This window comes from Mytilus californianus, unplaced genomic scaffold, assembly GCF_021869535.1.
Source record: "Mytilus californianus isolate M0D057914Y unplaced genomic scaffold, xbMytCali1.0.p SCAF_1, whole genome shotgun sequence".
NCBI classification, from domain to species: Eukaryota; Metazoa; Mollusca; class Bivalvia; order Mytilida; family Mytilidae; genus Mytilus; species Mytilus californianus.
In genome coordinates this window covers 48,893,266-48,999,774 of record NW_026262581.1, presented here as the reverse complement: position 1 = coordinate 48,999,774, position 106,509 = coordinate 48,893,266, and the positions used below count along the sequence as shown (strand labels likewise).

General features: G+C 32.6%; 2 protein-coding genes and 1 long non-coding RNA gene across 3 annotated transcripts; 2 read left to right on the top strand and 1 right to left on the bottom strand.

The window, feature by feature from the left end:
- Nucleotides 1-3,930: 3,930 nt before the first annotated feature.
- Nucleotides 3,931-7,100, top strand: LOC127720036 (hornerin-like). Its single transcript, XM_052226447.1, has 3 exons — nt 3,931-3,981; nt 4,505-4,573; nt 4,879-7,100. The coding sequence occupies exons 2-3, from the start codon at nt 4,516-4,518 to the stop codon at nt 7,014-7,016; spliced, it is 2,196 nt and encodes a 731-aa protein (XP_052082407.1). The 5' UTR covers nt 3,931-3,981; nt 4,505-4,515; the 3' UTR covers nt 7,017-7,100.
- A 15,635-nt stretch (nt 7,101-22,735) lies between these two features.
- On the top strand, nt 22,736-84,558 carry LOC127720367 (uncharacterized). Its single transcript, XM_052226945.1, has 4 exons — nt 22,736-22,769; nt 23,869-23,936; nt 25,087-25,519; nt 84,002-84,558. Exons 2-4 carry the CDS (start codon nt 23,879-23,881, stop codon nt 84,477-84,479), a joined length of 969 nt encoding a protein of 322 aa, XP_052082905.1. The 5' UTR covers nt 22,736-22,769; nt 23,869-23,878; the 3' UTR covers nt 84,480-84,558.
- On the bottom strand, nt 31,519-33,248 carry LOC127720502 (uncharacterized). The gene is made up of 3 exons (XR_007990825.1): nt 33,211-33,248; nt 32,157-32,224; nt 31,519-31,584 (listed from the first exon to the last, which is right to left on the bottom strand). It is a non-coding gene; the product is annotated as an uncharacterized LOC127720502 (long non-coding RNA).
- Nucleotides 84,559-106,509: the final 21,951 nt, after the last annotated feature.

Below are 106,509 nucleotides of genomic sequence, written 5' to 3'. Positions count from 1 at the left end.
GAATCACGTTAAATTTTTTCCAAAAATAACGGTAACGATAATTTTTTGAGACCTCTGACGAATCACGATAAGGATATTTTGACGAATCACGGTAAAATTTTTAACCAATTTGACGCTAACTGTAGCCGAAAATGACCGTTTGACGCCTGACGGTAAAGGGCATTCCTACCCTCTTTTAAGGGAGCATTGGTTTTTCTGCCCCAATGATTTTTTTTCTCTCTGTACAAACACTTTTTCCAAAGTTTTATATATATAATTCTGTAACATACAGGGACAAAAAAAAAATCGTTTTAAATCTATTTTACTAGTTTTGAATATAAAGAAACTATATTTTTCACCTCCTTTCTGAAACATTAATTAAAAGAAATTTAGAATCTAACATTTTATTAGAAAAACACATGCCATAATTTCCATGTGGTATACAAATATGGTTATAGTAGTAAACCACAGTTGGGTTTAAATTAGAATGTTGAAATAATAAACATGACATGAAAAGTAAAGCTGTATATCAAATTATATACATTTGTTTATGAGACTAATATATTAGGCACCGTTTTAAAAGGTTTATTAAGACTAATGGTAGGAAGTCCTTGAAAATATCTAAATATATATGTTATAGGCGTGATGTATTGTTGTATGATATATACGTATTTTTTTCGATTTGTTTTGTTTCTTGTAAGTAGTACGTTGTGAGCCAACGAACTTTATGGCCATAACTTACTATTTCAATAACTTATAAAGTTTAATGACTTGATTAATTTGTACTTTTCATTTCAACACAATAAGCTATGGCTTGAATGCTAAGTAGAATCAACTATTAACCAACTATAAACGTGAACATAAATGTTTTAAAAATATTTTTTTCTTTCTTAGTTTGGTGCGTCCGAAGCGCTTTTCTGGATTCTGGAAAGTGAGCACTGCATTCCATCTAATGAATAAATTGGAATATTTAATGTACTTAACATAATAAATATAAAGAACAGTGTGGAAAATTTCCGATGGTATGATTGCTACAAATTTTTATGTTTGAAGCTCAATTGTTTCAACTGATTACTTAGTTGACTTTCTATTAGCTGTATTGATTGATTGATACTTTACGTTCAGTAGCAGATATTACACACATATTCAGAAAGATTAGCCTGTTCATGTTATATGAATATACCGTGTTGTGTACAAGATCGATCCGATGCTCAATTAAAGCACAGTCCACTGGAGGTTAAACTCCCTACTCGTGCAAATTATTCGAACTTCTATAAAGAGGTTGCACTTTGTTAATACAGCTGTTTTGCAAACCACGCCTCTTTTGGGGAGATATATAATATTTATAGATATTTTGTTTTTTTTACGCACGGGTTCCCAGATATAATCTCTATGTTTCATCTCATAGAGACATCATTTGGGAATGTTACCAGTATGAATACACATGGATAGCGGCCAAATTGAATTCTGAGGAAGACCCCAAAGTGAAGAGAGGGGTAGTACAGAATTTTAGTATAAGTTTAAACTCTTAGAAGTTCGGGGCATATAAATGTTGAAAATATGCCACACAGCCCTATATTTTGACATTTGAAAAAAATAGTAGTGCATATGAACTTTCCATTCTAGGATATAATTTTTTACGAAACTTCACAGTAAAAGTGGCACGGTTTTAGCCGTAATGGGAAATTGCATTGTCTATATTTACAGAAGTGCAACCTAAAATAAAATAAGAAGATGTGGTATGATTGCCAATGAGAAACAATTTCTACCATCGATCAGTCTTTGCATTTATTTCAAATGCATCGTGCTTAGCGGAGAAGCTGTAAATGACAGTTGAACAAGGACTTTGTTTGAACTCACGACGTGTCTGACGACTAAAAGGGAACACGCTTCACGGCGCCACTAAAGCGTTTTTTTAATTACATAAGTATTTTCAACATATAAAAATTACAAGGTTTTTGTAATTACATTTTACTTTTTATTCGTTATTACCCTAAAGTTCGTCTTAAATGTCACATAGTTTCGATAAAAGTGTAAAGGTCACCTTGCAAAACAGAAAGCCGTGCTACACAGTTATATCAATGGGTTGGTTTACAAGCGACATGTCAAATCACTTTTTAATTTTTTTAAAAATTATTATTATACCTCAGTATGTTTTTACTATATAAAAAAGAATGAAATATTTGTGCTATTTCATTCTACAGACTATTTGTCAGTCAATAGTTTCAAAAACTATTACCCCGGTCAATAGTTTTATAAACATATTTCCCGTACTTTTTCATACTAATTTTTCATTGGACAACAATGACGTCATAGACTATTCTGCTTGGATTTGTGCACTTGGCAACGTTAAACTCTGAAATATCGTAAACGGTATAATCTGTGTGTGTCTGTCGTCGTAATTTCAAATTTATATATTACTTACCAGAAGCAATTAAAAAAGAAAAAGAAAATCTACGCAACATATTTTAAGAACTAAAACCTACAAATTTATGGTACGGGTATGTTTTCGTCTTCATAATCTGGGATTGCTGTGGTGTATGGTAAAATATTTAGCTAGCGTTTATTAAATGTACGGGAATTTTTACACAAGGATTCCTGGTCTTGATTACAGTAATTAAAATATTGACAAATACCACACGGGCAAAAAAAACCATCTTGTGCATTTCTATGTGACTATTTGGTGTTTTTCCAAGTGGTGTATACATGTAGTCTTTTTAGAAAGTTGTTTTGTTCGGTATAATAAAACACTTAATGACTGGTTATGAGTGTAATAGCAAGTTTGTTGTCCCTTTGATACTAACTATTGATCTCGGCTTTACCTCGAGCAATAGTTGGTATCTCAGGGAAAACAAACTTGCTATTACCCTTATAACCAGTCAATAGGTGTATATTATTGTATCTTCTACGCGCACTTATCAATACCCGCCCTAATCATACACAAAACATTTCAAGGTGTTTCTGTTGATGCGCAACCTGTCTCAGCGTTACTTTCAAAACTCAATGTCATAGTGTTCAAATTCCCAAGGGTGACTGGGGAATAGAAATATGGTCACTACAGATCTTCTTTCCACCGGCAGTAAAACCCTTGCCAAGTTGGGCGTCCGTTTGGCTGTGCGGGATGTATCAAGTACGCGGCCACGTCTGGTCAGAATGGGGACGTTAAATCCTATGCCTCGTGTAGAGAGAGTGTCACGCTCTCTGCACGTTAAGAACCCTTGCAAAAACTCTTTGATGGGTCCGTAGGTGGCCTGTTGTAAGGCTAAATTTCTGTCCCTATCCAATATACCCTCATTTTCTCGTGGCAGTCCAAATTTCCCCGACCCGCAACCTAGTTGACCTCTATTACCGGACCTACCTATTATATAGTGTTAATTTGTTCTCGTCCTGAACATGCATGAAATATTTGCCACTGGACGTTAAGCAACCAACAAACAATCAATCAATCATAGTGTTCAAAGATTGAATGAAGCAGTATTTCTCGGTCAAGTTTATAAGTACGTTTGATTTCAGTTACACCCATCTAACGCTTTGAGGAAATACAATCTGTCTTGCTTCGTATTTTGATTGTGTAAGTCGCTAGTTGATACGAAATGTATGATTTGCGCATGCAAATACACAATAAAAAGTTCAAAGCGTAATTTCGTACAACTTTCATGTACTGATTATGATGTTTTCAGGTACTGATTATGACGTTATAAAAAAAACAAGAACACTTTGATGTATTAAGAGGAAATACAATATAGATTCGCCGCAGTAAAAATTCAATTTTCGCTGACATGCATATCAGAACTTCTTTACTTCACCTTTACCTCCGATTTGCATTATGACATCTTTAGATTTTATAATCGTTGCACAATTCATCATTTGCGGTTTTGTCATAAATTTCCTTGTCAGTGTGTGTCAACAAAAAAACAAAATATTTAAAATGTGGTATAAAAGAGTGATTCCGAGGGACAAAGCCATAATTACTTCGACATATAATAACTACTTCATAACAAGGTAGGTTTTAATTATTGATATTTGTTTTAGAATTAAATTTTAATTGTTTAGTTAATATGCGATTGTATTTTACAGAAAGACTTTTCATAACTGTTATTAGTTTTATACTTACTAGGGAAAATGTGGTTAAATGAAATGGCTGAAAAGAGAATTGATTGTAGTCTGTTTTTTTGCTTAGATTTAATTACTCTTAGTATGAAAACAATTCGCAGTTTCATAATATTTCTACAATAATTTTAATGAATAACAACCATTTTATTGTTTATTATCAGTGTTTTTATTAAAAATTACCGATTAAAAAAAAAGAAAAAAAAGGAATTTCGAAAGAAAACTTCTTACAATACACCAATACAGCTTTTTATATCATTATTATTATATATAGTAATGCTTCAGGAAATTCTTTTCGAAAACTAAGAGTGAAAATAAATAACAAATTTATGGGGAAAAAAAAAAAAAAAAAAACGATAATATATATATATTTTTTTTTATAAATTTTGAAATAACGTTGTCATTTACTTTTCAGGTCTTTTCAAGATGATAATATTCCATACCATATTTCTGTTGATGACAGTTGCCACAGTGACACTAGAAGGTAATACCAATTTACAAAATAAATTATTAAAATTTTCAATTTATCTCCATGATAATAAAATGAATAGAAACAAAATCAGAAACAAAGTAATAATCAACTGTATCAAATTAATTATTTTGAACTTTTTTGTCGATCAGTAACAGTATTTTTATGTACGAAATAATTTTCATTGTTTCTTGCATATTTTGATCTGCAAATATATTATTTCTTTTTATATTTCCTTTCGCTTCTACCTTTTCAAACATCATTACAGCATTTTCTTACTGCAATCGTTTTTTTTATTATTAAAATCTTTATTTTTATAGCTTATTCCCAAAAGAAAAAAGGTGGAACTTGTCCAAAGGAAACACATGCTGAACTAGCAGTTTGCAAGGAAGAATGTTCAAATGACCACGACTGTCCAGGAAACGAGCTATGCTGCCGACTAAGCGCCTGTTCAACTTACTGCAGAAGTCCAGTTGGCCGTCAAGGCGGCACACATACAACACTCGTACTAACTGAGGCCGGCAGCAAATCGAGAGCAAGTGGTATCGGATCGTCTCTTGGAATTAATGATAAATTAATAGCACACGCTTCTGCTGGGTCTGGTGCAACAGGAAGAGGGCAGTCTGTGTCTGGTATAATTAGAAGTTCTTCAAGCGGCATGTCAAGTGTTGTATCCCTCGATGACGATAACTGTAACCATGTTTGTGGACAAGGGAAATCATGCCCTTTAGGACACAAATGTGTACTAGAAGGGTGTAGAAGTTACTGTTTAGAATCATCTGCGGGATCTAGTTTATCTGATACATTACGAAGAGGCTCATCAGTGTCTGAGATTATCAGAAGTTCATCCTCTGGTATGTCTAGTGGTATAAGAGATGGTAGCAGACAAGGCAGTAACTGTGATTATGTATGTGGAGGAGAAAAACCGTGTCAATCTGGATATAAATGTATTCACGAAGGATGCAACAGTTACTGTGTTAAAAGTTCTGGAAGTATAATTGGTATTCCAAAACTGTCAGAAACCATATCGGGTAGAAACACCAATTCAGAAGTTATTAGAAGTTCATCATCTGGCCATGGGATGTCTAGGGTTTCATCAAGCAGTGGCGCATCAAGTATAAAATGTGTAAACGAATGCGGAGGAGATGTATCTTGTGGATCGGGACATAAATGTGTCCACGAAGGATGCAGCAGATACTGCGTTAAAATTTCTTCTGGTGGTATGCTTGGTTCATCTGGTGTATTGGATTCTATATCTGGTGGACACACCATGTCTAAAATAGTAAAAAATTCCCTATCTGGAATGTCCAGGAGCTCATCTGGGATTGGCGGATCAAGTTCGAAATGTGTCTACGGATGCGGGGATGATAAACGTTGTGAATTGGGATATAAATGTGTTCACGAAGGATGCGACAGTTACTGCGTTAAGATGTCTTCTGGAGGTATGATTGGTTCATCTGGATTATTGGATTCTATTTCTGGTGGACACACCGTGTCTGAAATAGTTAGAGGTTCCCAATCTGGAATGTCTAGTGTCTCATCTGGGGTTGGTGGATCAAGTTCTAAATGTTTAAAAGAATGCGGAGGAGATATACCTTGTAGATCGGGATATAAATGTGTTCAAGAAGGATGCAGCAGATATTGTGTTAAGAAGTCTTCTGGAGGTATGATTGGTTCATCTGGATTATTGGATTCTATATCTGGTGGACACACCGTGACTGAAATAGTAAGAAGCTCCCACTCTGGAATGTCCAGAAGCTCATCTCGGGTTGACGGATCAAGTTCAAAATGTGCCTACGGATGCGGGGATGATAAACGATGTGAATCGGGATATAAATGTGTTCATGAAGGATGCGACAGCTACTGCATTAAAATGTCTTCTGGAGGTGTGATTGGTTCATCTGGATTATTGGATTCTATATCTGGTAGAAACACCATGTCTGAAATAGTAAGAAATTTAAAATCTGGAATGTCCAGTGTCTCATCTGGGGTTGGCAGATCATCTACAAAATGTACAAATGAATGTGGGAAAGATGTATCTTGTGGATCGGGATATGCTTGTGTACAAGAAGGATGCAGCAGCTACTGCGCTAGAAGATCTTCAGGAGGTATTCTTGGTAGGTCTGGTCATTCTTCAACAAGCAGCTTAGCTTTATCTGGTACTAGTGTAGGTAGCAGTCGTTCATCAGCAGGTCATCGTACAGGTTCAGATATTTTGGACTCAATATCTTTAGGAGGAAGTGGCACAGGTATAATGGACACAAGTTCTACAAGACGAAGTGGATCAGTTGGCTCATCTGGTTCCAGAATAGTTTCTCATTCAGCAAATGAAGGGTCAGCTGATTGCAGAAAACTGTGTCATACAAACGAAGAATGTCCAACGAATAAAGAATGTGTCACTGTTAATTGCCACAGGTTTTGCCGAAGAAGTAGACTGTCAAAAGGCTATACACGATAGTTAGTTTAAAACAAAAAAGAAATCCACATTTTTTATACAGACTGCTGATTTACTGATTTACATAAAATAAAAAAGTTAACTATATCTAAAATCTTTTTGCATTGATCTGTAGAAATAATAACACAAAATAAGTAGAAATATTTTAACTGTACAAATAAAACAATAAAACATTTACCGGGACACACGCACGAATCTGGTATTTAAATGTTACAACTTTACATTAACCCGGTTTGGTTACTGTGAACGACACAGTTACATTCTAAAATTTTACAAAAAGAGACAGTATTATGGCAAAGTTGACATTAGATGGATTTGGCTATTATTTTTAGTTCTTTTTGGTCAGAAATCTCTTCAAATATTTCGGTTATTATAGATTCTTGGTTACAATTGGTTGGCAATGAGCGTTGCTGATGCTTGTAAATCCATGTTTTTTCTTCTATGGAAAAAGTTGTAATGCCTTATTTTGAGACCCATTTCAATATGAGAAATATAAGAAAGAACAAAAAAAAAAACCAAAAAAAAAACAGTTATATATATTTTTAAAATTTGCATTAAAAGGATAAATTTATATGAAAATGCAAGAATTCAATGTGTGTAGAACACTAATTAAAACAGATTCTGGCTTTTATATAGAATATATTATGTACAGAGTATTTTTTCACCCATTTGTATTTTCCCTGCAAAATAGGATATGTAAAATAGAAGCAGAGATCCCTCTATAAGCTGCCCTGGACTCCTTGTGGTAGATATTAAAAAAAGCCGATGCAAAGTGATTTTTTAGTTTTGAAATGAAACTTGTCAAATAATCGACAAAAATATCATATGTTCTTCAGGTCTCAGACAGGCATATAATAATTTATATATTTTAACAATTCCGGCTTAGGATTTATATTCCATGAGGTGGAAGACGAAGTCACTTTATATACCCTGTCAGAAACCTTAATTACACTAATATTACGGATTTCGCTTTCCTTATATTTTTTAATTTGGCCATTAATTAAGAATTTGATGTGAAAATAGCAGGATTTAAAGCCGATTATAGACTTTCTATAAAAAAAAAAATATCATGAAAATCTGAAAAAAAATGTGCTGCTATAGAATTATTGTCTTCCAGTACTCTAATTCGACAACGGCTTTTCCATATGCAGTGTCTTCAACCACAACAACTCTCGTTAGCAATTCGATAATCGCACAGCGCAAGCGCAAAGGGAAAAACCATGATTAAAGAAAATATTAACAAACGTCGAAGGAAGATTGAACTAACCGATTCTGAAAGAAAAAAAAATAGATACACCAAATCACCTTACAACTGTTATGAGAAAGGTTAATAACAAATGGGAATGCATGGAAAACATAAAAAAAAACAACAAATGAAGATCAATTCAATAGAATCACTTTGTTAGGCATCAAGGAGATTTGAACGACTCAAAGTTCAGGGCAGATAGTGTTAAACATTTACATTAAATTGGATGTGCCTATTTATTAATTTTTCATTTTCGGTGAATTTCCTACAGGCGATCGACAATGCGATGGGGACCAATGTTGTACCGTTCATAGATTTTCTTTTTCTTTACTGCTATGTAACATAATTGGTTCAGGTTTAATAAAAAGTAAAGAATTGATTGTCGTGGTCTAGAACTGAATTTTCGATATAAACATGATACAGTTTCTTGAAACACTGTACGCAAAAGATGACTGGGTCTTCCTTCGACCGGAAGTAATACCCTTGTCAAAGTGGGACGTCCGTTTGGTTGTTCGGGATGTACAAGTACGTAGCCACGTCCGGTAAGAATGGGGACGTAAAATCCGATGCCTCGTGAAGAGAGAGTGCCATGCCATCTACACACTAAGAACCCTTGCAGTAACTCTTTGAAGGGTGCGTAGATGGCCTGTTGCAAGGCAATATTTTCTGTCCATATCCAAAATACATTCATTTTCCAGTGGCAGTCCAAATTTCCCCAACCTCCGTCAACCTCCCGGATGGCTCTATTACAGGACCTACTTATTGTATTAATTGTTAACGTGTTCTCGTCCTGAACATGTATACAATACCTTTTTTGTATTATACAATATTTATAAAGCGCGTTATTTAATTAAAAAAAAAACTCTAAGTATATACAGTAAAGAATAATTATATAAATTTACAAACTGAAATATGGTACAAAAGATAAAAAAAAGGTGTCAAAATATTACATAAATGTGTTACTGTGATTAAAAAGGGATAAAATACACAGTTATATGAAAACGATGTTAGATAAACAGACGTCATCATGGACACGGTCCAGATTGGTATATGTCTATGAAACGTATGTGCGCCACAGATCAGACATCAACAGGAATGCAAGCGACATTGTTTAAAAGTATCAACGCAAAAATATACCACAGGACTAACAATCCTTATCCTGCAACACCTCTCCGTAGACAAAAAGAAGACTACTAGATTCGAGAATTGGGAACTCCGAGTCTGTTTATCTTATTCACACATTGTTGTCAATATAATGGAATTTTATGCGACTGTACCAAGTCAGGAATATGGCAGTTGTTTTCCATTCGTTTGAAGTGTTTGAGCTTTTGATTTTGCCATTTGATAATGGACTTTCCGTTTTGAATTTTCTATGGAGTTCGGTATTTTTGTTATTTTACTTTTTATATAAGCACTGAAGTTTTCAGGAACTATACACAATCACCAGAAAAACTACCAGGGATTATAAATAATAATTGCGATGAAGAGAACGAGTTCTGTTTATAAGGAAAATGTTTATTCTAAAAATCATATTTAGACATCTTTACAAACATTCATAAGTAAATCCTAAGCACAATATTCTAAAATAAATCATTTTACTATTACAAACTAACTTTGGATGACATCTACTTTTGCACATAAGCCCAGAAGCCTCTATGGCCGAGTGGTCTAAAAAGTCGAACTACTGTTTCACTAGCCTATCAACACCGAGGTTGTAAGTTCAAATACAGAACGTAAAAGGTGCGCTTGGACCCAACCTTAATTGACTAGGATTGTAATTTTTCCTGCCTAAGTTCGGAGGTTCTCCAGACACTTCGGGCTTTCTCCATCCATAGAAACTGACCGTCACGAAATAGCACAATAGAGCTGAAAGTGGCGTTAGACACCAATCAATCAATGTACATTTGCCCTTCGTTTCTACATACACTTTCTTGCTTTTCGACATGCACTGTTCCTTGCCTTTTGACATGCACATCTATTCGATTCACGTCAATTCTTGCCAACATCCACAATTTAAATATCCCGTCCTTTACATATATTGAATCTGAATTTTTACGCAAGTTGAAGGGAAATGTAGTTTTTAGTTGAAACCTATGAACGTTTCAAAAAATATAAATCAACCACCTCAAATTGATTCCTTGTGTTGATCCAAGCAAAATTCCATTTGAAAGCCGTAAAGAAACGTTAGAAGCTATATATGTAAAAAAAGGACCTACAAAGGATTAGCCAAAATCTTCTATTGTCAACTTTTCCAAAGGGAGTTGAAGCCTTAATTTCTAATGACTCTTAATTTATCAACGGGGAATTTTAAAACAGTTATTATAAATCATCTCACTTCCAAAAACACTCACAATTGAGCCGAGGATATCCCAAAATTTGCATATCTCCATTATTATCTCGAAACCCTGTGTTAACAATATATCTAAGATCATCTGTTGTGTTTTAAAAAAATGCTGCTAGATTGCTCCTTTGGAGAAATTTTACCAAACAATCATTATATCATTGTTTTTTTTTTTAATTCTATATTCAATGTTGTAGTGAACTCTGCAGTAGTTTTCTGTCATGTCATTTTTTGAGGAAATAAAAACGTCGTCATCTGTTAGTTGATTGTATAAGTTCATACAATGTTTAAAGTTTGCGCATGCACATACACAATAAAAAGTTCACAAGCGATTTACGTAAAACTTTCATGTAATGATTATGACGTAAAACAAAAACAAGCACACTTTGACGCGTTAAGAGGAAATAAATATGTATTTGACCTAATAAAAGTAAACCTTTCTCTGATAAACAAAGTGGAAATTCATAACCTTTCACCTCATATTTGCATAAAGACATTTGGAATTATATAATAATTACACAATTCATCATTTGTGGTTTTGTCATTAATTTCCTTGTGTGTGTGTGTGTGTCAACAAAAATACGATATTTGAAATTTGGTAGCAATGAGTGATTCCTATGGCATAATTTCTGTAACATCCGAATATTTACTTCATAAAAGGTAAGACTTAAATTCAAGTTCATTTTACAAATGTTTCGTTAATGTTAGTTTTTAGGTAACACATTAAGTCAAAGCTATCTAATCTTTTATAAAGCGGTATATTCTCCAGAAACACACCAAAACTTGTTATGAATTTTACAATTACTAGAAAAAATAGAATATATTATATTGAGATTGTTTAAATTTTAGTAACTCACTTGGTTAAGATACAGTTTCTTAAAGCCTCTGAATAATTTATTTATTTAATTGAAAATAAATTCAATACGATATCTTTAGGGTACAAGTATGTGGTTGTAGTCTTGTGTCCACCATTCGAATTGGTTGTTTCAAGTATTCATAAAAAATAAATATCTTAATATATTTTACGACGGTCTGAACAACCCTTGTACATATTAGTTTTTACATCATTGCTTTCGTTCGAAATTATTGAATGGAAAACAATCGTTCCTAAGAAGATTAATTTTGCGGTTATTTAAATGAAGTTATGTTTATATTAAATTATGTTTGGAAAATTCTTCAGGACGAAGTTTTTAATAACCAAATGTGCGAATAATTAACTGAATTTATGGTTAAAAAAAAAACACAAAACAGAAAACACCAAAATAAATTTATCTTTTTAATTAGATTTCTTTAAAATAAGATATTTGCTTTTCAGATCTTTTCAAGATGATAAAATTCCATACCAAATTACTTTGGATGTCAAAGGCAACAATAACAGTAACAGGTAAGGAAAACATACAATATACAGTATTTATAAAATTAATATGGACGTTTGGTCAACAACAGTCACAGCTTTGACCAATGCTACAATACCAAATACATGATGGAATGACAGACTTTCATTCTACACTCTCGGTACTGGTAATAGACAATGAAAATAAAATTAAAGAGTCTGTAATTTTTATGTGTCGTATGTTTGTGCTTATTATTTTTTTGAAAATTTCGGAAAATTTATATATACCACAAGGAATATAGTATAGACCGCTCTATTTTATTGAAGGCTAGATGTAGCTTTCCAGATGTCTTTTGTTATTATTGCGGTACTGTCTTATAGACGTATACACCACTTTTTCATTTATTCATTCTTTAATTGTTCGGAAGATCGTAAATTAATCGAGTAAATACTTGTTCGTCTTGTTCAGTCTTTATTTTTATATATCGTGTTTTGTAGATTATATGTCTTTTCGTAGTTTCTTGGATTTGTCAGATACTTCCTCTTGTATGACTTACAAGTGTTAAATGTCTCTTTGTAACCTTCCGACTCCTTTGAAAGTTTTAAAGACAGAAGACAATGTTATAATAATGTTTTGGCTTAAATTTGATTAATCGGTTTTCGTAGGTCTCCACACAAAAAGGCATTGTATTCATTAAGTTAAACTTCCATTTTCCCCTGGTCTGTCTGAACATATATATCTCCAAACGTCTAAAGATGTGTGCAATGATACCGATAAAAATAAAAGAGTAAGTATCAGATAAAGTATATATGTTAATATCCATTGGAAGTTTTAACATAGGATATGACATGGATATGAAAAAAATAAATTGTTATGCTGAAGTTTTTGTCAGTACGATATTATATCATCTTATTTTATTGCTATCCAGTACCTATGAAGATTGCGGTGTTGTGTTATCTTTACAATCATATACACATACATGTATATAAATAGCAGACTTGTTCTTGTACTGTTATGAATCACAGTTTATGACCAAACTCAGTAAAGACCCGTCTGAATTGCATTTAATTGATGAATTCAACAACACTTACCGTTATCTTGATGATATTTTTTCGTTAAATAATCAAGAATTTTCTAAATATACTGCCGAAATTTACCCAAAGGAACGTACTTTAAATAAATCCAATATAAACGGTTATAACTGTCCTTTCCTAGATTTAGATATTTCAGTTTTACACGGGAAACTCTACACTAAAATTTACGACAAAAAGGACTATATTCCTTTTTTGGATGATGATGTTCCTTTGGCACCATCTTATGGTGTTTATATATGACAACTCGTTCGCTATACCCGTGTCTGTTGTGACGTTTTGGATTTTAATGAACATGATCTATGTATTACTGGTAAATTATTAAGTCAGGGATTTCGTTACCACAAATTACTTAAAACCTTTACTAAATTCTTCCATAGATATAAAGATATGGTTTTGAAGTTTGGTTGTACCTGTAGAAAACTTATTTCAAACGGGATAGCACATCCTCATTTATATGGAGATGTTATTTACCGAGCCCGGAAATTTAGAAACGATCCGGATAAACTTGTCGATCCTTTAAATAAACTTATTCTAAAAGGTTACCAATTCAACATTGTAATAAGATCTTTGAATATTGTTTTATTGGTATTAATATTGATTTTGTTATCAGTAAATTAAAATCAAACTAAATATTATTGTAATATTCATATGCACATTCATGGCTCTACAATCTGTCCATACCTGTATCATGGCATTGCACAAGGTCATGGTTTTCTCTGACTGCTTATGACGTCCGTACACTTAATCCATTGGATGTTGGATGTGTACTGACTGATACTTTAGTCTAAGATGCATGATTTTTTTTATTAGTTGTTATTGGCTTTGAAATAGCTGTCAGTAACTGCGAGTACTCTCAGTACTTAGTGTCTTTTTGTTGTTTGGATGTACAAGTACCCGTCCAAGTCCTCTCTGTGTTTTTGTTATTTTGTCCCTCTGATGGGTTAAGCCTTTTTCAACTGATTTTTATAGTTTGTTCTTGTTACACCACTGTCACAGGTTAGGGGCGGGACTTTGTTCATATAGTTCATATTTGACCTATAGTTGTTAATTTTTTTGTCATTTGGTCTCTTGTGGAGAGTTGTCTCATTGGCAATCATACCACATCTCCTTTTTTATTTATAAAACTATTTGTATAATGATAAAATTGCATCTTTATAAAGGCATGACAACTTAATAGTCGATTATATCAATTTTATCTTTTGGACTGTTTCGTCTAAAATTTCATTTTTACCGCAATGTATCTTAATAAATTGAACTCTTTCGTATTGTCTTTAATACAATAGTCTATATAATGTTAAATATAAACATCATCTTGTTCGCATTTCGCTATGCTTTCATATTTTACAAACATCACTGCATGTTTTCTTTTAATAATTTCTCTTTTTATTTAAAAAAGTTATACCACAAAGAAATACTTGATGCCATCACTCAATCGGGAGCAAGTGGCATCGGATCATCTCTTGGAATTAATGATAGATTGATAGAACACGCATCTTCTGATGGAACTGGTGCAACAGGGAGAAGACAATCTGTGTCTGGAATCATAAGTTCTTCAAGCGGCATGCCAAGTGTTATGGCCGGCGATGACGGTAACTGTAACTATGTTTGTGGACAAGCAAAAGCATGCCCTTTAGGACCCACATGTGTACATGAAGAGTGTAGAAGTTACTGTGTAGAATCATCTGCGGTAACTGGTTTGTATGATACGTTAAGAAAAGGCTCATCGGAGTTTGATATTATCAGACGGTATGTCTAGTGGTATAAGAGATGGAAGCAGACTAAGCAGTAAATGTGATTATGTTTGTGGAGGAGGAAAACCGTGTCCATCTTGATATAAATGTATTCACGAAGGATGCAACACTTACTGTGTTAAAAGTTCTGAAAGTATGATTGGTATCCCAAGATTGTCCAAATGTTTAACTGGTAGAATTAGCATCTCAGAAATAATAAGAAGTTTATTCTCTGGAATGGCTAGTGCCTCTTCTGGGGTTGGCAGATCAAATAGTAAATTTGTTTACGAATGTAGGTTGGATAAACTTTGTGCATCGGGATATAAATGTGCGTAAGAAGGATTCGACAGGTACTGCGCTAAAATGTCTCCTGGAGTATGATTAGTTCGTCAGAAATACTGGAATCTATTTCTGGTAGAAACACGTGTCTGAAATAGTAAGAAATTCAGAATCTGGAGTGTCAAATTGATCATCTGGGTTTGTCAGATCAAATAGTGCATGTGTATATGGATGCGGGGTTGATAAAGCTTGTAATATGGGATATGTATGTGAACTCAAAGGATGTAATAGTAATTGCATTAAACGTTCTTCTGTGGTATAATTGGTTCGTCTGGTCATTCTGTAAGAAGCAGAATAGCTTTATCTGGCGATAACCATCTTGGCAGTCGTACATCAACTGGTCGTCGTACCGGTTCAGATATTTTGGACTTAATATCTTTAGGAGGAAGTGGCACAGATATTTATAGTTTCTCACTCAACAAATAAAGGGACAGCTGATTGCAGAAAACTGTGTCATTCCAATGGGGATTGTCCAACGAATAAGGAATGTGTCTCTGTCGGTTGCCACATGATTTGCCGAAGAAGAAGAATGTCAAAGGCTACACACCATAGTTATATTAAAATAAAGAAGAAATCCATGTTTTTATACAAACTGATTTATTGATTTACATAAAATAAAAAAATGACTATATTTAATCTCCTTCATTGATCTATAGAAATAATTACAAAACACAAGGAGAAATATTTAAATTGTACAATTAAAACCATAATACATCAAACAGGACACACAAACATAATAAATGAATAAGAAAGAAAGAATCTGATATTTAAAAATTACAACCTTACATTAAACCAGATTGGTTAAGTGAACGACAGGGTTACATTTTAAGATTATATGTAATACTTTAGTTACCACTAAACTACTCTGATTTGTAATTTTCCCGATTGTATCCTATTCCCGATTGTGGCAATTTGACAAGAAGTTAATTTGCATGGCATCTGATACATGCATAGCAGAGACATTTACCCTGTCGAAGCACCCGGTCTCGCTTATTTTTGAGTTCATGCGATTCCCTCTGTTTTTGTTCGTTTCTTTGATTTGTCTCTTCATAATCTATTTACGATATTTGAACAGTGGTAAACTAATGTCGCCTTAAGGATGTACTTAGGTGTCAAATGTTCGGACTCCTCAGTGTTTTTCCATACGATACAAGGTAAAATATTTTCCCCCATAACACCTATTTATCTTTTAACATAAGACTTAATAGCTCATAAATGGTCATTTGACAAAATTTAAGCAGATTCTTGATTTTCTTTCTAATGATTTGAGACCAAAATAATACCAATGCAAATATAAGGTAAAAGTCCGAGTCAGCCTTTTACCGCCATATTTTTTAAATCAAATATCTCAAAAAGGAGCTCCATGACCTATCAATATTTTTTAGCTTATTTTGATCCTTAACTAATACTCTTCCAGCTTAAAGTATCAATTTTGAATTCTTGATTTATTTAATTTTACCTTAGATCACCTAAGTACATCCTTAATACAGTATATGTATTATAGTATTTTGACAGTGTTGACCTTTAAATTGATTTGGCTATTATTTTAATTTCTATTTTGGCCATAAATCTCTTCACATGTTTCGGTTCTTATACAACTTTGGCTTTCAAATATTTTGCTTTGAACGTTTCTGACTAAGGAAAAATATAGAAAAGCAATTTAAAAGTTCATTTCGTTCCGGAATAGTTTCTCAGTCGACCAATGGAGGAAACAGTGTAGTACCAATGACGGTTGTACAATAAATAAAAAATATGTTTCTGTTGGTTGTAACCTGCATGGCCGAACAAAAAGGCTGTCTAATGGCTCTACACAATAGAAAAAGTATAGCAGAAATCCGTCTTTTTGTTCTAATTGATTTTTTTATTCAAATAAAAAGTTGATTGCAAAAAGATCTGCAGAAACATAACAAAGCTCAAGGGAACTTATTGTAATTGTACAACTTCAAACATACCAGCATCAACTGGAACACTAATTTTCATACACACAGATATATTGATAGGGATTATACAGATGATAAATAAACAAGAAAGAAGCTGAAGCTCAACTCCGGGTGCGGGAATTTTTTTCGCTGTGTTGAAGACCCATTGGTGGCCTTTGGCTGTTTTCTGGTCTTTGGTCGGGTTGTTGTCTCTTTGATACATTCCCCATTTCCATTCTCAATCTTATTGGTATAGAAAAATTAAACTTCTTGTCTGTACATATCATTTGGAAAAAAAGAGAGAACAAACCAATGAAACGGTTTCTAATTCGAAAAATGCCCAGCCTAAAATACTGCTTCAAATAACTATTGTTTGTGTTGATATATAGGTTTTTTTTATAGGTGTCTCCTTTGAAACCTAAATGCCAGGATTCAAATCGACCTTGACAAACTTTTGAAATTGGCGATAAACGAATAGACAGACATTTCTAAATGCTGCTTCCAGAACTTCTATGGGGTAAACGAATTATGATTCTCTTTTATGGTATAATGATAACCACTAGGGCCAATTTTGCTTGATTCGAAATTATTTCCTTAAATCTCATTTCATGTAATACAATTCGAAAAGACCAATTTTTGCACCAATTTGGCCTTAAAGTAGCACCAAATTAAAAGCTACACATATGGACAGAGGAGTATTGAAATACATATGTCACGTTGAAAATCAAAATATCCAAAATCCATGATAAAAAGATAGGAAAGAGAAACCCAGGGGACAATCTGATTGAAAAACTTATCATGTGCCAACGGTTCGCTTACAAGGATCTGACATTGCTCCGTTCTACTATCTGTTTCGTATAAATTTCGGGACCACCTAGTTTTGTGGAAGTCTCACACACGGTCAAAATTTGGAAGCAGAAATTTCATTGGCTTACGTGGACACCGGATCTGTTTTTGAATCAGATTGCAACATGAATAGACAGAGACTTTCACGTAACAATGTAAAACAACCAGAAAACCCCCGATTGATATTAGGAATATAATATTCTGAAAGGGTAAGAATATTCGCATGCAACATTGACTTTGTAGTCAGAGGCAAACATTTTTGTAACAAGTCCAATATTTAGTGAGAATAGTAATCATTAAGGATTCATTAAAGTTGAAGACATACACTTCATAAAATGGTCAACCTTGTAACCTGCGAATAAAAACGAGAAATTGGAAAAAGAAACTTTTATCAAAAACATGTTATCCGTTGCGCCACATGGCTTAACTTGAAATAAAAACGACCAATCACATCTATAAATGAGTAACAAAATATGCTGGGTATACGCGAATCACAAACCGACAGTACACCAACGATAAAATCACAAAGGACATCTTGAGGGCAACATACAGTTTCCAACAATAGACAGGTATCTTTACAATATGTAAAACTGTAAATCGTCCCCAGTTTTTAAAGTTGCTTATAAACTGTTTTATAAATAGAATTATAATAGAAAGTTTTAGATCGACAGTCATCGAAATTTCCCCAAATAATATGAAAATAAGAAGATGTGGTATAATTGCCAACTCTCCACCAGAGACCAAATGACATAGAAGTTAAGAACTATAGGTCACCGTACGGCCTTCAACAATTAGCAAAACCCATACCGCATAGTATGACTTTACACAAGACACCACTGGGGATGTTCAATACCAGATAAGTGGTGTTTCTCGGAATATCCATAAAAGTTTGGTATAAATTGTGAATCATAAAAATATAGGATTAAGTCCACAAAAAGAATTGCTTTGTTAGTTTCTAAGAAAAAACTAGTCATGTAGGTATACTTTATCAAAAACAGGAAGAAAGATCCCAGACGGCCAATCTCATAGGACGAAGAAAAGCTGATTACATTTTAGCAAAAAAACAAAAAAACAAAAAAACAAAAAACAAAACAAAAATAGAAACAACGAAAAAACGAACAAGTCAACAAAGCTCTAAATGAAAAATTAAAGCCTGTGCAACACGAACCCCATTAAACAATGGGAGTTAGCTCAGGTGATCCTGAAGGATGAGCTGCTCCTGCTGTACATGTGGCACCCTAATATACAAACATAAATATTACCCATAATAGACTTAAGAATTTATTCATATCTTTTCCTATCAAATTCGTGTATTTGTATACGTTTCATAAACATGATGAAAGAAAAAAAAAAATTGAAGAATTGCAAAATACACATCCTGATTTATCGAAGGATGGTTTTGTTAAATATGATGTTTTATCTTTGAAAAGTTTGGTTGTGAAGTATACAGAAAAGATAAACCAAAACCCTGACAACAGCTTCATAATATATGCGATCGTAGCTTATCTAACATATTTGAATGTTCAAATGTTGGTCCAACTAAAAATAATTTTAGAAAGAAGCAATAAATTTCTCCTCAATTTTGTTTGCCGATAATTATACAACTGCATAAATGTGGCTTACATGATTCATTGGAAAAATGCCCGAGCCTGAAAAAATTATGCAATACATCTTATCGTGAATGTATAAAAGCTATTTTTTTTCATTCACATTTTAAATTTCAGAAGAAAAAACACGCTCGTGGAACTTTAATTTGTTTTAATATAAGGTGTCATAGAAAATCTAATAACCTTCAATGTTTGAAGGTACTGTTTTTGAATCACTGAAAAAAATATTAATTTATAATTTAGGATAACAGTTCTTGAAGTATTGCATTTAGTGTTAAATCAACCGGTGGTGTCCTAGATTCAGCTTAAAGATTTCCTTGTGTTTATTCAGGTTATAAAGGTGGAACATTAGCAATAGTATTACATGTTTTATTCGACATTCAAAGCACACAAGCATAATGAATTTTATATAAGTTTTTCGCTCAATGAATGTACATTCCTTCATTGCTCTAGTATAAATGAGGAAATTTGTTTTATTCGTTGTGTAAGGCCGCACTGTGAGCTGTCATTGTTCACGTCACTGTCCTTTGGTAACTTTCCCGTATTTTAGTATCATCTAAAAAAGGTCAACAAGTCATGATAATTTATTCTTATTTTTGAAGAGAACGCACCAGAAGGAGAGCTATACTGTTGAACTCTCCCAATATAGAGTCATTGTTTCATGATATAACTTCTTGAGAAACTAAAACTATGCCTAGTAATTCTTCAGATTCATCAAAAAGTGCACGTTCTGTAAATACCTCCCAAACTATCCTAATATCGTTGAACTTTCAAAAGGAGACATGACAAGAAAACATCTTGAAACTTCAATTAATTCACATAATATGACAAACTGTAGACGATTTCCTTTTCCTGCTAGGTAAATTTAAACTTAAAAAAATATTTGGAGAAGGGTCGGGGGTTGCTATACTCTGGTCGAGGAGTGGTTAAACCCGGATGAATTTATTTGTCAAGTGTGAAACAATTACGTTACTTTTACAATTAATTTGAAAAAACAACGTTTTAAAGCTATAATACAATATAATCCTAATCCTTTACAAGTTTCAGGGCGAAGCCGAGTACAACAGTGCAATCACTAAAGCAGACATGTATATTTCTTTCAATACAGAAATAAAAGTTTATTTGCTTTGCATGCCTATTAAACCTTAGTTAATGAATGATATTTGTTTGAAAAGACCATCAAACAAAGAGAATATTTCAATCATTATGTAGTTATTAATATACCATAGAGATGGGGTATACTGTATTCACCTTGATTTCCATGTTTCTGTCCGTTAGTCCGTCAAGCAAAATTGCATACTAGTAATTGCAGTGCTTTGCATTCGTATGATTTGTTGTCTAGACTTCTACATGTGTGTTTCACGTAAGAATCAATCTTAAAGTAAAAATCTAACCATTAGCTTTAATTATGAACCTTCTTGTATTGACTTATTGGTCGTCGGTTTAACTTAACTGCAATTTGATACAGTTATAAAGAAAGTTAGACAGAACATAGGAACTGTCGAGAAACAAAGAATTTCCAACGTCAAAATTCTAAGATGTATATTTTAATCTTCGGAGCTTCCCGGGAGTTTCATCTTCAGCTCCCCTACCAGGGCGATGTCATATACCTGCTGGGAGCCTTCAGCAGGCCACAGACCCCCCTGCCAACCAATTATGTGTGCACTGTACACAGAACATTGTTACTCCGCTGACTGCAACACAAGAACAGATGTTAAAACTTGGAGTATGGAGATCTACGCTCCTCCCATTTAAATGATATTATAATTATTTTATTAGTATTCAGTATAACTAAACGCTATTTCACACTAGCAGTATTTAACTGTATTTTGAAATAAAAAAATATGAAAAAAAAGATGTTCGCCTTCTTTCGATGAAATATGTTGAAACACGACTGGTGTATTACATGTAAATTGATGAAATGTGTTCGATAATGGCTTTTATTAAAACCAGTAAAATCGTACTCATACCCTAAATGCCCGTAACCGAAAAAAAATGAAGACGTTCTGTCGAGGATCTTCCATATATGACTGCTATCAATTTTGGATCAAATCTGGTAATTTTACAGCAAAAAGATGAATAAGTGACTCTCCTAAAGGTTTCACTGTGCCCAGTGAGGAGATCAGGACTTTCAAAAAGGGCACTGGTCTATTGAATATGTATGGTCTGACACCCTTTACTACATTACTGTTTTAACTTTCATGTTTCTTTTTGTATTGATGGTATATTTACACATGTATCCCGTCGAAAAATAGAAAATATCATTACACTCAGTGACTACACTCAGTACCTACACTCAGTTTCATTGAATGTTATATAGACCGGAATGATTTACAAATTAAAAAATTAAATAAAAGATAAATTTTAAATACGTACAAAATCAGTTAAATAAAGACTACACATCATCTAGAGGTCAACATATGGTATTTAACGAATCGATAAAGGGTCTATGGCAAATGTCAAGTTCCAATAGACGTTTTGCATATGAATTTGAACTTATTTGATTACCAAAGAAAAACCTAAGTATTTGAATTTTTCAACATTTTATGAACATTAAATAAACCATAAATGAACGTCTCAACAATAGTTTCTGTCAGTATAAGTGTGCTGACTACTTGCCTGTTGATAAAAATTGTTTAAAATTCATCAACAAGGTGGTTGTAAAATTAAAGGGATTGCGTTTACAAGGGTTTTGTGTTGTTTTTCAATCTAACCCTTGTTCTCATTGTGTTAAGAGAGGGCCAAGTAAGGGTAAATCATGAAATTATCATTAACGACGAAGAAAGCTGTCAATTTAATTATCTAACAAGCATACATATATCTAAACAAAAATTAACATTGTGTGTAAGTCAATGTGTGTTACGTATTGTTTGAGGAATTAAAAACAGTAATGTTTGTTTATTAAATCTGTACAAGTCTCTGGCTACTACTATTATTCATAATGTGTGTATCTATGTACATTATTGATATCAATTCATCATTTTGTAGTACATACATCTACTATGATGTCATTATAAAACCAAATGTGTTGCAAGAGGAAATATAACGTGCATTTGACCCCCCGAACTACATTTTATAGATATGCATACTGTTCAATTCCATATTATAAAATTTCAATTTGACATTTAAGTCTGAGTGATACATTATAGTTACAGAATTCATCATTTGTGGTTAAGTAATATATTTCCTTGTTTGCATGTAAATAATAAACAAAATAATTGAAATGGTATAAAAGAACAGTTCTGAAGCAGGAAAACACTATCCATTCATTCGAAATATTGATAACTGCTTCGAAATAAGGTAAGATCTCTTTCCAGTTTAAGTGTTAAAATACTACGAGTTGATAATTAGTACAAATATTTCTTTTAAATTTGATATTGCTTTTATTCCAATAGACTACTTGCGTGTTCAATATATACTTATAAACATTTTTGAATTGAAGAAAATTATTAGAAATGCATCAAAGATGTAAGGCTTATAATTTGATACGCAATAATATATTCATTAAATTAATTTTTAAGTAGACATGCTATTTAAATAAAGATAGAATTTTCAAAATAAGCAAGATAATGAATAGCATTATTTATTTGAAAAGTCAATGACGAATTAGCACATGTGTCCAGGTATCTAACTACTGCTTCAAATGTTTCTTATTAAAAAAGATAAAGTGTTTTCTAATCAAAGTTGTATCTCATAGAACTACATGTTGGACTTAATTTAAAGTATATAATTTTCCTATTTTGAATGAATTTCGGAATTTTAAGTGAAAAGAAAGTACACATTTCCATATTTTTGATAATAGTACTACCATGTATGATTTCGAAATCAGTGTATGTGACATAATTGTGATCTTAGTTTTCAACGTATATTTTCATTTGTTAATGCATGGATCACTATCTATTATTTTATCTTAATACATAATTTCAATACATATTTTAAGCAAATTAAAACTGCATATTTTAATACATTAATGAGGACTGTTGTCCACTATAAGTTTTACATATATTTTTTTCCGTCAATTCTCTTGACAAATGTCCTTTTGGTTGAAATCTATTTACATCTCCCCCCCCCCCCCCCCCCCCCCCCCTTCTTCCCCTTCTTAAGTCCGCTTTTATTTTTGTTGTTGTCTTACCTATTAACTTTGATGGTTATTTTCTTAACCAATTTTCTTTGTGTTTATTAAACAATAAATTGAAAATATATATATATATATAAAAAAAAAAAACATGCACAACCCGATCTATTATTTTCGAAATTTTACCAGGAATTTTTATAAACAGTAAAACGCTCTTAAAAAGGTCTAAAATAATAACAAGCAACTTTTCTCAATAACATGATTTGTGTTTTTTTTCTCTTTCATTTCAGATTTTTTAAGACATGCTTATCTTGTATATTTCAGATTCTTGGAAATGATGACATTTGAAACCATATTATTGTCAATGGCATTGGTCATAATGTCAGTAGCCGGTAATTAGATTCGCTTTTTCAAGATTTGTATGTTGTTTTTTTTTTTCTTTCAAACTGTTTTGAAACCAGCATCACTGATGAAAAGTGCGACTGGCGTACCAAATTATAGGTGGGGTATCTAAGATGAGTTATTTTTAAACAAAGTTTTCTGACGAAGATAAATTATTATCTAAAGCACTCATCAAAGATACAATATATTCTGTACGCCAGACACGTGTTTCGTCTATAAAAGACTCATTAGTGACGCTGATTATTATTATCATCATAATTCAATCAAAAAGCTAAATCAAGTACAAAATTGAAGAGCATTGAGGAACAAAAATGTCAGAAATGTTTTTTGAATTTTGGGTTCTCAATGCTCTTCAACTTCGTACTTTATCTGACCTTTTTAATTTTTTTTGATTCGAGCGTCACTGATGAGTCTTTCGTAGACGAAATGCGCGTTTGGCCACAACAATCCAATCCTGGTATCTATGATGAGTTTATTTACCAAATACAGCTAAGGTGATCTCTTCCTGAGATAAAAAATCCTTAGTTTTGTAATATTTCACATTTTTAAACAGTTAATTTATAAATATGACCCTATCAATGATATGAAATGTCAACCTAGCTGATCACTGATCGATCTGTAAATATGTATGATTTAATTTATTTTTACACTTTATAAAGTTGGTGCGTTGGTATTTTTGGATTCACCTTAATCAAGGGCGCTCAAACAATTGAAAGGGAGATATGTTTATGTACTTGTATACATAAGGAGCAATATGGCCAAAAGAAAATAAAAATGAAAGCTAAATCTATCTTAGGTCAACTTTGTCTGATAGTTTAAAAAACTTTGAACGGACGGTAAAAGAAAGTATGTTATAAATCATATAAGTTTCAACACAGACTACTAAGCTGATGGTATCACCGGAGACTAGAATCGCACCTGTAGAGGTACCAAACCAGTTCTAGAAAATGACATAACCAGTTCAAGAATTTAGTGGATCCAAAAGTTTATCATCTCCTCATACAGACTATTGTAAATTATAATGAAAAAGTTTAAAACGAGAAAAACGTTTACTTGGATTGTTTTTTGTATTACTTGATGTTTTTTTCTTTATTCAAAAACCTTTATATAATGTTAACAACAAATTCTCATACATTACAGCCTATTCACCTACAGAAAAGCACGAACTAGGTATACATGGAGTGAAAAAGGTTTTACAGCTTGAAAATGCAGTTGGTGGAAATATAGGCGGTCATCGTGCAGACTCCCTTTCTGTACTGGATGTAATTGATGCAAATAGACAAGCAGGAAATGACAGAAGAAGCTCAGCCGTCTCTGAAATCATACAAAGCTCATCATCTCAAAGGTCTGGTGTTGTATCAAGCAATGATGCATTAAACAGAAATTGTCATTATGAGTGTGGAGTAGATAATCTTTGTAATGTAGGGCAGAAATGTGTACGAGATGGTTGTAGCAGTTATTGCGTCCGAGTTTCTTCTGGCGGTGTAATTGGAGTATCTGGTTTGTCGGGGTCTATAAGAAGAGGAAACACAGTCTCAGAAATTATTAGAGGTTCGTCATCTGACCTGACCAGGTTGTCAAGCATTGATGGTTCGAGATGCAGTTATGGATGTGGAGAAAATAAATTATGTGCATCAGGACTTAAATGTGTCCACGAAGGATGTAACAGCTTTTGCGTACAAATATCATCTGGCAGCATAATTGGTTCATCTGGTCAGTCTTTGACCGGACGTTTGGATCTATCTAACAATGCTCATTTGGAAACTGTCGGTAGAAGCCGTTCATTGTCTGGTCATACAGGTTCCGATTTTCTTGACACTACCTCCTTAAGACGAAGTAGCATGGATGTATTGGACACAGTTTCTTCTAGACGAGGTGGATCAGTAAGTTCATCTGGTTCAGTGATTGTTTCTCAATCAGTAGTAGGTGAAAACAGTGGTTGCAGAAGACTATGTCATAGTGATGCAGATTGTCCAGAAAGAAAGTACTGTACCACTGTTAGTTGTCACAGGATTTGTAGAAGAAGGCCATCTAATGGATACTCACGATAAACAGAATTAGAATTTTTAAGAAATCCATATTTTTTACTCGAACTGATTTTTTTTTATTATGAAATAAATAAAATGTAAGATACAGTTAGTTTTGTTGTTAAAATGTTCAGATTCATACAAAAAAACATCGAATAATTTAGAAATTGAGGCAACCATAATCATAAAAATAATTACATCATAAACATGATAAAGACAAATGTTATTACAGGTAAAGAAAAAATAATACAAATAAAGAGAGAAGGTGAATTTCAAGTATTTGAAATTTACTCTGAACTTTTGAAACTCATTGAAAAAAGAAGACAATGTCGAAGTGAAAAGAATGACAGAAACCAAAGAAGGATACTATAAATACGGTGATTGTCACAAATTTCTAATGTTTCAAAAAAAAACAACAAATGAAGCCTAAAGGAAGATGTGGTATGAATAAACGTCTATGAGACACAACAGCACAAAAACCAAATCGCTAGGGCGTGTTTAACTACCTTGACTACCCACGAGGGTCTTGCACGGTCGAATATGAAAAATGTTTTTACAAGGTTATATATATGTTCGCCTTAGTGATGACAAAATAATGAATAATAACACTCAATCACTCACTCATCCTCTTCGTGCCTGTCAGCACATAAGGCCTCAATCAGTCCCCGCCACAGTTGCCTGTCTTGTGTCTTCTTCTCAATCTCCTTCCAGGTCTTCCCAAGGTCTTTCATCTCAGTTTCTACTATTCTACGCCAGGTCTCTTTTGGTCTCTCTCTTTTTTGTCTACCACGAGGTGTCTATCGCAAAGCAATCTTGATGATATCCTTATTTCCTTTCCTTAACACAAGCCAAGACCATCTCTTCCTTTTAAAGTCCGTCTCTATACAACACTGATTGGTTTTGTGGTACAGGTCTATGTTGGCTATTTTATTGAGCCAGAAGATCTTACAGATTTTTCTCAAGCAGTTGTTATGAAATGAGGAAAGCCTTTTCATGTCTGATTTGATAATACTCCATAATTCTGCCCCATATAGAAGAACTGATTTCACATTCTGATCTTCGTTTTCAGCCTGATTGACCTTCCCTTTCATATGGGCTATAATTGGCAGAATGCATATCTGGCTTTGCTAATTCTGGCTCTTATATCTTTTGCTGTTCCATTTGTTTTACTTATCATGCTTCCAAGATTTGTAAAGTCCTCAACCTCTTCTATTATGTTATTGCTGATATTGATGAGCTTGGTCTTCTTCTCATATATAGTCAGGCCTATACTTTGTGCTGCTTCATTAAGTCTAATGGTTTTGTTCTGCTTGCTGTTCCTGTTGGTGTAAGAAGACAGATATCATTAGCAAAGTCTTAATCCTCTAGAAAGGAATGCATGGTCCATCTGATGCCTGTGACTTCATTTCCTAATGTTGTACTCAGATGTTACTTGGAACCATTTTGACTGTTGACAGTTATGTAATACACATCATTCATAGTTGTTGTAGAAAGCTTGTACATTTTGTATTACGGTGATTATTTTTAATGGTACACCATATGCTCTAAGGATGGTCGATAAGCAACTTCTTATCTGCTGTCAAAGGCTTAGTGGTGACAAAATAACGAGCAATAACAGTAGATGTCTAATCCATCTCCTGAAAAATGTAGACATATATTGATAACAATATTTCTTGTAAACTATATTTACAGTCAAACGTATCATTTTAAAAATTGAATGGAAATTACACTTTATATTGTCTCAATCATTTCCTCGCTTGTGAATAAACCGAATAGGACTTATCACCAGATTTGTACTTACATGAGTAACAAGAAGGGTGTCACATGTGGATCATATTCTGTTTATCCTCCCAGAGCGACTGCTATCATCCCCACGCAACAGCAAAAACATGTCGCCAAAATCAAGAGTTGGCAGGAATAAAACTTTAGTTTATGTTTCAAAGGGTAGTCAGTATATATTTGGCGCCAATCCTTTCCTTAACCAGAGACAGTAGTGTAACGGTATAACATAAGAACAAGCTATAAAAATCAGTTGAAAAGGTCTTAATTTATCAGACCGATACAAAGCAGAAATCATAAAACAAAAACACAGATCGGACGTGGCAGGGTATTTATATATCCCACACAACAAAAAAGTCACAATTTACATATCTGAGAGTACTTTCACATGTTGCAGTAACTGTCGGCTAGTTCAAGCCAATAACAACGAATAAAATATCATGTATCCAAAACTAAAATATCAAACAGTACACATCCAACATTCAATGAATGATTTAGTGATAAGACGTCATTAACAGTCGGAGAAAAACATGACGTTGTGCAATGCCAAATTATAAGTATCGACATATTGTAGTACCGTGAATGTGCATATGTGTATGACAATAATATTAAGTATTTGTTTAATTTACTGATAACAAAATCAATATTTACACCAATAAAAAATATTATTCCAAGAAATGATTCTGATGACAAGTGTTTATAAGATTGATAACTTTTCTCGGATCGTATATAAATTTCAGGGCTCGGTAAACAACATCAACGTAAAATTAGGATATGCTATCTGTTTGAAATAAGTTTTTTACAGGTAAAGCCAAACTTCCAAATCAAATCTTTTAATCTATCGAGGGTTTGAGTAAATGTGTGGTAGCGAAATCTCTGACTTGATAATTTACAAGTAATACATAAATTACGTTCAGTGAAATCCAAAACGTCACTAAAGACACGGGCATAGCGAACGAGTTGGGATATAAAAACACCATAAGACGGTGCCGAATGAACATCACTGTCCAAAAAAGGAAAATTAACAATAGAGAAAGAAAAATTGTCCCTTTTGTCGTAAATGTTTGTGTAGAGCTTCTGATATTTTTGGGGGAGCACAACAACCATGTTTTCAAAAACTAAGACATAGTTCAGTATACCTCCAACGTGCTTAGTGTTAATATGTTTATATTGCTGAGTTTATTCTGAGCATCAAATTAAAACAGTTCAAATGATTCAGACCTGAAGGGAATATTTCAGACTTCCGTTGAATTTTCCTGTTTCATTCACGTTCCAGAGATTGCTTTGACGTTCGATGACATTTTCTAGAGACTGAATAGGGCTACAGGCCTCGATAGAGAGTCAATATATAAAACATGAAAATTGCCAAGCAAGAATTTGAGCAGCAAGTATCCGTCCGTATCATAAAAGATATATCAATTCACGATAAGAAAAACCATACAAATGTAAGTAAGTTTGTAAATAGTTTATTTTAGTGTCACAATCTGATATACATTATCATACACAATGTAAAAATCTTTAAAACCATATTAAAACCCTACATTTAAGACTCTTTCATGTTTTTCAAAATGAAAATATATGCTATAATGAAATATCAATAATGAATATTTAGATAATAAAAGTAGTTTTCATAAAATACTAAAATTTCAAATACTGGTAAAATTCATTTATACATTCAGAAATGATTAAAAATTTTCAAATTTATCTACCTACGTTTAAACATTAGATGCAATGTCTTTGCTAATAAAACGTGAATATCATCACAGTTCATAAGAAAGTCAAACTTGTCATCAGAATTAATACCATTAAAAGCGTTGTTCAAATCATTAATAAAGTTAAAAAGTTCTTCCCTTATATCTGAGTAAAAATTACAGTTAATCTGTCGTTTCTTTGTAATTTTATTTACCAAATATATACTGACTACTCCCGGTTGCACCAACGAAAGCTTTATTTCTGTCATTTTTGGCACCATGTTTTTGTTGTTGTGTGGGTACCGTCGCTCCGGAAGGGTAAGCAGATTCTGCTTCCCATGTGACAACTGTCATGTTACTCATGTAAGTACAAATCTGGAGATAAGTTTCATACGGTTATGTCACATGCAAGAAAAAGATTAAGACAACCAGCCAATCAGCTAGTACTTCGGGACTGGCATGAAAATAAGGATTTCCTGTTGTTTAAATTTGCCGTCACAAAATTTTGGAAATCATTCTAAATTAAGGAATATATCTCCCTCTTGCAAAGCTAAGATTCATTGCCCGACTTTGGCTAGACATTTGTGTTTTATTTTGTTTTATAAGCTCTTAAATCTTTAAATAAGCTTTGGATACAAAATTTTGGAAATTATTTTAAATTAAGGAATATATCTCCCTCTTGAAAAGCTCTGATTCCTTGCCCGACTTTTTGTCCTTTTTGGTTTATAAGCCCTTCATTTTTTTTAAAAGACTTTCGATTTTAAAATATTTAGAAGAGACATATATTGTCGAAATGCGCATCTGGTGGAGAAAAAAAATGGTAACGTTAATGTTATTCCTTAAGGCTTCATTTTTTTAAACCTTAGAAATGAGTGATTATAACCGTATTTATATTTTCTTTCTTTGATTACTGTCACTTTCTAGTACAAATTTTTCTTCTTATTCAATGAGTTTCATAAGTTCATAGTAAATTAACTAACTATTAAATTAAATTAAGATTGACCTTCTTTCTTTATTTATGATATCTATTCTTTACCTGTATTTACAATTGTCTAAATGATGCAATTATTTTTAAGATTATGATTGCCTCAATTTCTAAACTTTTCGATGTTTTTTTATAAATCTGGACATATCTGCAACAAGACTAACTGTATCTAACATTTTATTTTATTTCATAACAAGAAAAATCAGTTCGCATAAAAAATGTGGATTTCTTCAAATTTCTAATTCTGTTTATCGTGAGTATCCATTAGACGGTCTCCTTCTACAAATCCTGTGACATTTAACAGTGGTACAGTACTTGCTTTGAGGACAATCTGCATCACTATGACATTGTTTTCTGCAACCACTGAGTTCTCCTAATACTGACTGAGAAACAATCCCTGAACCAGATGAACTTACTGATCCACCTCGTCTAGCAGAAATTGTGTCCAATACATCGATGCCACTACGTCTAGATGAGATAGCGTCAAGAATATCGGAACCGGTGTGACCAGAAATTGAACGACTACGTCCAATAGTTTCCAAATGAGCAGTGTTAGATAGATCCAAACGTCCGGTCAAAGACTGACCAGATGAACCAATTATGCTGCCAGATGATATTTGTACGCAATAGCTGTTACATCCTTCGTGGACACATTTAAGTCCTGATGCACACAGTTTATTTTCTCCACATCCATAACTGCATCTCGAACCATCAATGCTTGACACCCTTGTCAGGTCAGATGACGAACCTCTAATAATTTCTGAGACTGTGTTTCCTCTTCTTATAGACTCCGACAATCCAGATGCGCCAATTACACTCCCAGAAGAAACTTGGACGCAATAACTGCTACAACCATCCCGTACACACTTTTGCCCTAGGTTACACAGTTTATCTACTCCACACTCATAATGACAGTTTCTATTTGATGCACCATTGTTTGAAACACCAGCAGATCTTTGAGAAGATGAGCTTCGTATGATTTCGGAGACGACTGAGCTTCTTCCGTCAGATCCTGCTCGTCTATTTGCATCAATTACATCAAGTACAGAAAGAGAGTCTCCACGATGACCGCCTATGTCCCTATCAACTGAATTTTCAAGCTTTAAAACCTTGTTCACTCCATGTATACCTAAATGCTTTTCTGAAGGTGTATAAGCTGTAAAAAATGTATGAGAGTTTGTAAAATTTACATTATACAAATGTTTTTAAATCGATGTAAAGCATTCCAAATAAAGGTAATTATCGCAAAACCAACGTTTTAACTTTATAAAAGGATTTTTTCATTATATATCAAATCATAATTATATATTTGTTGATCAATTAGTGACCAGTTAAGTTGACATTACTTATCATTGATATGGTCATACTGGTAAATTAACTGTTGACATTGTGGGTCCTCAATGCTCTTCAAATTTGTACTTGATTTGGCATTTTAACTTTTTGATTCGAGCTTTCCTGATGAGTCTTTTGTAGATGAAACGCGAGTCTGGCGTACAGAATTATATGCGTGGTATCTTTGATGAGTTTTATAGGTAGAACTTTACCCTAACTGTCAGAAAACTTTGTTTAAAAAAAATCATCAAAAGATACCAGACTTATAATTTTGTATGCCAGACGCGCGTTTCGTCTATATAAGGTTCAGCAGTGGCGCTTGTATCATAACAGTTAAAACGCCAAATAAGAAAGAAAATGTAAATCTCGAGAAAGTAAATCTTATATAGTTCTTACCGGCTACTGTCATTATGGTCAATGCCATTGATAATAATGTGGTTTGAAATTCCATCATCTCCAAGAATCTGAAATATACAATAGAACTATGTCCTAGAAAATATTACGTGATTAAAATAACTATAAATCAGTTATTTGCGAACAATTGCTTGCAATTAAGTTACATCTGCAAGTCAGTTACATTTGAAAGAAAATGCTCGGCTAGATCCGTTTTTTTTTGTTATGTTCATATTATTGCTTCATTAACAAAACAAACCAGAACAATAAAAACCGACTAAAATATGAAATGAAATAATTCGACCAAAATGATAGTTTTCAAGGGAGTTGGAGGAAAGAAACATATGCCTAATCTTAATGTGGACAACAGTCCTCATTAAGGTAGTAAACTTTGCAGTTTTGATTTGTTAAAAATATGTATTGTAACTACGTTTCACGATAGAAAGTGATCTATGCGTTTAGAACTGAAAATATAGGTTCATACCTAAGAGATCGCAATTACATCACTACATCGATTTCAAAAGTATTATTCAAAACATGTAAATCTTTACTATCGTTATTACTTTACATTCTTGCATTTTCCAAAATTCAGATAAAAAGGAAAAATTTCAATTTCATACTTTAAATTATATAATTAAGTCCACTATATAATTTTGGGTGATACAAATTAAATTTACACTCTTTCGTTTTTTAAATATGATACCTATGAAGCAACAGTTAGATACTTTGACAAATGTGCAAATTCGTCAATTACTTCTCAAATACGTAATGTCTGATTACTGCTATTTATCATCTTGCTAATTTCATAATCCTGATTTTTTTCAAAATTCTATCCTTTTTGGAGTTTATGTAGACTTCAAAAAATATTTATTAATAAATCAAAAGACTTGCATCTTTGAGGAATTTTTAATAAGTTTTTTAAATTCATAATATATTCATAAACATATTGAACTGGCAAAATGTCTATTGAAATTAAAGCAATATTAAATGTAAAAAAATAGGTGTATAAATGACCAATTCTTAGTTACTTTACACTCAAACTTAAAAGAAATCTTACCTTATTTCAAAACAGTTATCAATTTTTTGAATGAATGAATAGTGTTTATTGAACTTCAGAACTGTTCTTTTATACCGTTTCAATTATTTTGTTTATTATTTACATGCAAACAAGGAAATGTATTACTAAACCGCAAATGATGAATGCTGTAATTATCTGTCAAATGGAAATTTTACAATACGGAATTGCACTGAATTCATGTCTAAAAAATGTACTTCAAGGGTCAAATGCACATTGTATTTCCTCTTGCAAAACACTTTCTTTTGTAATTACATCATAGTAGGTGCTTGTACTACAAAATGATGCTTTGATGTATAAAAAATGTACATAAATTCAAACAATATGAATAAGGTAGTAGCCAGAGATTTAAACAGTTTCAATAAACGAACAGTACTGTTTGCTATTTCGTCAAACAATACGTAACCAACTTTAACTCAAAAAAACTATTTTTAAAAATATGTATGCTAGTAAGATGATTAAATAGATAGCTTTAATCGTCAATGATAATTGTATGATTTTCTCGCACTTGTTCTTCTCTGAACAATGGAGAAGGGAGTTAGATGGCTTTACAACACAAAAAAGCACATGTTAACTCAATCCCTTTATTGATTTTTACTACCCCCTTGTTGATAAATTTTCGCCTCCAACGATATCAATAGGTAAGTAGTAAACACTCTTGTGATAACATGAAATACCGTTGAGACGTTCATTTGCTGTAAATGGAATGTTCATAAAATGTTGATATAATTGAAAACACGTTGTCTAAAAGTCTAAGCAATATATCGTTGAAAAAGATGTTCAAGCCATTAATTTTCAGTCTTCGAAACCGACATTTTTCAATTTCGACTGCCATTGACAAATTACCAGCTTGTCACATAGGAAAAAAACAGTCAACTTTTCACTGAAATGACGAAATCTCGGTTAATGTTTAGCAATTTATTTTCCCTTTTCATGTCAAGAATTTTTGTCAGTCAACCAAATTACAAAATGTGAACATAAGTTGTGTACTTTATTGAAAAAAAAAACACACAAATATTCTGAATTCAGTCTATTATCTACACAAAAACAGACTGAAAATAAAGAAAAATAATTCAATTTGTTGTTTCTGGTTGTTTTTTATACATTTTTTTGGAGTTTAGGAAAACCTATATAAATTGTTAAAAGTAATGAAAAAGAAAATCCTATTGTTCTGTTGATTTTAAATCAGAAGGTCAAAAGTTAGGTTAAAGTTACTATGGATAGATGAATAAAGTAAAGCGTTTCTTCAAAATTTTGGTCAAATGAAATATCTTGAAAATTTATTTCTTTTTTCCTGGAAATTTTACTGTGGCTAAAAAGCAAGTACCCGGAAGGGATTTCTGCTGTAGAGACATAGAAGGTAGTAATGTACTATGAGAGCTACAGTCAGATTGAATACGAATCTTGAATCTTTAAAAAATTATTGGCTAGTTGCCACTCAGGGCTGACAGAATATGTCCCAATTTATGTGATTTTTTCCAAAAAAGGTAACTAACAAGTGCAATTTACTTTCACATAAGAAGCAAAAAAAAATTCATTTAAAAGGATCTAGTACACAGACTAAAATTAACTAATAAAGATTAACCAAAATAATTCCATAAACCTAATAAAAAACCGGGCCGGTGGCATACGAACAACAACAACAACAAAAACCGGCTTCATAGAAAAAAGATTTTTCGAATCACATGTTATATCTCTTGCTCACAAACTAGCAGCAAACAGTGATACCATCATACAAAAACTGATCTGATAAAAACTAATTTTGCCAAAGACTTTGATAAAATGCCCTTGAGTGGACTGAATCATTCCACTCAATCCCAACTCAAAATGTAAACAATGTAAACAATGAGACCAAAAAATTCCAGTAACATAATACGTACCTCATGGCGTATTACGAGGATCAATGTTTTGTTTTCTCATATACATGCTTGATTTCTTGATTGACAACATAATTATTACGTTTGGAGGACGTGTTTTTCAACAAACGATCGGCTTTCCCAATGGGAACCAACTGTGCTCCTCTTATTGCCGATTTCTTCTTTTATTCACATAAGGCTGACTTCGGCTGAGTACAAAACATTACGACAAAAGAGATGATTTCAGCTTCCCAACTGTAAACTTTCCATTTCTATGTAGAAACTTTCCAGCAACGCCTGCTTATTGAGTATATATCTCCCATTTGATACGATATCCAAGGGCTTACATTTCCTATCATGATTTCCTTGAAAGAGGGTTGTTGCCCACAAGGAAGATATTAACCATGAATTCCAAAATGGGAAGTTGAAATCATTCCTTCGATAATTTTACGGACAGATGGAATCACGAGTTGGTTGACCGTTATTGAATATCTGTTTCACAGATGACGACAGATATGTTCCAATTGTCGTAATAAGTGCTCATCTGTTAGCTCTTGAAAAAGGTCGATACAAAAGAACAAATAAAGATAAAGGATTTTGTTGTCAATGTAAAATTTTGCAGATTAAAGACGAGTTTCATTTTTTAATGGAATGCACTGCATATGAAAAGGAAAAAAAATTTTATTCTTCAGGAAGTATGCATTCAATGCAAAAACTTTACTTAGATTTCAAAGTACGAACGGTTTATTTGGTGGATGTCCAGTAAGTCTGAAAATGTTAATATATAAGTGTCAAAATTTATAGTATTTTGTGTTTTCAAATGAGAGAAAATTTGCATTTAAGTGTCTAAATATACACCATGTACACGTAGTAGTGATGTAGTTAATGATTTATGTATTATAAAAGGTTAATATTCTATATTCTGAAATATTCTTTAAACACCATCTTGTATGTAGGATTTTTATTTATTCATTTATTTATTTTCAATGTAATAAGCTTAACAAAGTACAAACGCTGAAATGTCTCGCCTGCTTTACTACCATTGATTTTATGTCGATAGCCTTAAATAAAAAGTTTTACTACAAGTATCAAATTAACTTATCACGATCCAAGAAAATGACGGCAAGGTCAGATAAACCAAGCCAGAAATACATGTACACCTTACAATCATTCCATACATTGAATATAGTTGACCTATTGCTTATAGTATATAAGAAACAGACCAAACCATGAAAACATTATATTGACCAATGAACCATGAATATGAGGTCAAGGTCAGATGAACTCTACCGGACAGACATGTACACTTTACAATCATTTCATGGATTAAATATTGTTGACGTATCAAATATAGAATCTAAGAAACAAACTTAACCACGAAAACTTATCATTGACCAACGAACCAAGAAAATGAAGTCTAGGTCAGATGATACCTGCCAGCCAGACATATAGACATTATAATCATTCCATACACCAAACATAGTTGACCTATTGGTTATAGTTTAAAAAAAACCAGACCAACACACAAAACTTAACATTGAGTAATGAACCGTTAAAATGAGGTCAAGGTCAAATAAAACCTGCCAGACTGACATGTACATCATAAAATATTTCCATACCCCAAATATAGCTGACCTATTGCATACAGTATTAGAAAATAGACCAAAACACAAAAACTTAACTTTTACAACTGAACCATGAAAATGAGGTCAAGGTCAGATGCCACCTGCCAGTTGGACACGTACACCTTACAATCATTCCATACGCCAAATACAGTAGACCTATTGCTTATAGTATCTGGGATATGGACTTGACCACGAAAATTTAACCTTATTCTCTGATCCATGAAATAAGGTCGAGGTCAACTGAAAACTGTCTGACAGGCATGATGACTGTGCAAGATCTGTACATACCAAATATAGTTATCATATTACTAGTACTCATAATAAGAGAGAAATTAACATTACAAATAATCTTTATTTTCAAGTAGTCACTGAACCACGAAAATGAGATCAAGGACAAAGGACATATGACAGACGGAAACTTCATAACATAAGGCATCTATATACAAAATATGAAGCATCCGGGATCATTATCCCTATGTCGAGCTTTCTGTTACAAAAATCGCAGGCTCGAAAAAATTTACTGTATTATAAACTAGATAAACAAGTCTTAATCGAAAACAACGTTCAAACCCATGATTGCGTTGGAAACAAACCGCAATTTTTATACGTGTGCATGCAAAACAAATTTCTTGGTAGATGGGTCTAAATACAACACAAACAACAATTTCCAAAAGACCAAAAAAGTGAAAAAGTATATTTTAACAAAACGCATTTGACTAGCAGGTCGAACAACGAATGTTCTTAAACCCTGCTGACTGCCATTGGCGATTGCCAAATAAACGGATCACCAGATGTAACAAAATGGATCTTAACTATTAATTTAATACCAAACAGAAAACAATAAACTTGCGGAAAAGATGGTATACCGCAAACAAAAGGTGGATTTCGACAATCAATGTTTTTTCAGTGATGTTAGGAGTCGAAACGATATTTGGAAGGCCATATAATTTACCTCAATTTAGGATACTGTAAATTCAGAAATTATTGCGAGGTTTTAATTAATGCGAATAATGCGACTGTGTGAGTATCGCAATAATAAAAACTCGCATTCTGATAACTGAAACATAGATCTGTTTGCAGATTTTTTCGAAATCGCAATAATTAAACTCGCATTTTTATCTATTCTTGAAAAATCGCAATAATAAATGCACGCAATAATTTCTGAATTTACAGTAGACTCTTGAATTTTGAAGAGTCGGAATAGGATAAACGGATCATATAAACCCGAAGGCAAATATAATATAAGCCCAAACGAAAAAATATAAACAAGTCTAAATTGAAAACAACGTTCAAACCTATGATTGCGTTGGATAAAAACCGCAATTTTTATACGTGTGCATGCAAAACAATTTTCTTGGTAGAGGGGTCTAAATTCAGCACAAACAACAGTTTCCAAAAGACCAAAAAAGTGAAAAAGTATATTTTAACAAAACGCATTTGACTAGCAGGTCGAACAACGGATGTTCTTGAACCCTGCTGACTGCCATTGGCGATTGCCAAATAAACGGATCACCAGATGTAACAAAATGGATCTTAACTATTAATTTAATACCAAACAGAAAACAATAAACTTGCGGAAAAGATGGTATACCGCAAACAAAAGGCGCAAAATTTAGTACACCATATTCGGATTACGACAATTAATATCTCTTCAGTGATGTTAGGAGTCGAAACGGTATTTGGAAGGCCATATAATTTACCTTAATTTAGGATAGACTCTTGATCAATACTAGATATATATATATATATATGTGTATGCTCAGAAACGGGCCCTTTAATTGGATTAAATGAAGTATTTGTAACAACAATCCTGTCCCCGAAAGTGACCTATCACTTATCAGCGGGTTTGTACTTAAATGAACAATGCAACTTGTGCCACATGAGCACGATCTGCTTACCCTACCAGAGCACCTGAGATTACCCCTGGTTTTGGTGGGGTTTGTGTTACCTTACCAACAGTCAGGTTAGACCTTTTGTAGACGACAGCATCATTTACCGGCCTATCGCCTATCAAAAGGATTGATTTAAGCTGCAATGAAGACACAAATCAGCTTTGATACAGAAGCATCCTGTCACTTGAAACAGCCGCATAATCTCAACTAAGAAAATGAAATAACATTCTACAAAAACATTCTAGAACAAATCGAATGTTTAAAATATCTAGGCATTACACTCTCTTCAGATCTTAAATAGAGCACAGATATACAACAGCAAGAGCAAATCGGTCTATTTGTTTTGCCACGCAAAACTAAAACATTATTCTAAATGATAATAAAGGAAAGAGTTAATCAAACGATATTCAGACCAAAACTAGAAAACTGTTTCACAGTTTGGGATCCATTCATATCAATTAATATAAAGGAATTGCATTATGCGGAAGAAAAGCTGCATAATATGCGTGTGACACGTATTACAACACTTAGGAAAGAAAATGTTACATGATCTCAACTTTCCAACATCAAGCAAAGAAGGCAGATTAAAACCAGACTAAAGATACTATTTAATTTCTACCTTTTTATTCAAGCGTCACTGATGAGTCTCTTTTAGCAGGAACGCGCGTACGGCATGCATAATTATAGCCCGTAATCTTTAATGCTTATCAACTGCGTGTTTAATATGGCCACAAAAATGTTCGAAAACGAAAAACTCGAGCAACGCAGCTAATCAGACGAAACGCGTTTAATCCATATTAAATTATGAGCTTGGCGTCATCACTTAAGTAACACACACCCTGTCATATCAAGTTATTATCATACGTTTGTATTTATCTCCAGATATCCATATTTTTATATATGTATTTCGTCGGAAAATAGGCGTAGCATTGAATGTTTTGAAGACAGGTATACTTAAAGATTGAATACAAAACAAAAGATATGTGCTTTATATACGTAACAAATCAGTTGAACACAGCATCTAGTGGTCAATATATATAGTATTTCACCATAATAGAGAAATGGTCTATTTCAAATGTCTAGCTCCAACACCGAGTTTAGATTTTTTGCATTATTAATTTAACAGCTTTGACTATAAATGCAACCCAAAGTGTTTCGAATTACTTCAACATTGTATGAGCATTAAATTTACAGAAAACGAACCTCTCAACGGTAGTTCGTGTCGGTACAAGTGTGCTGACTACATGCCTGTTGATACTCTCAGAGACGAAAATTCACCAATAAGGTGATTTTAAAAATCAATCGAGGGATTAAGTTTACATGTTTTCTTTTAATGTTTTGGTGGTTTTATTTTAATCCAACCCCTGTTTTCATTGTTCAGAAATGATCAAGTGGGGGAAGATCATAATATTATCATTGACGATTAAAGCTATCTATTCAATTATCTTATGAGCATAAATATATCCAAAAACATTGTTTAAGGTAAGTTGGTTACTTTTTTTTCAGGAAATAAAAACAGTACTATCTGTTTATTAAAACTGTACAAGTCTCTTGCTACTACATATATAGTTTGTGTATTTAAGTACATTATAAATACGTCAAAACATCATTTTGTAATATAGACATATACTATGATGTAATAATAAAAAAAGTGTGCTGCAAGAGGAAACATAATGTGTATTTCAAATCATTAAGTATGTATACTTTTTTTTTTATTTACATACTGTCTATATTTTAAAAGTTCCATGTGACATTTAAATCAAAATGATAATTACAGTATTCTTCATTTGCGGTTTAGTTATATATTTCCTTGTTTGCATGTTATTAACAAACAAAATAATTGAGATGGTATAAAAGAAGAATTCTGTAGTAGGAAAACACTATTCATTCATTCGAAAAACTTATAACTGCTTCAAAATAAGGTAAGACTTCTAAAGTTTTAGTGTTAAGTTACTAAGAATTGATAATTTGTACACCTATTTCTTTTAAACTTAATATTGCTTTAATGTCAACGTGTCTTGTTAATGTATTTATAAATATATTTAATACTAGTACGATTTTGAAATCGGTGAATGTGATACTTTTGCGATCTTTTTGGTTTAAACCTTTATTTTTATTTGCTAACGAATAGATCACTTTCTGTCATTTTAGGTATACGTAATTCCAATACATATTTTCTAACATTTTTTACTACATGTTGTACACAGTAAGTGTGAACATATATTAATTTCCTTCCATTTCTTAGAATCATTTTGGTCGAAATACTGCGTATATTTTGACCTTTCGAACTTTTAAGTCGGTTTTTATTTTTCTGGTTGTCTCACCTTTTAACTTTGACAGTTATTTTCTCTACTATTGTTTTCTTTTCTTTATTTAGTCATTAAGCAATGAATGTAGCATAAAAAAACGATAAGCACATCCAGATCTATAAAAATCTTTTTTTTTTTCAAACGTATATGGCGTGGAGGTCTAAGGAAATGAAAAACAATTTTTCGCAAATAACTGATTAAGAGTTATTTTTCTCACTAAATATTTTCTAAAACATGGTTATCCTGTATATTTCAGATTCTTGGAGATGATTGGATTTCAAACAATATTATTGTCAATGTCATTGACCATCCTGACCGTAGCCGGTAAGAACTATATTAGATTCGTTTTCTCAAGATTAATTTGTTGTTTTTGAATTGGCGTTGAACTTGCCTTTATAGAAGCGCCACTTTTTATGAGCCTCATTTAAACGAAACGCACGTCTAGCGTAACAAATTATGAGTTTGATATATTTGATGAGATATTTTTTTCTGACGTAGTTAAGGTAAAATTATACCTTAAAACTCACCACGTTCAAATTAAGTATTAAGTTGAAGAGCACTGAGGACTCAAAATGTCCGAACGGTTTTGCCAAATACAGCTAAAGTAACTCTTCTTGGGATAGAGAATCTTACCTTTTTCGAATAATTCAAAGCTTTGTAAACAGTTCATTTATAGAAATGACCATACGAATGATATGTATTGTCAACTTAACTGATCACTGATCGATCTGTAAATATATTATTATGATTTCATGTTTTAAAACCTTTGTATAATGTAAGTTCTCATACATTTCTTAACAGCCTATACACCTACAGAAAAGAAATTAGGTATACATGGAGTGAACAAGGTTTTAAAGCGTGAAAATGCAGTTGGAAGAGACATAGGTGGTCATCTTGGAGATACCCTTTCTGCACTGGATGTAATTACTGCAAATAGAAGAGCAGGATCTGACAGAAGAAGCTCAGCCGTCTCCGAAATCATACGTAGCTCATCATTTCAAAGGTCTGCTGGTGTATCAAGCAACGGTGCACCAAATAGAAACTGTCATTATGAGTGTGGAGACGATAAACTGTGTAACCTTGGGCAGAAATGTGTACTCGATGGTTGTAGCAGTTATTGCGTCCAAGTTTCTTCTGGGAGTGTAATTGGTGCATCTGGATTGTCAGAGTCTTTAAGAAGGAGGAACACTGTCTCAGAAATTATTAGGGGTTCGTCATCTGACCTGACCAGGGTTTCAAGTATTGATGGTTCGAAATGCAGTTATGGATGTGGAGACAATAAACTATGTGCGTCAGGACTTAAATGTGTCCACGAAGGATGCAACAGCTACTGTGTGCAAATATCATCTGGTAGCATTATTGGTTCATCTGGTCAGTCTTTAACCGGACGTTTAGATTTATCTAATAATGCTCATTTGGAAACTATTGGTAGAAATGGTAGAATTTCTGGTCACACAGGTTCCGATATTCTTGACGCTATCTCATCTAGACGTAGTGTCATAGATGCACTGGACACAGTTTCTTCTAGACGAGGTGGATCAGTGAGTTCATCTGGTTCAGGGATCGTATCTCAGACAGTAGTAGGAGAACACAGTGGTTGCAGAAGACTATGTCATAGTGATGCAGATTGTCCTCAAAGCAAGTACTGTACCACTGTTAAATGTCACAGGATTTGTAGAAGAAGGCCGTCTAATGGATACTCACGATAAACAGAATTTGAAATTTGAAGAAATCCACATTTTTTACGCGAACTGATTTTTTTTATGAAATAAATAAAATGTTAAATACAGTTAGTGTTGTTGTAAATATGTTCAGATTTTCCGTTTTGAATTTTCCTCGGAGTTCGGTATTTCTGTTGTTTTACTTTTTATTCATATAAAAAATTCAAATGGGTTAGACGTCGAGGCAACCATCATCATGAAAATTATTACATCATACAGACAGATATTATTACAGATAGAGAAAAAAATAACATAAATAAAGAAAGAATTTCAGACTAGATAATTTACGGTGAACTTTTGAAAAACAATGAAAAAAGAAGAAAATTTTGTACTGAAAAAAAAAAAAGATTTACGCACACATGTCACTGCTTCTAATATTGTGATTGAATTTAACTGAGCAAACTATTTTTAAAGATGTGTGCTACTCTTTGTTTTTGACTTTTTGTCCGATATTGGGAATCTCCAGCTTTGTCCATGTAATGCAAATAAAAACGTTGTCCGCTAATCCCTATTTTTTTTCTTTTTATATTTTTATTACGTTGATATTTTTAAATATAAATACTGTAAAGTCAGAAATTATTGCGAGGTTTTTATTAATGCGAATAATGCGACTGGGTGAGTTTCGCAATAATAAGAACTCGCATTCTGATATCTGATACATATATCTGTATGTAGATTTTCTGGATATCGCAATAATTAATCTCGCATTTATGTCCATTCTTGAAAAATCGCAATAATAAATGAACGCAATAATTTCTGAATTTACAGTAAGAAGATGTGGTATGAGTGCCAATGAGACAACTATCCATCCAAGTCACAATGTGTATAAAGTAAACAATTATAGGTAAAAGTACGGCCTTCAACACGGAGCCTTGACTCACACCGAACAGCAAGCTATAAAGGGCCCCAAAAAGACTTGTGTAAAACAATTCAAACAGGAAAACCAACGGTCTAATCTATATAAAAAACGAGAAATGAGAAACACTTTTGAACCACAACAAAAAACGACAACCACTGAACAACAGGCTCCTGACTTAGGACAGGTGCATACAAATGCAGCGAGTTTAAACGTTTCAACAGGCGCCATCCTTCCCCCTAACCTGAAACAGTGGTATAACATTACAACATAAAAAGATACACAATAAAATATCAATTGAAATAGCTTAACTCGATCAAAAAGACAATACACAAAAACAAGTATATATACACTGAACGAAAGCCATTTTTGAAAATCTTATAGAATCCTTGTATTTCATAGTTTTTAAATGAAAAGCTGTGCCAATGTTATTTGTATGAAAAATCTAGAGAGAAATTTCCAGCCAAATGTTCAATTGATTGTATCTCAAAAACGGACCTTTCATTTTTTTCTGCTTTTCAATTTCCGTAATTTATATACTATCAATTTATAACAGTTTTTTTAAAAAGCATGTTATTTTGAAACAGAGATGTGAACATCCTTATTATAGTATTATTTATTGGAAAAAAATTCAAATTATTATACATGAAGAAGTACAATTATGGTTGAAGGTCAAATATTGGATTAGGTAACAACTTTTAGAAAAAAAATATATACCCGTCACCTGAAAAGTATAGAAATATATTAATTATAGTATATACAGTCTGGCGTATCATTGTATAAATTTCAATGAACGCAACGGTTACTCGGATTTTCGAATTCGGAAGACAGTTATTCAATCCTTCACGTATGTCAGATTAAAACAGCTCGCTAGCGATTAACTCGATATGTCCTTTATATGTTAATTTCACTTTAAATTGTCTTGATCACAATCCCATCAACTTTTCCTCGCTTGTGACATAACCGAATGAGACTTATCACCGGATTTGTTCTCACATAAGTAACTCGACGTGTGTCACATTTAGAGCAGAATCTGCTTACCCTTCCGGAGCGACTGTAATTACACACCAACCCCAGCATTTTTAAATGGTTATAGTTTTTTATGTTGTGTTTTGTAGGCAGACATACTTTTTCTTTGAAGAAGCTGTCATGTGAAATTTATTTCATTCTGTGTGAATACAATTGTATGACAAAACTTTTGCATATAAACCCGGTGCATGGATTAGCTCCAATTGGTCAAAGTAACAGACAAACACGTCGTCATAATCAAGAGTTGACAGGTATAAAGCTTTCGTTTGTGTTACAAGGGGGTAATCAGTATATATTTGGTAATTATTCACTGATTTTCGAGAAGAAAATAATTAGGTAAGAAAAGATGTATGGTTTGTCTTATATCGAATGGATAGATCTTTTAAGGTTGCTAGAGGGAAACTTGCCGCTCGAAGTGATGCTTCACAATTTTTATGTTTTCTATATTGACGTTTCTATAAAGTCCGCAATGCTAACCAGTCTCTAGAAAATATCGTCGAAAGTCATAGTAATCCCGGGGGCGTGAATGAAACAGAAAACTCAACAGAAGCCTGACATATTCCCTTCAGGTCTGAATCATTTGAACTTTTACAATTTACTGCTCTGAATGAACTCTCCGGGTATTTTTTGTTTGCTAACATTAACAAACTTTGTTTAAGTGGATAAAAAACAAATAAAAACACACTGATACATTGGTTAACATAGCGAGTAATTGTCGTGGTACACCTGTCTTAAAACTAATGTGTATTATTGTGTCGGACGAAAGAGACTGTGGCTTTAATTTCAGGAATTTCACAATATGAAAATAAAAAAACAAAAACAAAAAAACCAACAAAATAAAAACCAACAAAACCACCAAAAAAGAAGAACGACCACTTAATCATTCATTAATGAAAGGTTAACTTACCATCCATAAATTTTTCATAACTTGTGCCATAAAAACCACAACGGTTATTTGTTTCTATTTTAACATTTCAGTTGAGATATTAAAGTTAACAAGACGGATATATCTCAATCATATTGATAAATAGGTTTGGTGATGGACAATCTATGATTAAGTTGGAAAATATGGAGGCCTCATTAGGTATGCGTTCTGCAGTCTGAAAGCATCTCCTGCATTCACGAATCAACAAAGATATTTACGAGGAAATAGCATACATTTAAACCCAATGGCGTGCTGAGTATACACCCTTCATATATATAATCTTTTTGTGTTTATACTTAGAGTTGTATTGATTAAAGACAAATAGATAAAGGGAATAATGCTATATTTTTTCAGGTCAAAAGATCAAAAGTCAAGGTCACAGCTTCTAAAATTTGGTTTCAAATGAAATAGCTCAAATACTTATTAATTTTACCTTGGTATGATAAACAGTGCTTGTACTTCCAGATTTGGACAGGTCATGATAATCCGTGGCTAAAACAACAAGGGCCTGGAAGATATGTATGCTATCTAGACTTAGAAGGAAACTCTAATAAGATTGAAATGTCAGGCTTATGAAATATCTTGAAATTAGTAATATTGTTGCCCATGTGGCCCTAGACTTTGTTGAATAGCTACGGTCAGCTGAACACACTGCTCAATTTGTTTAACGTGAATGGCCCTAAAGGGTTAAACGTATATTAGGACTCTAGAGAGATTATTGGTTATAATTTTGGTTACTTTATAATTGTCTCAGGTTAGGAAGTTTATGCGCTCTCTCAAACATGAACACCGCCACAATCGTTATTTGCCTGTTCCAAGCTAGAAACTTGAACCCAAGTGGTTGTCGATTGTGGCTATCTGACATAAAAGTTTTCCGTTTATTTGTGTAGTATAGAATAGGCGGTTCGGTTTTTTATTTTAAATTGTTCAACATTATGTCATGTTTGTGTCTTTTATGGCTTTCTATTCGACATGGGTTACTTTGTTATTTAAGGCAGCAGGATGTCCTATCATAGTTCACATCTTTGTCCATTGGTTTTAATTAATAGTTGCTATCATACTAAAAATCCTTTTCGTACATTTGATATGATAACATCATCGATATTGAAATGTGTCCTTCATATTATTTCAAAATTAAATACTATTTAAAAACAGTTTTTTGTTTATTATTTGATTCGAAAACATTGCAAACAGTTCCCAGAGCTTAAACCAATAACTCCAATTAAATTTAAATCAATGGATACCACAGGTATAGCTTAGTCTTCTTCATCACTTGATTTATACATATAAATAAACAATTGAGGTCAATTTAATAATGAGTGCTTTTCATATCGCAACATTCCAGCTAAACCTGCCCATGAGCTATAAATCTGTAAGTTAAAACAGGACTTGTGTGTATCACGTCAAGTTTTAAAGACCCGCGTTGTATGAAATCTACTTAATTAGAGTTTTGTTATGGTCATATCGAAGTTATCATGCTGTGGTAGACCTTTACGATAATTTCGGTTCACAAATAACATTTAAAAATGTCCATCTGCCATTCCCATACTCCAATTCCTTAACTATTCGTTTATGACGTCACTGTATACGGAATCACGTATCATCAGATTTTTCATTGTCAGGAGGAACAATACCTGTGTAAAGATTGAAGCTTGAGAACAATACACTTATAGAGCTGATGATGCCATTCAAAGGTGTAAATGGAGTTCGTATCTCTCAGCCTTTTCTTCCTAGTGTTTTATGTGCTAATGTGTATACTCCCGCGGTAGGTATTGTGTTGTCTGTCGCTCTTCTTTAATCATTTGTAATTGCCCTTTTGTGTAGTTAAACTTTTCAACCTTTTAACGTACTGAAAGATAATCAAACTCATTAATGCCTTTGAGAACTGTATTCTGTACAACATTAACTTTAGTATCAGATTGTACTTACTTATTTGATGTTTTTAAATGTTGTGTAAGGCAACTGACATTTCTTGTTGTTTCTACTCCACAGTGGGTACCCGTAACATTTATGGTTGACGTTACGTGAATTTTAGTTTTACAATAATCAGTACACTTTTAAGTTACCCCCTTGTTTTTGGCTGTGGTTTATGTTTCACATTTCTTTTGTTTTTTTATTGTCTGTGTACAATGAATTGTGTTGTGGCAATAATCAGTACACTTTTAAGTTACCCCCTTGTTTTTGGCTGTGGTTTATGTTTCACATTTCTTTTGTTTTTTTATTGTCTGTGTACAATGAATTGTGTTGTGGGTTGTTGTTTGTCGGTAGGTCTTTTTTCTTTTGATCAGGGTGTAATTAAATTTTCTTCTCATAATAGTATTTGAATGTCTTCACCTCTTATTTTTGTGTGTAGAAAAGAACATCCAATTGGTACTAAAAAGTCATCAGTCGACATACATCATCGTTAAACTTTACAAATAATAATCATGACTGATAATACAAATCTATTTAGAAAAGCAAGCAGAAATGACTAAACTAAAATAAAATATGAGAAGTGCATACTGGGGATAGATCCAAAATATTATCTTTGACGTCGACTCAAAAGAACAAGACTGGTAGGCATCAGCAAGCAACAACAAAAACTGTAATCTTTAATAGAAAGCCTGAAACATGAAAAAACAGGCATTGTACTTATACTAGGGTACCCTGCATGTAAACCAATCTAAAAATTATCCCTAACCTACAAGTGAATTTTACTTTCACAACAGAAACAAATACATAAATTCGAATTAAATGACCAAGTACACAGACAAAAGTAACACATACAAACTAACGGAGAATGACAATATACACTTATAAAATCACAAATACAAAGCAACAAGACCAGATGGTATTGCTGGTAAAACTCTGATGGAAAAAACAAATACAACCTCAAGTATACGTATTACTATATTAGGAAATATCTCGAAACACACCATGTACCATTGGATCCGTACCATACTATCACAGGTATCAAAATAAAAGATACAAACATCATCATTAAAATCAAAAGCCAATATCAATTGTATTTCATGTAAATTACTTGAATATAAACTAACCAGTACATGATGGAATATCCTGAAAATATGGTTCCATAGAAAAAATTACGATTTGAATCACAAGTTATCTCTTGCTCACAAATGAGCACAAATGATAACATCAAACAAGAACTCGTCTCATAAAAGAAACTTGCCACAGACTTTGATACAGTCCCACTTAATTGATTGAATAATCCAACCCATCCACAACTCATTGTAAACAATAAAAGGGAACAAATCCAGTTACATCAGAAGTTCCTAAGGGCATAGTACGTACACCAATGCTGATTTCTTATTTACAAGAATGACTTACCATACTACCTTATCCACAGTCAGGTAAGACTTTTCGCAGACGACAGCATTATTTACAGGCTCATAACCTGTAAAAATGATTGCATTAAGCTTCAAGAAGACACGGAAGCAGCTTAAATATTGAGCCAAACTGGTGCCTTTTAACCTGATATTGTCTCAACCTCAGAATTACAAAGAAGAAAATCAAATAAAGATCTACGAAAGCATGCAAAATATCTAGATATTACATTTTCTTCAAATCTAACATAGAGCACACGTTTAAATCAGCAAGAGCAAATCGATCTCTGTTTTCCGCCAGGCAAAAAAAAAAAAACCCTAAATCATTTACTAAAGGAAAGAGTTAACCAAACGATATTCAGACCAAAACTGGAAAAGTGTATCTGACATGCTATATAATCTCAGGAGAGGCGAAAGATAGCAAAGGGACATTCAAATTTATAAGTCGAAAACAAACTGAAATACCATGGCAAAAAACGAAAAAAGACGAAGAGACAAACAATTGTTTGCAAAACACAACATCGAAAACTAAAAACTAAGCAACACGAAACTCACAAAAAACCGAAAGTGATGTCAGGTGCTCCAGAAGGGTAAGCAAATCCTGCTCCATATGTGGCATCCTTCATTCATGTAAGCACAAAGCCGTCAAATTCGTCAGGTCACCGTCGAGGAAAAGAGGACGGAACTGTGGTTACAATTAGAACATATCCGTCGTCATCTGTGAAACATATACATGGGTATTCCATAACGGTGAACAAACTCGTGATTGCGTTCGTAAAATTTTCAAAGGATGATTTCAACTTTACCACTTAGCAATCTTGGTTAATAACTTCCTTGTTGGCAGAAACCCTCTAACAAGGAAATCATAATAGAATATGCAAGCGTTGGAATATCGTATCAACTAGGAGATTTATGCCCCGTATGCAGGCATGCCATAATGTTGCTACATAGAAATGAATTGTTCACAATAACCAATTTCAAGCTAAGAACGCAGATTAAGAAAAAAGACTTCAGTGATGCACAATTAAATAGATTTTATTATTTTTATTCGAGCGTCACTCATGTCACTGATGAGTATTTTGTAGAAGAAACACGCGTTAAGCGTACACAATTTTAAGTCCGGTATCTTTGATGAGTTTTTTTGACACACATAATGAAAGCTTCAATGCAACAAAGACAGTTGGTCTCATGCCAAACAATCATAAATTGGAATAAACTACCATTCAATATATCAAAACAAAATTCTACATGCAATTTTACGAATGTACTAATGCATGAACTCCCCATTAAAAAAATCTCAAGTTAACAAATTTTGAATTTTTTATTAACTGAATATTTAAAAAAAAATTATCAAAACTTAAAATATTGCCTTAAATTTTAAAGTTTAAAAAAAGAAAAAAAATCAAATTATAAAATTATTAACTTCAAAGCAACCTTTTGTGTTGTTGTTAGTGTTTGTTGTGCGTTAAATCGATCTGATGAGTTAAGCCTTTTCAAATGATTTTTAAAGTTTGTTTTGATGATGTACTGTTACACCACTGTCCTAGGTTAGTTGTTTACTTCTGCATCATTTTGGTCTCTGTTGGAGAGCTGTCTCATTGGCAATCGTAGGTCATCTTCTTATTTTTATATTTACACAAGCATGCACCGCAAACGTAATCGTTAAATAGTTGACGGATTTTCGTATCTGAAGAAGAAGATATAAAAACTTATTGGCAACACTTACGCACAGTAATATTAAACCTTTTTCATTAATTAGTGAGAACTGACTGTAGAAATAGTCAAATCAAGAAACAAATCTTTGTTCACCATTGATTGGTTATGCCTCGGTATTTTTAAAGGTATTCCTAACACTTTAACATTAATTGACAACACTTGCTTGAAAAGATAAAGTGAATTCGAAAATTGAACGTTGTTGAAAATCTTTATGATTTTGAAAATATTCCTTTTTGCATATAAAGTTATCTACTTTGACTACCAAACAAAAAATTATGCTATTATTTCAACATTTAATCAACAGAAAAATTAAAAGAAAATGAACGTCTCAACGGTATTTTATGTCAGCACAAGAGTGGTGATTAGTTGGCTGTTGTTATTCTCGAGGACGAAAATTCAGCGACAAAATGGTTGTAAAACTCAATCAAGGGATTGGGTTTACATGTGTTTTTTGTGTTGTTATTTAAACTTAATCCCGTCTTCATTGTTTAGAGATGATCAAGTGCGGGAAAATCATAAAATTATCAATGACGATTAATTAATTATCCTACAAGATTGCACATATCTAATTAAAAAAAAATAAAAATAAAATAAGAAACAAAAGTTTAAGATACACAATTGGTTACGTATCGTTTGAGGAAATATAAACAGTACTGTTAGTTCATTGAATCGGTACAAGTCTCTGGCTACTACCTTATTCATAATGTGTGTAATGATGTACATTATTAATAAATCAAAACATTATTTTGTACTACATACATCTACTGTGATGTAATTAAAAAACACATGTGTGTCGCAAAGAGGAAATAAAATGTGTACTTGACCCCATGAAGTTCAATTTTTAGATATGCATACTGTGCTATTCCATATTATAATATTTTCATTTGACATTTACGTCTGAATGATAATTACAGAACTTTTCATTTGCGGTTAAATAATATATTTCCTTGTTTGCATGTAAATAATAAACAAAAAAAATAAAATTAAATAGTATAAAAGAACAGTTCAGAAGTAGGAAATAACTATTCATTCATTCGAAAGACTGATAACTGCTTCAAAATAAGGTAAGATTTTTATCAAGTTTGTGTGTTAAGTTACAAAGAATTGATAATTTTTACACCTATTTCTTTTAAATTAAATATTGCTTTATAAACATGATAAAATATGAAATTAAAATTTTCCTTTTTTTAACGGATTTTTTTAAAATGCCTGAATATGAAGTACAATATAAAGATAGCACAAGATTCCATAATTTTCGTAATTATAGTACTTTGTCAGATTTTGAAATCGGTGTATTTGATACAATTGCAGTCTGTTTGTATAATAATATTATTCCATTTATTATGTAATTCCAAAACATATTTAAAAAAATAATTAAAACTACATATCATAATACATTTATGAAGAGGGTTGTTCACAGTAAGATTGGACATATGTTTCGTTCCTTCAACTCCCTTGAAAAATGTTATTGTGGTTGAAATATTGCATCTATATTTATTTCACCCTCTTTAGTCGGTCTTGACTGTTCTGATGATCTTACTTTTAACTTTGATGGTCATTTTCCTAAACAATATTTTGTTTGTTTATTAAGCAATGATTTGAACATAAGACAAAACCTGAACAACAGGATCCATTATTTTTGGAAGTCTAGCCGAAGATTTTTGTCTAAATTAATAAACAGCAATTTTCGCAAATATCTGATTTATTATCATTTTACTCACTTAATATTTTCTAAGACATGATTTTCCTGTATATTTCAGGTTCTCAGAGATGATGGGATTTCAAACAATATTATTATCAATGGCATTGACCATAATGACAGTAACCGGTAAGAACTATATTATATTTGCTTTATCAAGATTTATGTGTTGTTGTTAAATTAGGCTTTCAAACTGTTTTGATACGAGCGTCTCTTATGAGCCCTATGTAAACGACTCGCGCGTTGGGCGTTCCACATTATACAGGCTATAAGTCTGGTATCTTTGATGAGCTTTTTAATAAAACAAAGTTTTCTGACGTAGTTAAGGTAAACTCTACCTATTAAACGCATCAAAGATACCACGCTTATATTCTGTGCGACAGACCGCGTTTTGTCTTCAAAAGACTCATCAGGAAAGTTCGAATCAAAAAGTTAAAATGCCAAATCAAGTACGAAGTTGAAGAGCATTGAGGACCCAAATTTTCTGACCGGTTTTTCCAAATGCATCTATTTCTGGGATAGGGAATCTTAATTTTTTCAAATAATTCTAGGTTTTGTTAACAGTTAATTTATAATGTCAACCTAACATTGATCGATCTGCAAATATGTAATAATGATTGTATTACAATGAAAATAACATTTTTGTAAGGCGTTGTGTTAGTTTTGCGGTAAAACATTAACCAGGAACGCTTCAAACAAGTTTTGAACATTTGTATAATATAAATTGAACAACTATTTTTTTACAGCCTATACACCTACAGAAATACAATTGGGTATTCATGGAGTGGACAAGGTTTTAAAGCTTGAAAATGCTATAGGGAGAGACATCGGCGGTCATCTTGGAGACTCACATTCTGTACTTGATGTAATTGATGCAAATAGACGAGCAGGATCTGACAGAAGAAGCTCAGCCGTCTCCGAGATCATACGAAGCGTATCATCTCAAAGGTCTGCTGGTGTACCAAGCAACGGTGCACCAAATAGAAACTGTCATTATGAGTGTGGAGACGATAAACTGTGTAACCTTGGGCAGAAATGTGTACTCGATGGTTGTATCAGTTATTGCGTCCAAGTTTCTTCTGGTAGTGTAATTGGCGCATCTAGGTTGTCGGAGTCTATAAGAAGGGGAAACACAGTCTCAGAAATTATCAGAGGTTCGTCATCTGACCTGACCAGGGTTTCAAGTATTGATGGTTCGAAATGCAGTTATGGATGTGGAGACAATAAATTATGTGCGTCAGGACTTAAATGTGTCCACGAAGGATGCAACAGTTATTGCGTACAAATTTCATCTGGTAGCATAATTGGTTCATCTGGTCAGTCTTTGACCGGACGTTTAGATTTATCTAACAATGCTCATTTGGAAACTATTGGTAGAAGAAGTGGAATTTCTGGTCACACAGGTTCCGATATTCTTGACGCTATCTCATCTAGACGTAGTGTCATTGATGCATTGGACACAGTTTCTTCTAGACGAGGTGGATCAGTGAGTTCATCTGGTTCAGGGATCGTATCTCAGACAGTAGTAGGAGAACACAGTAGTTGCAGAAGACTATGTCATAGTGATGCAGATTGTCCTCAAAGCAAGTACTGTACCACTGTTAAATGTCACAGGATTTGTAGAAGAAGGCCGTCTAATGGATACTCACGATAAACAGAATTAGAAATTTGAAGAAATCCACATTTTTTAAGCGAACTGATTTTTTTATGAAAGAAATAAAATGTTAAATACAGTTAGTCTTGTTGCTAATATGTTCAGATTTTCCGTTTTGAATTTTCCTCGGAGTTCGGTATTTCTGTTGTTTTACTTTTTATTCATATAAAAAATTAAAATGGGTTAGACGTCGAGGCAACCATCATCATAAAAATAATTACATCATACAGACAGATATAATTACAGATATAGAAAACAATAACATGAATAAAGAAAGAATTTCATATTAGATAATTTACGCTGAACTTCTGAAAAACAATGAAAAAAGAAGAAAATTTTGTACTGAAAAAAAAAAAAAGATTTACGCACACATGTCACTACTTCTAATATTGTGATTGAATATAACAGAGCAAACTATTTTTAAAGATGTTCGCTACCCTTGTTTTTGAATTTTTGTCTGATATTGGGAATCTCTAGCTTTGTCCATGTAATGCAAATAAAAACCGTTTCCGCTAATCCCTATTTTTTTTTTCTTTTTATATTTTTATTACGTTTATGTTTTTAAATATAAATACAAAAAATGTGGTATAAGTGCCAATGAGACAACTATCAATCCAAGTCACAAAGTATATTAAGTAAACAATTATTGATCAAAGTACGGCCTTCAACACGGAGCCTTGGCTCACACCGAACAGCAAGCTATAAAGGGCCCCAAAAAGACTAGTGTAAAACAATTCAACCAGGAAAACCAACTGTCTAATCTATATAAAAAACGAGAAATGAGAAACACTTATGAACCCCACCAACAAACGACAACCACTGAACATCAGATTCCTAACTTAGGACAGGTGCATATAAATGCAGCAGGTTTAAACGTTTTAACAGGCGCCTACCTTCACCCTAACCTGAAACAGTGGTATACCATTACAACATAAAAAGACACACAATAAAATATCAATTGAAATGGCTTAACTCGATCAAAAAGACAATACACAAAAACAAGTATATATACACTGAACGAAAGCCATTTTTGAAAATCTTATAGAATCCTTATTTTTTCATAGTTTTTGAAAGATAAGCGGTGCCAATGTTATTTGTATGAAAAATCTAGAAAAACATTTCTAGCCAAATGTTCAATTGACTATATCTCAAAAACGGACCTTTCATTTTTTTTCTGCTTTTCAATTTCCGTAATTTATATACTATCAATATATAACAGTTTTTTTAAAAAGCATGTTATTTTGAAACAGAGGTGTGAACATCCTTATCATAGTATTATTTATTGGAAAAAAAAGTAAAATTATTATACATGAAGAAGTACAATTATGGTTGAAGGTCAATTATTGAATTATGTAACAACTTTTAGAAAAAAAATATATACCCGTCACCTGAAAAGTATAGAAATATATTAATTACGGTATATACAGTCTGACGTATAATTGTATAAATTCCAATGAACGCATAAAGCAAAGAACGGAACGGTTACTCGGATTTTCGTATTTGGAAGACAGTTGTTCAATCCTTCACGTATGTCAGATTAAAACAGCTCGCTATGTCCTTTATATGTTAATTTCACTTTAAATTGTCTTGATCACAATCCCATCAACTTTTCCTCGCTTGTGACATAGCCGAATGAGACTTATCGCCGGATTTGTTCTCACATAAGTTACACGACGTGTGTCACATTTGAAGCAGAATCTGCTTATCCTTCCGGAGCGACTGTAATTACATCCCACCCCCATCATTTTTAAATGGTTCGTATTGCTCAGGTTATAGTTTTTTATGTTGTGTTTTGTAGGCAGACATACTTTTTCTTTGAAGAAGCTGTCATGTGAAATTTATTTCATTCTGTGTGAATACAATTGTATGACAAAACTTATGCATATAAACCCGGTGCATGGATTAGCTCCAATTGGTCAAAGTAACAGACAAACACGTCGTCATAATCAAGAGTTGACAGGTATAAAGCTTTCGTTTGTGTTACAAGGGATAGTCAGTATATATTTGGTAATTATTCACTGTTATTCGAGAAGAAAATAATTAAGTAAGAAAAGATGTATGGTTTGTCTTATATCGAACGGATAGATATTTTAAGATTGCTAGAGGGAAACTTGCCGCTCGAAGTTATGCTTGACAATTTTTTATGTTTTCTATAATGTCGTTTCTATAAAGTCCGCAACGCTAACCAGTCTCTAGCAAATATCATCGAAAGTTATAGTAATCCCGGGGGCGTGAATGAACCAGAAAACTCAACAGAAGCCTGACATATTCCCTTCAGGTCTGAATCATTTGAACTTTTACAATTTACTACTCTGAATGAACTCTCTGAGTATTTTTTGTTTGCTAATATTAACAAACTTTGTTAAAGTGGATTAAAAACAAATAAAAACACACTGACACATTGGTTAACATAGCGATTAATTGTCGTGGTACACTTAGTCTTCAAACTAATGTGTATTATTGTGTCGGACGAAAGAGACTGTGGGTTTAATTTCTGGAATTTCACAATATGAAAATAGAAAAAAAAAAAAAAAAAAAAAATCCAAAATAAAAAAACCAACAAAACAACCAAAAAAGAAGAACGACAACTTAATCATTCATTAATGAAAGGTTAACTTACCAGCCATAAATTTTTCATAACTTTTGCCATAAAAACCACAACGGTTATTTGTTTCTATTTTAACATTTCAGTTGAGATATTAAAGTTAACAAGACGGATATATCTCAATCATATTAATAAATAGGTTTCCTGATGGACAATCTATGATTAAGATGGAAAATATGGAGGCCTCATTAGGTATTCGTTTTGCAGTCAGAAAGCATCTCCTGCATTCACGAATCAACAAAGATATTTACGAGGAAAAAGCATACATTTAAACCCAATGGCGTGCTGAGTATACACCCTTTATATATAGAATCTTTTTGTGTTTATAATTAAAGTTGTATTGATTGAAGACAAATAGATAAAGGGAATAATCCTATATTATTTCAGGTCAAAAGATCAAAAGTCAAGGTCACAGCTTCTAAAATTTGGTTTCAAATGATATATCTCAAATATGTATTAATTTTACCTTGGTATGATAAACAGTGCTTGTAGTTCAAGATTTGGACAGGTCATAATAATCCGTGGCTAAAACAATAAGGGCCTGGAAGGTATTTATGCTATCTAGACTTAGAAGGAAACTCTAATAAGATTGAAATGTCAGGCTTACGAAATATCTTGAAATTAGTTTTTACTTTTTTAGCAATATTGTTGCCCATGTTGCCCTAGACTTTGTGGAATAGCTACGGTCAGCTGAACACACTGCTCAATTGTTTAACGTGAATGGCCCTAAAGGGTTAAACGTATATTAGGACTCTGGAGTGATTATTGGTTATAATTTTGGTTACTTGATAATTGTCTCAGGTTAGGACGTTTATTCGCTCTCTCAAACATGAACACCGCCACAATCGTAATTTGCCTGTTCCAAGCTTGAAGCTTGAACCCAAGTGGTTGTCGATTGTGGCTATCTGACATAAAAGTTTTCCGTTTATTTGTGTAGTATAGAATAGGCAGTTCGGTTTTTTTATTTTAAATTGTTCAACATTATGTCATGTTTGTGTCTTTTATGGCTTTCTATTCGACATGGGTTAATTTGTTATTTAAGGCAGCACGATGTCCTATCATTGTTCACATCTTTTTCCATTGGTTTTAATTCATAGTTGCTATCATACTAAAAATCCTTTTCGTACATTTGATATGATAACATCATCGATATTGAAATGTGTCCTTCATATTATTTCAAAATTTAATACTATTTAAAAACAGTTTTTTGTTTATTATTTGATTCGCAAACATTGCAAACAGTTCCCAGAGCTTAAACCAATAACTCCAATTAAATTTAAATCAATGGATACCACAGGTATAGCTTAGTCTTCTTCATCACTTGATTTATACATATAAATAAACAACTGTGGTCAATTTAATAATGAGTACTTTTCATATCGCAACATTCCAGCTAAACCTGCCCATGAGCTATAAATCTGTAAGTTAAAACAGGACTTGCGTGTATCACGTCAAGTTTTAAAGACCCGCGTTGTATGAAATCTACTTAATTAGAGTTTTGTTATGGTCATATCGAAGTTATCATGCTGTGGTAGACCTTTACGATAATTTCGGTTCACAAATAACATTTAAAAATGTCCATCTGCCATTCTCATACTCCAGTTCCTTAACTATTCGTTTATGACGTCACTGTATACGGAATCACGTATCATCAGATTTTTCATTGTCAGGAGGAACAATTGCTGTGTAAAGATTGAAGCTTGAGAACAATACACTTATAGAGCTGATGATGCCATTCAAAGGTGTAAATGGAGTTCGTATCTCTCAGCCTTTTCTTCCTAGTGTTTTATGTGCTAATGTGTATACTCCCGTGGTAGGTATTGTGTTGTCTGTCGCTCTTCTTTAATCATTTGTAATTGCCCTTTTGTGTAGTTAAACTTTTCAACCTTTTAACGTACTGAAAGATAATCAAACTCATTAGTGCCTTTGAGAACTGTATTCTGTACAACATTAACTTTAGTATCAGATTGTACTTACTTATTTGTTGTTTTGAAATGTTGTGTAAGGCAATTGACATTTCTTGTTGTTTCTACTCCACAGTGGGTACCCGTAACATTTATGGTTGACGTTACGTGAATTTTAGTTTTACAATAATCAGTACACTTTTAAGTTACCCCCTTGTTTATGGCTGTGGTTTTTGTTTCACATTTTTTTTTGTTTTTTTATTGTCTGTGTACAATGAATTGTGTTGTGGGTTGTTGTTTGTCGGTAGGTCTTTTTTCTTTTGATCAGGGTGTAATTAAATTTTCTTCTCATAATAGTATTTGAATGTCTTCACCTTTTATTTTTGTGTGTAGAAAAGAACATCCAATTGGTACTAAAAAGTCATCAGTCGACATACATCATCGTTAAACTTTACAACAAAATAATCATGACTGATAATACAAATCTATATAGAAAAGCAAGCAGAAATGACTAAACTAAAATAAAATATGAGAAGTGCATACTGGGGATAGATCGAAAGTATTATCTTTGACGTCGACTCAAAAGAACAAGACTGGTAGGCATCAGCAAGCAACAACAAAAACTGTAATCTTTAATAGAAAGCCTGAAACATGAAAAAACAGGCATTGTACTTATATTAGGGTACCCTGCATGTAAACCAATCTAAAAATTATCCCTAACCTACAAGTGAATTTTACTTTCACAACAGAAACAAATACATAAATTCGAATTAAATGACCAAGTACACAGACAAAAGAAACACATACAAACTAACGGAGAATGACAATATACACTTATAAAATCACAAATACAAAGCAACAAGACCAGATGGTATTGCTGGTAAAACTCTGATTGAAAAAATAAACACAACCTCAAGTATACGTATTACTATAATTAGGAAATATCTCGAAACACACCATGTACCATTGGATCCGTACCATACTATCACAGGTATCAAAATAAAAGATACAAACATCATCATTCAAATCAAAGGCCAATATCACTTGTATTTCATGTAAATTACTTGAATATAAACTAACCAGTACATGATGGAATATCCTGAAAATATGGTTCCATAGAAAAAATGACGATTTGAATCACAAGTTATCACTTGCTCACAAATGAGCACAAATGATAACATCAAACAAAAACTCGTCTCATAAAAGAATCTTGCCACAGACTTTGATACAGTCCCACTTAATTGATTGAATAATCAGACCCATCCACAACTCATTGTAAACAATAAAAGGGAACAAATCCAGCTACATCAGAAGTTCCTCAGGGCATAGTACGTACACCAATGCTGATTTCTCATTTACAAGAATGACTTACCATACTACCTTATCCACAGTCAGGTAAGACTTTTCGCAGACGACAGCATTATTTACAGGCTCATAACCTGTCAAAATGATTGCATTAAGCTTCAAGAAGACACGGAAGCAGCTTAAATATTGAGCCAAACTGGTGCCTTTTAACCTGATATTGTCTCAACCTCAGAATTGCAAAGAAGAAAATCAAATAAAGATCTACGAAAACATGCAAAATATCTAGATATTACTTTTTCTTCAAATCTAACATAGAGCACACGTTTAAATCAACAAGAGCAAATCGATCTCTGTTTTCCGCCAGGCAAAAAAAAAAAACCCTAAATCATTTACTAAAGGAAAGAGTTAACCAAACGATATTCAGACCAAAACTGGAAAAGTGTATCTGAAATGCTATATAATCTTAGGAGAGGCGAAAGATAGCAAAGGGACATTCAAATTTATAAGTCGAAAACAAACTGAAATACCATGGCAAAAAACGAAAAAAGACGAAAAGACAAACAATTGCAAAACACAGCATCGAAAACTAAAAACTAAGCAATACGAAACTCACAAAAAACCGGGAGTGATGTCAGGTGCTCCAGAAGGGTAAGCAAATCCTGCTCCATATGTGGCATCCTTCATTCATGTAAGCACAAAGCCGTCAAATTCGTCAGGTCACCGTCGAGGAAAAGAGGACGGAACTGTGGTTACAATTAGAACATATCCGTCGTCATCTGTGAAACATATACATGTGTATTCCATAACGGTGAACAAACTCGTGATTGCGTTCGTAAAATTTTCAAAGGATGATTTCAACTTTACCACTTAGCAATCTTGGTTAATAACTTCCTTGTTGGCAGAAACCCTCTTACAAGGAAATCATAATAGAATATGCAAGCGTTGGAATATCGTATCAACTAGGAGATTTATGCCCCGTATGCAGGCATGCCATAATGTTGCTACATAGAAATGAATTGTTCACAATAATCAATTTCAAGCTAAGAACGCAGATAAAGAAAAAAGACTTCAGTGATGCACAATAGATTTTATTATTTTTATTCGAGCGTCACTCATGTCACTGATGAGTATTTTGTAGAAGAAACACGCGTTAAGCGTACACAATTTTAAGTCCGGTATCTTTGATGAGTTGTTTTGCCACACCTGCGCAAAATAACTCACATAAAGCCCTAATAGAAAAAGATCGACCCAACAACATACATAATGAAAGCTTCAATGCAACAAAGACAGTTGGTCTCATGCCAAACAATCACAAATTGGAATAAACTACCATTCAATATATCAAACCAAAATTCTACATGCAATTTTACGAATGTACTAATGCATGAACTCCCCATTAAAAAAATCTCAAGTTAACAAATTTAGAATATTTTTATTAACTGAATATTTAAAAAAAAATATCAAAACTTAAAATATTGCCTTAAAGTTTAAAAAAAGAAAAAAAATCAAATTATAAAATTATTAACTTCAAAGCAACCTTTTGTGTTGTTAGTGTTTGTTGTGCGTTAAATCGATCTGATGAGTTAAGCCTTTTCAAATGATTTTTAAAGTTTGTTTTGATGATGTACTGTTACACCACTGTCCTAGGTTAGTTGTTTACTTCTGCATCATTTTGGTCTCTGTTGGAGAGCTGTCTCATTGGCAATCGTAGGACATCTTCTTATTTTTATATTTACACAAGCATGCACCGCAAACGTAATCGTTAAATAGTTGACGGATTTTCGTATCTGAAGAAGAAGATATAAAAACTTATTGGCAACACTTACGCACAGTAATATTAAACCTTTTTCATTAATTAGTGAGAACTGACTGTAGAAATAGTCAAATCAAGAAACAAATCTTTGTTCACCATTGATTGGTTATGCCTCGGTATTTTTAAAGGTATTCCCAACACTTTAACATTAATTGACAACATTTGCTTGAAAAGATAAAGTGAATTCGAAAATTGAACGTTGTTGAAAATCTTTATGATTTTGAAAATATTCCTTTTTGCATATAAAGTTATCTACTTTGACTACCAAACAAAAAAATATGCTATTATTTCAACATTTAATCAACAGAAAAATTAAAAGAAAATGAACGTCTCAACGGTATTTTATGTCAGCACAAGAGTGGTGACTAGTTGGCTGTTGTTATTCTCGAGGACGAAAATTCAGCGACAAAATGGTTGTAAAACTCAATCAAGGGATTGGGTTTTGGGTTTACATGTGTTTTTTGTGCTGTTATTTAAACTTAATCCCGTCTTCATTGTTTAGAGATGATCAAGTGCGGGAAAATCATAAAATTATCAATGACGATTAATTAATTATCCTACAAGATTGCACATATCTAATTAAAAAAAAAAAAAAAGAAAAAAATAAGAAAAAAAAGTTTAAGATACACATTTGGTTACGTATCGTTTGAGGAAATATAAACAGTACTGTTAGTTCATTGAATCGGTACAAGTCTCGGGCTACTACCTTATTCATAATGTGTGTATTGATGTACATTATCAATAAATCAAAACATTATTTTGTACTACATACATCTACTGTGATGTAATTAAAAAACACATGTGTGTCGCAAAGAGGAAATAAAATGTGTACTTGACCCCATGAAGTTCAATTTTTAGATATGCATACTGTGCTATTCCATATTATAATATTTTCATTTGACATTTACGTCTGAATGATAATTACAGAATTCATCATTGCGGTTTAATAATATATTTCTTTGTTTGCATGTAAATAATAAACAAAAAAAATAAAATTAATTGGTATTAAAGAACAGTTCAGAAGTAGGAAATAACTATTCATTCATTCGAAAGACTGATAACTGCTTCAAAATAAGGTAAGATTTTGATCAAGTTTGTGTGTTAAGTTACAAAGAATTGATCATTTTTACACCTATTTCTTCTAAATTAAATATTGCTTTATAAACATGATAAAATATGAAATTAAAATTTTCCTTTTTTTAACGGATTTTTTTTAAAATGCCTGAATATGAAGTACAATATAAAGATAGCACAAGATTCCATATTTTTCGTAATTATAGTACTTTGTCAGATTTTGAAATCGGTGTATTTGATACAATTGCAATCTGTTTGTTAAATAATATTATTTCCATTTATTATGTAATTCCAATACATATTTAAAAAAATAATTAAAAACTACATATCATAATACATTTATGAAGAGGGTTGTTCACAGTAAGATTGGACATATGTTTCGTTCCTTCAACTCCCTTGAAAAATGTTATTGTGGTTGAAATATTGCATCTATATTCATTTCACCCTCTTTAGTCGGTTTTTACTGTTCTGATGATCTTACTTTTAACTTTGATGGTCATTTTCCTAAACAATATTTTGCTTGTTTATTAAGCAATGATTTGAACATAAGACAAAACCTGAACAACAGGATCCATTTTTTTTGGAAGTCTAGCCGAAGATTTTTGTCTAAATTAATAAACAGTAATTTTCGCAAATATCTGATTTATTATCATTTTACTCACTTAATATTTTCTAAGACATGATTTTCCTGTATATTTCAGATTCTTAGAGATGATGGGATTTCAAACAATATTATTATCAATGGCATTGACCATAATGACAGTAACCGGTAAGAACTATATTATATTTGCTTTATCAAGATTTATGTGTTGTTGTTAAATTAGGCTTTCAAACTGTTTTGATACGAGCGTCTCTTATGAGCCCTATGTAAACGACTCGCGCGTTGGGCGTTCCACATTATACAGGCTATAAGTCTGGTATCTTTGATGAGCTTTTTAATAAAACAAAGTTTTCTGACGTAGTTAAGGTAAACTCTACCTATTAAACGCATCAAAGATACCACGCTTATATTCTGTGCGACAGACCGCGTTTTGTCTTCAAAAGACTCATCAGGAAAGTTCGAATCAAAAAGTTAAAATGCCAAATCAAGTACGAAGTTGAAGAGCATTGAGGACCCAAATTTTCTGACCGGTTTTTCCAAATGCAGCTAAAGAAATCTATTTCTGGGATAGGGAATCTTAATTTTTTCAAATAATTCTAGGTTTTGTTAACAGTTAATTTATAATGTCAACCTAACATTGATCGATCTGCAAATATGTAGTAATGATTGTAATACAATGAAAATAACATTTTTGTAAGGCGTTGTGTTAGTTTTGCGGTAAAACATTAACCAGGAACGCTTCAAACAAGTTTTGAACATTTGTATAATATAAATTAAACAACTTCTTTTTTACAGCCTATACACCTACAGAAAAACAATTGGGTATTCATGGAGTGGACAAGGTTTTAAGGCTTGAAAATGCTATAGGGAGAGACATCGGCGGTCATCTTGGAGACTCACATTCTGTACTTGATGTAATTGATGCAAATAGACGAGCAGGATCTGACAGAAGAAGCTCAGCCGTCTCCGAGATCATACGAAGCGTATCATCTCAAAGGTCTGCCGGTGTATCAAGCAACGGTGCATCAAATAGAAACTGTCATTATGAGTGTGGAGTAGATAAACTATGTAACCTTGGGCAGAAATGTGTACTCGATGGTTGTAACAGTTATTGCGTTCTAATTTCTTCTGGGAGTGTCACTGGTGCATCTGGATTGTCGGAATCTATAAGAAGGAGAAATACTGTCTCAGAAATTATTAGGGGTTCGTCATCTGACCTGACCAGGTTGTCAAGCATTGATGGTTCGATATGCAGTTATGGATGTGGAGAAAATAAATTATGTGCGACAGGACTTAAATGTGTCCACGAAGGATGCAACAGCTACTGTGTACAAATATCATCTGGTGGCATAATTGGTTCATCTGGTCAGTCTTTGACCGGACGTTTGGATTTATCTAACAATGCTCATTTGGAAACAATTGGTAGAAGTAGTGCAATCTCCGGTCACACAGGTTCCGATATTCTTGACGCTATCTCATCTAGACGTAGTGACATAGATGCATTGGACACAGTTTCTTCTAGACGAAGTGGATCAGTAAGTTCATCTGGTTCAGGGATCGTATCTCAGACAGTAGTAGGAAAACACAGTGGTTGCAGAAGACTTTGTCATAATGATGCAGATTGTCCACAAAGCAAGTACTGTACAACTGTTAGTTGTCACAGGATCTGCAGAAGAAGGCCTTCTAATGGATACACACGATAAACAGAATAAGAATTTTGAAGAAATCCACATTTTTTTACGCGAACTGATTTTATTATGAAATAAATAAAATGTTAAATACAGTTAGTCTTGTTGTAAATATGTTCAAATTCATATAAAAAATCAAATGGCTTAGACGTCGAGGCAACCATAATCATAAAAATAATGATATCATACAGACAGTCATAAATACAGGAAAGAAACAAATTAGGAATAAAGAAAGAAAGTCGATTTCAAGTTATATAATTTACCCTGAAATTTTGAATCTCATTGAAAAAAGAAGACAATTTCGTACTGAAAAAATGTTTTTGAAAGAAAAAGGTGCCATATGAAATGTATTAACCGTCTTAGATCTAGAGAGAATAGTCTCGCAAAATATTTTCATTTAATAATATCTCAAAAATACGGACTGTTATTTTGTCTGCTTTTTAATTTCCGTTATATATATACATTTGTACTATCAATTTATAACAGTCTTTTAAAATGCTTTGAAATTGAAACAGAGGTTCTGTTTAAACAGTAATTAATTATTTGAAAAAAATAGAAATATATTGATTATTATATATAACTATATTTACAGTCTTACGTACGATTGTATAAATTTCGATGAATACATAGGACAAAGAACGAAATTGTTACTCGGATTTCTGTTTTTGGTAGACAGTAACTTAATTCTTCATGAATGACAGAATAAAGAAGCTCGATATGTCATTTATATGTTAATTTCACTTTATATTGTCTTGATCACAACCCCTTTAACCTTTCCTCGATTGTGACATGACCGAATGAGACTCATCACCGAATTTGTATATATGTATATAATATATATATATATATAGGAAAAAAAAAAAGGAAGGCTGAAAATGCACCAAATATTTATATTCAATATTCATATTCAAATTGAATATAAATATTTGGTGCATTTTCAGCCTCCATTTTTTTTCTCTATTTTATGCACAGCGTGGATAAAATTTAAAACTTTTTAATATATAAATATATAGATCTTTCAAGATTTTGAACGTTTTTACTTCTGCTTACCCGTCCGGAGCACCTGAGATCACCTCCAGTTTTTGGTGGGGTTCGTGTTGCTCAGTCTGGGGTTTTCTATGTTTAGTTTTGTTTACTGTTGTTGTCTTTTTCTTTTTTAGCCATTGTCAGTTTATTTTCGACTTATGAGTTTGAATGTCCCTATGGTATCCTATGCCTCTCTTTTAAAATCAGAATAAACTCTCTCCATGTATTGTTTGTGGATAATTAAGAAATTTGTTAAAGTGGATTAAAAAAAAAATAACAACACGCTGATACATGTGTTAACATAGCGATAACTTTTCGTGGTACACCTATTCTTAGAACAATTGTATTATTGTGTCGACCTAACATACAATGTGGCAAATTGTTTTTAAACTATCGACTGTCGGTATATTTAGAAATTATATGAGAAAGACGTTTGTTGGTTTTTAAATTAAAAGGTATTGAACAAATCTGTCAAATGATATTCTTCACACATTGTAAATTGGATGGAGAGTTGGTTCATTGGCACTCATACCACATCTTCTTATTTATATTAAGATATTTTAATAGAATAGCTAGATATAAATGATGTACTGAACTATAATTTAGTTTGAAAGAACTGGTTCCTGGGCATATAGCCATTGCTTTGTCCGTCTGTCCTTCTGTATTTGTGTCTAAAACAGTAATTTCCGGAAAATATCAGAAGAACCCTTATGTTTTTAAATCGACAATATACTGACGCCATGAAAAAAAAAAACAAATAAAGACGAAAAAGTCACTTTCAATTTTATTTTTTACAGAGTTTGTCTTTAGTGCGGTGTGGAGACAGTATAGTGCCTCCCTGTGCTTCAGGTTTATGTTCTTATAATATACTGGATAATGGAGTGTGTCCGAGCGAGAACTTCTCTAAGTTAATTACTTTAGGAATATTTATCTAAAACTCATATTTCACTATTCAGCTCCATTCTTCTATTAAGTCAGATGTCAGGCGCTACCCTGATATACCCTGTCTTTTGTTTTTGTCCCCTGGTTTTGTAGGTTACGTATTTTGTCGGGTACTTGATGACGGATGGTGCTTGTCGTCTTGAGCCGAACAGTTTTATCATTTCATCTTTTTACTTGATTCAATTTCTGTGTGCTGGTTCATATTCTGGACGCCAGTCATTGCTCCTTTCTATTGGAAATACGGATACATGAAAAAATGAAACTCAGAAATGGAAAAATACTCAATACCAAACTCGTTCAAAGGGTATCTACAAGTGTCAATCTTCAAAATTGCTTATCTAAAAACACCACAATCGCTAAGATTTTTTAATAATGAAAATCGTGGTTTCCCTTCTTTCAATAAGTGTCATGCCAAAAAAATGACTTACCTGTTCCCGTCTTTCCAATAAAGTTTTTGACTTTGTAAATATTGCCGGTATTTTTAATGATCATTCCGTAAAAGAACAAATTCCTGGTTATTTTGACAATACTGAGCTCCCCCTTATTTGTTATGTTGATGTAAAATCTACCCGGAAATATGTATTAAATTATAGCGAGGTGTGTAAAGACGTTAATATCAGTGACAATACACCTATGTCATGAAATTGCATTTATTCCAAATACATGTATGGCCCCAGTTTCAATGTTATATCAGGAGACCTTAACATCGTCTAGGACCGAGTGTTGAAATCTTTCCTTAGTAAAGGACCTAAATATCGTCCCCTGTCAATTATTAATTGGAATGGTCCATCCACAATTCACTCCTAACTTACTGCACGAAATGGATAAAACGAGAAAAAGCTGACAAAAAATCCTTAGTTTCTTTTTTTAATTCAGTAATGAACATAGTTGATATTCGTATTAAACATTTTAAAGAACATTTGACTCCTAACAACAAGCATAATAGCCCTATATCTCGTATCAAACATAAGCTAAAAGAACTCGCCAAGGAATTTGTTTTTGTCCCGGCTGATAAAGCTGCCAATAATATCATTATTGTTAAACGTAAATTTTACATTGAGGTTCTGCAAAAGGAAGTCACAAATTCACCAACGTTCAAACTGACTCCATTTTCGAAAAATGACAAACATAAACTTTAAGCTACCTCTTTACAAGCAGAACCAAATACAATTAAATTTACAACTATGTACTGGCTTCCAAAGCTGCACAAAACACCTGGTAATAAAATCTTCAAACAAGGCATTTGAAAATAGTTGAATTCATTACTTTTGGAGTGTCAAAAAGTCGTTGGAAGTACTTGATAAATTGCATGCTTATATTGGTGATTTCGAATCTGTTCAAAGTTCTGATTTTTCTACCCTATTTACCACTTTGCTTCACAATCTCATTGAAAAAAAAAATCACACCTCTTATTAAATTGGCATTTAAAAAGTCAGAATGCGAATATATATGTTCAAATTCTTTTAGGTCATGTTTTAGGAGCAACAAACAAAAGAACTATGTCAATTTGACCTGCATTGATACGATAACTGTTCTTGAATTATTACTAGAAAACATTTTCGCTATAAAGATTCCGTATATCGTGAAGTTATACTGGGGACTAGCTGTGCACCATTTATTGCGGACTGTTTCTGTATTTTTATGAGTTACAATTTATGACTAAAACCAGTAAAGATCCACCAAATCAATAATGACGACTCAGTATGTACACTGCAGAGATTTATCCTGCTGAACTGACTTTAAATAAAGCTATTACTAACATTGAACACTGCCCTGTCCTGGATCTTGATATCTATATCTTTAACGAGAAGCTTAATACCAAAATTTAGGATAAAAGAGATGATTTTTCATTTTCTATTGTTAATTATCCAGTTTTAGATGGTGACGTTCCCTTGTCACCATCGTATGGTGTTTTTATATCTCAACTTGTTCGATTCGGTCGTGTATGTAACAACGTATTTGATTTTAACGAAAGAAATCTCTGTATTACTGAAAAAGTATTACACCAGGGTTTTCGATATCACAAACTAGTCAAAACATTTAATAAACACATTCATTCTAAAACCAGTTGTTGCCATGATACGGGTTATGTTCTTCTCATATATCTTATGATGGTATGATACTAAACCCCTAATGAGAGGGATTGTGCTTGATTTTCATATGCTGAAGACATAATCTTTCAATCAGTTTAATTGTGATCTGGAGCTGGCATGTCAGTAACTGTTAGTAGTCCTTTGTTAATCTATGTATAATTGTCATTTTGCTTAGTTTCTTCTGTTACCTTTTCTGACATCGGACTCGGACTTCTTTTAAACTTAGTTTATCTGTGCGTATTGCTGTGTGTTTGTTTATTCTACATTGGCTAAAGGTATAGGGGGAGGATTGAAATCTCACAAAACATGTTTAACTTCGCCGGATTTATGCGCTTGTCCCAAGTCAGGAGCCTCTGGCCGTTGTTAGTCTTGTATGTTTTTTTTTAATTTTTGTTCAATTATATGTTTCGGAGTTTAGTGTGACGTCCATTTTCACTGAACTAGTACACATTTTTGTTTCGGGCCAGCTGAAGCCCGCCTCCGGGTGCGGGATTTTCTCGCTGAGTTGAAGACCCAATGTGGCCTTCGGCTGTTTTCTGATCTTTAGCCTGGTTGTTGTCTCTTTGACACATTCCCCATTTCCATTCTCAATTTTACTTTCGCAAAAGAAGTATAAATGTTGGTTTTAGGATCGTAGTTTTAGTTAATTTATTTTGTTTATCAGGAAACTTGTATTGAGGGTAGACATATAGATAAGGAAAAACATGTAGTTCTATTCATTTTCAGTTTCTAAAACAGACAAGACATAAAGAAAAATAAATTGCAATTTGTTGTTTCTGTCTGATGTTTTGAGATACACTTGTTAGATATTAATAAAACTGATGCAAGTGGATTAAAGTAAAACAATAGAATATCCTTTTTAAGGATTTTAAGTCAGATGGTCGAAAGATCAAGTCATAGTTGCTAAAGATAGCTGTTGATATTATATAACGTCTTAGAAATACGGATTTAAAAGAAATATCTTAAATATTTATTTCTTTTTACTGATTTTGTTTACAGTGCTTGTCATTCCAAACGTGGGAAGATTGCTTAAGTCATGATAACACTTGGCTAAACAAACAAGGGCCCGTCAAGGATTGATATTTAGGCTTAGGGTGAAAGCTATATAATATGACACCTATAATAAAATTAAATAAGAATATTGAAGATTTAAATTTATCAGTGAAATCCAAAACGTCACTAAAGACACGGGCATAGCGAACGAGTTGGGATATAAAAACACCATAAGACGGTGCCGAATGAACATCACTGTCCAAAAAAGGAAAATTAACAATAGAGAAAGAAAAGTTGTCCCTTTTGTCGTAACTGTTTGTGTAGAGCTTCTGATATTTTTTGGGGAGCACAACAACTATGTTTTCCAGAACTAAGACGTAGTTCAGTACACCTCCAACGAGCTTAGTGTTAATATCTTTATATTAATGAGTTTATTCTGAGCATTAAATTAAAACAGTTCAAATGATTCAGACCTGAAGGGATTATTTCAGGCTTCTGTTGAATTTTCCTGTTTCATTCACGTTCTAGAGATTGCTCTGACGTTTGATGACATTTTCTAGAGACTGGATAGGGCTACAGGCCTTGATAGAGAGTCAATATATAAAACATAAAAATTGCCAAGCAAGAATTTGAGCAGCAAGTGTCCGTCCGTATCATAAAAGATATATCCATTCGCGATAAGAAAAACCATACAAAAGTAAGTAAGTTGGTAAATAGTTTATTATAGTGTCACAATCTGATATATATTATCATACACAATGTAAAAATCTTTAAAACCATATTAGAACCCTGCATTTAAGACTCTTTTATGTTTTTCAAAATGAAAATATATGCTATAATGAAATATCAATAATGAATATTTAAATAATAAAAGTAGTTTTCATAAAATACTAAAAATTTCAAATACTGGTAAAAACTCATTTATACATTCAGAAATATTTAAAATTTACAAATTTATCTACCTACGTTTAAACATTAGATGCAAAGTCTTTGCTTATAAAACGTGAATATCATCACAGATCATAAGAAAGTCAAACTTGTCATCAGAATTAATACCATTAAAAGCGATGTTCAAAACATCAATATAATTAAAAAGTTCTTCCCTTATATCTGAGTAAAAATTACAGTTTATCTATCGTTTCTTTGTTATTTTATTTACCTAATATATACTGACAACTTCCCGTTGCAGCAACGAAAGCTTTATTTCTGTCATCTTTGGCGACTTGTTTTTGTTGTTGTGGGGGTACCGTCGCTACGGAAGGGTAAGCAGGTTCTGCTTCCCATGTGACAACTGTCGTGTTACTCATGTAAGTACAAATCTGGAGATAAGTTTCATACGGTTATGTCACAAGCGAGAAAAAGATTAAGACAACCAGCCCATTAGCTAGGACTTCGGGACTGGCATGAAAATAAGGATTTCCTGTTGTTTAAAGTTGCCGTCACAAAATTTTGGAAATCATTCAAAATTAAGGAATATATCTCCCTCTTGCAAAACTAAATTTCATTGCCCGACTTTGGCTAGACATTTGTGTCCTTTTTGTTTTATAACCTCCTAAATCTTTAAATAAGCTGTGGATACAAAATTTTGGAAATTATTTTAAATTAAGGAATATATCTCCCTCTTGAAAAGCTCTGATTCCTTGCCCGACTTTTTGTCCTTTTTGGTTTATAAGCTCATCATTTTTTTAAAAGGCTTTCGATTTTAAAATATTTTGGCCTCAAATATCACTGAAGAGACATATATTGTCGAAATGCGGATCTGGTTTAGAAAAAAAATGGTAACGTTAATGTTATTCCTTAAGGCTTCATGTTTTAAACATTAGAAATGAGTGATTATAACCGTATTTATATTTTCTTTCGTTGATTACTGTCACTTTCTAGTAAAATTTGTTCTTCTTATTCAATGAGTTTGATAAGTTCATAGTAAATTAACTAACTATTAAATTAAATTAAGATTGACCTTCTTTCTTTATTTATGCTATCTTTTCTTTACCTGTATTTACAATTGTCTATATGATGCAATTATTTTTATGATTATTTTTGCCTCAATTTCTAAACTTTTCGATGTTTTTTGTATAAATCTGGACATATCTGCAACAAGACTAACTGTATCTAACATTTTATTTTATTTCATAATAAGAAAAATCAGTTCGCATAAAAAATGTGGATTTCTTCAAATTTCTAATTCTGTTTATCGTGAGTATCCATTAGACGGTCTCCTTCTACAAATCCTGTGACATTTAACAGTGGTACAGTACTTGCTTTGAGGACAATCTGCATCACTATGACATTGTTTTCTGCAACCACTGAGTTCTCCTAATACTGACTGAGAAACAATCCCTGAACCAGATGAACTTACTGATCCACCTCGTCTAGCAGAAATTGTGTCCAATACATCCATGCCACTACGTCTAGATGAGATAGCGTCAAGAATATCGGAACCGGTGTGACCAGAAATTGAACGACTACGTCCAATAGTTTCCAAATGAGCAGTGTTAGATAGATCCAAACGTCCGGTCAAAGACTGACCAGATGAACCAATTATGCTGCCAGATGATATTTGTACGCAATTGCTGTTACATCCTTCGTGGACACATTTAAGTCCTGATGCACACAGTTTATTTTCTCCACATCCATAACTGCATCTCGAACCATCAATGCTTGACACCCTTGTCAGGTCAGATGACGAACCTCTAATAATTTCTGAGACTGTGTTTCCTCTTCTTATAGACTCCGACAATCCAGATGCGCCAATTACACTCCCAGAAGAAACTCGGACGCAATAACTGCTACAACCATCGAGTACACACTTTTGCCCTAGGTTACACAGTTTATCTACTCCACACTCATAATGACAGTTTCTATTTGATGCACCATTGTTTGAAACACCAGCAGATCTTTGAGAAGATGAGCTTCGTATGATTTCGGAGACGACTGAGCTTCTTCCGTCAGATCCTGCTCGTCTATTTGCATCAATTACATCAAGTACAGAAAGAGAGTCTCCACGATGACCGCCTATGTCCCTACCAACTGAATTTTCAAGCTTTAAAACCTTGTTCACTCCATGTATACCTAAATGCTTTTCTGAAGGTGTATAAGCTGTAAAAAATGTATGAGAGTTTGTAAAATTTACATTATACAAATGTTTTTAAATCGATGTAAAGCGTTCCAGATAAAGGTAATTATCGCAAAACCAACGTTTTAACTTTATAAAGTGTTATTTTCATTATATATCAAATCATAATTATATATTTGTTGATCAATTAGTGACCAGTTAAGTTGACATTACTTATCATTGATATGGTCATACTGGTAAATTAACTGTTGACATTGTAGGTCCTCAATGCTCTTCAAATTTGTACTTGATTTGGCATTTTAACTTTTTGATTCGAGCTTTCCTGATGAGTCTTTTGTAGATGAAACGCGAGTCTGGTGTAAAGAATCATAAGCGTGGTATCTTTGATGAGTTTTATAGGATAGGTAGAACTTTATCTTAACTACGTCAGAAAACTTTGTTTAAAAAAAAAATCATCAAAAGATACCAGACTTATAATTTTGTATGCCAGACGCGCGTTTCGTCTATATAAGGTTCAGTAGTGGTGCTTGTATCATAACAGTTAAAAAGCCAAATAAGAAAGAAAATGTAAATCTCGAGAAAGTAAATCTTATATAGTTCTTACCGGCTACTGTCATTATGGTCAATGCCATTGATAATAATGTGGTTTGAAATTCCATCATCTCCAAGAATCTGAAATATACAATAGAACTATGTCCTAGAAAATATTACGTGAGTAAAATAACTATAAATCAGTTATTTGCGAACAATTGCTTGCAATTAAGTTACATCTGCAAGTCAGTTACATTTGAAAGAAAATGCTCGGCTAGATCCGGTTGTTTTTTTTTTGTTATGTTCATATCATTGCTTCATTAACAAAACAAAACAGAACAATAAAAACCGACTAAAAAGGGAGTTGGAGGAAAGAAATATATGCCTAATCTTAATGTGGACAACAGTCTTCATTAAGGTAGTAAACTATGCAGTTTTGATTTGTTAAAAAAATATGTATTGTAACTTCGTTTCACGATAGAAAGTGATATATGCGTTAAGAACTGAAAAATATAGGTTCAGACCTAAAAGATCGCAATTACATCACTACATCGATTTCAAAAGTATTATTCAAAACATGTAAATCTATACTATCGTTATAACTTTACATTCTTGCATTTTCCAAAATTCAGATAAAAAGGAAAAATTTCAATTTCATACTTTAAATTATATGATTAAGTCCACTATATAATTTTGGGTGATACAAATTCAATTTACACTCTTTCGTTTTTAAATATGATAGCTATGAAGCAACAGTTAGATACTTTGACAAACGTGAAAATTCGTCACTTACTTTTCAAATACGTAATGTCTGATTACTGCTATTTATCATCTTGCTCATTTCATAATCCTGTTTTGTTTTCAAAATTCTATCCGTTTTGGAGTTTATGTATATTTAAAAAAATATTTATTAATAAATCAAAAGACTTGCATCTTTGAGGATTTTTTAATAAGTTTTTTTCAATTCATAATATATTCATGAATATATTGAACTAACAAAATGTCTATTGAAATTTAAGCAATATTAAATGTAAAAAAATAGGTGTACAAATGACCAATTCTCAGTTACTTTACACTCAAACTTAAAAGAAATCTTACCTTATTTCAAAACAGTTTTCAATTTTTTGAATGTATGAATAGTGTTTACTGAACTTCAGAACTGTTCTTTTATACCGTTTCAATTATTTTGTTTATTATTTACATGCAAACAAGGAAATATATTACTAAACCGCAAATGATGAATGCTGTAATTATCTGTCAAATGGAAATTTTACAATACGGAATTGCACTGAATTTATATCTAAAAAATGTACTTTAAGGGTCAAATGCACATTGTATTTCCTCTTGCAACACACTTTCTTTTGTAATTACATCATAGTAGGTGCTTGCACTACACAATGATGCTTTGATGTATAAATAATGTACATAAATTCAAACAATATGAATAAGGTAGTAGCCAGAGATTTATACAGTTTCAATAAACGAACAGTACTGTTTGCTATTTCGTCAAATAATACGTAACCAACTTTAACTAAAAAAAAAACTATTTTTAAAAATATGTATGCTCGTAAGATAATTAAATAGATAGCTTTAATCGTCAATGATAATTGTATGATTTTCTCGCACTTGTTCTTCTCTGAACAATGGAGAAGGGAGTTAGATGGCTTTACAACACAAAAAAGCACATGTTAACTCGATCCCTTTATTGATTTTTACAACCCCCTTGTTGATAAATTTTCGCGTCCAACGATATCAATAGGTAAGTAGTAAACACTCTTGTGATAACATGAAATACCGTTGAGACGTTCATTTGCTGTAAATGGAATGTTCATAAAATGTTGATCTAATTGGAGACACGTTGTCTAAAAGTGTAAGCAATATATCGTTGAAAAAGATATTCAAGCCATTAATTTACAGTCTTCGAAACCGACATTTTTCAATTTCGACTGCCATTGACAAATTACCAGCTTGTCACATAGGAAAAAAAACAGTCAACTTGTCGTTGAAATGAAGAAATCTCGATTAATGTTTAGCAATTTATTTTCCCTTTTCATGTTTAGAATTTTTGTCAGTCAACCAAATTACAAAATGTGAACATAAGTTGTATACTTTATTGAAAAAAACACACAAATATTCTGAATTCAGTCTATTATCTACACCAAAACAGACTGAAAATAAAGAAAAATAATTCAATGTGTTGTTCCTGGTTGTTTTTGGTACACTTTTTGGAGTTTAAAAATCCTATTATCCTATTGATTTTTAATCAGGACGTCAAAAGTTAGGTTATAGTTACTATGGATAGATATACATAGTAAAGCATTTCTTCAAAATTTTGGTCAAATGAAATATCTTGAAAATTTCTTTCTTTTTTCCTGGAATTTTACAGTGGCTAAAAGGCAAGTACCCGGAAGGGATTTCTGCTTTAGAGACATAGAAGGTAGTAATGAATCACATGTTATATCTCTTGCTTACAAACTAGCAGCAAACAGTGATACCATCATACAAAAACTGATCTGATAAAAATAAATTTTGCCAAAGACTTTGATAAAGTGCCCTTGAGTGGACTGAAACATTCCACTCAATCCCAACTCAAAATGTAATCAATGAAGACAATGAGACCAAAAAATTCCCGTAACATAAGACGTACCTCGTGGCGTATTATGAGGATCAATGTTTTTTTTTCTCATATACATGCTTGATTTCTTGATTGACAACATAATTATTACGTTTGAAGGACGTGTTTTTCAACAAACAATCGGCATTCCCAAATGGGAACCAAATGTGCTACTCTATTGCCGATTTCTTCTTTTATTCACATAAGGCTGACTTTGGTTGAGTACAAAACATTACGACAAAAGAGATGATTTCAGCTTCCCAACTGTACACTTTCCATTTCTATGTAGCAACTTTTCAGCAACGCCTGCTTATTGAGTATATATCTCCCTTTTGATACGATATTCAAGGGCTTACATTTCCTATCATGATTTCCTTGAAAGAGGGTTGTTGCCCACAAGGAAGATATTAAACCAAGAATTCCAAAATGGGAAGTTGAAATCATTCCTTCGATAATTTTACGGACAGATGGAATCACGAGTTGGTTGACCGTTATTGAATATCTGTTTCACAGATGACAACAGATATGTTCCAATTGTCGTAATTAGTGCTCATCAGTTAACTCTTGAAAAAGGTCGATATAAAAGAACAAATAAAGATAACAGATTTTGTTGTCAATGTAAAATTTTGCAGATTAAAGACGAGTTTCATTTTTTAATGGAATGCACTGCATATGAAAAGGAAAAGAATTTTATTCTTCAGGAAGTATGCATTCAATGCAAAAACTTTCAAAGTACGAACAGTTAATTTGGTGGATGTTCAGTAAGTCTGAAAATGTTAATATATCAGTGTCAAAATTTAGAAGTATTTTGTGTTTTCAAATGAGAGAAAATTTGCATTTAAGTGTCTAAATATGCACCATGTACACGTAGTAGTTATGTAGTTAATGATTTATGTATTATAAAATGTTAATTTTCTATATTCTGAAATATTCTTTAAGCACCATCTTGTTTGGAGGATTTTTATTTATTCATTTATTTATTTTCAATGTAATAAGCTTAACAAGAGTACACACGCTGAAATGTCTCGCCTGCTTTACTACCATTGATTTTATGTTGATAGCCCTAAATAAAAAGTTTTACTACAAGTATCACATTAACTTATCATGATCCAAGAAAATGACGACAAGGTCAGATAAACCAAGCAAGAAATACATGTACACCTTACAATCATTCCATACAATGAAGATAGTTGACCTATTACTTATAGTATATAAGAAACAGACCAAACAATGAAAACTTTATATTGAACAATGAACCATGAATATGAGGTCAAGGTCAGATGAACTCTACCGGACAGACATGTACACTTTTCAATCATTTCATGGATCAAATATTGTTGACGTATTAAATATAGTATCTAAGAAACAAACTTAACCACGAAAACCTATCATTGACCAACGAACCATGAAAATGAAGTCAAGGTCAGATGATACCTGCCAGCCAGACATATAGACATTACAATCATTCCATACACCAAACATAGTTGACCTATTGGTTATAGTTTTAAAAAAACAAGACCAACACACAAAACTTAACATAGAGTAATGAACCGTTAAAATGAGATCAAGGTCAAATAAAACCTGCCAGACTGACATGTACAGCATAAATATTTCCATACACCAAATATAGCTGACCTATGCATACAGTATTAGAAAAATAGACCAAAACACAAAAACTTAACTTTTACCACACGAACCATGAAAATGAGGTCAAGGTCAGAAGCCAACTGACAGTTGGACACGTACACCTTACAAGCATTCCATACGCCAAATACAGTAGACCTATTGCTTATAGTATCTGGGATATGGACTTGACCACGAAAACTTAACCTTATTTTCTGATCCATGAAATTAGATCCAGGTCAAGTGAAAACTGTCTGACTGGCATGATGACTGTGCAAGATATGTACATACCAAATATAGTTATCATATTACTGTAAATTTAGAAATTATTGCGTGCATTTATTATTGCAATTTTTCAAGAATTGAAAAAAATGCGAGATCAATTATTTCGATTTCCAAAAAATCTGCATACAGATCTATGTTTCAGTTATCAGATTGCGAGTTCTTATTATTGCGATATTCACCCAGTCGAATTATTTGCATGAATAATTCCTCGCAATAATTTCTGAATTTACAGTACTCATAATAAAAGAGAAATTAACATTACAAAAAAGGACATATGACAGACGGAAACTTCATAACATAAGGCATCTATATACAAAATATGAAGCATCCGGTATCATTATCCCTATGTCGAGCTTTCTGTTACAAAAGTCGCTGGCTCGAAAAAATTTACTGTATAATCAACACTAGATAAACAAGTCTAAATTGAAAACAACGTTCAAACCTATGATTGCGTTGGATACAAACCACAATTTTTATACGTGTGCATGCAAAACAAATTTCTTGGTAGAGGGGTCTAAATACAGCACAAACAACAATTTTCAAAAGACCATAAAAGTGAAAAAGTATATTTTAACAAAACGCATTTGACTAGCAGGTCGAACAACGGATGTTCTTAAACCCTGTTGACTGCCATTGGCGATTGCCAAATAAACGGATCACCAGATGTAACAAAATGGATCTTAACTATTAATTTAATACCAAACAGAAAACAATAAACTTGTAGAAAAGATGGTATACCGCAAACAAAAGGTGCAAAATTAGTACACCATATCCGGATTTCGACGATTAATGTCTCTTCAGTGATGTTAGGAGTCGAAAGGGTATTTGGGAGGCCATATAATTTACCTCAATTTAGGATAGACTCTTGAATTTTGAAGAGTCAAACTAGGATGAACGGATCATATAAACCCGAAGGCAAATATAATACCAGCCCAAACGAAAAAATATCAACAAGTCTGAATTGAAAACAACGTTCAAACCTATGATTGCGTTGGATAAAAACCGCAATTTTTATACGTGTGCTTGCAAAACAAATTTTTTGGTAGAGGGGTTTAAATACAGCACAAACAACAATTTCCAAAAGACCAAAAAAGTGAAAAAGTATATTTTAACAAAACGCATTTGACTAGCAGGTCGAACAACGGATGTTCCTAAACCCTGCTGACTACCATTGGCGACTGCCAAATAAACGTATCACCAGATGTAACAAAATGGATCTTAACTATTAATTTAATACCAAACAGAAAACAATAAACTTGCAGAAAAGATGGTATACCGCAAACAAAAGGTGCAAAGGTTTTTGTACACCATATCCGGATTTCGACAATTAATGTCTCTTCAGTGATGTTAGGAGTCGAAACGGTATTTGGAAGGCCATATAATTTACCTCAATTTAGGATAGACTCTTGGTTAATACTAGATATATATATATATGTATATGCTCAGAAACGGGCCCTTTAATTGGATAAAATGAAGTATTTGTAACAAAAATCCTGTCCCCGAAAGTGACCTATCACTTATTAGCGGGTTTGTACTTGAACAATGCAACTTGTGCCACATGAGCACGATCTGCTTACCCTACCAGAGCACCTGAGATTACGCCTGGTTTTTGTCGGGGTTTGTGTTACCTTACCAACAGTCAGTTTAGACCTTTTGTAGACAACAGCATCATTTACCGGCGTATCGCCTATCAAAAGGATTGATTTAAGCTGCTATGAAGACACAAATCAGCTTTGATACAGAAGCATCCTGTCACTTGAAACAGCCGCATAATCTCAACTAAGAAAATGAAATAACATTCTACGAAAACATTCTAGAACAAGTCGAATGTTTAAAAAATCTAAGAATTACACTCTCTTCAGATCTAAAATAGAGCACAGATATATAACAGCAAGAGCAAATCGGTCAATTTGTTTTGCCACGCAAAACTAAAACATAATTCTAAATGATAATAAAGGAAAGAGTTAATCAAACGATATTCAGACCAAAACTAGAAAAATGTTTCACAGTTTGGTATCCATTCATATCAGTTAATATAAAGGAATTGCATTATGCGGAAGAAAAGCTGCATGATATGCGTGTGACACGTATTACAACACTTAAAGCGTATCTGAAATGTTACATGATCTCAACTTTCCAACATCAAGCAAAGAAGGCAGATTAAAACCAGACTTGAGATACTATTTAATTTCTACCTTTTTATTCAAGCGTCACTGATGAGTCTTTTTGAGCAGAAACGCGCGTACGGCGTGCATAATTATATCCAATAATCTTTAATGCTTATCAACTGCGTGTTTAATATGGCCATAAAAATGAATACAAAACAAAAGATATGTATTTTATATACGTAACAAATCAGTTGAACACAGCATCTAGTGGTCAATATATATGGTATTTCACAAATAGAGAAATGGTCTATAGCAAATGTCTAGCTCCAACACCGAGTTTAGATTTTTTGCATTATTAATTTTACTGCTTTGACTATAAATGCAACCCAAAGTGCTTCGTATTACTTCAACATTGTATGAGCATTAAATTTACAGAAAATGAACCTCTCAACGGTAGTTCGTGTCGGTACAAGTGTGCTGACTACATGCCTGTTGATACTCTCAGAGACGAAAATTCACCAATAAGGTGGTTGTAAAAATCAATCGAGAGATTAAGTTTACACGTTTTCTTTTAATGTTTTGGATGTTTTTTTTTTAATCTAACCCCTGTTTTCATTGTTCAGAAATTATCAAGTGGGGGAAAATCATAATATTATCATTGACCATTAAAGCTATCCATTCAATTATCTTATGAGCATAAATATATCCAAAAACATTGTTTAAGGTAAGTTGGTTACTTTTTTTCAGGAAATAAAAACAGTACTATCTGTTTATTAAAACTGTACAGGTTTCCTGCTACTACCTTATTTATAGTTTGTGTATTTAAGTACATTATAAATACGTCAAAACATCATTTTGTAATATAGCCATATACTATGATGTAATAATAAAACAAAGTGTGTTGCAAGAGGAAACATAATGTGTATTTTAACCCATTAAATATGTATACGTTTTTTTATTTACATACTGTCTATATTTTAAAAGTTGCATTTGACATTTAAATCAAAATGATAATTACAGTATTCATCATTTGCGGTTTAGTTAATATTTCCTTGTTTGCTTGTTAATAACAAACAAAATAATTGAGATGGTATAAAAGAACAATTCTGTAGTAGGAAAACACTATACATTCATTCGAAAAACTTATAACTGCTTCAAAATAAGGTAAGACTTCTAAAGTTTAGTGTTAAATTACTAAGAATTGATAATTTGTACACCTATTACTTTTAAACTTTATATTGCTTTAATTTTAACGTGTCTTGTTAATGTATTAATAAATATATTTGAATTGAACAAAACGATTACAAATTCGTCAAAGATGCAAGGCTTATAATTTGGTACAAAGTAATTACTTTATAAAATCATTATTTTAATCATATATGCTATATACAAAACGGTAAAATTTTCAAAACAAAAGGACTATGGAATTAGCAAGAAAAGCACTTGTTCTTTAATAAAAAAAAACTTTCTTAAAAAACAAGATTTTATAAAAGAGGGACGAAAGATACCAGAGGGACAGTCAAACTCATAGATCGAAAACAAACTGACAACGCCATGGCCAAAAATAAAAAGACAAACAGACAAATAATAGTACAGATGACACAACATAGAAAACTAAAGACTAAGCAACACGAACCCCTCCAAAAACTGGGGGTGATCTCAGGTGCTCCGGAAGGGTAAAAAAAAATATAAAAGATCATACAGAACATTTTTCATTGTTTCTGCAATAGACTATTTTCATATTACCGACTTTTGACTCCGGATTATATAATTTGTCGGCTGAGCTGGTTACCTTGGACATCATGGTACTCGGTCAGGTAAGAGCAACCAAAACAAGTAAAATCAAACATATAATCGGTGTAATTTGAGGGGAAAGTTTATTGTTTTCCGATGATTTTGTAGTGAAAAAAAAAATGTTAAGCAGGTAATTTCCCCCCAAAATTGTACCGATTGAACGCTTGGTTTTACTTCTTTAGCTTGCTCTGACCTGACTTGGTACCATGATGTCCAAGGTAACCAGTCAACAAATTATATGATCCGGAGTCAAAAGTCGGTAATATGAAAATAGTCAATTAAATAAGATATTACGTTTTTTAACGTTTGTTCAAGTATCCAACTATTGCTTCACATGTTTCATGTTTAACAATCGAAAGCGTTTTCTTATTAAGTTTGTATACTCCAGAAATAAATGTTGGACTTAATTAAAAGTATGGAATTACAATTTTTCCTATCTTAAATAAATTTTGGAAAATACCGAAATGTAAAGTGAGATAGTACATTTTCCCATAACTTTAATACTAGTACTATGTAAGATTTTGAAATCGGTGTATGTGGTTCTATTGCAATCGTTTTGGTTTAAACCTATATTTTTATTTGCTAACGAATGGATCATTCTCTATCATTTAAGGTTAATAGATAATTCCAATACATATTTTCTAACATATTAAAACTCCATATTTTACTACATGTTGTACACAGTAAGTGTGAACATATATTAATTTCCTTCAATTTCTTTGAAACATTTTGGTCGAAATTCTGCGTATAGTTAGACCTTTGTAACTTTTAAGTCGGTTTTTATTGTTCTGGTTGTCTCAACTTTTAACTTTGACAGTTATTTTCTCTACTATTGTTTTTTTCTTTATTTATTCATTAAGCAATGAACGGAGTATAAAAAAGACAAGCACAACCGGATCTATAAATTTCTATAATCTTTTTTTTCAAACGTATATGGCGTGGAGGTCTAAAGAAATAAAAATCATTTTTTTGCAAATGACTGATTTAGAATTATTTTTCTCACTTAAAATTTATCCTGTATATTTCAGATTCTTGGAGATGATTGGATTTCAAACCATAATATTGTCATTTGCATTGACCATCCTGACAGTAGCCGGTAAGAACTATACTAGATTCGCTTTCTCATGATTAATATGTTGTTTTTGAATTGGCGTTGAAATTGCTTTGATAGAAGCGCCACTTATTATGAGCTCCATTTAAACGAAACTCACGTCTAGCGTAACAAATTATGAGTTTGATATATCTGATGAAATATCTTTTAAAACAAAATTTTCTGATGTAGTTAAGGTAGAATTATACCTTAAAAACTCACCACGCTTATAATTCTGTATGTTAGACCAGCGTTGTTTCGTCTACAAAAGCCTCACCAGCTCGAATCAAAAAGTTAAAATGCCAAATTAAGTATGAAGTTGAAGAGCACTGAGGACTCAAAATGTCCAAACGGTTTTGCCAAATACTAGTAAGTATTCTCTTCTTGGGATAGAGAATCTTAACTTTTTTGAATATTTCAAAGTTTTGTAAACAGTTAATTTATAGATATGATCATATGAATGATATGTATTGTCAACTTAACTAATCACTGATCGATCTGTGAATATAAAATATGATTTCATTTTTTAAAACCTTTGTATAATGTAAGTTCTAATACATTTCTTAACAGCCTATACACCTACAGAAAAGAAATTAGGTATACATGGAGTGACCAAGGTTTTAAAGCTTGAAAATGCAATTGGAAGAGACATAGGTGGTCATCTTGGAGATACCCTTTCTGCTCTGGATGTAATTGATGCAAATAGACGAACAGAATCTGACAGAAGAAGCGCAGCCGTCTCCGAAATCATACGTAGCTCATCATTTCAAAGGTCTGCTGGTGTATCAAGCAACGGTGCACCAAATAGAAACTGTCATTATGAGTGTGGAGACGATAAACTGTGTAACCTTGGGCAGAAATGTGTACTCGATGGTTGTAGCAGTTATTGCGTCCAAGTTTCTTCTGGGAGTGTAATTGGCGCATCTGGGTTGTCGGAGTCTATAAGAAGGGGAAACACAGTCTCAGAAATTATCAGAGGTTCGTCATCTGACCTGACCAGGGTTTCAAGTATTGATGGTTCGAAATGCAGTTATGGATGTGGAGACAATAAATTATGTGCGTCAGGACTTAAATGTGTCCACGAAGGATGCAACAGTTATTGCGTACAAATTTCATCTGGTAGCATTATTGGTTCATCTGGTCAGTCTTTGACCGGACGTTTAGATTTATCTAACAATGCTCATTTGGAAACTATTGGTAGAAGAAGTGGAATTTCTGGTCACACAGGTTCCGATATTCTTGACGCTATCTCATCTAGACGTAGTGTCATAGATGCATTGGACACAGTTTCTTCTAGACGAGGTGGATCAGTGAGTTCATCTGGTTCAGGGATTGTATCTCAGACAGTAGTAGGAGAACACAGTGGTTGCAGAAGACTATGTCATAGTGATGCAGATTGTCCTCCAAGCAAGTACTGTACCACTGTTAAATGTCACAGGATTTGTAGAAGAAGGCCGTCTAATGGATACTCACGATAAACAGAATTAGAAATTTGAAGAAATCCACATTTTTTAAGCGAACTGATTTTTTTATGAAAGAAATAAAATGTTAAATACAGTTAGTCTTGTTGTTAATATGTTCAGATTTTCCGTTTTGAATTTTCCTCGGAGTTCGGTATTTCTGTTGTTTTACTTTTTATTCATATAAAAAATTAAAATGGGTTAGACGTCGAGGCAACCATCATCATAAAAAAAATTACATCATACAGACAGATATAATTACAGATATAGAAAACAATAACATAAATAAAGAAAGAATTTCATATTAGATAATTTACGCTGAACTTCTGAAAAACAATGAAAAAAGAAGAAAATTTTGTACTGAAAAAAAAAGATTTACGCACACATGTCACTACTTCTAATATTGTGATTGAATATAACAGAGCAAACTATTTTTAAAGATGTTCGCTACCCTTGTTTTTGAATTTTTGTCTGATATTGGGAATCTCTAGCTTTGTCCATGTAATGCAAATAAAAACCGTGTCCGCTAATCCCTATTTTTTTTTTCTTTTTATATTTTTATTACGTTTATATTTTTAAATATAAATAAAAAAAATGTGGTATAAGTGCCAATGAGACAACTATCAATCCAAGTCACAAAGTATATTAAGTAAACAATTATTGGTCAAAGTACGGCCTTCAACACGGAGCCTTGGCTCACACCGAACAGCAAGCTATAAAGGGCCTCAAAAAGACTAGTGTAAAACAATTCAAACAGGAAAACCAACTGTCTAATCTATATAAAAAACGAGAAATGAGAAACACTTATGAACCCCACCAACAAACGACAACCACTGAACATCAGATTCCTAACTTAGGACAGGTGCATATAAATGCAGCGGGTTTAAACGTTTTAACAGGCGCCTACCTTCACCCTAACCTGAAACAGTGGTTTACCATTACAACATAAAAAGACACACAATAAAATATCAATTGAAATGGCTTAACTCGATCAAAAAGACAATACACAAAAACAAGTATATATACACTGAACGAAAGCCATTTTTGAAAATCTTATAGAATCCTTATTTTTTCATAGTTTTTGAAAGATAAGCGGTGCCAATGTTATTTGTATGAAAAATCTAGAGAAACATTTCTAGCCAAATGTTCAATTGATTACATCTCAAAAACGGACCTTTCATTTTTTTCTGCTTTTCAATTTCCGTAATTTATATACTATCAATATATAACAGTTTTTTTAAAAAGCATGTTATTTTGAAACAGAGGTGTGAACATCCTTATTATAGTATTATTTATTGGAAAAAAAAGTAAAATTATTATACATGAAGAAGTACAATTATGGTTGAAGGTCAATTATTGGATTATGTAACAACTTTTAGAAAAAAAATATATACCCGTCACCTGAAAAGTATAGAAATATAATAATTACTGTATATACAGTCTAACGTATAATTGTATAACTTCCAATGAACGCATAAAGCAAAGAACGAAATGGTTACTCGGATTTTCGTATTCGGAAGACAGTTGTTCAATCCTTCACGTATGTCAGATTAAAACAGCTCGCTATGTCCTTTATATGTTAATTTCACTTTAAATTGTCTTGATCACAATCCCATCAACTTTTCCTCGCTTGTGACATAGCCGAATGAGACTTATCACCGGATTTGTTCTCACATAAGTAACACGACGTGTGTCACATTTGAAGCAGAATCTGCTTACCCTTTCGGAGCGACTGTAATTACATCCCAGCCCCAGCATTTTTAAATGGTTCGTATTGCTCAGGTTATAGTTTTTTATGTTGTGTTTTGTAGGCAGACATACTTTTTCTTTGAAGAAGCTGTCATGTGAAATTTATTTCATTCTGTGTGAATACAATTGTATGACAAAACTTATGCATATAAACCCGGTGCATGGATTAGCTCCAATTGGTCAAAGTAACAGACAAACACGTCGTCATAATCAAGAGTTGACAGGTATAAAGTTTTCGTTTGTGTTACAAGGGATAGTCAGTATATATTTGGTAATTATTCACTGTTATTCGAGAAGAAAATAATTAAGTAAGAAAAGATGTATGGTTTGTCTTATATCGAACGGATAGATATTTTAAGATTGCTAGAGGGAAACTTGCCGCTCGAAGTTATGCTTGACAATTTTTATGTTTTCTATAATGTCGTTTCTATAAAGTCCGCAACGCTAACCAGTCTCTAACAAATATCGTCGAAAGTTATAGTAATCCGGGGGGCGTGAATGAAACAGAAAACTCAACAGAAGCCTGACATATTCCCTTCAGGTCTGAATCATTTGAACTTTTACAATTTACTACTCTGAATGAACTCTCCGAGTATTTTTTGTTTGCTAATATTAACAAACTTTGTTAAAGTGGATTAAAAACAAATAAAAACACACTGACACATTGGTTAACATAGCGATTAATTGTCGTGGTACACTTAGTCTTCAAACTAATGTGTATTATTGTGTCGGACGAAAGAGACTGTGGGTTTAATTTCTGGAATTTCACAATATGAAAATAGAAAAAAAAAAAAAAAAAAAAAAAATCCAAAATAAAAAAACCAACAAAACAACCAAAAAAGAAGAACGACAACTTAATCATTCATTAATGAAAGGTTAACTTACCAGCCATAAATTTTTCATAACTTTTGCCATAAAAACCACAACGGTTATTTGTTTCTATTTTAACATTTCAGTTGAGATATTAAAGTTAACAAGACGGATATATCTCAATCATATTAATAAATAGGTTTCCTGATGGACAATCTATGATTAAGATGGAAAATATGGAGGCCTCATTAGGTATTCGTTTTGCAGTCAGAAAGCATCTCCTGCATTCACGAATCAACAAAGATATTTACGAGGAAAAAGCATACATTTAAACCCAATGGCGTGCTGAGTATACACCCTTTATATATAGAATCTTTTTGTGTTTATAATTAAAGTTGTATTGATTGAAGACAAATAGATAAAGGGAATAATCCTATATTATTTCAGGTCAAAAGATCAAAAGTCAAGGTCACAGCTTCTAAAATTTGGTTTCAAATGATATATCTCAAATATGTATTAATTTTACCTTGGTATGATAAACAGTGCTTGTACTTCAAGATTTGGACAGGTCATAATAATCCTTGGCTAAAACAACAAGGGCCTGGAAGGTATTTATGCTATCTAGACTTAGAAGGAAACTCTAATAAGATTGAAATGTCAGGCTTATGAAATATCTCGAAATTAGTTTTTACTTTTTTAGCAATATTGTTGCCCATGTTGCCCTAGACTTTGTGGAATAGCTACGGTCAGCTGAACACACTGCTCAATTGTTAAACGTGAATGGCCCTAAAGGGTTAAACGTATATTAGGACTCTGGAGAGATTATTGGTTATAATTTTGGTTACTTGATAATTGTCTCAGGTTAGGACGTTTATTCGCTCTCTCAAACATGAACACCGCCACAATCGTAATTTGCCTGTTCCAAGCTTGAAGCTTGAACCCAAGTGGTTGTCGATTGTGGCTATCTAACATAAAAGTTTTCCGTTTATTTGTGTAGTATAGAATAGGCAGTTCGGTTTTTTTATTTTAAATTGTTCAACATTATGTCATGTTTGTGTCTTTTATGGCTTTCTATTCGACATGGGTTAATTTGTTATTTAAGGCAGCACGATGTCCTATCATTGTTCACATCTTTTTCCATTGGTTTTAATTAATAGTTGCTATCATACTAAAAATCCTTTTCGTACATTTGATATGATAACATCATCGATATTGAAATGTGTCCTTCATATTATTTCAAAATTTAATACTATTTAAAAACAGTTTTTTTGTTTATTATTTGATGCGCAAACATTGCAAACAGTTCCCAGAGCTTAAACCAATAACTTCAATTAAATTTAAATCAATGGATACCACAGATATAGCTTAGTTTTCTCCATCACTTGATTTATAGATATAAATAAACAATTGTGGTCAATTAAATAATGAGTACATTTCATATCGCAACATTCCAGCTAAACCTGCCCATGAGCTATAAATCTGTAAGTTAAAACAGGACTTGTGTATCACGTCAAGTTTTAAAGACCCGCGTTGTATGAAATCTACTTAATTAGAGTTTTGTTATGGTCATATCGAAGTAATCATGCTGTGGTAGACCTTTACGATAATTTCGGTTCACAAATAACATTTAAGAATGTCCATCTGCAATTCCCATACTCCAGTTCCTCAACTATTCGTTTATGACGTCACTGTATACGGAATCACGTATCATCAGATTTTTCCTTGTCAGGAGGAATAATACCTGTGTTAAGATTGAAGCTTGAGAACAATATACTTATAGAGCTTATGATGCCATCCAAAGGTGTAAATGGAGTTCGTATCTCTCAGCCTTTTTCTTCCCAGTGTTTTAATGGCTAATGTGTATACTCGCGCGGTAGGTATTGCGTTGTCTGTCGCTCTTTGTTAATCATTTGTAATTGCCCTTTTTGTGTATTTAAACTTTTCAACCTTTTAACGTACTGAAAGATAATCAAACTCATTAATGGAATTTAAGTAAATAGACTTAAATTCAGTTATCGCTGGGGCCACTGACGGATTGTGTTTCATGTTTTAGATTTACCTAACATGAGTGACGTTATATTCTGTGACGTAATTTAGTCCTTTACAGAATTTCATCGCAGCAAGCAAGCTGTTTAAATTTCGTTAGCGGTAAAATTGAAAAAATTGAAAAGTAGTATCTTGTAATGGTAAAGTAGTGTTAGTATTGTATGGTTATAACCTGCCTCATGCTTCTAATGTTTATTAGAAGTAATCTTAGAAAGAATTCATTTTATCGATCGTCATTTTTTAACCATTCCATCAGGAATTTCATCGCCACGTGGAGAGCACATGCAAAGACTGAAAGAGATTGGTCTCATTATTCGTTTTCATTTTTAAAAAATATTTAATTTTTACAAATATGAGTAATTAGATGCAATATTGTCCTAAGATTTGCAGATTATAATAATGATTTCGTCATTGTATTCTACATCAAATTAGATGCATGTATAGTCTGCCTGATACCGATAGGTACTCATATATATATATGACGAGTTTAATTTTTTTTTAATATTACTTTTTGTCCATATCTTATTTCTATTGAAATTGAGTATTGACAGATCGTCTAGTGCCTATGGTTTAGCTTAACAAATTGTATTTGCGCTGTAACACTAACAGACCATCCAGGTTAGTAACGTGTCTATAGTGTTTATGTGTTATGGGGCAGGCGTTATCTGATGAACTCCCGAATTATCATTAAATTTTCCTTAAAAGGGTATACATCGGGAATGTGTACCTAGATCTTTCATAGCACATATTGATATACAGCAAATATTCCATGAAAGGATATGGACGTTCAAAGGTGCAAAGGGACGTACCCTTTGGGGCGAAAGGACCCAGGTTCGTAACCGGAAGTTCAACTTTCGATACAAATAAACAAAAATCTTGGAAATCTTGCACAGAGACCCTGCACGGAGTTACAAGCAGTAGCCAAAAATCGTCATGTCTAAATGTTAGCTTGCTGGTGGAGTTAGCATACATATATCATTATATGTATATATCCTGCTATAAATAATTTTTGCGTGTACCTACACACTTGTTACTGAAAACTGTCAGTGTCGAGTCTGTCAACATCAGTCATCACAGTGACATGTATAGTTGCTACTACTCTCTAGCCTAGACTAGGTCGATATGGTATGAGTAGTTCAGATAAATCACAAATTAAGACATAATGTCATCAACAGGCCACAGCTTGAATTATTGTAATAACATAATTATATACAAATATTACACTATGTCACTATCAACTGACTGTGGATTTAAGAATTAATAAATAATATATACTAATTTTAAATTATTTTTTTTTTTTTAAATTATTGTAACTATCATAAGACACAACTATGAGTATACATAATATTTTTATTGTTATTGTTTCTTTGTACAGTCATTTGATTTTGTTATGTCAATGCTATGTAGCATGGTTGAACTAATATTTACCTTTTGTTGAGTTGTAGCACATGTTAGGAAGATCAGTTAGAAAGCGAAAAGTGCGACCTTGCTTGGCTACAGAACACCACAAGGGTTGTAACAATTGGACCAGAGACAGACAACAATCAGACAATGACGTGCACAGTTTTTACAGATGGGTCACCAGACTGGACGGGATTCACGACTCATCACGCCACTAACTCAACTCCTTTAGGTCACATACATTTGTACATCGGATCATCATCAGACGTCATTTATGCAAACCACCAGAGCTCTGCATCAGTATGTTCCATTTGATAATTTACCAGGTAATCGTCAGATTTACAAAAACAGTATATTACTTTTAAGTTAAACCCCTATGTGTACATGTGATTCTAACAAATAACAAACATATGTATAAAGATATAAGGCAACTTTTTTCCAATCTTATGGTTTAGATGTAGATTTGTGTAATGATTATTTCTCAGTTTCTAAACTTTAATCCACAAAATATTCCTGAATGTGTTATTTTTATATGGGATGCCGCATCATTCGTTATAAATAAGAAACAATTCTTAATTATAAGGTTACAATTATATATTATTATTATAATTATATATATATAAATATATTCCATGTGAAACTTTTAAATATTGTTTTGTATATTATCATATGATTTGTAATGCAGAACACTATTTACTAATATAATATTATTTATCTTGATAATAATCTGAATATTCCAATCAGATATGCATGTACTGCATGAATACAGATATTGCAATAAAGTACCACAAAGATAAAGGACAAATTTATAGAAGTGAATACTTATTGATCACTATTTTAGGACAGACTGCAAATATTTCTGTTTGCCCAAACCCTATCAACCAGTCTCAGCTGTGTGGGAAATATTTATTATTTTTTATTTTTTATTTTTTTTATATATTTAAGGGAAAATAGGGGCCAAAATGGTTTTATCTTGTAAACAACTTTTAAAATGAGACTATTAGAGAGTTTTGTGTAAATTGTGTCAGACGCAGTAAGCGAGGATATATACATGTATGTATGGTTTGAATGGTTTTACACTACTAATTTTGGGGCCCTATATAGTTTGTTGTTCAGTGTGAGCCAAGGCTCCGCGTTGAAGGCCGTACCTTGACCTATAATGGTTTACTTTTATAAATTGTTATTTGGATGGAGAGTTGTCTCATTGGCACTCATACCACATCTTCCTATATCTATGTACATGTAATATTAGCAAAACTAGTACAAATTAAGTAATTATTTACAGCTTGTCTTGCAGTCTGCTCCAAACCAGTTAAAAATCTTTAGTATTTAGGTGTCGACAACAGCTTTAATTAATATATATACTAGAATTTATTGTAATCTTCATCCTGGAAGATTCTAGGAGTTGCTCAGGCATATGAGTATCGTACGCTGTACGTTTAGGTGCCAAGCTTTGTTAATTTAGGCTGGAAGCATTATGACGAGCAATTTCATTTACATAAAACCATTGGCCCTACTGGTTCCTAGGCTACAGTTGATTCCAAATTATGGTTGAAATTTATTAATGAAAATTCTAGTACAGGTTGAACTTCAGTTAACATGAACACTGGGACTAATTTGAAATGTTATGCTTTTAATTACGTGGGTACCTAGATGTTGTTAAGCAGCTTGTTTGTTTTTTGTTGTTGTTTTTTGTTGTTTTTTTGTGTGATGCAGGTCATCCTATTATAACTTGTCGGTTGTCCTAACATGAGCATTTACCATGTTTACTTTGCATAATCTAGGCCTTCTTATGATAATCCAAGTTTCAGGTCACCTAGACCTCAAATGGAAATAAGTTTTGGGCAACCTAGTTCAAACCCAAGACAAGACAGAGAGTGGTTGCTGCTGTTATACTAAATGTTTGTTTCTTCTTACATGGATTTAGACTCTAGTATACAGGTCCTCATAGTCATTCTTTAAAAATTGCATTTGCCTGAGTTGATCCAGTTATTCTTGTCTTGTTTTATGGGCAGTTTATTACATTATAAGAAATTCACTTCAACATAGACATCTTACACATTCAGGTATTTCCCATCCAATCTTTTATGGTAATATTCTTTACAAAGCACAAAATGTCAGGTTTACCTCAAAAGCTAACAAAACATTAAAGCAAACTTATGAAGAAGGAAAACTGTTGCCTGCAAAAAAAAATTAAAAAAAAATTGGCATTTTTGGCTTTAATATTGATTCACTTGCACAGTCTTTGCATCGGACATAAACTCATTTATTCTTAAACCAGTTGCTGGTATGATACGGGTTATGTTCCTCTAATATATTTTATGATGGTATGATACTAAACCCCCAATGGAGGGATGGTGCTAGATATTTCATATAATGAAGACATAATCTTTCGAACAGTTAAAATAAGGTCTGGAGCTGGCATGTCAGTAACTGTTTGTAGTCCTTTGTTGCTTATGTAATATTGTCATTTTCAATTTTTGTTTTGTTTGTTTTGTTTGTTTTGTTACCTATTCTGTTATTGGACTTGGACTTCTGTGTGATTTTTACTGTGCGTATTAATATTGCTGTGTGTTTGTTTCTTCTTCATTGGGTTGAGATTTTAAAAAGCTTGTTTAATTTAACCCCTCTGCATTTTAGTGCCTGTTCCAAGTCTGGAGCCTCTGGCCTTTGTTAGCCTTGTATGAGTTTTTATTTTAGTTCATATATTTCGGAGTTTAGTATGACATTCATTATCACTGATCTGGTACAAATTTTTCTTATGGCTGAAGCCATTTCTGGTTTTTAGGTGGATCGCTTCAGATGCTTGGTCCCAACTGCAGATGTTTTTCCTGCTATAACCCCACGGGAATTTATTACTGTTATTTCAGACCTTTAGTAACCGTTTAATTGTTCCATAGCACCTAGTACATATAGATTTTTTTTTCATGAGTTCAGATCTCTAATTGTTTTAATGAATACATTTCCTTTCTCTCTCTATGAATTGTTGAGGTATTGCTTACTTGTACATTTTGTATCTCTCTCAATAAAATTGTGACATTACTAATTTACTAGATTTGGATATTTTTTAGGAAAATTTAAAAGATGTGTCAAAAAAAAATAAAATTTGAGGTTTGACAGTTTTTAAGGAGGTATTAAACACTCCAGGCCTAAGGACAATAATTTACATTTACCTTAACCAGAGTCATGCTGAAGTCTAGCAAATATTTTCTTATCTTGTGTTGGTTAAACTTGGTATGAATGCAGTTTGTTTGAAGCTGTCTTTTCTATTGTTTTTGAGGATTATTAAAGGGTCGGAGATCCAATGCTGACAACTTAATACAGGGGTTACAGAAGAATTATTATTTTTCTCGATTAATTATGCTTTAAATTGTATTGGTATTACATATGTACATATACTTCCATGTAGCTAATTGCTGTGCAAGAATTGTAGGAGATCCTATATAGTTATAATGTTTGGATAGTAGAATCCTCAATAGTAAGTATGTTTTTGTAGCAGACCGACATCCTCCAGATGGGGTTGACTTAGGTCTAGGCATTGAAATGAATCTTTGTGATGGCATGATTGTCAAGCATGTTAAAAGTTAACTCAGAACAATGAAACTATGAGGATCCACCATATTTCTTAATAAAACATGTAGCAGGTAATGACACAGGTAGTTCTAGAGTGGGATTTTTGCACAATGAGATGAAGAACATGATCAGATGGATTATGCGGTTCATCAATTCTTAAGTAGTATGGTCTCAAATTTGACCAGGTTATTGCGAAGGATGGACTTGTGTTGCTATAGATCTAGAATATACAACTATATTATTGCCTTTATGATTAGCTGTCAGGGTTGCTACTTACAATATCATGATTTTCGATCAGATCAGAAATTTTTCAACTTGATGGTTCTCACTTGTCACCCTTAACCAACATGCTTATGCAATGAATTGTTAAACATCTTGAATATTTATTTGATGATATACTATAATATACTATATTTTATGATATACAAATACAATCAACTATCTTATGGTTTGGTGTAGTTTTGTTTAGTATTTTTATCTGTGTAGGTAAATATTTTTTGAACAGTTGTTCACAAAACACCATATTGATTATTTAACATATATATGTACCAAGTTGTACTTTAAATAAAATATCTATCTATCCATCTATAGTAATCTGGTTCACAGCTTTGCAGCGAACCGCCCTTTTTATGGCGGTTGACAGAGTCTCTGTTTTCCTTCGTCAATGTGGCAGAATTCGCTGCATAGAATCTTAATGTTAACTATGAAATTTTAGGTTTTTGGATAATACAGACTACACTTGTGTATCCCACGGTGTTTTCTAAATTTAAAGCACCAGTGTATCCCACGGTGCATCTTTACATTTTCATATATATCTATCTATCTATCTGCAAGGTTGCCATATTATCTTCGGGTAACCAACCATATATCTATCTACATATACATATACATCTATCTATCTATATATAATATATATATCATATGAATCTATATTATGAATAAAAGCTGTGGCCAGATATCGCCAAACCATATATGTATTTTGTTTTAATGGCACCATCTGAGATAATGGAATTTAAGTAAATAGACTTAAATTCAGTTATCGCTGGGGCCACTGACGGATTGTGTTTCATGTTTTAGATTCACCTAACATGAGTGACGTTATATTCTGTGACGTAATTTAGTCCTTTACAGAATTTCATCGCAGCAAGCAAGCTGTTTAAATTTCGTTAGCGGTAAAATTGAAAACCCGCCCTCCCACTCCTTTTTTTGTACGAGATACTGCTCTTTTGTATTTATTTTGAGATAATGACTTTGAGAACTGTATTCTGTACAACATTATCTTTAGTATCAGATTGTACTGTTTTTAAATGTTGTGTAAGGCAACTGACATTTCTTGTTGTTTCTACTCCTCATTGGGTACCCGTAACATTTATGGTTGACGTTATGTGAATTTTAGTTTTACAATAATCAGTACACTTTTAAGTTACCCCCTTGTTTTTGGCTGTGGTTTACGTTTCACATTTGATTTGTTTTTTTATTGTCTGTGTACAATGAATTGTGTTGTGGGTTGTTGTTTGTCGGTAGGTCTTTTTTCTTTTGATCAGGGTGTAATTAAATTTTCTTCTCATAATAGTATTTGAATGTCTTCACCTCTTTTTTTTTGTGTAGAAAAGAACATCCAATTGGTACTAAAGAGTCATCAGTCGACATATATCATCGTTAAACTTTACAACAAAATAATCATGACTGATAATACAAATCTAAATAGAAAAGCAAGCAGAAATGACTAAACTAAAATAAAATATGAGAAGTGCATACTGCGAATAGGTCGAAAGTATTATCTTTGACGTCGACTCAAAAGAACAAGACTGGTAGGCATCATCAAGCAACATCAAAAACTGTAAATCTTTAATAGAAACCTGAAACATGAAAAAACATGCATTGTACCTATACTAGGGTACCCTGCATGTAAACCAATCTAACAATTATCCCTAACCTACAAGTGAAATTTACTTTAACAACAGAAACAAATACAGAAATTTGAATTAAATGACCAAGTACACAGACAAAAGTAACACATAAAAACTAACTGAGAATGAGAATATACACTTATAAAATCACAAACACAAAGCAACAAGATCAGATAGTATTACTGGTAAAACTCTGATGGAAAATATAATCATAACCTCAAGTATACTTATTACTATATTATGTAAATATTTTTGAAACACACAATGTACCATTGGATCCGTACCATACTAACACAGGTATCAAAATAAAAGATACAAACATCATCATTAAAATTAAAGGCCAATATCACTTGTATTTCATGTAAATTACTTGAATATAAACTAGCCAGTACATGATGGAATATCCTGAAAATACGGCTTCATAGAAAAAATGACAGTTTGAATCACAAGTTATCTCTTGCTCACAAATGAGCACAAAGGCAAGTTATTTTAATAACTTATGTTATGCAGATGACGGAAATCTTTAGTTTTATTCTAATTTAATTTTTGCCTTCCCCTTTGGGGAGCCCCTGCACTAGATCTTGTATTGCAGTATTTACACTACACGTCACAGTTTTACACATTCTTGATAATCAACACGATCGATATTTATGTAAACAAGATTTTATTTGGGATTTTATCAATTTTTTAACAGGTATTTGGACATTAAGACAATTAATATAATTCTTTATTTTTGGAGAACTAACAGGTAATGTTTATAGTTGCAGTCGTTTGAACTAATTATTGTTGTTGATGTAAATGAAATATTGATCAGGGAAGCTGAGCTTCATCGCCATCTTGGAATTTTATTGTGTACGAACATTACATTGCAATCTTATGAATATCAAATGCATTTGAAGATTTTTCTATCCGTTAATTGCATAAACTGAATTTCTATTTATTTGAACACTTTCTTATACAGCGTTTATTGTTCACTTCCAATATCTATCAATTTACGGAACTATTACAAACTTTGTTGGAAGTTGTTTTGAGGTGCACCTTCATTGGAGGAAGATTCGTTAAAGAGTTACAGGTATACTTCGTCGTTCTAAATATTGACATTGTCAAAAGAGTGAACATGGATATTCAAATTACGCCAGGTCCGAAAGTTTTGATATTAGGACACAGCTTTATTTCTCGTCTAACGCAAGCATTAACATACGACCCGAAGTTATCACCGGACTTTAATTTAGCTCAATGCAGCGTGAGTTGTTATGGTATTAGAGGAGGTACAGTTGACAGACTGCAAAACAATGAAGATTTAAATGCTCACATTCAGAATTTTCAGCCCTCAGTAATTATTTTATACATAGGAGGAAATGATTTATGTGATCCAGGTTTGAAACCAGAGACATTAGCATGTAAAATTGTGGATTTGATGTCTGATTTTTTTGGGGGGGGGGGGGGGGGGGGGGTAGGAAAGATTTATTTTATTGCATCTTTCCTGGTGGCTTAGTTGACCCCTTTTCTAGGCCAAGCTATTGTATTATGTAATATGTTATGTAATATGTTATTAGTGTTTTTATGTATTTTCATTCATTATTATCGTGTTGTACAGATGTATATATATTGTGTATTTTGATATGAAAGAATTTTTTTTACGAATAAGTAAAAATTTTGCAATTTACTTTCTAGCTTCTCCATTCATTTATTCATTGCCCATACGATATCAAAAAGAACTTTTCGTCGAATTCTGACACTAACATCATATCAGATGGTTTGTTACGGTTGTAGGAAGATATCATAAAGGCAAGTTATTTTAATAACTTATTTTATGCAGATGACGGAAATCTTTAGTTTTATTCTAATTTAATTTTTGCCTTTCCCTTTGGGAAGCCCTTGCACTAGATCTTGTGTTACAGTATTTACACTACACGTCACAGTTTTACACATTCTTGATAATCAACACGATCGATATTTATGTAAACAAGATTTTATTTGGGATTTTATCAATTTTCCCTCCCTCATCCCTTTTTTCAACTCCTGTTCTTAACTTAGAAATTTGTTGTTTTGTCTAACTATGACATTTTTGGCTTGGCTTAGTTGACCCCTTTTCTATGCCAAGCTATTGTATTATGTAATATGTTATGTAATATGTTATTAGTGTTTTTATGTATTTTTATTCATTATTATCGTGTTGTACAGATGTATATATATTGTATATTTTGATATGAAAGAATTTTTTTACGAATAAGTAAAAATTTTGCAATTTATATCTAGTTTCTCCATTCATTTATACATTGCCTATACGATATCAAAAAGATCTTTTTGTCGAATTCTGACACTTACATCATATCAGATGGTTTTTTACGGTTATAGGAAGATAGCATAAATGATAACATCATACAAGAACTCGTCTAATAAAAGAAACTTGCCACAGACTTTGATACAGTCCCACTTAATTGATTGAATAATCCAACCCATCCACAACTCATTGTAAACAATAAAAGGGAACAAATCCAGTTACATCAGAAGTTCCTCAGGGCATAGTACGTACACCAATGCTGATTTCTCATTTACACGAATGACTTACCATACTACCTAATCCACAGTCAGATAAGACTTATCGCAGACGACAGCATTATTTACAGGCTCATAACCTGTCAAAATGATTGCATTAAGCTTCAAGAAGACACGGAAGCAGCTTAAAAATGGGAGCCAAACTGGTGCCTTTTAACCTGATATTGTCTCAACCTCAGAATTGCAAACAAGAAAATCAAATAAAGTTCTACGAAAACATGCAAAATATCTAGATATTACATTTTCTTCAAATCTAACAGAGAGCACACGTTTAAATCAGCAAGGGCAAATCAATCTCTGTCTTCCTCCAGGCAAAACAAAAAATAAAACCCTAAAACATTTACTAAAGGAAAGAGTTAACCAAACGATATTCAGACCAAAACTGGAAAAGTGTATCTGAAATGCTATATAATCTTAGGAGAGGCGAAAGATAGCAAAGGGACATTCAAATTCATAAGTCGAAAACAAACTGAAATACCATGGCAAAAAAACGAAAAAAGACGAAAAGACTCACAATTGTTCTCAAAACACAACATCGAAAACTAAAAACTAAGATTTATGTCCCGTATGCAGGCATGCCATAATGTTGCTACATAGAAATGAATTGTTCACAATAACCAACCTCAAGCTAAGAACGCAGATAAAAAAAAAACAGACTTCAGAAACTCTCATGCCAAACAATCATAAATTGGAATAAACTACCATTCAATATATCAAACCAAAATTCTACATGCAATTTTACGAATGTACTAATGCATGAACTCCCCATTAAACAAATCTCAAATTAACAAATTTTGAATATTTTTATTAACTGAATATTTAAAAAAAAATATCAAAACTTAAAATATTGCCTTAAATTTTAAAGTTTAAAAAAAAGAAAAAAAATCAAATTATAAGATTATTAACTTCAAAGTAACCTTTTGTGATATTGTTAGTGTTTGTTGTGCGTTAAATCGATCTGCTGAGTTAAGCCTTTTCAAATGATTTTTAAAGTTTGTTTTGATGATGTACTGTTACACCACTGTCCTAGGTTAGTTGTTTACTTCTGCACCATTTTGGTCTCTGTTGGAGAGCTGTCTCATTGGCAATCGTAGCACATCTTTTTTTTTATATTTACACAAGCATGCACCGCAAACGTAATCGTTAAATAGTTGACGGATTTTCGTATCTGAAGAAGAAGATATAAAAACTTATTGGCTACTCTTACGCACAGTAATATTAAACCTTTTTCATTAATTAGTGAGAACTGACTGTAGAAGTAGTCAAATCCAGAAACAAATCTTTGTTCACCATTGATTGGTTATGCCTCGGTATTTTTTAAAGGTACTCCTAACACCTTAACATTAATTGACAACATTTGCTTGAAAAGGTAAAGTAAATTCGAAAATTGAACGTTGTTGAAAATCTTTATGATTTTGAAAATATTCCTTTTTGCATATAAAGTTATCTACTTTGACTACCAAACAAAAACCTATGCTATTATTTCAACATTTTATCAACAGAAAAATTAAAAGAAAATGAACGTCTCAACGGTATTTTATGTCAGCACAAGAGTGGTGACTAGTTTGCTGTTGTTATTCTCGAGGACGAAAATTCAGCGACAAAGTGGTTGTAAAACTAAATCAAGGGATTGGGTTTACATGTGTTTTTTGTGTTGTTATTTAAACTTACTCCCGTCTTCATTGTTCAGAGATGATCAAGTGCGGGAAAATCATAAAATTATCAATGACGATTAATTAATTATCCTACATGATTGCACATATCTAAAAAAAAAGAAAAAAAAAAAAAAGAAAAAGAAAGTTTAAGATACACAATTGGTTACGTATCGTTTGAGGAAATATAAACAGTACTGTTAGTTCATTGAATCGGTACAAGTCTCTGGCTACTACCTTATTCATAATGTGTGTAATGATGTACATTATTAATAAATCAAAACATTATTTTGTACTACATACATCTACTGTGATGCAATTAAAAAACACATGTGTGTCGCAAAGAGGAAATAAAATGTGTACTTGACCCCATGAAGTTCAATTTTTAGATATGCATACTGTGCTATTCCATATAATAATATTTTCATTTGACATTTACGTCTGAATGATAATTACAGAATTCATCATTTGCGGTTTAATAATATATTTCCTTGTTTGCATGTAAATAATAACAAACAAAAAAATAAATGGTATAAAAGAACAGTTCAGAAGTAGGAAATAACTATTCATTCATTCGAAAGACTGATAACTGCTTCAAAATAAGGTAAGATTTTTATCAAGTTTTTGTGTTAAGTTACAAAGAATTGATAATTTTTACACCTATTTCTTTTATATTAAATATTGCTTTATAAACATGATAAAATATGAAATTAATATTTTCCTTTTTTAACGGAATTTTTGAAAATGCCCGAATATGAAGTACAATATAAAGATAGCACAATATTCTATATTTTTCGTAATTATAGTACTTTGTCAGATTTTGAAATCGGTGTATGATATACAATTGCAATCTGTTTGTTTAATATTATTTCCATTTATTATGTAATTCAAATACATATTTAAAAAAACAATTAAAACTACATATTATAATACATTTATGAAGAGGGTTGTTCACAGTAACATTGGACATATGTTTCGTTCCTTCAACACCCTTAAAAATGTTATTGTGGTTGAAATATTGCATCTATATTCATTTCACCCTCTTAATCTGTCTTTATTGTTCTGGTGATCTTAATTTTAACTTTGATGGTCATTTTCCTAAACAATGTTTTGTTTGTTTATTAAGCATTGATTTGAACATAACACAAAACATGAACAACAGGATCTATTTTTTTTGGAAGTCTAGCCGAAGATTTTTGTCTAAAGTAATAAAGAGCAATTTTTGCAAATATCTGATTTATTATCATTTTACTCACTTAATATTTTCTAAGACATGATTTTCCTGTATATTTCAGATTCTTGGAGATGATGGGATTGCAAACAATATTATTATCAATGGCATTGACCATAATGATAGTAGCCGGTAAGAACTATATTATATTTGCTTTCTCAAGATTTATGTGTTGTTGTTTAATTAGGCTTTCAAACTGTTTTGAAACGAGCACCTCTGATTAGCCCTATGTAAATGACACGCGCGTTGGGCGTTCAACACTATACAGGCTATCTTTGATGAGCTTTTTAACAAAACAAAGTTTTCTGGCGTAGTTAAAGTAAGCTTATATTCTCTACGACAGACCGCGTTTTGTCTTTAAAAGACTCACCAGGAAAGTTCGAATCAAAAAGATAAAATGCCAAATCAAGTACAAAGTTGAAGAACATTGAGGACCCAAAGTTTCTGACCGGTTTTTCCAAATACAGCTAAAGAAATCTATTCCTGGGATAGGGAATCTTAATATTTTCAAATTATTCTAGGTTTTGTTAACAAATAAGTTATAATGTCAACCTAACATTGATCGATCTGCAAATATGTAATAATGATTGTAATACAATGAAAATAACATTTTTGTAAGTCGTTGTGTTAGTTTTGCGGTATAAACATTAACCAGGAACGCTTCAAACAAGTTTTGAACATTTGTAAAATATAAATTGAACAATCTCTTTTTTTACAGCCTATACACCTACAGAAAAACAGTTAGGTATTCATGGAGTGGACAAGGTTTTAAAGCTTGAAAATGCTATTGGTAGAGACATCGGCGGTCATCTTGGAGACTCACATTCTGTACTTGATGTAATTGATGCAAATAGACGAGCAGGATCTGACAGAAGAAGCTCAGCCGTCTCTGAGATCATACGAAGCGTATCATCTCAAAGGTCTGCCGGTGTATCAAGCAATGGTGCATTGAACAGAAATTGTTATTATGAGTGTGGAGTAGATAAACTATGTAACCTAGGGAAGAAATGTGTACGCGATGGTTGTAACAGTTATTGCGTTCTTATTTCTTCTGGGAGTGTCATTGGTGCATCTAGATTGTCGGAGTCTATAAGAAGGGGAAATACTGTCTCAGAAATTATTAGAGGTTCGTCATCTGACCTGACCAGGTTGTCAAGCATTGATGGTTCGAAATGCAGTTATGGATGTGGAGAAAATAAATTATGTGCGTCAGGACTTAAATGTGTCCACGAAGGTTGCAACAGCTACTGTGTGCAAATATCATCTGTTGGCATGATTGGTTCATCTGGTCAGACTTTGACCGGACGTTTGGATTTATCTAACACTGCTCATTTGGAAACAATTGGTAGAAGTAGTTCAATTTCTGGTCACACAGGTTCCGATATTCTTGACGCTATCTCATCTAGACGTAGTGTCATAGATGCATTGGACACAGTTTCTTCTAGACGAAGTGGATCAGTAAGTTCATCTGGTTCAGGGATCGTATCTCAGACAGTAGTAGGAGAACACAGTGGTTGCAGAAGACTATGTCATAGTGATGCAGATTGTCCACAAAGCAAGTACTGTACAACTGTTAAATGTCACAGGATTTGTAGAAGAAGGCCGTCTAATGGATACTCACGATAAACAGAATTAGAAATTTGAAGAAATCCACATTTTTTTACGCGAACTGATTTTTTTTTTTATTATGAAATAAATAAATTGTTAATAACAGTTAGTCTTGTTGTGAATATGTTCAGATTCATATAAAAATCAAATGGCTTAGACGTCGAGGCAACCATAATCATAAAGATAATTACATCATACAGACAGTCATAAATACAGGAAAGAAAAAACTTAAGAATAAAGAAATAAAGTCAATTTCAAGTTATACAATTTACCCTGAACTTTTGAATCTCATTGAAAAAAGAAGACAATTTCGTATTGAAGAAAATTTTTGAAAGAAAAAAGGTGCAATGTGATATGCATTAACCGACATTAATCTAGAGAGTATAGTCTCGCCAAATTTTCAATTGAATATATCTCAAAAATAAGGACTGTTATTTTTGTCTGCTTTTTATTTTCCGTTATATATACCATCAATTTATAACAGTCTTTCAAAATGCTTTGACATTGAAACAGAGGTGCTGTTTAAACAGTAATTAATTATTTGAAAAAAATATATTATACAGAAAGAAGTACATTTATGATTGAAGGTCAAACCTAGGATTAGGTAACAAGTTTTAAAAAAAAAAGATACCCGTCACCTGAAAAGTATAGAAATATATTGATTATAATAGATAACTATATTTACAGTCTATCGTATCATTGTATAGATTTTGATGAATACATAAGACAAAGAACGAAATAATAACTCTGATTCTACGTAGTTGGGAGACAGTAATTTAATTCTTCGTGAATGTCAGAATAAAGAAGCTCGATATGTCATTTATATGTTAATTTTACTTTATATTGTCTTCATAACTACCCCTTTAACCTTTCCTTGCTTGTGACATAACCGAATGAGACTGATCAACGGATTTGTACATACATGAGTAACATGACGGATGCCAGATGTGGGGTAGAATCTGCTTACACTTCCGGAGCTACTATAAATACCCCCCCCCCCCTCCCCCCATTTGGCTATTTTAATAAGGTTCGTGTTGCTCAGGTCTTAGTTTTCTATTTTGTGATTTTTAGGCAGACATACTTAGTCTTTGAAGAAGCCGTCAGGTGACAATTAATTTATTCTGTTTGCAATTATAGGATAACAGTTCTGCATATAACCCCAGTGCACGGTTTAGGTCCAATTGATCAAAGTGACTACACAAACACGTCACTAAAATGAAGAGTTGACCAGAAAAATAAAAGAGTAAAGAAACGAAAGATATATGGTTTATATATAATGACAATATCATGGGAATTGGTGATGTATCAAGAACCAGTTCTGTTAACATTTTGGATATAGTTTCTAAAACTGTTCGTAAAAACCGTTCTCATGGACGTAGAATAATTTTCGTACTAACAATACAAATATTTCGGACCTAATTACTATTTCAAAAACGAACGGCAGACATTATCTGATAACCAAGCTCTGTTCTTTACCTGTTGATAAATCGCATCAAATATTGGAGGATTCCATATTGCACTCCCAAGTATGAAATCGTCCAAATCATAATTGCATATTGTTATTCTAAACTGTTTCCCAAAATTGATCGCCCTGAAGACCACAAAAAACATTTCATTGAAATAAAATATGTCAATAAAGGTTTTCATTTTGTAAATATTGCCGGTATTTTTATTGATCATTCCGTAAAAGAACAAATTCCTGGTTATTTTGATAATACTGAGCTCCCTCTAATTTGTCATGTTGTTAAAAAATCTACCCGGAAATATGTGTTTAATTATAGCGAGGTGTGTTAATATCAGTGACAATACACCTACGTCATGAAATTGCAGTAACTCCAAATACATTTATGGCCCCAGTTCCCATGTTATAACAGGAGACCTTAACATCGTCCAGGACCGAGAGTTGAAATCTTTCCGTAGTAAAGGACCTAAATATCGTCCCCCGTCAATTTTTATTTGGAATGAGTGTCGAAACATCATCCACGACTCACTCCGTACTTACTGTACGAAATAGATAAAACGAGAAAAAGCTGACAAAAAATCCTTAGATTCTTTTTTTTTAATTCAGTAATGAACATAGTTGATATTCGTATCAAACATTTTAAAGAACATTTTACTCCTAACAACAACCATGATAGCCCTATTTCTCGTATCAAACATAAGCTAAAAGAACCCGATTAGGAATTTGTTTTTGTCCCGGCTGATGAGGCTGCCAATAATATGATTATTGTTTAACGTATATTTTACATTGAGGTTCTGCAAAAGGAAATCACGTATTCACTAACATTCAAAATGACTCCATTTTCATAAAATAACATCTGTAACAAACATAAACTTTTAGCTACCCCTTTACAAGCAGAACCAAATACAATGAAAGTTACAACTATGTACTGGCTTCCGAAGCTGCACAAAACACCTTACAAATATAGATTTATTTCGTCTTCAAGCAATTGTTCCACTTCTAAACTGTCTATTCTACTTACTAGTACACTTGGTACGCTCAAAAACCTGGTAATTAATTGTTCAAACAAGGACTTTGAAAATAGTGGAATTCATTACTTTTGGAGTGTCAAAAATTCGTTGGAAGTACTTGATAAATTGCATGCTTATATTGGTGATTTCGAATCTGTTCAAAGTTTAGATTTTTCTACCCTATATACCACTTTGCTTCATAATCTCATTGAAGAAATAATTCACACATCTATTTAAATGGGCATTTAAAAAGTCAGAATGCGAATATATATGTTCAAACTCTTTTAGGTCATTTTTCAGTAACAACAAACAAAAGAACTATGTCAATTTGACCTGCATTGATACGAAAACTGCACTTGAATTTTTACTAAAAAACATTTTTGTTCGCTATGGAGATTCCGTATATCGACAAGTTATCGGTATTCAAATGGGGACTAACTGTGCACCACTTATTGCGCACCTGTTTCTGTATTGCTATGAGTTACAATTTATGACTAAAACCAGCAAAGACCCATCGAAACAACATCTGATACAAAAATTTAATAACACTTTTAGATCTTTGGATGATATTTTGGCTCTTCAGTATGTACACTAAAGAGATTTATCCTGCTGAACTGACTTTTAATAAAGCTAATACTAACATTGAACACTGCCCTTTCCTGGATCTTTATATCTATATCTTTAACGAGAAGCTTAATACCAGAATTAAGGATAAAAGAGATGATTTTTCATTTCCTATTGTTAATTATCCTTTTTTAGATGGTGACATTCCCTTGCCACCATCTTATGGTGTTTATATATCTCAACTTGTTCGATTCGCTCGTATGTGTAACAACGTATTTGATTTTAACGAAAGAAATCTCTCTATAACTGAAAAAGTATTACACTAGGGTTTTTGATATCACAAACTGGTCAAAATATTTACTAAATTTTATCGTCGGTACAAGGACATCATTCATAAATATAAATCAACATGCAGACATCTTATACGTTCAGGTATTTCACATCCAATCTTTTATGGTAATATTCTATACAAA

Coding starts and splice junctions, on each gene's coding strand:
- LOC127720367 (XM_052226945.1), top strand. CDS start 23,879: ATGATGACATTTGAAACCATATTATTGTCAATGGCATTGGTCATAATG. Junction 23,937..25,086: donor GGTCATAATGTCAGTAGCCG/GTAATTAGATTC, acceptor CATACATTACAG/CCTATTCACCTACAGAAAAG. Junction 25,520..84,001: donor TCGTCATCTGACCTGACCAG/GTTGTCAAGCAT, acceptor TGACCTGACCAG/GGTTTCAAGTATTGATGGTT.
- LOC127720036 (XM_052226447.1), top strand. CDS start 4,516: ATGATAATATTCCATACCATATTTCTGTTGATGACAGTTGCCACAGTG. Junction 4,574..4,878: donor TGCCACAGTGACACTAGAAG/GTAATACCAATT, acceptor TTATTTTTATAG/CTTATTCCCAAAAGAAAAAA.